At 38.5% G+C, this 126,467-nt stretch overlaps 1 protein-coding gene across 4 annotated transcripts; it reads left to right on the forward strand.

The window, feature by feature from the left end:
* The first annotated feature begins 29,442 nt into the window (after positions 1–29,442).
* Positions 29,443–121,484, forward strand: USP3 (ubiquitin specific peptidase 3). Of its 4 annotated transcripts, none has more exons than XM_057488875.1 (17): positions 29,726–29,792; positions 54,139–54,199; positions 55,328–55,444; positions 58,012–58,143; positions 71,196–71,279; positions 74,793–74,874; positions 75,855–75,937; positions 77,149–77,262; positions 79,855–79,968; positions 86,501–86,647; positions 87,326–87,370; positions 90,032–90,138; positions 90,291–90,371; positions 116,814–116,932; positions 118,139–118,252; positions 118,406–118,473; positions 120,694–121,484. In XM_057488875.1, the coding sequence occupies exons 4-17, from the start codon at positions 58,115–58,117 to the stop codon at positions 120,857–120,859; spliced, it is 1,353 nt and encodes a 450-aa protein (XP_057344858.1). In that variant the 5' UTR covers positions 29,726–29,792; positions 54,139–54,199; positions 55,328–55,444; positions 58,012–58,114; the 3' UTR covers positions 120,860–121,484. The 4 variants fall into 4 exon arrangements, with proteins under 4 accessions (XP_036758997.1, XP_036758998.1, XP_057344858.1 ...); XM_036903104.2 differs by lacking the exon at positions 29,726–29,792 and adding an exon at positions 29,880–29,895; XM_036903102.2 differs by lacking the exon at positions 55,328–55,444 and having other exon boundaries at positions 29,443–29,792.
* The last annotated feature ends 4,983 nt before the right edge of the window (positions 121,485–126,467 follow it).

The following is a 126,467-nucleotide window of genomic DNA, read 5'->3' on the forward strand; positions in this document are numbered from 1 at the left end:
GGATGTTTTATTGCCCTGGTCTAGCTTGGATTAACACATAGTCTACAGGCACACACCTGATCATCTACATGTGCTCTCTTACAACACTAAACTATGTTTTCTACCTTTATCTTGTATCTACCTACCACTTCAGCATTTTATTAAAAATAATAATAATAAAGAGAGAAATGTGGTACCCACATATAAATCAAGTATAAAAACCAAATCAGTATTCATATTTGAACTGACTGTTTATAGTTCATAATGCATGAGCAAAACCGAAAGTTTCTGTGATGACTGCCCTTGTACTGTTCACTATGTAACTTATTCATTATGTAAGAATTTGTTCTACATGTAAAAACTTGTTTGTTATGCCTCAGAAGATTGGAGACTGACAAAAATTAGGCTTGGGGTGGAATAATGATTGTGCATTGAGCATTGACTCCCCTATACAGAATTTTATTGTCGTTAACAACCATTTGATCAATAAATATGAGAGATGCCCTCACAAAAAAAAAAAAAAAAAAAAAAAGGACAGACTTCCAATGGTAAAATAAATTAGTAACCGGGATGTAATGTATAGCATAAGGAATATAGTCAAGATATTGTAACAGCCTGGTAGGGTGATAGCTGGAACCTAGAATTATGTATATAAATGTTCTACCACTGTGTTGTACACTTGAAACTCATGTAATGTAATACTGTGTGTCAACTACCCTTCAATAAAAAATAATTATTAAAAAAAAAAAAAAAAAAAAAAGAGAAGAACAATTTACTATTAATTTATATGGAAAAATTTCGGAGCCTTCCCAGACCTAAAAAATAACTTCTTAGGCTTCTCTGATGTCCTAGGACACAGCCTGCTAATGGGTGCACAAAATAATCAATGTGAGCACAGATGCTCACAGACAGTTCAGAGCTGTGGCAGCTTCTTGCTGAGATGCTGGGAGCAGTTCCTGGGGAAGGAGCTCGGCAGCGCCACCTGCTGCTCAGGGTCGCTGCTTGGGGTGCACACTGCCTCTTTCAGCCTCACTGCAAAACACAGGGAACACTGTTTCTCCTTTTTGCCTTTTTCGTAAAAGCGAAAATCCTGTTTGGATTTCTTTGGGTTAGCAAAAACAGGTACTAATGTGGGTCTTTCCTGACATGAAATGACTTAACACACACTTTGAAAAATTGGGAGATACATGTAATGCCTTTCTGCCAGAACTAGAAGGACACTATTTATATTTATGCCTCCAGAAGGCAGACTGGCGTGCTGATTTGGCGCTCTGATTCCAGTTTGCTCTGCATTGCAGAGGCCACGTAGAACCACTGACTCATCAGCAAGGACAAGCCCCCCGACAGGCTTAGAGGGTGGGGCAGAAGTAAACATGTGGGTAGCCAGGGACTGAGGGTACTAGCCATCTCAACCTAAGAGGCCTTTACTAAGTTCAGAAGACCACCTATATTCCTTATCCCAGCCAACTTGGTCTCTTATGGTCTCGGTGTCTGATTTCCCAAGACAGTGATGTGTTACCCATGTGGGTACTGTGACCAGTCCTGCCATGTTCCCACCCCAGGAGGCTAAAGTCCTGGTCATAACTTTGGCTCCTTTTATTGCACAACAGTTGGGTGTTTTCAAATCAAATGGAGTCAATCCACTCATTCAACACTCCACAAATATTTGCCTGTGCTACTGTGTACTTAAGGGACTTATCTAAAGGAAAAGGGCAAGTGAGTAGAGTGGGAAAATATTTAGGTTATATCAGAATGAGAATGGGTTTTGCTGGTTGGGGTTCTGCTTAGCATGTCAAAATTAGATAGGGGTTTATTTCTAATAGAATTTGAAGGAATTGTTATCTTTAAGTCGTTCCTAGCTTAATGAGGATGTGGCCAGGGGACAAGTGACATAAAGCGGCATCCGATCAGCGTATTAAACTCTTGTGGAGCCTGATGGTCTCTCTGTGACCTGATGATTTTCCTTGGATGCGTCTACAGATGATTCTTACCCACCCAGGGGCTTCTTCATAGTCACAGGGGTTGTGATGATGACGAGCACCCACTATTTGCCAGGCTAAGTGCTTCCCGTACATTCTCTCTAAATGTAACTGCCTACTCCTGCAAGTAAAAATACCTATTTTACAGGATATTTTACCCTTGAGAAAATTGGGGTTCAGAGGGGTTGATGGGCTTGTCCTAGACCTCATTGCCACTGAGGGGCAGAGTCAAGATCTGATTTCAGATCTTCTTCATAATCTTCTGAAGCTTATGACCATCCCCCTGCCGTGCCATCTCCCACCACTTTGAAATGGGAAGGACATTTCAGGTACATGAGCAAAAGCGTCTGCTAAGTCTGTGGTTCTCAAACTACAGAGCACATGGAAATCTCCCCAAACCAGCTGGAGGGCTTGTTAAAATACAGGAAGCGGGTTCCACCCACAGAGTTTCTGATTGAGTAGGTCTGACGCTGGGACAGCTGCCCTGAGGGACAGACAGTAGCAAGCTGACTCCGTTGGCGCCCCCGCTCTTCCAGTTGTATTTGGTACATCCAAAAATCTACCCATTTTACCTGCCTAAGAACAAGGCCAGGGCAAATGCCACCTCCACTCTTCCCTCCGGTTTCAGGGGAGTCTGTGTGAGGGGCCGCAGTCTCCCCCCAAAAGAGCACAGCAGATTCCTAGCTTAGATCCCAGGTGTTTACGGATGCATTTACTCCCGGATCCCTGCCCTCCCTCTGAGCTCCAGGGTGAATCCCAGGCTCCCGAGCCTTCTGCTCTCTCACAGCTTCTGTGGACTGAACCTGCTTTCATCCACTTTGTGTGGTTTACAAACGCCCATCTCCTACGACACCCTCCCCTGAGCTGTGGGGTGCCTGGGAGTGAGAAATCTGTGCTAGGGTAATGTGGACTGCAGAGGTTGTCTCCATCAGCCAAGACCCTCGTTCGTCCGAGAAGACAAACTTTCCAACAGCTGGTGGCCTTCCCCAGGTTATAGTTTAACACAAGAACATGTATTTCAAGGCTCAGGGACTCTCAGACTTGGAAGAGATCTCAGCAGGAAGGAAACTCTACTTACTGAGAATCCACCCTGTGTCAGGCATAAGGCCAGAGGCGGGATGTATGTCACAGCACTCACTCCTCACAGTGACCCCTGAGTTGGGGTGTGTGTGTGTGTGTGTGTGTGTGTGTGTGTGTGTGTGTGTGTGCGTATGTCTTAATCTCCATGTACAGATGAGAAAAGTGAGATATTAAAAGTTTGGCAACTGGTCACGGTCACAGCCAGTAAGTGGCTGAGCCCCCAGTCTGCCCAGGCTCTTTCTACTACCACCAGCCTGTCAGTTTACTACACTGATGTTCTCTAACTGATGTAAGTTTATTGAGCTCTGGCCACACACGAGGCCACAGTGGTCAGTGCTGGGGAAGGATGACAGGTCCAGTTTGAGAAGCTGCTGGTGGTGGTGGGGTGATAAGAAAAGCTGAGGAGAGAGGCCATGGCCAAGTGCTGGGTGAGCAGGTGGGAGATGCCCGAGGTCTGGAAGAGCTGGTAGCAAAGGCTGCTGGGAGCGGGCAAGGCGAACAGGATCACGGGAGTCAAAGGAAGATACAGCCTCAGGCAAAGCTCTCCGCTGTGCCGCTCGGCAGGGCCAGGCACCGGCCCTCTGGCCAGACTGTGGGCATGACTGGTAAGTGCCTACATTTGTGCCCAGCATTGTGTGAGGTGTTGCGCCTACACTTTTTTAAAAACAAAGCATTCTGGTCATCAAAGAGCTCACAGTTCAGGAATGGGTACAAGAAACTGACTAAAGCCAGCCAGATAAACGTTTTTAATACGGTGCTTTGTAGCTTAGAGGGCCTGTTCACAGACACATACATCGTCCAGTGACCCTCACAGGGTCCCCACCACAGGGGAGAGAGGAAAAGTAGCAAGCTAAGTAAGCATTCTGTTGTGTGTCATCTCATGGACCCTGGGCACATCCTCCGGGGCACAGACGATGGAGTACTGACTGCTCCTCAGGGAGGGAGCGAGGCTTCCCAGAAGGGCAGGAGTTGAGCCGGGCTTGCAAGGACAGGTAGGAGTTCTTCGTAGAGAAAAGAGGAAAAGAGCAAGAGGACGTTACTGCAGGTGGAGGGGACCCTGCCACTTCTTACACTTCAACTTTGATGTCATTTAGCCTTAGCTTGGGGGAGGCAGGGAGCTTGACTCTGCCTCTTGGCCACTTGAAAAAGCCCTCATTTTTTTACATTTGGCTTCCTGTGACAGCTCCTTCCAGAAGAGCCAGAGTGTCTGAAGTGCTGGCAAGCAAGCGTCTCAGGGCTGGTGGGGGTGCTTTTAGCTGGCAAGGGCTGGCCTGGGGACAGAAGTGCAGACCATCTATTTTTTCTCTCTCTCTGCTATCCATTTTTCCTCAATGACCGTACTACTCGAGCCCATCAGGTAAGGATTGTGACAGACCGGGGACAGACGGGGAAGGAGCCATGAACCAAGGGCATCAGCTGTCCTCACCGAGTCAGTCAAAGAAAAGGTTAGCCTGCGATCAATGAAAAATCGAGCAAGAAGCCAGTGAGGGAGGAAATTTAAATGTGTCTCTGAACTAGTGGCCAGTGAAAAAGCAAGTTCTGGATTGGAATTCAGTGGAATGGCTTTACCCTAAGCAGCTGGAGGACCAGAAGCTGGGAGGACACAGAAAGGAGTCTCAGAGGGAAGCATAGACATGCGGGTTGTTGGGGAGGAAAGGCGGCGGGGAGACACTTACAGCTGCCTGACTGATCGCCCAGTCCAGCTAACACCAAGAGGGGCTTTGGAATGGGGAGGCAACCCGTCCCCACCCCAAACAGATGCGGCTGCCCCTCTGGGGGCCCCCATGGCGGGCTGGGCTGAATGCTGCCCTAGGAAAGCTGGAACAGCACCCACACTGGGACCGCCTCTTCAGTGGACCCTGGACTCAAACAGATGGAGAACCTGAGCTTCCTGCTCCCCAGCAGCACCTGGATGAAGCAGGCTGTGGCCTGGAGCCAGGTGGTGATGATCAGGCAAGGGAAGCCCCGGGAAAGTTGTTGTAAACCAGTTATGCAACCCTCTATTATCAGCAGGCTTTCATTTGTCTCCCCACAGCTCCCCACTACCTTGCCCATTCTTTACTTGTATGGTACAGCCAGGCACAGGCCCGCTCTGTGCAGAAGTGGCAGGACAAAGAGGAGGAAGGATATTGAAATTAGAAACTGCACAGTGACTGAGATTTGAATAATCAGATTTAACTGCAAGCTTAGAAAACCTTAAAGGGACCCAACTAAGTTGCATGCACTAATCCTAGGGAGGGATCCAGGCCAAGAGAGGTTAATGCAATTATGGGAAGAAAGCTGGTTTCATGTGTTTGCCCCCAAAAATGTGGCTACAAAAACAAAGCCACCGATAGTATAACAACGAAGCAAAACTGAAGGAACAAAACAGCAACAGACTCACAGACTCCAAGAAGGGACTCGCCATTACCAAAGGGGAGGAGTCAGGGAGGGGAGGGAGGGAGAAGGGGATTGAAGGGTATTATGATTGGCACACATGATGTAGGGGGGATCATGGGAAAGACAGTGTAGCACAGAGAAGGCAAATAGTGACTCTGTGGCATCTTACTATACTGTTGGGCAGCGACTGCAATGGGATATGGGGGGGACACGATAACATGGGTGAATGTAGTAACCACATTATTTTTCCATGTGAAACTTTCATAAGAGAGTATAGCAATAATACCTTTAAAAAAGCCACCAAACTCACTTAACCCTCACAACAACCCTTGGGGTGTTTTCTGTTTTCTTTTTAATTGAGGTGAAATTCATGTGGCATAGGATTAAGTATTATAATGTGTACAACTAGTGGCATTTAGTACATTCACCATGTTGTGCAACCACCACCTTTAGCAAGTTCCAAAGCATCTTCATCACCCATTGTGGGTGTTTTTAGGCCCATTACAGATGAGATACCGAGTTTCAGGAAAGTGAAGTGACGATGGATTCAAGTTCATCCATAGTGGTGGCCAAACTTGACCCCAGATCCTCTAGCTGCCCTGGCAGGAGGGAACATTTGTCTTCAGACTTTGGTAACAGCCTCTGACCTGACTTCCTGTCCTCTCATCTCCCCTCCCTCCAGGTGTCTTAAACACATTAGCAAATTCATCTCCTAGAGCAAGGCTCTGACAGTGTCATTCCCCTCCTCACCTCCCAAAAGGTCTTCTTAGCAGTGAAATGAAGTCTGAGCTCCTTTACCTGCTGTAACTTATGTCAACGTAATCACCAAGCAATTTGTAAGTGCTTGCAGATTCTCAGCAACCCTGGGACTGGAGCCGATCCCGGCTCAGCCCCTTCCTTTATATGGTCCATCAGCTGCCAGCCAGCCTGCATGTGCCCTTTAAATTTCTAAGGGCAGGATCTAACACCAACAGGGGCTCCAAAAACTTCAAGAAACATGCATCAAATTCTCTGAATGTCACCATCGGACCCTCCCTCACTTGACTTGAGGGAAACGACAGGAACCCCCATCTCTCTAACTTAATTGGCCAAATTATTTTAAGGCCAAATAATGGCTGCAAAGCAGCTATTAAATATGTTGATGCTAATATATATATATATGTGTGTTAGTGAAAAGATGTATTATGAGATGCCAAAAGGTAAAATCTTATATACAGTATAATTCTGTTTCAGAAAACATGTGTGTGTATATATATATATATAGAGAGAGAGAGAGAGCACATATGTGTCTTGCATTTCTGCATGTATTTGCATAAGAAAAAAGTCCTAAAAGTATACTCCAAAATGCTAATGATGGTTCTCTCTGGGAGATGTAATGTGGAGTGATTTAAATTTTTTCCTTTTGCTTATGTTCATATATGCTAAGCTTTTTTTCTATAAAAACATGGCCTGTATCAGAAAAAGAATACAAGAGGAAAAGAGTTCTCTAGTGCTTTGCTTACCCACCTCAGTGTGGCTTTTATCACAGTGAATTGTGTATATGCATCTGCTTTCCCCTCACCTTGGGGACAAAGATCTCATCTCATTCATTTGGTCTTCTCCATGACATCTCCAGGACACGCTCGAGAATTAATTGGCTAGCTAAAGAGTAGACTCAGGGCTCTCCTCTCTCTAACCCCTCCTGAGTGATGGGGCTCTTGTAAGTCTCTGATCCAAGCCCCTCAGGCAGCCCTCCAGGAGGTAAAGCACCTAACACTTTCCAGTCTCTGGGTCCTGAAGTTTCCTGGCAGGCAGTGGTGCCAATGAGTAAAAGGTGGGGCCCCAGGCAAAGACAACTACCTCATCTGTTTCCTACATTCACTAGGTCAAAGTCAGAGGGAGAAACGGCAAGTCTGCAGACCCAGAAGCTCTCTTGTGCTGGTGGGTTTCTTCTCAATGTGATTTCTTGCCTGTAAGGCAGATGTTCCATAGCCAGGTGACCGGGAGGGGCACATTCACCAAGCAGCCCCCACCTCTACTCTATTTTGATAAACTCCCGCTGGGTTCTGAGCTCACACTTCAGATTTGTGGTTGCAAGGATGTAAACACTCTTCAAGTCGACTGGGGTTTCTTCCTCATTTTGTTTTGTCTCTCTTTAGAAGGTCCTGCTGACACGTGTAGTTTCTTCTCCAATTTACTAGCTTAACTCAGTTTATTTTTAGCAGCTACCCTTGATATCTTTCACTCCTCCAGTACAGTCTTGTCATCAATATTGCTCACTAAAAAGAGACAAATGTATTAAAAACTAGCCAGAACTTCAGAACTGGAAAGTTCCAGCTGAGAGAATGCTGGAGGGAACAGTTTCAACTATGTTTGTTTTTCCCCTTGATTTGCGTTTTTTCCCTTGGCGTTCCTTTTCCAGCTCCAGAGGGCACAAAGCACGCATACTTCTAAACTCGGCTGGAGGGAGGGGCCCTGCTCTGTGACATGGCCTTTTGGAGCAGGGATGGGAATTAATTCTTCCTCTTCCTCATGAAGCTCAGAGGTCTCGGCGTGACAGGCGCAGAACTAGATTCTGCAATACTAATGAAACTCACATAGCCTCCAGTTCCTTCTCATCCCTTCTTTTGTCCTAGTTAAAATATCTGTGATTAGACCCCATTTCTGGGATTATGTCCCTAACAAAGTTGTTTTCTGGAGAGCTGAGCTTCAGCGGTCTAAACAAAGTAGCCTTGCCGTAGCACCCAGTCCTTAACTCTTCAAATTGAACCTAATTAAATAGAATCAATCTGAATTGAACGAGTGGACTATAAACTGGCTTTGCAAATAAGGGCCACTGGCCCCTTAAGTGCAGCCCAGCTAAAGCCACAGTGCCTAAGAGGTGGTGGGCACAGCACGAGGGCCCATCTGGTAGTTCGGGGGGTTCTCTTCTTAGCTGTTGCTCTGTGGGTCTGCTGTGGTTTCTCATAGTCGCTGCCTGTGGTAAGCAACTGGCTTCAAATCAAGTCAAGAGTGTGAGTCTCTGAGGAGAGTCTGACTATGAGCTCAGCCTGGGTGTGAAAGAGCATAAATAGGGGAAGGAGGGAGGCTCCCCCAACAGTCAGTGAGGAAAATAATGTCACTATCAGGAACATGAGAGAATTAATGATGGGAAATGCACTATGTAAGTCAAGGTCCTGCCCTCTCTGGATAGGACCCTAAAAGTGTTGCAGAATAGCCAAACCCAGCTAAACGCAGACGACAACCTCAGCATGCAGCCTGACCCTGCACCTGGGACTTGACGGCAAATCTGAGGTGTAGGTGATGTTCCCATTTTACAGAAAGGAAAACTGAGGCCCAGGAGAATTAGGCGGTATAGTATAATGGAAAGGACATCACCTGTAGAGGCAGACAGAACTGGCTTCTAACATTACAGGCTTTGGGTAACTGTTTACCCTCCCCGAACTTCAAAATTCTCATCTGTGTGATGCAGATATTAATGCCCCTCCCAGAGTTGTTGGGAGGATTAAATACAATTAAAGAAAATGATGCACAGAAGACAAGACACTGATACATAGGAGGTAGGTTTTCACCAAGTGTGACTCTTCTTGCTCCTTGCCCAAAGTCAAGCACCTGCCAGGCCACTACGTCACCTGCTGGGATTTAGGGCAGGATCCCCATGCCTCCCTCCTCAGGTCCCCTTGTGCCCGCCCAGGAATCAGCAGCTGGAAGGATTCTCCTACACCTAGGGAGGAGACGGGGGAGGGGGCTCCCCCAGCCAGCTCTGCCCCCCACCTTCAGCCCTGCCTCTCACTGCCTAGCCTGGTGACTCCTCTGCTGTACTGGCTTCCAGCTGACACGCTCATGGCATCCGGAGAAGGGCCAGTTCTGTCCTGTTGCGCTCACAGACGCCCCGACTCCGACTTCAGCCGCCTGGCCAGTCTCGACACTTTAGCCTCTGTATTAACACTCACCATCTGCCCACTGCTGGTGCAGATCCCACCATCTTTCACTAGGAGGCACAATGTTTGTACCTCCTCAGGGAAACCTTACATCTGCCTGCTGGCTGCAGACGACTCTGCCTTGCACTGCTCACTGGCTCTTGGCCCTCGCATAGCATTTGCCACCTCCTGCTCTGCATCCTGGTAGTTTGGGTGTCTCTCACCCTGGGGGCTTCCACTCCCCTCCCCAGGAATCAAGACCCCTCTCCTTTCAGTGGTTTCTCTCCTGCCTCCACCAGGTGGGCCCTGCCATTTGGGGAGACATCATCAGGGGGCCTCTGGTTTGCATCTGACTAACTACCTGGATGAGGTGAGAAGGGAGGGAAAACCCTCTTGGCCTCCACTTTCTCTAATCCAATTTCGCCAACAATAAAGCAGATACGTTTAACCCTGCAACTGGTTGAAACCCAGAGGGAAGAGAAGCACGATTTCCACTCTGACCTCAGCAGCAGACCCAGAGCCCCTTGAGGAAAGAAACTGTTTCTTTCTCATTTTTAGTAAATAAAAAAAAATTACATAGTACTTAATACATATAAAAGAAAAATGCAGCATATCTGTAAGTTATAAACTACAACAATTAACTCTAAGAACTAAATCCAATCTGCCTCTTTCCAAAAGGTAACCTTTCTCCTCTATTTTGAGCTTAACATTGCCTTCTGTTTTTTTTCTGAGCTGCATATACTCTCCTGGTTTCTCTGGGTGGGATTCCATATAAATAATATTATGCTGAGTTTAATCTTCAGTGGTTATAAGAGCTACCATTTAAGACAGACACGCACCTACCCTGCAGTTCAGCAATTGCACCCCTATGTATGTACATATGTGTGTATACTCTGGTGCAGTGATTCACAAACTCACAAACATTTTGGTTTCAGGGCTCTTTGATGCTCTTAAAATTATTCAGATCCCACCCCAAAGAGCTTTTGTTTATGTGGTTTATATCTACTGATATTTACTGTATTAGAAATTAAAGCTTTCTAAAATTTTAGGTGTGTGGCATTGTTTTACATTTTGCAAATCTCTTTATTGTCTGGCTTAATAGAAGACAGCCTCACACAGAAATAAAATTGGAAAAGGAAGGAGTATTTTCTGATAGCATTTTCTGATAATTATGGATATATCGTGCAGCCTCTGGAAAACTCCCCTGCAGATGCCTGACAGAGTGAGAGTGAAAATTATTATGAAACTGTTTTGACCTCATGGAACCCGTTAAAGGGCTTTGAGGTCCTTGGGTCACACTTTGAGAAGCATTGCCTTAGTGAAACATGTACACATATGCACCAGGAGGGATGTACTAGATTTTTCATTGCAGTTTTGTTTGTAATAGAAAAAACTGGAAACACCCTAAACACTGTGCATCAGCAGAAGAATGAATGAACAAACTGTGGTTCATTCACTCAACAGAATATTGTACAGCAATGAAAATACAGCCTCCTTTCCCCATCTTTGTACATGGCAAGTTTGTATATTAACAGAACTCTTGCATGTGGATTCAGTAGTACCTCTGATTGGTGTAGGTTGGACTGCTAAATGAGGCTGTGCACAAAGTAGGTATTTAAGAGGTGAGCAAATCAATGAACATGCCCAAAGACTGTGAATGGAGGGACAAAGCCAGAATCACCTAACTTCCTGTTGTGACTTTTGTCACGTTAAAGTCTCGGGCTGAAGCCTTTTTAATTTTCTGAAGCCCTTGATTTCAGACTAATGATTAAAAGCTAATTTCCTGTTTTAAAATATATTTATGTCACTGCCAACATTCGGCAAACAGTGAGACTTAATAAACACAAGCTTACAGAGAATTCAGCCAACTTATAAAAGATCTTCCCTTTGGAAGTTTGGAAGCACCAGGTTAAAATAAATACCTTTTGTGTTTAAAACTGAGCCTTCATGCTGGAATAAAAACACTTCAAAGCAAAATCTTCCCACACATCTGATCCCCAGTTAAAAGGGAAGAAAGAACCACCGAGAGCTCTATAGAAGCCAAACAGGCTGCTGAAATAATCCTCATCAGCACCAAACCCTAAAGGTTGCAGGGAAGTAGACCAAGGATTCCTATGAATGGAGCAGTATGCCAAAGGGCCCCACCACCACCCCTGCCATCCCCCCCACACACGGGTCTGTACAGTGGACACTTTCAGAGTATATGTGCAAGTGGTAGCATTACAGGGGCCAGAGGTGGCTGAACTGAGAAGGGTTTAGGAGAGGCACGCGTTTCTGACCTTCAAGCACACTCTTATTCATACAGTAACACCCCATGTATCCAGAGGCCCTTATCCAGCAAGCTTACTAGTCTTGAACATAGATTCCACATAGTAGTACTTTAATGTTTTTTGGAGATATCAAATATCAGAAACTTCCCCAAAGATTTTTCCATTTTGTAGTGTCCCTGTGTAGCCAAGGTCACCACCCCAGTTTCTTCCCTAGCTTAGTTCCCAAGGAGCAGGCAACCAGATATGTACCACTAGACAGGAGACTAGTTTCTTCTTCTCAGGAGAAACTTACCCAAGGGAAGAGGCTCAAGGGATTGACAGTTGAAAGTCACCTAAATAAACAGTGGGATCTCTGCTGCCTAGTTATCCTGCCTGAAGCCTTTAAATCAATAACCCTATTCTCTCTCTCTCGCACACACATACACTCACACACACAGATTTTTCAATCAGCTTTTTGATGCCTCCCTCTTAAGGATAAATAACCAAAAATCATACAATTGAGGAAAAGTCTCTAATTTTAAAAATAGCAGCTAAAATAAAACAATGAACACTGAGGAAATAGAGACAGAGAGAAAAGAGGAGAAAAAAAATTATATACAGGTATATCTTGTTTTATGCGCTTCAAAGATATTGTGTTGTTGTTGTTTTAATAAATGGAAGATTTAAGACTTCAGGGAAGGAAGGAACTGCAGATGTGGGAGAAATAGCAAGAGAACTAGAATTACAAGTGGAGCCTGGAGATGGGTCTGAACTGTTGCAATGTTCATGATCAAACTTTAACAGAGGAGAAGCTGCTTCTTCGGGAGGAACAAAGAAAGTGGTTTCTGGAGTTGAATCTACTCCTGGTGAAGGTGCTATGAGGACTGTTGACATGACAACACAGGATTTAGAATGTGACATACACTTAGTGGATAAAGCAGCAGCAGGGTTTGGGAGGATGGACACCAATTTTGAAAGAAGTCCTACTGGGTAAAATGCTATCAAACAGCATCACATGCTACAGGGAAATTATTCATGAAAGGAAGAGTCGATCAGTGTGACAAACTTCGCTGTGCTCTTACTTTAAGAAATTGCCATGGCTGTCCCAACCTTCAGCAACCACCACCCCAATCAGTCTGCAGCCCTCAACACCAAGGCAAGACCTTCTGCCAGCAAAAAGATGACAATTCTCTAAAAGCTCAGATGATGGTTAACATTAAACAATAAAATATTTTTTAATTAAAGCATGTAAGTAAGTTTTAATTAAGGTGTTTCGTAGGCATAATGCTATTGTACACTTAATAAACTACAGTATAGTGTAAACATAACTTTTAGAGAACTGGAAACCAAAAATTTCATTTGACTCACTTTATTGTAATATTTGCTTTATTGTGGTGGCCTGGAATGGAACCTTCAATATCTCCAAGGGATGCCTGTAGTTAATTCTCAGGAAAAGAAGAGAAAGTAATGTATCCATTAAACAACAGGATGCTATTTTTTTTAAAAAAAGGAACATTTGGAAACTAATAAAGAGCTCTTATAATTAAAAATATGATAGCAGAAATGACATCTCAGTAAAAAAGTTGGAAGATAAAATTTAGGAGATCTCCCAGAAAGTAAACAAAACAAACCTCATAACTTTTGGTTGAAATCAAACATTTAAGATGTATTTGGTTTATCAACTAGAAATCATTCAGGAAGACTTTGTTTAGGAAATCAATTTTTCAATAGTTCCTCCTGAATCAACATCTTTCTCAGACAAGAAGGGACTCAACCCTCCCTATCTTGTGTTTTGATTTCCAATAATTATTTATTTCAAATGTAGAGGTATGTATATGGATAGGTTCATAAAACCAAATGTTGATTTCTGGTTAACAAAATATTACTGACTGAGAAATAGATAAGTCAGAAGAAAAAAAATCCAGAAATAATCCCAAGTATATATGTAAATGTAATATTTGATAAAATTGGTATTTCAAACCAAAGAAGAAAGGAAGGGCTAGTCAATAAATGGTATTGAAACAATTGACTAAATACCATTTTCCATTCAGGAAAACAATTTAAATCATACTGCTATAATTTACTCCTTACTTCAAAATAAAATCCATATGAATAAAAAATTCAATGTTAAGCATGAAACCAAAAAAAGTATGGGAAGAAAATATAGGTAAATATGTTTATAATTTTGGAATGAAGTCCTCTCTAAGCATGCCTTAAAACACAGAAACATTAGTAAATTTGGGTGTGTGGAATTTTTCATTTCTGAAAAAGAATAAACATACAAACAAAGGCAAGGACAAACTAATAAAAATAATTACAATGTATATGATAGACAATTGACTACATGCCTTAATATACAAAGATTTCTTTCAAATAAATAAGGGAAAAACCACCCAAATGTGTCAGTCAAGATCCAGTCAGGAAAACAGAAACCATGCTAGATAATTCAAACAGGGAAAATTAATGCATCTGGTTACACAGAGCCAAATTTGGGTAATATACTTAAAATTCATAGCATAGAGGGCTAATCATGTTAATTTGTAAAGAGTATCTACAAACCAAAATGAAAAGACCAACATCTCCATATAAAAATGGACAAAGTATAAGAAAAGAAAATTCACAGATAAGATAATAATGAGTCTCAAATACATAAAAAGATGCTCAATCCTGTTTATAAGAAAATAAATAAAAGTTAAAACTATTATAAGATAATATTTTTCACTTATCATTTTGGAAAAATAAAAAGTCATTAAAAAATACAAGAACTAATTTACAACCATCCAAAATAATTTAAGGGGAAAAAGCAAGTTGTAGCATGGTGTGACCATTTGAATCCCCAAAAAGAAAGAAAAAGGATATATAGTCATACTATCCATATATATATATGTATATATGTGTGTGTGTATATGTGTGTCTGTGTGTGCATATATATATATACACATATATACATACATACAATCTCTGGAAAGGCAGAGAAGAGTGCTAATAGTTGTTTTTCTCTTTAGGAAGGAGACCTGGAGAAAGGGGAACTTATATTTTACTTAATACCCTTTATATATTTATTTCTAATGTGGTAAAATACACATAACATAAAATTTACTGTTTTAACTATTTGGAGGTGTTCTCTTCAACAACTTCTAGTACTTTCACAGTGATGTGCAGCTACAGCACCACCTAGTTCCAGAACGTTTTCATCACCCCTAAAGGAGACCCCATACTCATTAGCAGTCACTTCCCATCAGACCGTGGCAACCACTAACCTACACATAAGAAAATCTCTGCCGATTTTCCTCTTCCGGATATTTCATACAAATTAAATGATGTGATATGTGGCCTTTTGTGCCTGGCTTCTGTCAGTTAGCATGATGTTTTCAAAGTTCATCCAAGTAGTAGCATGTTATCAGCACTTCATTCTGTTTTATGGCTGAATAATATTCCATTGTATGAATAAACCACATGGTGTTTATTGTCTGAAACAACACTTGGGTGGCTTCCACTTTTTGGCTGTTGTGAATAGTGTTAAGTTTTTGTCTGAACATGTGTTTCCAAGTTTTTTGGGTATATACCCAGGAGTGGAATTGCTGGGTCATATGATAATCACCGAAAGCTCTGCAGAGACTTCTGTATGTTGTACCACATTCATGTATTACGTAACCAAAAATTGATTATTGTAACAAAAATAACTAAGTAGAGAATATTGTTTTACAATCACAATTTGGCAGCCCTGAAAAGTCGGTAATATTGTATCAATAAGCGGCCTCACAATGCCTAAAAGAAACTGAAGTGTAGGAAGTGAAACTATCCAATTTTAAAACATGACTCATAGAACCAGTAACTTCAGGCTACAAATGCTCCCCATCATTAAATGTTCCAGCAGCATTGCCCTGGTGAGTAGTGGGAAGGGCTGTGAGAATGTTTTCTAAGGCTTTTTTTTTTTTTTTTTTTTAAGTAAAGCAGTAATTAAAGCTGAGTGCGGCCGTGTGATTATGTTGGTTTGTAGGCTGCCTCTGAGCTCACCGGGAGTTCTGGCTCCTGCAGCACCACAAATGTCCTCTAGGGGGAGATCCCAGGCGAGACCTGAGCCCCCGTTGTTGTGCGGGGATGACCCAGGAGGATCGTCCTGCAGAGCTTTTACAAAGGCAAAGAGAGGATACACAGTGACAAAGAATCCAGCGCTGTAAGGATGTTTGAAGAACATAATTTTCAAGACCTTTATTTTTATAAACAAGGAGACTGAGACCAAGACTGGTTGCTAAGGGTCACACAGCCTTCAAACACCAAGTCTGGAAACCGCGGCTACGTTGCAACTGGCAGTTTGGGGAGAGCGGCTTTCCAAGTCTGATGGACCTGAGTTTGGATCCTTCTTCCCTCCCTCTTTCCGCCCCCTTCTTACTTAAATTCCCACCACAGAAATATGTGACCTAGGGCCAGTTACTTAACCTTTCTGAGTCTGTTTCATTAACTGTATAAGGCGATAAAAATATCTACAAAACTTTGGTGAAAGGAAGAAGTGATATCACGTACAGATAGAACTTTGCTTATTTCATTGTAGGTTCTCAATATGTATTTGTCATGTGAATGAATTTGTCTCCCCTCCCATGCTCTAAAAAGCAATGGTTATGCTGCCCATCGATGACATTTTAGGGGCTTTCTCATATCTAGAAGGTGACCTTGGGAGGGGAAGGAGGTGGTTTTGGGGTGGTAGAGCCATTTTTGTTGGGGTGAAAAGCTCCTTTGGAAGCCTGAGTTAGTTACTGCCCTTCTCTGTTGCCAACACTTGGAGGCCTGCACATCTATCAGCCAGAGCTTCTCAGAGCTCCCAGGACCTGATATTCTCTGCAAAAAGTGGGGTCCCTGGTGAGGCCAACAGAGTCACATCCTCCTTGGCCCAGTTCCTGTCCTGTCTCCCCAAGGATTCAGACAAAAAGCCCAGTTTGGCCACTTCAAGTAATTCTAATCAAAGCTTTTTATGAGAACCGTTGTTTATGCCCAGCTACCCAATGATCATGCATGCCATCAAACGCATAGGAAAAATGTGATGAGAAATTTTATTTGGTTGCATTATGAAATTCAAGTTATGTTTCCTCAGTCTTTGTAATTTATGTGGCACAGGTTTTTTTTTTAATTAGGTAGTAAGTTGTAATTCTCACAATTCTTTTGGAAGGAAGCGGGGCAAGGATGAGCTAAAATATACTTTTGCATTATAAAAAAATGTTGCTACAGTACACAGAATGAGGAAATAGAGAAAAGAAAGAAAACCTCCATAATCCCATCATCCAACCACTGTTAGTATTTTTCAGTGGATTTTAAAAACATTTTTTAAATGTACTTTTCACAAAGGTGTAATCATGGTGACATTCTTATTTTAAAATTTTGGTTTCATTAATGCCTAGCAATGATATTCATTCATTCATTCATCAAGCATTGCCTGCATGCCTACTATGTACCTGGCACTGGGGTACAGAGATGAATTGGACAGGGTCCTGGGCAGGATATTGTTCCTTCTTTTGTCACAGGATTTTCAGCTTGTTCACACATCTGCTAAATGGTGCTGTTCAATAGGCAGAGCCCTCAGTAGGAGAGGACACTGAAACGGATTAAATGTGGGTGGAGGAGAGTATCCGGTGAGAGCAAGGAACAGCAAAGAGCCTGGTGTGGCCAGAGAAAGAGGAGGTGCTCCATCAGGACTTGCGGAGTGAATGAATTGTCCCAGCATGCAGTGCGAACACTCGGTATCAGTCCTTGGAATGCCAAAGTAGCTCTCAAATTGCTTCTCCCTCTGTCTGCTTCCTTCTGGGTTTTAAAAAATACTACATATGCCGATTTTTTTTTATTGAAGTATCATTGATATACAATCTTACGTTGGTTTCAGATGTATAACACAGTAGTTCAATAGTTGACTCTATTACTAAATCCCCACCCCCTCTCAGATGTTATCCTCTTGAAATCTCTGAACAGTTTTGAAAGCTCTCCTTCCTTCCACTGTCTTCCTCCAACCTTGCTTTCCATTTAACATGACTTTGAGTTTTCTCTCTTCTGGGTCACTTGCAGAGTCTCTGCTCCTGTTGGTCTGATTTTCCCAGTGCATAGAACTGTACCCAGCTTAATTAAGTGTTCAATTAAAGATCTCTTGGATGAGTAAATTAAGTTTCCCTAATGAGTGTCACCAGACCTCTTGACATCCCCCTTCCTTTAGCCTTTCCAGTGGTCATACCCAAGCCGGCTTCATTTACTTGTGCTTTTTTTTTTAACCCACGTGAATTTACTGTCAGTCTTTCACTCAGTCTGTTCCTTTCCCTGGGAGGGGTGCCAGGTGCTATCTCCCAGGGGTGTCTCCTTGCTGATCTTTTAGGGAAGGAGAGGGAGAATGCCTGCCTGTCTGCCTTCCCAGCACTCAAAAGAGCAGAATGATCAAGCCCATGATCTCATGTCTTGGACCTCCTCCAACTACACCCCAAGATTCCATCAGAGTGTGAATCTATTCGCCCACCCCTGCCTCAAAGGAATGAGAAACTAAAAATCAGGCAAGGAGTAAGTTGGGGCTCAAATGTGAGGTTATAACAAGTAAAATTTACACTTCCTAGTCAAATCCAGATTTATTCTTTTAGCCATGTGGTGACACCTACATCATACCACACCAAAATGTCTTCATCGGTGCTATTACAAAGAAACAGGATAAAAACCCTGGACTGGGGGAGGAGTCCTGGGTTCTTCTTCTAGCTTGGCATCTCTTTTACTAATTTTAATTTATTATCTTCAGCTTTATTGCGGTATAATTTAAAAAATTATAAGATACTGGAAGTGTGCATTGTGGTTTGATATACATGGACATTGTGAACTGGCTTGGCCTCTATAGGTCTCTGTCTCCTTGTCTGTAAAAGTTGGGATAGGACTGGAGGATCTCCAAGTCATTCAGGTGTCAAGATCCTAGTCCAGGCTCCTATTTGCAAGAGGAAGGCTGCCCATAGCACCTAAGTCTTCCCACAATGACCACTACTCTAGAAACTAGTGTCACCACCACTCCCACACCCACAGCTCTGCTCCAGCACTGGGACTTCGATTTTGGACAGGTTGGTGAGGATGGTGCACAGAAGGAAGTAGATCAGCTTATTCAAAGGAGCTCAGCCCTGAGAAAAGCTGATGACTCTGACTTTCAGGAGATTGAAATATATCAAGATACCTAATTAATAATGCGCACTGAGAACCACAGCTGCTAAAGGGAGCCTATTGCTCTGCTCCCACCCCACCCTTCTCCACCCCACTCTGTCTCCTGTCATCCCTTTGCCATTCAGGATGGCTGTTCCTGGAAACCAAGATCAGATCAAAAGTCTGTACGGCAAGTATGAGTGTCTCCACGTTAGGAGGGGCTCCCTGGCCCTCTGGAGTCCTGCCCTCTTGGGCTTCTGTTCCCCTCACCCCCAATGCCAGAGACATACTGGCCAAATTCCTTCGAAAGTTGAAATTTCAAAGTTGCCTTTCCCATCCTCCAATTACTCAGGCTCCCATTTCGGTATGGAGATGGCTCTGGGGAGGCTTTCTAGTAGGTGCTAACATACTAAGTGAGACTGGTGGAGCTGGTTTCCAGAGCAGTGTCTGACCTCTTTACCTGGGAAGGGTGGGGCCCTCCTCCTGCAGGGCCTGGGGCTGCCAGCTTCGTGCTACCTTCCTCTCTTTAGAATCTTTTCAGTCTCTGCCATCCTCTGTCTAACCAGGCTCAGGGTGCAGGGAGGTCATTTTTGTCTTTGAAAGCCCCAGATATATACTCCAATGGGTCCAGAGCAAAAGTAAGAGTTTCGAAAGTATGCACAGGATAAAGCTGGTGACTCGTGTTTATTAGGAACCTACTTTATGAATGGCAAGAATTACATGTTCTACACACATTATCTCAATTATTCCTCAATACCTGATGAGTAGGCACTATTATAACCTCCATTGTTCAGGTTTTGGACCTAAGAGTTTCAGAGAGAGGAGGTCACTTGCTCAAGGTCACAGAGTTATTAAGGGGTGGAAGTGCACGCAAACTCAGTTCTGTCCAAAGCCAATGCTCTATCCATCAAGTCACTGTACTCAAGGGCCAAACATTTATTGAGAACCTACTATGCGCAAACCCCAGGGCCCAGTACTGTGAAAAATGAGCAGACGAATGAGGAAGAGGTAGCTCTTGCATTCCGGGAACGCAGTTTCTAACGGGCAGTGGTGTGAACCTGACGAATGCTATTCCAGGGCAGACTGAAGTAAGTGCTATCTCCTTGGTACAAGCAGAGTCCCGGGGAACATGGATGAAGGAGAGAGCTCAGCTCACACCAGGGGTAGGGGTAGGAGAAGAAGAAGAAAGAAGGGAGGGAGGGAGTAGGGAAGATGGAGGAAGAGAGAGAAAATATCAATGAGATGGGCACTGGGAAGACTTTTTCTAGAAGACGAGCTTTGTGCTGTGCCTTAGTCAGTGGGAATTGTTCCACAGGCTGGAGTGTCCTGGGCAGGGCAAACAGCCTGAGGGAGAAGCCAGCATGAGAGCATTCAGGATCCGGTCAGCAGTCAGGTCCACGTGGGGTGTAGAGAGAAGCAAGGCTGACAGGTTGGTCAGGGCCAAATGTAGGGGAGCTTTGATGCCAGGGAAGCTGTGGGGGGCTGCTGTAATCTTCAGGTAGAGCACAGGCAGGATGAGGCCTTTGTGTGGTTCCTCCCTTCTTTGGCCACCACCTGCTGCCAGGCTGGCCACTCAAGGGGGGACATGAAAAAGATTGGTTCTGGCAGTGGGAGCTCCCCCTCTTGCACAGGTTGAGCATAAATCCCCTTCAAGGCCTATGAGAAGAGCTCAGAGGAGGGAGTGGCCTGATTCTTTTTAGGGGGTGCTATGGGAAACATTGAGAGTCCTCGGGTGGGCAGGAAGGGATGGTGGGCACGGGCAGCAGAAATGGAAAGGAAACACATTCTGGGACCTCAGCCAAAGCAAAATAAGGGCCCTCACCCCTTACAAATTTGGCTCATTTCTGACTTCGAAAATCCTTTTTAAGGCAGTACAGATGAATTTTTCTTCCGAGCATAATAAAAACTCAATGAATGTAAGAACCCAATTGCTTTGATGTTTAACTCATTAGAATTGTTTTTGACTGAATTACAAGAAAAAAGAGGTAAATGACCATAGACAAGTTACTGTCAGAATGTCAACCATAAATACATCTGCTATGGACACCACAGGCAGAACCAGCAACTTAAGCAGAAGATGACTCAGCCTTGGGCCCATCTGAGCAGTGGTGGGGGAAGCAGGCTAAAAGCTGGCTCCACCCTTTTGTTTTTAGAGGCCGGAAGTCTGAAGAAGAGCTCATGGTGTCCTCCTCCAATATATAATTCAAAAATTTTAAAGTAACAGAAATGAAGTGTGAAATAGAAAAGTTACACATATGCTACAATTCAACTACATTCTCTGATTCTTAACTTCATTAGAACTGATCTTTCTCTTTTTTTACCTGCTTTGCTGATTCCTTAATCAGTCCTGCCTTCACAACCTGCCACCACATCCAACAACCCACATTACAAAAACATTTTTTGGGGGGGGGGAGTGTCTTGAAAATATTTGTATTTTTTAAGAATTCCCTGTTGAAAAGGAGAAGATGTTAACATTTCAAGGCAGCAGAGTGGAGGTGGGAGGAGTGGAGGTTGAAAGAATGAGGCTCGGGAGATGGCCTTGCTTAAGGAACTAAGCAAGTTCCTTAGTCTCTCTGGGCCTCAGTTTTCTCATTTGTAAAATGAGGAAGAGGAAAAGAACAGTATCCCTCCCATAAGGTTGTCCTGAGGATGAAATGAGCCAACACACAGACAGAAAGCATTGAGAAGAATGCCTGGCACATGGTGAGTCTCTAAAAGAGATGAAAAGTTATCACATCTCACCTTCACAACAGCCCAACGGAGGATCATCGTCCCCATTGTAGTTAGATCCTGTGATGCTCAGAGAAGGTAGGTAACTTGTTTTAGGACACACAGCTAGGAATTAGCAGGATTGGGTGGAAGTCTAAGCCAATTTGGTCTGACTCTAAAGACCCAGCTCTCTCCCTCCCATTGTAGTGGCATTTTCCTGAGGGGGGAATTCATTAGACTATCATTTTTTTTCTTTACTTCTTTTTAATAACCAGCGGCATACAAAACTCTAAAGGGAATAAAAGGGTGTACAGTTAAAAGTAAATTTCCCTCCCTCCCTGCTCTTCTTACAGCCTGTCTCCCTCCCCTGAGCCAAGAGCTGTTACCAGTTTCATGTATGTCCTTCCAGGGTAAGCTCTAGACAGACCTTCTCACTGTTAAATACCCATTTCTTTTTTTTTTCTTAAAGCCAGTTTAATATAATTCCCTGAGGGCCTCCTATGTGCCAGGTACTCTACGCTGCGGCTACTGCTGCCTTTAGAGGGCTCACTGGCTTGAACCCAGAGGTTATTTATAGAGGGACCTGCCATACTGGCTACTGCATTCAGTGCTCTTCCCTCTGTAGCCATCTCCTTCCTCAACAGAGCCGTACATACTGAGCGCAGGAAAGGATGCATGAGGTGCGTGAGAAAACTGTTCTCTAACTTGCCGTTGTACAGACTCTGGCAAGCAGGAGCACCCTGGCGTCAGGGAGCTGGCCAGAGGACTGTGGGGTGCTGGACTGTGGGGTGTGTGTCACCTCTCTGGCCCAGTTTCCTCCTCTGTGGAAGTCCTGACCCTTGCAGCTCTTATTTTGCCCTAAGGGCTTTTAGGAAGGGTCATTTTCCCTGAAGCCTTGCTGCTTCTGTCTCCATTTCCAGCCTGAAAGCACCAGTTGCTCCACAGGTAACTGAGAAAGGCCAAAAGGGCTCTGAGGCCTTTTCCCTCCTCCACCATTGTTCTTTGGATGTCAGTAATGTTAAATACCTCTTTTTTTTCTTGCTGCTGCCAATTTGTACTGCGGTCTGCCACAGCAGAGCTTTCTAGATGATCGAATTACAAAATATGCTCATAACCTTTGGTGTGATTACATAAATGCATAAATTATGGGTTTTGGTGACTTCAGAACATGGTTCTTATCTCAATGCATGAATCCCTGTTCTCTCTTTCAAACATTAAGTATTTGGCTGAGGCAGACAGAGCAGGGAGTCCCCATTTTGGAAGCAGCTATTATTGTTCCCATTTCATAACAGCGGAGGTCAGGCTGCTGGCCTCAGGCCACACAGCAGGCCAGCGGTGGAGGCAGGATCCCAGCCTGATGGGACCCAAAGCCCCACTTCTATCTAGTGCATTGGGTACCTCGCAGAGGGGTCTGGGACTATGAAAATCTATGTTTTGGATACTTGAGAAATTTATTTTCTGATTAACTGAATATTCCAGGTAGCTGAATTATCAGGTCAGATTCAGGTTAAGAAAGAAGAGGGGAAGGCAGAGATGGAAGTTCTCCAAGTCTAGGATTCTTTTTCCCTTTACGATTCTACTCCTTAAAGTGTACGAGCCTCTCCCTCTCAGTGGGTTGTGAGCTCTTAAAGGACACAGTCCCAGGGATCCAGGCATGATTAAGGTAGTGGGAGTCAATCTGCATACTCATCCCTGCCTATTTGTTTCTAGGTAGGTATGCATTACGGTTTTAATTTGCATTTCCCAGATGACTAATGCAGCCAAACATCTCATAAATGTTTAATGATTGTTAGTTCCTTTCTTTACTCTGTTCTTATCTCTTACTTTCTGCATCTTTGCACCCTTGAGCCTCTCCTAGGATCTGGCGAAGTGCATCCCTGATAAGATGCCAGTGTTCTGGGGATCCAGATTTCTGTGTTGGCAGTTCTCTATTACAGAGAGTCAGCAGCCCTTCATGGTCTGTTTTCTGCCTACCTTGCCAGCCTCATCTCTCAGCTTTCCGTCTCCTTCCACGTGACTCTCCAGCCAGAATGGCACTTTCAGATCATTTCTGAGCCTTGGAGCCTTTGCAGATACAGTTCCCTCACCACCCGAGACACTGTGACCCCCTCCCTCCCATCCCACTTTACCCGGCTAACTCTGAGGTATAATCAAGTCTCAGGTTATATGTCAGTTCCTCCAGGAAGCCCGGCCTGATGCTTCTCCCACCCCCACAGCTTGGGTTAGTTGCCCCTTGTTTGTGGCTAAGCAACATCCTGTACTTCCCCTCCTAGCACTTATCACTTTGTGTTGCAATTGCCTGTTTGCAGGTCTTGTTTCTCTTGCTCTTTCCTTATCCCTTTGAGGATGAGGCTTTGTGTTGTTCACTTTTATATCTCAAGAGCATTGAGCATCAGTGACATTTGTTGAATGAACCATCAGACCCAGATTCCTTTAACAGGACAAAAATCTAACCTTCTGTACCAGCTATTACAGAATCAAAGATTTCAGGCCATCATCCTCCATCTTCCACATCAATCTGCCTCTTTGACATGGTCTCAATGAAATGCACATTTATCAAGGGTCTACTCTATATGAACTTCCAAGACAGGCTCTTTACATGTGAAGCCATTTCCACAATTAAAAGGCTTAAAGTTCCTTATCTAGACAGCACTTTGAAACTCAGAGGTTTTGAAGTCCAGTTAGGCAACAAATAAGCAAGGGGAAAGGAGTGACATTACAAAGTTTTCCATCTTGATGATGGCCAAAAATGTCAATAGAGGAGGACCTTGTGCAGCACCAAGCTCTAAGTCCCTGTATATTCAGTGCCTGTGGCAGGAGCACAGAAAAGATTTGTTCAATAGATGAATGAATGATTGAAGAGAGAACACAGAAAGGGCTGACTAGAAACCTAGGAGACCCTTGTTTCTTTCTGGGCCTGACCTTATATATTTCCCCTATTTCCTCCATGTGTTGATAAATAAAACTGGACACTGAAGTATTTTTGTCTTGGGCAGCTGTCCACAGTGGCAGCCAAGGCTGCTGCTTGTGATTTCTGCTCAGACTCCATTGACTAAAAATGGCTACATGTGGCTGCAAAGGAAGCTGAAAAATTTCTAGTTGTGAACTTAGGAGGAAAAGAAAACAGATTTGGGGTGAAGAGTTAGCAGTATCTGCCACAGGGTAGGAGGACCATCTTTCCTCTGCCTGTGTCCTGGGGTGGCCATGAGCTATCACGGAATCACTGGATGCTCATTCTGGAAAGGCCCTTGGGGATCATTTAGTTCAACCCCTTGATTTTACAGATGGGAGACTGAGGCCCAGAGAAAGAAGTGACTCCTTCACTGCAGAGTTGCATGGTGGTAGAGCCGCCCTGTTTGGCTTAATCAGTCAGTGCTTTAAGCAAGAAAAGCCCATCCCCATAAAAATGCTGTGAAGTTCACATTTTAATGATAAAGAAAAAAGCATTAAAAACAATACAATTTAAGATGTTGATGATGTAAAGATTGTTGCAGTGTTACTGAACCTAAATGATTCTTTCTTTAGGTACTCGGAAGGCTCTTCTGTGTGCTATGGTCCCCAAGAGTCGTCATCACCAGGAACTTCAACTACCCCCATATAATACTGCAAAATCCTTCAGACGACCGTGTTTGGGGTGAAACTCTACCAACTTGGATAAAAGGCCAATTACTAAGTGCGTAAATGTGTACAACTATTTAACCTTTTTGAGCTTCAGTTCTTTCATCAGTAAAATGGAGATAATACCTACCCCTCAAGTTTGTTGTAGAATTAAATACATGAAAGCCACCGTATCTGACACCTAGTTGGGATCCAATAAATGTCTCTATTCTTACGTAGTTGAGGTTCTTTCTGTGAATACCTAGGGGGCCATTACACCTAGAGATTAGTGTAATCACTCTCAAAAGGTGAGTATTTAATCAACAAATACAATGTTTTTTAATATCTGTAAATGCTGAACTAGGTGCCTAGGATCCGCAACGGAAAAGCAAAGCATCTGTTCCCAAGGGAGACTGAAATGTAAACAGAAAATAACAGCACCCTATGACAAGCTGCAAGGACAGAATGAGAGATGGGGGCAGCAGGGATTCGGGGGTGGGGAAATGCGGGAGGTGCGGGGCTCTCAGAAGTCCGCCTGCCTGTGTGGCAGGTCCTCCCTTAGGAGGTGATATGCTTCCTGGGGAAGGAGTAGGAGCTGGCCAGGTAAGGGAAAGAGGAGGGGGAGGACACAGGCGTGAGGAAGCACATTTCTATAACGAGGCAACTATTTTAGGTATTGCAGGAACAGGAAAAAAAAAGATTTAGCGAAAGAGAAGGTACATATGGCTGACGGCAGTGGGTCTCAGACTGATTTTATCTTGCCCGTAATGGGGGGCCATTGAAGATTTTGGGCAGAGAGATAATGCGATATTAGTGAATGGACAAGTGGGAGAATGACACGGCCGGTATTCCCGAGGGCAGGCGCGAGGCCACGCCCACCTGCCTTCGTTCTTTCAGTCGTTCAACTGATAGTTACTGAGGGCCTGCCACGTACCAGACTGAATTCCAGTAGCTGGCAATCAGGCAATGGACAGGATTGGCAAGGTCTCTGGTTTCATGGAATAGACTGACACTATATAAACGAGTGAAGAAGCAAGGAAGTATTAGGTAAGTGCCCCTTGGAAAACTAAACCAGTGATTGATTCCCGGAGCCGCTGCTCTTCACTCCCTCCCCACCTTCTGAATGCTCACTAAGCCTTCTCTAGGTCTAACTTTATTTTCCCAAGGTGGTTTTACTCCTAGGCAAATAGCTAAAGTAAATAATTAATCCAAATCTCTGGGTGCTTCCAATAAGCTCTGTCTGAGTGGGTTAGTCAGAGCTAGTCTTCTCCAGGGCCTGGTGAGTTTATAATCCTTGCTTCGGGACCACCGATTCTTCTCAAGTCTAAGTAAGGCTAGGAGGTCACGACAGCCTTGAGACATCTCATGATCACCGTTCCAATGGCAACGTATGACCCTCTCCCCGTTCACCGCCCACCCGCATATATACATATCCTTTGGAAGAGAAATCTTTGAAAGTATGGTTGAAATTGTGCCTTCCTCTCCTCTGACAGATGCACACTTTTAAAACACATGGCAGTTTCTGGCAGAACCGCTCCCCCCGCCCTCCCCACCCGGGGCTCCGGTGAGCAGCTGGATGGGGAATCCCCTCCGCCGCGCGTTCCGGGCGCCGCAGCTGGAAGCTGGCTCAGCACCACCGGGCTCACTGGTGTGTATGTCAGAGCTCCTCCGTGCCAAACGCATGCGGGCCAAGAACCAAAAAGCAAGCCCTGTATTACATGTAACTGAAGAAACAAGGGACTGGAAAAGCAGATTTCTCACTGTGCCTCTTGGTCTTCCTCCGTTTGACACATTTACTCACCGAGAGATTAAAAAAAATTTTTTTTTTATTATGAAAACTTTCAAAAAAAACTTTCAAATTCCCTTTGTTTTAGGGCAATCTAGTGAAAGCCCCAAGAGGGCCTCTCTGATTTTGCTCGACTTCTCCGGACCGCCTGATAGTAGTCATAGTTTGCCCTCAGGGGACAATAGCAGTCAGAAACAATTAAATTAGGGCCCTTGCTTGGAGGGGGTTTTATTTTAGTAGGAAGAGATGAGACTAATAAACGTCAGTCTTTTCTCTTTCTCTCTCTCCCTCCTGTTTTTTTTAAATGTCAACTTACACTTTTCAAGATGCTTTCATATTCCTTATGCAGTTAAAATAATGAATTCAGTGCCAAAAGAAAATTTAGAGATGACCTGTTGCTGGCACATATTAGGCACTTCCTAAACACCTGTCCATGGTAGACATTACTAATCGATCATTCATTCATTATAGAACAGTTATTTATTGGATACCCTCCATGTTCCACATGTTATGTTAGGAATACAGCAGGAAACCAGACAGACTTGTTTGCTACCCTTATGGACCTCCAAGGGGAAGACACACATTAAACAATTAAACGCATGAAACGTGATTTTATAAGGCTCCAGTGTGGGGGCAGACAAGGGCATCATCACACACCTGGAGGTAACCTGGGGGTGGAGCAGGGTCAGGAAACATCTCCCTGAAGGAGTGATGTTTAAGCTGAGGTCTAGAGGATAAGGAAACTGAGTCTCTGCGAGGGTGAAAAAAGAATGGTAGAATGGAAATCCGCAGGAGTCAGGACATGCTCCATGGCTAAATGAGGCAGTACGGATTCTAAATGGGTGCCCATGTCCAGAGGGAAGCAGGTTGGCCCAGCCCCGCCTTGAAGGAGTTGGTTGATAGGAGGAGAGGACTGGAAGAGCTTGAGCAAAGGTCAGATTTATTGTTTATCCACTCCCTTCCTAGGGAATTATGCCCTCACCTGCTGCCATTTTAAAAAGCTATAAATTATTTGCTACCTACTACTGGGTGACAATTCTCATTATCACCTTTTTTTTTTTTGCGATGTAAGTATTATTTTTCTACTTTCACAAATGAAGAAAAAGACTTGGGAGGACTAGAAACACTTGCTAAAGTTGACCATCAAGTGGGCAACAGAGTTAGGATTTGACAGCTGCCCTTTCTACAACTCCTGTCATGAAATTCCCAGACTGGACCTTGTTCTAACAGCCATTGACTAAAAATTGAAAAGCGACAGAACTTTGATTCCGAAATACTATTGAGGGAAAGGTTCTGTAGAGATGACCCAGGTGAGTGGACACCATTAGGCGGAGAAGTGTGCGGAAGAAACCAAGTCATAGAGGGGGGGTGTGGAGGGCTGGGGAGGCGAGAAGTGACGGAGAGCGAGTCCTTGGGCTGCTCCAGGTCTGCACCGCGGGGAGGTGCCCCGTTCTAACCACTACCCGGCCCTGCCCAGTTAATCATTTCCTGACCTTCCTTCCTCCTAGCGTCCTGCCGCAGGATTGCCACATCAGCCTCCCTCCTCCCCCTGCTTGCCTCCTGGCCCTGTTGCTCCTTTGCCGGGTTTTACTAGAAGCCCCAACTTTCAGGCAATATTTGTAATAGCCCCGGACGTCCTGCAGGCCGTGACCCAGAGAGATGGAGGGTAATGCCTGCCCAAGCGGCCCCTTGAGACTCGCCCTATCACCTTTTTTGTAAAGACGTCAGAGTCGAGGATCCAATCTTCGCACGGATTAACCAATTAGACTCGGTTTCTCCGCGAGGTGAAAAAGGGGACGGTAATAATGGCTGATAAGGTGGTGTGAGGTTTAAATGAGGTATTGTGTTAAGTGCCTGGCTAAGAGACAGTCATAGGTGTTTAACAAATAATAGATCTTGTCCTTTTTTATCAGCTGGTAACCTGGACCTCGCGCTAAGCAAACCCAGGTTGCCTACCTTACATAAACTTCCGCTGGTGGGTGAGGTATGAAAGTCCGGCCACGTGCTCGAGGTGACGCACTTTGTGAGTAACAGTGACAGGATTTGAACCCAGGTTCATGGGCGCCCCTGAGTCCCCAGCCACTCAAAACTCATGGTGGCGGGCCTAGGTCAAGCGTTCTGAACCTAGAACCGGGTCATGTATCGCACGTGCGCAGGGCGCAAAACTCTAAATCAGGACTGCCCTGAAACCTAGGCATCCCGCTGGGCTACCGGGGACCAGGTCCTTAACCTCTCTGAGCTTGTATTTTCATGTGCAAATGGAGGCTATAGTGCCTGTCTGTCCGATTGGTCCTTAATTTTCTTCACTTTCCTGAGTGGCCAGATTTCTACCACAGTGCAGTAAGACCACCACACAACACGCAGAATCAGCCTTTTCTAACCGCGAGCACTTGCTCGCCCGCCGTAAATGCAGTGGACCAGCCCAGCGTGCCCAGGCTTGGCGCCCCACCCTTCCCGGGGTGGGGAGAGCCACGACCGCCCCGGGCGGCGGAGTTAGGAAAGTCACTTCCAAGCGCTGCCCGATTTAGGGCCACCCACCAGCGCGCGCCCGGTTCCCACCCGGCTCGAGCTGGAGTGGGAGGGGCCTGGACTGGGGGAGGGGCTGCCCAGGGGCGGGGCGGGGCTGGCCTGGGAAGACGGAAGCCCTCAGCTTGCGGGTGTCGGTAGAACCCGGATTCCGGAGTTTCACATTCTTTGGAGCGGGATTTCTGAACACGGCCGGTGGGAAAACCCGGCGCCCGGAAGCCTTCGCTTTCTTTGACGCAGGGGCTCGGGACGCAGCAGCCGTCGGCCCAGCGCCCAGCCAGGAACGACCCCAGACGGAGCCTTCGGAGTTCCTCTGCCCCCACCCCGCAGGGTCTCAGAGCTTCGGTCCTCCTCGCCGCTCTCCTCGTGGCCATGGAGTGTCCGCACCTCAGCTCAAGCGTCTGCATCGCTCCGGACTCAGCCAAGTTCCCCAACGGCTCCCCGTCGTCCTGGTGCTGCAGCGGTGAGTGCGTCCCCGTGCGGCCCTGCCGCGCACCCGAGGCCCCGGCTCCGCGGGGCCTGCCGTCTAGAGGCCGCGGGCGGCGGGCGCGCGGACTCGGGGAGGGGTGAGGGCAAGCCGGGCTCCGCAGCTGGGGAGGGTGCGCGGTGAGGCGGGTGCAGCGGGTAGAGCGGCAGCGGCGGCGGCTCCTTTGTTTCCCGCGGCCCGACGGCGCGGCCGGCGGGGGAGAGGCCCGAGAGGGGCGGGAGTCCGCGGGGGCCCCGAGCGCGTGGGGGCAGCGGCGGGCGGGGACCCTGGCCCGCGGCTCGTGCCTCCGCCCCGCCCTGAGATGCCTGGGGGCTGTGCTTGCCAGTGTCGCCGGGTCGGGGGCTGTGGTGATGGTTGTTCGGCCCCTACAAGGTGGCCGCACGTGTGGCGGGGTCCAAGCTGCGTCCCCTCCTCGACCGGATGGGAAAGCGCCACTCTCGGGGCTCATCTTTGTCCGGGCTGCCGGGCGCGCCGGGGCCCTTCGCCGCGTGCCCGGCGGCGTTTCCTTTCGCTTCTCCTCAGGCTCGGGCCATTCGATCCACTCTGGGAGGGATCCCCGAGTCCGGAGAGGCTCTCGGAACTCTGGCGGCCGAGGTCGAGTCTTTCAGCAGCCAGGCAGGGTGAAGTTTGAAAACAGGCTGCAGGCTAAAAAAGCTTGGGAGACTGAGCCAGCAGCTGCTTTGGAGGGGCGCTTGAGTTGCCTTTGAGATTTTGTGGGTTGTCTGAAATTGCGTTGGGATTCCCGAGTTCATGTGCTGTGGAACAGTTAGTGGGCTTATGTAATGCTTTTGCGTCGCCTAAGCATCTTAAGTCCTTATGCCGGGCCCCTCGGAAGCCCCAGTGCCCTCTTATTGTCTGCTCTAGCGACTTAGGATCGCACCGGCCACACTGCTTTGATTACTTCCTGGTAGGGCCCTGGTGCCGCTGCTAGTGTCTTTGTTTATTAGCTTCGAGATGATCAGTGGTAGTTTGGGGTGTAGTGTAGAATCTGAATTGTGCATTTCAAAAATCTTAAATTCATTTGAAAAAACATACACAGGAAAACAACAATTGTACGACTTAGCTGTGTGACATTTCTTACTGTGGGCCGGAGCTGGGAAGATAGCTTAGAGAATGTGCCTCAACACTTTTGACAGGTTACTTCGTAAATGGTGATTATGTTCTTGGTGGAAAACGTAGGTAATGTCACAAAGAAAAACGTGCGAACTCTAGGCTAAAGACTAGAAGTAACTGCGGTTTCCTGGAGCTGTCAGAGGTTTGATGGTGTGCTTGCCTATGTAAAGTCATATTATCCTTTTCAGCTTGAATCCTTTAAATATGAGCCGGTTAATAGGTTTTACAGTGCAGTGTTGCAATTCTTTTATTTATACCAAAAATTGTATAAATTTTTTCTTACCTACTAATGTGTCTTATGTTTTCCATAGTGAATGTTAAGTATTGAATGAAAATAAGGTGTATCGAATTGCTTTACAAATTGTTTGGTGGTGGATTAGCCATAATTGTGGCTCTAGTTGTGGTGCTCCAACTGTCACTTTAAAGTTTCTTTTTTTCCATGAGATCTGAAAAAAAAAAAAAAAGACTAAACGCTAGGAAAAGCGTTCCTCATGAGAAATGATGAAATTGCTCTTGCTCATCTGTAGTAAACACAGGGATACAAAGCAGACAGTTAACACACTCCTGGCTCCTTCTAGGTAAAATCACATCAAATTTTAAAATGGCCTCACTGGGCACATGCAGCTAAAAAAGGAAAAGAGCTGATGTAAGTGGTAGATATCCTGTTGTGAGTCAGCCTTGACTTTGTCAGTCAGGGAGTCCACGCAACTGTAGAAAAGAGACGGAAAATTAAGTATCTCTTGAGAAACTTTAGTTAGAAATGGAGCATAGCTAAGAGACTTGTGCTGATAACAAGAACAAATTAATATACCTAGCCCTAAGAGACCCGTGATCTCTGTCCAACGGGTAGGATGGCATCTGTGCATCTTGCAGCAGTTTGTCTCTGACATTGCTTTGTGAGGGTGGTTCTGGTCATGTGCTTGGATTTGTAGAACCGATAAATCTAGTTTCGCAACTTTTATGTGGGTTTTACCCCCTTCTGTCCATATTCTGTGAATTGAACGTGTTTCATGTGGGCCTCCCATTTTGGCATCCATTCACCAATACAATCTAGTATTACTGTATTGAGCTTGATGTTGTCCTTGCCTGTCTCTTGTTTCAGGGATTAAATGATTAGTAAATCTGCGAGTCCTTAACTAATTTATCATCTTGGAGAGTTATGTATTCTGTTATGTATTCTCCAACACTCTTGGATTTCTCTTCTTTCTTTAAGTAGGGACTCGAAAGGGTAGCTTATGTTGAATAATGCTGTGACGAAGTATTGAGTCTGATTACGTTCTTATTAAGGAGGGGAAAATCCCTGCTTTGGCACTGGGATAATAGAAGTAATGCCCTTGCCTTGTTTTCTTTGGGAACTTGCAGTTACACCACAGAGAAACAGCCTTAAGGCAGCCAAGCGGATTGCAAAAGACCAACATCCTAGGCGCTATTAGCCAGCAATACATCTTTGGACAAGGAGTTTCCTTTGAGCAGCAGCTTCATTATGTCATCTGTTAAAAAAAAAAAAAGGGTTCTACTTCTTCACAGGTTGCTGTGAGGATGAACGAGGTAATTTTTGGAAAAATGTTGAGAAACTCGTTATTATTCAAGTAATAGGTGGTATTATAGGTCAGAACATTTTAAAATAAAAAGGACTCTGAATATTTAAATTTATAAAACCCCTTAAATAGGGCCCAGGACAGACTGGCTTTATGCTGAATTATGCTTTACAAGGAGATATATTACTCAACAAGATGAGATGGTATAAGAAGTAATTATGCTTCAGAATTAACCTGAGCTTCTTATCTATGGAAGGCACTGTGTGTTTGGTTATATTATGTACTGTAGTGGTTCTCAAACTTTCTCTTCCCAGGAGCCCTTTACACTTATTGAGAACCCAAAGAGCCTTTGTATGACTTATATCTATTGACGTTTGCTGTACTAGAAATTAAAACAAAAATTTTAAATATGTATTTATTAGAGCATTAAAAAATAACAATAATCCATTACCTGTCAACATAAATAATAGTTTATAAAAATAACTATACTTTTCAAAACAAATTTAATGAGAATGGCATTTTACATTTTTGCAACTCTGTTGTCTGGCTTAATAGAAGACAGCTGGATATTCATATCTGCTTTTGTATTCAGTCTCTTCACATATCCCACATCACATAGCCTCTGGAAAACTGCATGCTTGTGAGAGAATGAGGGTAAACAATATAAGTAACATCTTAATATTATTCATGAAAGTAGTTTGACCTCATATACTCCCTGAAAGGGTTTTGGAAACTCTCAGGGTTCTAAGACCACACTTTGAGAACCCACTAGTATCCAACTATAGTAATTGTTAAGGACACCTGTTCTTCTCAAAATCATTTAAAAATATTAGAGAAATCCTTAAGGCTAGCAACATTTTATGTCTTTGTGGAATCTTAGTGTTTTTGTAATATTTTAACTGGAACAGATCATGGGGTCTAGTCCCTTGCTCTCAAAAAAGTTACAGTCTAATCTAGTTGGGGAGAGACAGGAAGCTAACTGGTTAGAAGATAAATCCATGTTGTGGTTTAAGGTAAATGTTGAAAATAGCTATCTCCTAATAAGGTAAAAGCTGATTTATATGTATCTTTGCTAAAGGCATTCTTGTTTTAAATGAAAAAGTTTAAAATAAAAACCAGGGCATTTCTCTCAAGCTTTTTCTTACGTGCCCATACCAGATACTATTTTCAGAAGCTGGAGGCTTGGGCATTTCTTATTTTTGTGGGTAAGAGAGTTGAACACGTGGCAAAAGACAGGGAAAAAAACCAGACTTGTTTAAAAAGATGCCCTGAACACAACTGTTTTAATAACTAAGGAAAGCCAAAGACCAAACGTTTGGACTTGAAGGGTTTGGATTAAATAGCCAGTTAAATTGGATATATTTTAATAGCATATACATGAGAATTGTTCCCTGATTAATTCTTCAAAGACTTGAGAATGCTTTAAGTTTCTAGTAAACACTTGCCCTCATATTACTCTACCCAAGAAAAATAAGTATTGATCAGATAAATGTTCTGCAGTTATGCATGGACATTGGTGATAAACCCTTTCTTTGAAGGAACAGTTAATAGGATGAGGTACTGATTATTGATTGCTTATCAGTGGTACTACATTTGTAATTAGTGATAAAGGTGAGAGATCACCTTGATGGGGGATGGGTTATTTTGTATCATATTTCTCTTATAATGTGTATCTAAAGAAGACTCTTGTATGCCTTGTCAACTGAATTTTCTAGATAGAATCAATCATTTGTTCCTCTTTAGGTCAGTGCATTTACTGCTTTTTAGTAACACTGTATGAAGTATTTATTAAGTGTCTAACACTTAGTAAGACACTCAGTTCCTTCATTCATTAAGCAAATACCACTTTCTTCTATTTAGATGGTGACTAGAATGGCCTTAAACTTTATGTCGAAAATAAATGTAAAGTAAGTGAGCCTCCCCATAGAATGCTTTCACCAGCCTTCATTCTTTTATTCTGTAAGGTAAACTTTGAGCAGATGACCACTTGCAGTGTTGTTACCACAATGAATTTGTATTCTTTTCACATTCTGTGTTTATAGGAGGGCAGGTGGACATTTTAGTAGTAAATGTTAATGGACCTGTTAACAATCATTGGACAGGGATACTTTTTCACATAAATTCTGAAGATTAATATTTGAATTTCATATGCTTTTCAGAAGAATTTAAACCTTTTTGATAATATTTGTTAGCTTAAGTCAATTATAATTGCCCTTAGTTTTTCAGCCAGTATTCTGCCCCTACCCCCAGAACCTTAAAGCAGCTTAAAGTATTTACAAAGTCTCTGCATAATTGGTAGTAGATGTGGAAGACCTGGAATCAGGATGTGCTCCATGTGTTTGAAGAAGCTGCGGTCTGGGGACTGCGCGTGACATTTTGCTGTTGTGAAGAAGTTTTGACACATTGACCAGAAGTCATTTTCTTAATAGTATTCTTGGTAGTATACAAAGAATATCATTCTTGGGCTAAAAGCAGAAGAAAGGATGAAATTGAGGAGAATGTGAACTCTTCGTTTCAGTTTCCTGTTGTTCATTTATTCTCAAAATAATTACTTCTCATCATTCTTTCCGTTTACAGCATTAGCCTTAGGCTCTTTTAACGTCCTACTTTGCCTCATCTAAATTTATGCAATTTCCTTCTTTACTGAAATGTAATAGATTAATTTTGGATCCTTCAAACTAGATTTAGAAATACTAACATTTTTACAATGTTTGTAGCTCAGTAAGCAGAACAGTGTAATTTAGTTTGTAGCTCAGTGAGTAATTTAAATTCCTGTTTTAAATTTAATTGAGTCCCTCTTCAATCAAGGAGTCATTTACATGTACATTTCCCCCAACCTGCTTTTTTTCTTTTTCTTTTTGCGCTTTCTTCCCTACTTGAGCTATTTTATATATTTTTCCTTCTTTGGAAAAAGGATTAGTCTCTCATTAAGCTGCAGTTTTTGATCTCCCTGCCTAGCTACAGGTTTTGTGTTCAGCCTAGGTATCAGAGTAGTCTTTGATAGGTAGTTTATCAAGTTTATCAATGATTGAAATAGAAAATGTATATAGTTTAATGTATTTTAACGTTTTGTGTTTATTCATAGTTCATTTAGACGCAAGAGCACCTGCCTTCTAGGTGTTCTAATAGAGCTTTCCCCGGACAGATGGCTTAGAAGGAAGTACTTAGATTCTCAGCAGGCGCTAGTACTTTTTGGAGGGTATGTTTGTGATGAAGCTTACTTTGATTGACAGTTTAGAATGCTGAGAATAACATTAACAACAGTAACAGCTTGTTCATCTTACCTAGAATTATTTTGTGCCAAGACCTCTCAAGATGCTCTGTGATTTGTAATAGTCTGTTTTGAGAATGTAGATAAGAGTAGGTATCTTTCAGACTGAAAGGAAATTTACCTAAAAATTGTTCATTGCAATTGTAACTGGAAATATTGTGGGTTTGTTGAGTGATTTTTGGCTTAGAAGCTTGTAAATAAAGATCATCTTTTAACTGCTCTGAGTCTGCAGATGTTAGTATCTATAAAAATTCCCGATGTTTTCTCATTCTATTAGTTTTCCTGGGTAGGAGGAGAACTGAGAACAACATAAAGTAACTTCAAAGCAGTTTTCTAGCATTTAATCCTGCCTAATTTAATTAACTACCCATCCTTGTAGTTTTTCCTGTTTAATAGATTGTGCAACTGAGACAAAGATTCAGAGAGTTGCTTAAGATGCCTGGGCGTATTAGAGATAGCCCAAAGCTTAAATTCAAATACCCTGCAAACCAAACTTTTAGCTTACTTTTTAAAAAGCAGGGTCTTTATTTTGTCACTCAGTAACTTAATGGTTGATAATTTAAAGGATTTAAAGTATTTGGAAACACTTGAAAAAATTCTTTTAAAGAATTTGACTAGAAAATATGTTTCAAATTCTACATTTTGAAAATATTTTAAAATTATATATCTGTTTAGCCCTTCCTCCCCCAGTTTATTGTTTAAAGTGCAGGCAAGTTGGAACAACATTGGTAATACAATTGGAAGAAAACAACTATTTCTGAATGTCTTAACTTCATTACAGTTCAGATCTAATTTTTTGGTAGGTTGAAATTCACGTTACTTTAGTTCAGATATAATAAACTAGACTTTTCAACATTGCTATGAATAAAGAGCAATTAGCTTTTGGTTATTTTTTAAACTTCTGTTCTTGAAGTCACCCCTTCCCATTTTTTCATTTCATTTCTGGTAGAGATTTTTCTTGGAGGTGGTTTGTTGTTGTGTGGGTGAGGGAGAGAATTCTTAAGATACAGAATTTTGCTTTTGCTGCTGGTAGCTCAGAGGTTGTTGGAATCTTTGCTTTTAGGCAGTGTACTTTGTTGATTCCACTTAGTTATATTCTAAAATTTTCCAATTGTATTTCTTGTTAAAGTTAATTACAGTCTTTAGACTGAAGATCTTAAACAGATTTCCTTCTCTTAAGATATGCTGAAAAGATACATGTGTGCTGTCTACAGATGTACAAAATGCAGATGAACTTAGAAAGGTAATTTCAGACTTTGAAAGCTATTGTTGACATTAAACGTGGACACTGAAAAATGAAGCTTTTAAGTTGTCTTAGCATTTGTGTTAGCTAACCGCTTCATGATTAATAAATGCTAGCTAATTAAATTTTATAAGACCCCTTTGAGGAGGGAATTGAGAGTTTATTTTTAATATGAACCAGCTTGTATCTTTGAAAAGGTATTATAACTAACTGGATTTTAAAAATCCAATCTGAAGACTCTTATTGTTTTAGGATTGAATAGTTCTATCAGTGGGCTGTTTTCCATATTGAGAATATGTTCTGTCTTGATATTTTTTTCTTTGTTTAGCTCATTTTAAAACAGCCTTGTTTATCCTTGACTCACGCTGAAGATTCTTAATTTTATACTGTTCTTATACTATCTTATTTATCACTAGGAAGAACAGGCTGGTGGCTGATATATTCCTGCCCGTTTAATTTAACTGATATGATAATGCACTTGTTTCAGTTTTAAATCATTGTCCTTACTGACCATGCTCAGGTTTTCTTTTTCACATTATAGAGTATTGTCCATTCCTTTGTTCTGAACATTTGTTACATAACATTGTGATGGTATTAGTTTGATCAAAGTTTTTGAAGATCATGCTGAAATTTCTAGGAAGCAAGCCTTTATGATGGAATGTTTCCCTGACATAAACTGATAGATAGCATGTTAGAGAAATGTAATATATTTTTTGAAAAGAATCTTTATATAACTTAGAGTCTTTGAGGCCAACACTTATATTATTGATTGAGTGAGTTTTTATTTTAGTGTCATTTAGTAAAATATCCTTCGGTGTAATTTAAATTAACTCAAGTTTCCACCAGAATTAATTTTGAATGTTAATAGTGAGACATGTCAACATTGGAGAAATTGCTCTCTGGTACCTGAGGACTCAGGCTTCACCTTATGTGTGTGAGGTAGCTACAAGAGCTCACATTCATGCCACGGGAATTCACTTCTGGTTAATTGCATCAGTTTCATTTCAGTTATTTCAAGTCTTTTGTTTGTGTATAGTCTTTTTAGAACATTATTAAGTTCTTTTTCAGGCTTTTGTGGGTTTTTTTTTTTCCTTTGAATAATTAATAGAGATTTTTGGGAAAATGTGAGTGAGATTTTTAAATTGTGCCTATTGGTTGTAAAAAAAAAAAAGGTCCACCAACTCTTTGTTTTTTTTGTTAAATAATTAGAACAATTAAATAATCGGAGTTTGTAGGCACCTGTTTTCTGTACTGCGGGGTATCTAATCATTCAAGCAGAGTATATATGCCCAGTTCATATTTTTTTCTCTCCATTTCTTCATAAATAGCTCCATTGATTTTTTTTTTTTCAGCACTCATGGTAAATACAAGTGTGGTAACCCTCCCCCACTATTTTGTGCTTTAGCGCTAACTTTTATTATAAAACCACAAACAATTAGGAAGAGAATTGTATAGTGCAGATATTAGACCTGCCATTCTCTGAGTAAAATCTTTCATAGGAGATCCCTAAACTTCTTAATTATTTTATTTATTTATGGGAGGGAGTGCTTTGTATGTAAAAAATACATATATATGTAAAAATCTTATGTTGTAGACACTTGTGTTGAAATAATAGTTGTGTGATGTTTACATCTATGACTTGATTAATTTTGAAGACCCCACTACTGTTTATTCATAATTTGTTTACCCAAGTTGTTTGCCAAAGCATGGAATTGCATCAGATCTTGCTATATTAAATAAATGGAAATATTAGATGTCAGAATTTTTCTTAAGTGATTCATAGCTTTTGTGTTCATTCTCCATATAATGAGCTTAATAAGGGGAATAATTTTGAACAACATGAACTCCTGGTAATTTTTCTGTAGTTATTTGTGCCTGGTCTTCTCTGATTTAGTTAGTTATCTGTTTCAGCTTTAGTAGTTTTAAGCTTTTTCCCCATTACCCTTTCCCCTCATTTGGAGGTTGGGGCACAGTTCCAGTGTTTAGCTGAGGGCTGGTAGAGTAGATTTAGCATAATAGCTTCATTAAGTTTCACCAAAGTAGGTCTGAACAAGTCTGAGTTTGTGATAGAATAATAATAAACTTGTTTAATGTATTTCAGTTTTTGAGAATATGTAGTTTCATATACATTGTTTCCATATATTGTTTCATCTGATGTTGAAAACTGATTCAGAGATCCACTTCAAAACAGAGTAGAATACTTGAGCCGTATGAACCAGAATTTGCCTCTATGTGGGAAGTCAGCAGGACCAGATGCCCTCTCTTTTTTGGCTCTGTGAGTATCTGGATCTGTTAACATATAGATGACAAATTTTGGCCAGGTTTGAAATTAATTCTGTAGTAGAGGACATGTACTGTTAGCTCTGCAAATTTGCCTTGCATTATACAGGGAATTCTTTAGGTGCCTGGCCCCAAATGATAACTGTATTTTTTATTACAATTTTTATGCCATGTAATAGATTTTAGATTTTATTTTAAGGTTAAAAATGGTTTGGGCAATTTCATTAATTGCTAAGGCTCTTACAGCAGTTTACCTTTTAAAGATTAATTCATGTTTTAAAAATGTAGTACATATACACAGTTAAGTCATAGTAGCAAAAGGGTAAAAATAGAATAGCAGTTTCTTTCTTCTCCACTCTCAGTCTTACTGTCTATAGACAACCACTTAAAGCTCTGTGAAGCTTTCTCTCTCATAATTTACCTGCACACTTCTAAGTAATACACTATTGTTTCTTATTTATCAATTTTAGGCAGTATCTCTTGACATCTTTCTGTGGTAAGTGAGGATGTTAGTGTTTGCATCACCCTCCCCTCTACCTCTCTCTCCATTTCTCAGTGTATTAGGTTACAAGTTTTGGTTAATATGGCGATTACTTCTCTTTTTTGTCCAGCATTTTCTTTCTTCCTGAGTTAATAATTGCCTTTTCTAAACAAAAAATATATTGTTTACCTTCTACACATTTCTCCCAAATGTACTTACAAGTCTGTCAACTATCTATGAATATCATTGTCCAAGCACTTAAACAGATAATCTCTTTAGGACCTCTTTTTTCTGAAGACCTCCTGCTAAAGCCCTCTTGCTCCCATTTGAACTAATTGTTCTCTAGGCCTGCTGGACAGTTTCATCTTATGATTCTCTTGCTAGTCTCTTGTATTAGATCTCTCATTTTCCGGAATCCATGTTTTTTCTCTTTCTTGATTTATTACACTGTTTTGCTGGACTACATCGTCTAGCTCCTTTCCCACAAGAGGCACATTTTTGACCCCCACATGCAAGTCTGATACTTTTATTCTACCTTCATATCTCCTTGCATGACTGACTACAAAATATTAGAAAAGATTTTTCTCTCAGAATTATGGAAGCATTGTGCCTTTGTTTTTGGCTTCCAGTGTTGCTGTCAAGTTGAAGCTTTCTGGTTACTATTCCTTCGTATATATTCATATATTTTATTCCTTTTCCTGGAAGCTTTTAGGATAGTCTTCTTATCCTTGGTGGTCTGAAATTTAAAAATGATGTGTGTTGGCATAGGTAGTTTCTCTTTTAATGTGATGGGCCCTTTCAATCTGTATGTTTGATAGCATGCTGATCCTTCCATTCTTCTCCTAATTTGTACTTTTTTCTCTTTGGAACTGTTATTAAAATCATGTTTTTAATTTTCAAGCACTTTTTCTCATTTTTCTGACAATTGCTTTTTCATACATCCTGTTGCTGTTGCTTTGCAATATCTTATCTTATTACTTCAGAGTTTTAGAGTTTGTTTTGAAGTTTTTCTGTGCTTCCTGCATTGTTTCTATATCCTCTTTTTAAAGTGATTCTCTCAGATTGGAGATTTTCTTCAAGAATCTGTTTTATCTTTATCTTTTCATGTAAGAATGAAGCCCTAAAAACCTCTGAAAATGGGTGGGGCTTGTCTACAGTGGGCCACCTTTTTTTTTTTTAATTTTAGCATTATTTTTTTATTTTTATTGAAGTATAGTTGATATACAGTATCAGTTTCAATTGTAGAAGTGATTTAACAATTCTGTACATTATAAAATGTACACCGTAAGTAGTTACCATCTGTCACCATACAAAGTCACTGTAATATTGATTGTATTACAGTACAGCAGGCCACCTTCTGCACCGTAGATGACACTCAAGATCCCTGTAGGGAGAGTTTTTTTTAGCATCATCCAGTTTCTCAAGTCTAGGGGCTTGTCCGCCTGGCCACTGATGTTCTGACATCATTGTGCAGGGAATTCCATGATTCACGTTGTTCTGTACAGTCCTTGTTTTTGGTTCTGTCCTTACTCTTGCTGTCTGCTGTGCCCAGTCTCCTTGAACCCAGAGACACCTCCTGTGTGTATTCTTCTCTGCTGACACTTCGATTGCAGCTTCCCTTGCACTACTAGGATTGTTACTGCTCCTCCCAATTTCTTCCTGACATCCAAAACCATATTGACATCTTTTGTCTGCTTTGGTTGCCTCACATGTTTAACCTTGTGTGTTACTATCTAATTCCTTTATTTTAGTGGGATGTAAGGACAGAGAGGAGATAAGACTGAAGTCTGTCTGCCATGTTTAATTTTTAATCCAGTTTTTGCGGCAAAATGCTTTGTCCTATCAGTGATGGATCTTATTGGTTATCACTCAGAGAGTCTAAATCACCACAACCGAAATTTTGCATTAATCTAGTTGAGTAAAATGTCAAACTCAGATCTATCTTCTCTGATGAGCAGAGCAAAATATTGTTGCAATTATCAGTCACCAAAGAAGGTAGGTAAGCCAGAGGATTTGACTGTGCTTGGGAAACCATGATTTTGGACGTATAAAAGACACAGTTGTAAGATCATTTGGATTACTGCAATTAATATGCTGTAATAGTTTTACTGGATTAGATCAAAGTCCTTCAGTAAGGGAGGTTAACGCCCAGTTTATACAATACTTTCACTCTGTATGTTGGTAATTTAACATTTGCCCTTGTGTTTTAGTAAAATAACAAACAAGCCAAATTAACAAGTATGCTCTTAATTGGAAATAAAGAAGGAAATTGTTTTAACCTCAAAAAACCTTTTTATCTTGATATAATTTCAAAGTTAAAGAAATTTTTTTTTCTAAGAATACTACAAAGAACTCTCCTGCACTCTTTACCTTGATTCACCAATCATTACATTTCGCCCCTTTTGTGTTACCATTCATGTGTGCACCCTGTTTATATATCTCACCGCCTTGAGTAATTTGCAGATATCATGCTCCTTCATCCATAAATACTTTAGTTTTTTTTTTTCAAGAATAAGAACTTTTCAATAAGCACAGGGTATTGGTCAAAATCAAGACATTTAATACTGATAAAATAGTATCTAATGCATATTCCATATTCAGGTTTCTTCATTTGTCCCAGTAATGTCCTTTTTAGCTGTTTTCCTTTTCTGTCCTGACACAGGGCTCCCCTGATGTAATCCCGGATCATGGATCATGCATTTCACTTAGTTCTCTTAACTCTTTAGTCCCTTTTCCTCTGCAGCTGTGCCTCAGCCTTTCTGTCTTTCACATGTTGGTGTTTTGGAAGAATGCAGGCCAATTATTTCATAGAATGTACCTCAACTGAATTTTTCTGATGTTCCCTCATGATTAAAGTTATTCCTTTTTTTTTTTTTTTTTTTTGCTGGGACTACCACAGAGGTAATGTGCCTTCTCAGGGCATCCTATCAAGAGGTATGTGATACTCGTTTGGCTCATTTTTAGTGATGTTAACTTTGATTACTTTATTAAGGTAATATTTGCAAGGTTATTCCGCTGTGAAGTTAATATTTTTCCCTTTGTTAACAGTAAGTTATTTGTGGGAGGTGCTTTGAGATTTGATATGTATATCCTGTTCCTCACCAAGCTTTCACCCAATACTTTAGCATTCATTGATGATTTTTGATGGAATCAGTTATTACTAGAATGATTGCAAGATGTTGATTCCCTCATATTTCTTCTAAATATGTTAATTGGTATTCCATGAAGAGCTTTCCTTTCTCCCCCAGTTGTTTGTTCATTTTATTAGTATGGACTGCATATTTCTAAATTATGTGATACTCTGTTATTATTTATTCTGAAGCACAAATTGTCTTAGATATGGCTAGTGGGAGTCCTCTTAAGCCATAATTATGACATGTCCCTATTGTTCTTAGAGCCCTTTCTTTCTGGCATAGCAAGATGCTGCAGGCTCAATTTCATCCTTGGTGATTTTATTTTACTTTTCTGAGTATATAAAACATTACCATGGTTCCAAGTTAAACCTGTACAAGAAGTGTTATTATCCTATCCTTCCATGCATTCCCACCCACTCCTTGTAGACAACCAATTATTTTAATTTATCTTTCCTGTGTTTCTTTTTGTTACCAAAAAAGAAAAAGATATAGGAGCATTTTTTAATTTTCTCTCATAAAAGGTAGCAGACTAAATATACTCTTTTAAACTTGGCTTCTTTCATTTAACAGTGTATCTTGCATGTTCCAAGTTTGTGGAAATTTTCCTTATTATTATTTTTACAACTTCATAGGACCCTATTTGCAGATGTGTCACAGTGAATTCAACCATTCTCCTGTGTTTGGGCATTTAGGTTGTTTCCAGTATTTTACAATTACAAATAATGCTGCAATTAATAGCCTTATACAAATGTATTTTTGTATGATTGGGTATCTTCAGGGAAGATATAAAAATTTTTGATTGTGTGAGTAGTAATGCATAAGTGATTTTATAATAATATTTAAGGCTAGTTTAATGCTTGCGCCTATCTTCCTATCTATTGTGGTCTTACAAATGTATTCAAGGCTGTTGAAGTGAAATCCTTTATTGTAATTATTTTTCTGTCTAAGACACCTTGAAATCAGAGAGCTGGAAGTGTCCTTGGAAAGATTTTTGGTTAGTAGTACCTAACATATGCCTTGGGTCCAGTTCATTTTAAGTGGTTCATTGTTCCTTGTACCTACTAATCAATGCTGTTTTACCACCTAAGTACTCAGAGCCAGCTGTTTCTTACTTTTAACTTAATTCATGCTAGGTTCCTTTATGTAATACTGTTGACTAGCTGCTCCCTGCACTTATAATGGCAGCAGGACAAGACAGTTATACAGTGGATAGAAATAAAGATTTGAGCATCCATTTTCTCTGATAGGTCTCAGAGCATTTTTGAGTATTATAAATTGCAGTTCCTCAGAGGAAGGCCATCCTGGAATTCCCAGATAATGCTTCTGGCCTTCTCAGGTGGTTGATGATATCCAGTCTTTTGTTGCAGCAAGTGGGCATTGGAGTAGACGGGAATCCTCCTACATTGCTAGGTAACTATGTAAAAAATTGGCTAGCATAGCCCCTTCAGAGGGGCCATGAATGGATTATATATGTGTACTGATAATGATTTCCTCAATTATTATTAGATAATTTTCAGAATTTTTTCCTTAGTTTACACTCATTAAAAGGAATTGCAACTGACAAAGGGTGGGTGGAGCCTCCAAGCAGGTCACTTATAGCCCCAAGAAGCCTCTTGAGTTTATGTGCACGTGCCATACAGATGTTACCATTTTCTGTGCGTGTCCTGATATGGAAAAGGTTGGGAAAGTAGCCTGGAACACAGTCTCAAAATTAGCTCAGGACATTGCCCCTTAAAGAGAAGTAGGTAATAAGGTGGATAGAGAAGAATTGAGTTATGTTGTAGAATAGAACTTCAAACCTACTGGTCCATAAACAAGCTGATAACCATATCTGAAATCTGATGTGACATGAAATCTTTCATTTCCTTGCTAAGGCAAAAGTTGGAGATTAAAAACTATTTTAAAATGACTTGGCCTGTAATCCATTGAATTGGATACTTGAATACTAAAGGTATACTTTGATTGATTAGATTGGTGAATCACAATTCTATTCTGAATATCTCTTAGTTTGGCATATTTCTTTACGGTTTTGACACAAATTTTTTCTGTACTGAAGTGTTTTGTTGGAGTAACATCTTATTAAGTTGTCTAAACCTCCTTGCACATCTCTCAGAATGTGCTTCTAAAATGTGTTTGCTTCCTAAAGTATTTATTTAACGTTAGATATAAGAAATTTAATGATTCTAATGTTAAGGTGGTTATAGTAATTATATTGGTTTTTAAATAAGCTCATTAAAATTGAGTATTTTATCTCATTCATTTGATATTTTAACTTGAGGTTATTTACAGGAGGAGTTTCTGAGGGATTTTTCTGACTTTAATGTGACTTATGTATTTAGAATTTTTCTGTGAAAAGGAATTGTCAGTTGCAATTCCTTTTAATGAGTGTACATTAAGGAAAAAAATTCTGAAAATTAATTGTCATGGTATTTGTGGACATATGTTAACCGTTGTGTGTAGCAGCCACCAGAGTTAACCCCTGACAGCCATTTTATTCTTTTAAATATATTTTTAAGGGAAAGGAACTGACAGTCACTGGGTGCTTTCTAATTGTTAGGCCCTTTGCTGTGCACTTTGTATTGTTTGTCTCATGAAATGGTAGGTAGAGGTGGTATTTGTCCTATTTTACAGATGAGGAAGCAGGCTCTGGAAACAACTCCTTGAAGTTATTAGAATAAAAGATGGTAAAGTTAGAGGGTAGATTAGATGTACAACTTTTGGTTCTGAAACCCATGTTTGCTTCATTATATCATGTGACCTCTAACATGTTTATTTTGAGTTTACAGAGTAACAGTTACCATCCTATGATGGTAACCCAGTCAGTTTGGTACACTTTTGCATTAAAAAAGGAAGGAATTCTTTTGGCAGGGTTAGGGGTCAAAAGCAGGTGATCAAGACCTTTACCTAATTCAACAAAAATGATGTGGAACCGAGTTCTGGTCACTGTGCCCCTCTCCTACCTCCTCCTTTTCGGCTGGCTGTACAGCACTTGGCTGAAAACTTTAAAAGTGAGTACTTCCTCAGAAATCTTGGGGTTCCAGTTAGGATATGGGCTCTTGATCCTAGCTACAAGGGCCTGGGACCAGACATGACTGGGTGTGATGGGGATCAAGTCAGAGTCGTTGAGGAATATGTCAGAAATCTTGAGTAAAGATAGAATTGGAAACACAGATGGAGTAGGCTGTTCTCACCTCATAATTATTCAGTCAGTTTTTCAGTCCAACCTTCAGTAAAATTTGAGGTTTCCCAGAATGTTTAGTAAAGAACATAATCCAGAAAGGTAAAAGGAATGAAAGATAAGTAAGGCTTTGTAGCTTTTAATGAAAAGAAAAGGAATTCCTGCTCATGACAATGACACTTTCTTAAGGATCTTAATCCACAGTTTGGGGTGCTATGGGAATTGTGTTTTCAGATTTTGAAAGCTGTTTTTACAATATAGGGTAACGTTAAGAATGATGTTTGTACTCAAGAAAGAATTAGATTGTTTTACAGTAGTGACAGCACATTTGGATTTGAGTTATTAAAATATTAACTGAATACAGAAAAAGCCAGTCCAAAGGGTGATGATGGTAGCTTGGTTGATGATAGACTGCACGTCTTTCCTTTTTTACCACATCTGTTGCAGTGGGGATAGTCTGTCTTTGGATAGTTTTGTTTTCTGTGGGGGTAGAACCTCATGAAGGTTCCTGTCCTCATTTCTAGCCAATGACAGTGTCAGTCACTCCAGTGAGTTGTTTGGAAGGGATGAGTGATGGACGCCGTATCATTGATACCTCTCCCCTCTCCTTCTGCAGGTGGTGTTCTGGTTGTCTGTTGCAGCATAACAAACTATCCTACATCTTAGTGGCTTAAAACAACCATTTTATTTTGCTTATGATTTTGTGGTTGGGAATTCAGGAAGAACTTGGCTTGTGTTGTATGAGCTGGAGGACCTGGGTGGGTTTGGAGCATTCTCTTCCAAGACGGCTTCTTCAGCCGCATGTCTGGTGCCTCTGTGCTCCCTGGTCTCTATCGCTGTTTCTCTCTTCTAATCTCTGTGTCTTTCCCTAGCTGACCCATTCCCAACCTCCATGTTGTCTTATTTTCCAAGGTTTCTCCATGTGTTTACACTGCTCATAGTATGTTGGTCTCAGGGTAATCAGACTTCTTACATGGTTGCTGGCTTTCTCAGAAGCATGTATTCCAGTAATAGCAAGAGGAAGCTGTCAGTTTCCTACGGTCTAGTCCTGCAAATTGACACAGTGTCACTTGATCAGGGCAGTTACAGAGCCTGCCCAGATTCAAGGAATAAGGACATAGACCTGCCTCTCAATAGGGGGAGTGTCAAAGAATTTGAGGCATTTTTAATCTGTCACAGGGACTTTAAACAGAAAGGAGAGAATTGTTGCGAGAAACACTGAACTGTGGTTTTACCAGAAGACAATTTACTTACCTAATGATTCAGGAGAGATGAACTGATTGCTATCCTTGAATAAGAAAGGGAGTAAGGTAAGAGAGAACTGCCAGAAGAAGAAAGGTGGAAAAGATTCTCACAGGGTAACGTGAAAAGGCAGTCAAGATAAGCTTGGCTTCCTAACTGCCTTCCCTGCACTGAACTCTTGGTTCTGTGATCTTGACCTTGAGTCTCAGCCTGCCAGTTTTGACCACTTCGGGTATGTTGCTTATGCTTGGTCTCCTCCTCCTCCTCCTTCTCTTCCTCAAGTATTTGGGCCTCTGCTTGTCTCCCAAGCAATGCATTGGCCCACGCCTTTGGCCCTGGGCACCTCCTGTTGCTTTTAAAGAGAATTCTCCTGTTTCCCTGTTCCCTGGGAACCTAGTGCCCACTTCCAGACTGAGCAGCATGTGTTGTGTGTGTGGGGGTGGTGGTGGTGGCGACAGACAATGGTTTTGGCTGCATTCAGGCTGCTTTGGCACCTCTGGCAGTTGCCCAGTATAATTGGATTTCTTTTCTGGGCTGCATTAAGGCCCAATTCCTGCTTTCTTTATGTGACTTTTCCAATTCCTTCCCCCAGTAATTTCAGATGATTCAAGTTGAAGATAGGAGAGATTTCAGAATTTTTAGCATAGAATAGGCTTGTGAACATACAGTTCAAAAGCATTTATGGTATAAAGAAGATTATATGCCTTGCTCTTAAACATCCAAAAATATATAAATTGCAGAGTGAGTTGGATTAGTCCTGGAATATATTTCTAATTTATATGTATAGGACTATTTATAGAATTATTATGATAATATTGTCCTAACCTCCAATTTCAAGAGGAATACTCTTTTATGACTATATTTTCATTGTATATTTGTGTGTTTTGAAATAGTTACAAAAATTTTGTTTTTATCTATGTTTTCCATAGAGTTATAATCACGGATTTTGATTTAATTTAACCATTCATGCTGAATAATTTAGAGTAAGTCCATTTCATTAGGACAGCTTTATAATACCAGTATCTTTGAATGTAAAACATTTAAAGTTTATTTTTATTCTAAGAGGTAATGCTTTCTGAAAAAATTCAAACAGTATGGTTGAAAGTAGATCCATGTGGCTCCAATCTCACATCCCAGTACTTATTACGTAACTATTAATAGTTACAACACATGCTTCCAGACCTTTAAAAATTTATATACAGGTATATAATATATACACAGAAACATATAGTATGGAATAGTTTTAAAACAAAAATGACAACCTGAACTTTCTGCTTTGCATAGGTCCATGCCTTCAAACACTGAGTTTGAGTTCCAGCTCTGTCACTCACTAACTTAACAAGATACAAAACTTCTCTGTGCCTCAGTTTCCTTATCTAAAAAACAGGCCAAATAATAGTGTGTACCTCAGAGGATTAAATGAAGAAATATTCATAAAGTGATTGCAGTAGTGCCTGGCATATAGTATGTACTAGATACATATTAACTAGGTAAAAATGAACTAAAAAAACCCACATATTATAGATGTTTTCTTATGGGTTGCTAATATTTTTAGAGTGTGGCACCCTAGAACCTCCGTGGGTGTTGGTGGGCGGGCTCTTCTGAGTCTCGCTGCCGTGGCGGCATGTTTGTCTGCAGTGGTTTAAACAGTGACCCACACTTTTTCCACCCCCGCTGTTGCAGTGAGTTGCTATTACTGATGCGCAATGTCGTGTGAATGTGTTTGCCTCTCCCGGGTTGTGGGAAGGCAGGAAAAAAACAAGCTGAAAACCATTGGTTTAGCAAATTACACTTCATTAGCAATTAATCGTTGTGTTAAGTCTTTTAAGAAAATTAGGTGGAGAGTGGAGTTGGAAGAATTTTTTCTTGGGAGGATGACATGATTGTTTCATCTATTTCTTGCCTTGTGATCTTTGAATAACCTCATAATTAGAGGGGATATGCTCACCTCCTTTTACAGTTAAGAAATAGGCCCAGAATAGTAATGATGTTCTCAGTTCTATAGCTAGTAATGGTACAGGACGGAGACTAGAATCCTAGTCATCGGATGCTCACCTTTCTGAATTCTTAAGAAGATGAAGAGCCTCTCTGCCAGTTGAAGCAACTATTGAATAATGGGTGCACTATAAATGACTTGCCGTTCAATGCTGTGTGCCTGAATGACTTTGTGTGTATAGACAGTGACTGAGTTGTATCAGTAAGCACTAGTACTTGACGTTTTATCAAAAAATTATTAGAATTCTAAGAGATTTGTTGATAGGCTTTGAATATCAAATGTACTCTTTATTATTAGGTTCAATGTAGTGGATACCAAGGATATTGAAGATCAGTGGTTATGTGAAAAGAATATTATATTCAACGTGGATGTCATCTTTGTCTTATGAACTCCTGAACACAACCTGACGACATTCACGTGTAAATAGGCCCCTTTAAGCACAGAGCTCCCTAATTTTCTGCCCTTGTTGATCTCTTGGTAAAGGAACATACTACTATTCCCTTTGTGGGAATAGTAGGGAGCAAAACCACTTTGGTCCGTAGGTCACTTGGACACCTGGATACCTTCCTCTGTCTCCTTTCCCTGTTAGTTCTCACCTCCTGGTTTCCAAGAGTAACAACTTTTGGGGGCCTTAGGAAGAATACATGAATACATGTCTTAGAGGCTGGGCACCTCCCTCCCATCCCCAGCCCAGCAGGTGTTATAGCTTCTGCATTCCAGAGAATGGCCCTAGCTCTGGAGGGGGTTCTCCACTCCCTGCAAAAGGCCCTTTTGCCAACTGGCAGAGCTTGTGGCTAAAAAGTGAGAATGGAGCCAAAGGACAGTTCTGAGACCATAGCCAATGGCGGAGAGTGGAGGGAGCCTTGTTAGTACCAACCTCTGGGCTGAGATGCCCAGGAGCTGAGAGAAGAGGTAAAGCTCGGGGTTGGAAGAATCTAAGCAAATGGGAGGGATTGCTGGAGGAGAGAGTAACCCTGAGTACATTTTAAGTCTGAGTCAAAGAAGACAAGACTCCATTTATGAGACCCAGTGACCCTGCTGTGGCCAGTGTAATATTATAAAAGTAAACTGCATGGCTTGCTTGCCCACACACTACCTTGAGGTGTAATTAGGCATAATAAAAGGAGCCCTTGTAAGTCCTTAGACTTATCTTTTTGAACTTCTACAAGTTTCCATCCTTATTACTCTTTTTCTTTCAAGTACCAGCATTTAAGATTAAAAAAACCCCTCTTGTTTAATATTTTTATGCTTTGCTGAATAGATAGTATATTTGTAGCTTTAAAATATTTTTATTGACTATGTTTGGTTTTATTACACAAATAAAGCTTTGAAACTCATCTGTCTGTAAATTGAGACTACCTTTTATAATAAGATATTTCTCCTTAGGTGATTAAATTAAGTCATTTTAAAATTATTTGTAGTATTCTTTTATTCATGCTTTGACCTGCTCTATTCTTAACAATAATTGAGAGTTAGTTTAATTTAAAGCCGATACTTTTTCATTTTATTTTATAATTATCTGGGGTATGTTGAAAGTTCTTAATTTGGATAAGATATATGTAAACACAGTGAGTACTCCCCAAAGCAATGTAATAAATGGCTTCAGAATGCCCCGTCATGCCCTATTCTCCATAGCTTCCAGCCTTCACATGTTTTTCCAGCGTGAGAGTATTGAGCTTGCAGAGAGTACTGTCTTTGAAATAGCCAGGACCTACTACTACCCTATCACACATGAAGTCTAACTTTCTTACAGTAAATATTCGTTATAGTAGGAATCGGGTTTCTCCCTCCCTCCCCTCCCCTCCCCTCCCCCTCCCCTCCCCCTCCCCTCCCCTTCTCTTTCCTTCCTTCCATGCAGAGTAGTTTAATAAAGTAAAATACACACTCAAGGAAGGAGTGCAGCCATGCTCATGAGGTGAGCAGCAAAAAATCAGGTTTCTTGACTCAAAAACAAAGTCTTTTTTGAGATTTATTAAAAGGCACAGTCACTTGTTTACAATATTTTTGAAAATACTTTATTTCATTTTATTCTCTTCATCCCTGTCATAAGTACCTTTTATCTATTTATTTTACTGAGGTACAGTTCACATAACATAACATAACCATTTTAAACAGAACGGTTTAGTGCCATTTCATACATGCACAACCACCACCTTTATCTAGTTCCAAGACATTTGCATCACCCCAAAATGAACCCCATACCTGTTAAGTAGTTACTCCCCATTCTTTCCTCCTTTCAGCAATTAGGGTACCTTTAAAAATTTTTTTAATTGAGAAATTAATAAACTGATAAAACTTTGAGATAATTGAGATATTATAGAACTAAATTTAGAATACACTGTTCTAAATTCAATAGCATGAAGAAATGCATTCAGTATTCTGATAGTGGAAAAATTAGATCACAAAATATTTGCAACCATAAGGGAGAAAAGGAGTACTTGGTAGGAAACACACCAAAGTAAGTGCTTTTGCTCTCAATTTTCTTTTGTAAAAGAAAATTTCTAAAAAAAAAAGAGAAAATATCTTTCATAATTAAAAAAATTCTAGATAGTTAAAAACTTGGGCTCAGACTTATTATAGCATAATTACTTATTTCATCATAGTATTAAATTTCAATAGTTTTTTTCCCTCCAGATTAACTTACAAGATTTCTTAGCATTTATTAAGAGAAAAAGATCTGCTGGAGAGACAAAACTATGGATTTCATAGTTTGTCAATCCTCCAAATTCTATCTCAAACCATGAATATCTGTTTCAAGTAAGCTGTGTTGTAATTTATTTTTCTTTTAAAAAAATACTCTGTGGGGCTTTCTCTTCAAACTGTAAAAACATGACATTTTTGTTGATAAAAATAAAAAACCACGGGGTGTACAAATAAAAAGTCAACAGTCTCACTTACGGTAGTCTTCTCATGTTGCCTGCCTAATAATTGTTAGCAGCTTGGCAAGTATCTAGCCTTTCTTAGCCTTCCTATCATGCAGTGTACATGCACATATAACAAAATGCGGCCCAGCTGAGTAAAAACTCCATTGCCTTCAGGATGTCCCTGGCACTTATTGTAAATATGTGAATGCCCTACAGAGAGGTAGGGCCCTTGGCTAACTGAAAGGGAATTGTTCCACTCAAAGTTTTCATATTCAAAAAGAGTTAGAGTGCTATGACAGCCAGCAAGCAGAACCCTCAGGCAGTATTACTTCTTGCCCACCTCTCCCCTCCTACACTAACACAGAATGAACACATTGCAAAGATTTAACTCATTAATGCGAGAACCAGCAGGATGGTAGTAAAGCTGATTGGGAGAGCATTTGAGGAAGTGAGTGAGTATGTAGACACTGAAGAAAGAATATTGAAATAAATTGCTAAACTATATACAAAATTGGTTGATGTCCTACAGGCTAGTAAAACCATAATCTTTGAAATATGCTAGACAGAAATTATCTTTACCAAATAAAAATCTGCAAGTTAATCTGTAACCTCATAGAATTTGCATCCTTATCAACAGTCAACAGCAGGTCGTATGATGGTACTATAATTAAGTATCTTTGGGAGGACCTATTAAACAAGATTGATTATGCACTGAAAGGGCTTCTTGATTCACCTCATTTCCAGTTTTGGATAATTTTTCTTCATTAAAAAAAGGCCTGTTGTGATGATGAATGCTAATAAGCAAGAGCAGTATAGTAGGGAACAGATCTTGGAAGAGCTTGGTACCCTAAACTAGAAAATTTAAACTTTCTTTCAACAAATGTTTATTGAGCACATACTATGTGTCAGGCACATTTACTGTCATACTGAATATGTGATTGTGCTGTGGTGCCCATATGAGGCTGACCAGTGGTTTTCAAGGGGTTGTATTAAGGTGTCACCTGGGAAGCTGATTTTCTCAAAGTACACGTTCTTTGTCCTCTGCCCACCCCAATATAGATACCTGAGTAAAACATGTGTTTTGAAAAAGCTTTTGAGGTGATTTTTTTTATTTTGGTATCATTAATATAAAATCACATGAGCAATACTGTGGTTCCTAGATTCCCCCCATTATCAAGTTCCCACCACATACTCCATTAAAGTCACTGTCCATCAGCATAGTAAGATGCTATAGAGTCACTACTTGTCTTTTAAGGTGATTTTTATGCCCATCCCTTTTGAAAATCACTGTGTATCTCTTTGGATTTTTAAAAAATTAAATGAGTAAACAACATGAAAGATTCCAATATTTAATATTTAAATATTTCCATACACCTTCTTGCCTGTTCCACCCCTATAATACTTAAACTAAAATAATGTCCTGAATATGCCCTAGTAAAAATTTTATGCAATTGTCATGTATAGAATTATATGCAACTGAGACATTAATTTGGGAAGAACTGGGCTCAGTCTTCCTAATTGTATCCTTAGGTTATTCCTCTCACTAAATAAACTAACTGAAAGAGTTGTCATTTATAGTATATGTAATCTGCATGGCAAAGAAATGTGATTAAAAAATTAGACTTAAAAATGTTTTTTAATGAGAAAATAGACTCATTAACTTGTTAGAGACTGGTAAAGAGGAATAAGTAATAAAGGAAAAAAGTGTGTATGTGTTTAACTTGTGATTAAACTGTTTGGGTTGAGTCAACAATTAAAATGAGCAGCTGTTGAGGATGTACATTTAAATTATTTTCAATATAACTTTAATTAGGCAGCCATTCTATGTAAACAAACTCACAAAGAATGAATTTGTGATTTCAGTATATGTAGGCAGCTGTAGAATTTATAACTTAATCAAGAATGTGATATTACAGATTAGGGGAGAAATTGGGATATAAAAATGCTACAATTGGTTTATTGTGTATTTTTCTTTTTATTAGTGTGCCGGTCCAACAAAAGTCCCTGGGTCTGTTTGACTTGTTCAAGTGTCCACTGTGGAAGGTAGGTGACATACTTGTTACTTCACTACCCTACTTGCTTTTTTCAAGTTCTCTTTAACCTTATGTCAAAGTTTTATTGATTTAGATTTTTTTAGTACCATTACTTTATTGCAGTGTAATTTTCTGTAGGGCTTCCCTCTCCCAATTGAATCTGTTCAGTGATACAACTGAGGGAAATCTAGGGGGGAAAACCTTTTATATTAATAATCAGAAGAATTAACTTGATGATCAAGATACTCTAGTAATATTTAATTAAAAAGATGAAATATGGGAACTTTGAAATCTTTAAATAAAAGTTTACCTAATGATTGTTTCTAAAAACATTTTATTTTGGTTAATTTAAGCATATACAAAAGTTGAGGGATACTATAATTCCCCATATTTTCATCACCCAGCTTCGAAGATTATCAACACATAGCCATCTTGTTCACCTATTACCTATCCTGTCCCCACCTTTACTGACTTTTCAATCAAATCTCAGATATCACATCATTCTTCTGAAAAAACAAAACACTGAAATGTTTACAGATAAAGGGATTCCCTTGAAAATGATCTAGCTGTGGAGTTCATTATTAATTGTTGTCTAAGTTGTATCAAATGTTTCATTGTTCCTTTAGAACATTTTTGCCTTCCAGGGATTTAACACTGCCACCCCCAACCCCGACCCCCCAGTTTCTCAAGTTAAGCGTGAGCATTTCCTCCCAGTTCCTCACTTCAAAATGATGTACTTAAATACTTAAGTAATTTTTCTTCTAACACAAACTCAAATAAATATCAACCTTTGTGTTCTTTTAGCTTGGCAGTAGCACATTTATTTCACTTGCTCTCTCAGTTTAGAAAATCTACTTTGAATTTACTTCAGAAGTTAATAGCTTAGCAGCAAGGGGATGAGAAATCATACTAAATCACACAGGCTGAAATCTATATTGTGTTTATTAGAACTGTTTCTCCATTGTCAAATTTTTAAACCTTCATTGCATGAAAAGACCATCTTCATTCAGTTAAGTTTTGATTTTTCGCATTTCGAGTCCTGGAATTGAGCATTTTTTCCATGTACACTTAAGAGTACCTTTGGAAAATGTTAACTGCCTTATGTTAATTGTGGTTGTTGTGGTTTTGAAATCTCTAGGATTTGGGGAACCTGAAAATACTTTGTACAGATAACATTTTTTTAAAAAAGAAGAAAAGTTAGAAGCACTTAAGCCCTACACTTGAAGAGACAGATTCCTCTCCTAAATTTTGAGAGGTGAGAATCATAATGCAATAAACTTTATATAGTAATGTTCTCCACTTGTCTCAGAGTGCTCTGCAGCCTAAATCCTGAAGGTCATATGCCAACATAAAGGCCTACAAACTCTCAAAAATTGGAGAGATTAATGTTCTGAATAGCAAGCAACAAACAATTCTCTAAATAGGTTTTGGATAAACAAATTGAAAATTTTCTAGACTTCGCAGGTGTCTGTTTCTAATTGCAAGCAATATCAAATTTAGAAAGTTGACATAGTTTCAGAGAAATATGATTAAGTAGGTTAAAGAAATGAGAGTAGTCTGCATTTGGATCTTCTAGCTGATTGTTTAATTTTATTTAATGATGTAATCTTGGGTGTTGATTGCCAAGGATTCTGATTTTTCTGTAATTTTAGATCACTTGTCTTCTGCCAAGTCTTGAATATTCTTTCAACTAGGAAACATAGTTTATCAGTAGCATATTTGGGTTATGTATTCTATTGGTCTTCATGACACCATCCCATTTAAGTTATTTTTCAAATTTTTGTGATTGTTGTTAAAAATCCATGACATATGTATTTTGACACTTTTCCTTTTTCAGACCAAGTTGTTTAGTTAAGACCTAAAATTAGATGAGGGAAATATTTATTTTTATGGTAGCCAGTTTATACATAACTGTTAACTTCTGACTGATATATTTGAGTGTTAACCAAAATATTGATCTTAATGTTAGCAGTAATGTACTTGTTATTTTATCATTGACATTTACAATAACCATTTAAACATCTAGTACATTTGGAGACTGCAGTGTGATGGCTAAGTGAACCATATGAACATGCATAGATGATCAGTTTTTAAACACTTGAAAGTAGTAATGCCTTTATTATTATTGTTACTGTTCAGTATTGCTTTTTCCTTAATTCTGAAGGTACTTCCCATAAATATTATTATTTTTTTTGTGGCACAGTATAAATTATATATAAGCATAGGAAATTGATCCGATTAGAATTTGGTTTTTACCTTGGAGTTTACCTTTGAAATTAAATATTGGGTGTTTCTTGGCCCGTGCAATGTGTTATCTCAAAATCTTAGTGTGACCACTTTCTAAACAATTATGTTGTTTGGATTCTGAATAAATAGTAGTTAAGCACATGAAGGAAAATACAAATAAAACAACTGCTAACATTCATTCATTCACTCTGAGCCATAGATTATTTAATTTAATCCCCCAACAGCTCATGACGTAAGTACTGTTACCTCCATTTTACAGATGAGGAAACAGAAGCACAGAGAGGTTAAGTAACTCACCCAAGCCCACCTGGCCATTCATGTGACAAAGCCTACTTTTGAATCCAGGAAATCTAGTTTTTCAGCTTATAGGCTGGATCATTTTATTTTAAAATTTATTTTAGTCCACTTTTGTGGACAGAGGACCCAGATACCTAACAAGCATTGGTTATGTTTATTATAATGAGAAAATAGGGGAAAAACATAACCAGATTCTAAGTTAAGGTTAGTAGAGCCTCTAGCTTCCCATTCTCCTGTGTATGAAATCAGGGCTTGAAGTTCATTGTCCCTGCTTAGCACAACTATCCTACTTTCCCCAAGGTAAGTGTTCCCTGGGTATAATTCAGGCGCTTCCTGACATAAATGTCATCTTAACTCTCCAAGTATATTTTTTTGGGTACCACTTAAACAACATTTGTTTTGACTGTTGAGTTTTCAGTTAGACTTTGCCTTGTATAAATTGCTTTTTAGGAACTGTGAAGTTGTGTTGTACAGTGGTCTTCACAGTGGTGGTCAGGTACAGCATTGCACAGTATTTAGATGAAAGTATGGATGAATTGGGATGCACACCATGTGCTTATGAGCCTTTATTTCAGTTTCATTTTGCTTTTCCTAATATGGTGATTTATTAAATTTGAGTTGGAAAGTTTTACAGAATTTTTATGAATATAGTCTATCTTTGATTATCTTTGTCCATGTACAGAAATAACAGTTTATATAACCCTAAGATAATTTGTTTTGTTTGGGTTGTTTCTGAACAGACATGTTTCCATATGAGTGGAGCTGATTGTTCAGCATTCATGTAAAAGTTCTGAAGAGATGGAAGATTCTGTTGCTTCCATATCTGATTCTCATATTTTATATTAGCAATCCAAAGCAAGCCTGTGGTTCTGTGGGAAGTGGTTGAGCAATTTAGTTTACAAAGCTTGCCTTTGATAATCTGAACTGGAGGTTACTAGTCTGAGAAAAGCTTAAAAAAAGAAAAAAGCTATAGCAAAAGCATCAGAAATGGAGTTGGTAAGTGACCATATCAATGGTACTGAAACTGATATGCATAGATAATGCCTTTCCTTGCCTGGCCCTAGTCTTGTGTATAATTAAAAGTTGACTATCATATTTGATTGAAAAAAGGAGCTTATTTTAAGTATTCACCTTAATAAAGATTGAATGCTCTTATAGGATTGAAAGCTCTTATAAGGCAGGTTCTTCCTCATTATGATTTGATCTAATTTTATCATCTCCTACTATTTTAACTTCCAAAGCAATAATTAAAGCAAATTTTCATTTGGTTTTTGTAAGGTATGTGAATGGCCATGCCAAAAAACATTATGAAGATGCACAAGTACCCTTAACCAACCATAAGAAATCAGAAAAGCAAGATAAAGCTCAGCACACAGTGTGTATGGACTGCAGTAGCTATAGTACATATTGGTAAGTACTGGTATTTTCTGGAAATGATACTCCTTACTCTGCGTGTGCAAGTGTTTTCTCATCTTCCTTGCTCTTACCCCTCCCCAGTGAATCTAAGCCAATAGCCACTGCACTTCCTTCCTTTTAGTCCTGTGAGAGCTCGCATGGGACTGGAGCCATCAGGAATGCCTGTTCTCATTCACTGAGATTTTATTTAGGATTGTTCCTTTCAGCTTCTAGGTCTCATCTCTCCCACCCCCCCACCTCCCCACCCTCCCCCTGTTCCTTGTCCATTCCAATAAACTGCAGCGCAATGGAAAGTAGACATTTCTTTGTTTTTGTACATTTATACTGCCTTTTCTTTTTTTGTATTTTGTTCTTAATTGAAGAATAATATAAAAACCCATGTTAAAAAACAAAGCAAACTTGTTCCTACTGTCCAGTTAACATTTGTTATGCAATCTTAAAATTTTAATTTCTTTGTTTAAAAAATTATTTTGACAGTCTCCCCTGTCCCAATGTAGTTCCATTCTCCTCTTCTACTTTTCTGTAGACAAATGTCGAGAATTTTGTGTGTAGCCTTTCAGGCTATTTTTTAAAAGTATCACATCCTTTAAAAGGAGATTGGGGGCCCTGTTCTCTCTTTGTTATATATATATATATGTGTGTGTGTGTGTGTGTGTGTGTTTCATATAAATGACAATAAAGTATCTATTTTTGTGACTGTAGTAGTTAGAACTAGGCTATTTAATTTACAGTGGTGTTTAACAATCCACGTCCATTTGGTATGCTCAGGAAGTCAGTATATTTTGCAGTTTTAACTTCAGTGTGAAGCAAATTTCTTTCCTTGACTAGTGAATGATGATGAATAATTCTTCTATTTTCTTGAATCAGTTTACCCTCAATTCAAGAGGTTTTTGATACTAAAGGAATAAAAAAGCCATTTAAAGGAGCTCTTTGGGTTTTTTTGCCCCCGTACTTTTTGCTTGACTGTCACATGAAGGCAGTACAGGGCAGGGATGGCAATTTAAAGTCCAAATATCACTTTTGATTCACACTTTCTAATCCTTTCTAAATCATCCTCAGTTGATAATTGTAGAAAAGTATCCATCAAAAGGAAGGAAAAAAAGTTAGTAGCCTCCCAAATCTTTTAAAATTTTACAGGTTTAATATTACTAAATTGTGGCTATTGAATAAAATACACTAAGGTTCAGTCTTTCAGATCACTACTATTTCAGTGAGCTTTTTTGTGGACAGTGTCCAGACGTTGAAGAGAAATCCGAGGTAGGTAGACATTTCAGTAAAAATGAAAACCTTCCCAAGATCTTCACACAAGCTAGTGCTCACTAAATTTACTGTTATTTGGTCTTGTAAAACACTTCTTCCTGTGAAAAGCTAAGCATTAACCAGGCTACTGATGTGTTCTCATTAGTTTTTCCCCTTTGTGTTAGGAAACTTATATACTAGAATAACATAGTTGCCTAATTGACAGAACCATGTATTTCTGTAATGTTTTAAGTATTTCTCTTATACCCCAGAAATTAAGATCATTCCTTAGGTACCAACCTCACAATCATTCTTGTAGGTGACGTCAGCTATATGTACCCGATGTGGCAAACATTCATTCTTCTTGATTTTTGTCAGCAATGTGCATGAAATGCTCAATGAGTAAGTTTGGAAATACAATAAATCTCTGTGTGCTTTAACAAATTTGCAAAGTGGGTTTTCTAGCTTTGGTAAGATAACGAGGAAATTAGTAACTCTAATATTAAGAATTATCTTAATGTAGTGGAAGTGTATTCATAAGTCTTTTAAAAAGCAAGATATACTTTAATTTCTTCATATGTTGCAATTTGGAGGAATAACCTTTATTAACTAAAATTTGAATTAAATATATTTTATATTGGTATAGAGTCTAAAGTACATGTTGTTTCATGGCCGAATTGAAAATTACTTGGCAGATCTTGAACCCTGGGTAATATGCACCATGGCAGAGACTTCTTGGCCAACTGCCATTCTTTTGTGTGAAGTTACACAGAGCTGCAAGTGTGTGGACAACCAGAGCTTCTGAAATGCAGGAAAGGAGCTGCAGCTGGTCACATTACCCTATCATTTGTGGGTTTTAGAACAAATGGTAATCGCCCTATAGCATTGCACTGATGGCCTAAAAGGACTCTGATAGTTGCGAACTGATGAAGCTGTAGTTTTAAGTTAACATTCTTCTCTTATCTTTCTTTGTTCTTCTTTCTGTATGGGTGTGGGTGTGTGTATTATTTTCCAGAGCACTTTAGTAATTTTAGTTTGTAGATTTTCCTTGTACATAAATTTCTTGTGGTTAGACTGGTTTATTTCAGAGATTAAATATTGGTATAGTAGGTTTAACCTATTTGATTATTAATTATTATGCTTGTAGTCAAAACATTTTTACTTTAGCTAATGTTAAAGCTCCTTTTCCATGTGCTCTGTGCTCTAAAGAAGTTGGAACATGCGCTGGGGCTTACAGTTTTTCTACCCTTATTTTCCCTTTTCCTAGAGCCCCTGCCCTGTCCTGTCTTTACATACCCTTCATGAAGTTATCACTGAACTCTCCCCACTCTCCCCATCAAGTTTCAGTTAGAGCTGTATGTAATCTCTCCTAAACTCATAGTTCTTGGGATACTTGTCATTTTCTGCTTCGTGTTAGGTATTTGCAAGTATCCTTGGGGACTGCAGGAATCCTATACCAGATCTTTTTATCTAACACAGTACCCAGTGTCTGGTGCAGAGTAGGCCATAGGTTTTTAAAAGATTTAATATTGTTGACTCTTCTAAAAATGGGGAAGATTACACCAGATGTAAATGCTGTATCCTCTGACCCTCTTGGAGGACTGAAAAGCCACAAAACATTTTACCTGAAGAAGAGCTGAATCATGGCATATGTGAGATACTTCATTTACCTCCCAAGAGGGACACCTTGTTGCTGAGCAGTTCCCTTCACTTCCCATATAAGCAGGGCTTCCAGAAGCAGTACACAGTAACCAAACCAAACAACGTAAAATGGCTCACTGTTTCCAAAGAGGGAAAGCAAGACCAAAATAAGTCATTTTTAAAAATTAAAGGATAGTACACATGTTAGTTTCAGTTGTACATCAGAGTGATTCAGCATTTACATTAGAAAGTGATAACCATGATAAATCTAGCTACGATCAGTCACTATACAAAGTTGTTACAATATTATTAACTATATTCCTTAAGCTGTATATTGCATCCCTGTGTCTTTTTTATTTTATACCTGAAAGTTTATACCTTTTAATCCCTGTATCACCCATTCCCCTAAACTCCTCTCCTCTGGTAACCACCAGGTTGTTCTCTATCTATGCGTTTCTGTTTTGTGCCATAAACCACTCCTTTAGGAGAAGAGTTAGATTAACTGAGCTAGAGGAAAATGAAGATTTCAGTAACAATGAAAATCTTCCCAAGAAGTTCACACAAAGGCTAGTGTTTGGTGTTATTGTTTAAGAATATTTCCTTTCCTCCCACTCCGTCTTCTCTCCCCCAGTCAATATGAATGGAATATTATGTGGTATACATTATTGTATCAAAAAAGAACAAAGATTAAAATTGATGGAAAAGAAACAGATTAAAATAGGAACTTTTATTTGCTTTCTTATGTAGGTATACATTTGGAGTTTTAAAATATTGAACAATAATTTTTTACCTCTGACATAGTCTTGTCAACTTTGATTCTTATCAACAATAACTGAATTTTAGAGAATACATAAATATGAAAGGAATATTAAAACTAGGTAACTAGACTTTTCCCATCCTGTCAGGATGTTTTAAAGCACTCTTTCAAACAAAGACACATTATGAAATATGAATCAATTCATTTGTCTTGAGGAAAGACTTATATTTTAGATTGTAGATACCTATAACAAATAGCAATTTTAGTTAAAATTCATAAAAATAAAGCTCTTATTGTGCACCTAAATTGATACTGAATCATTTTCAAAGGCAGTTGTGATTCAAAATTAAAAAGAGAAAATCTTTTGTTGATTCTTTATAAACTGGACACAAATTTTCAGTGTTGTAAAGATTAGAGAACAGGAGAAGTTTTGTTTATTTAAAAACAGTATTTTGAAGTTAAAAAAACTTTAATAGGAGTGGTCTGAAAAGTTTCTTCCTTAATAATCTGGTACTTGCCTGCTTTTAACATAGGATATGGGTATTCTCTGCAGGTATTCTTCTCATTTTCCAACATCAGCTTACTTGATAGCAACACATCATCATTTAATAAAAGAATTTAAAAATAAGCTTGCTTTCTAAAAGAGTACTTCTGGATTTTAACTTTTCTGGTTTGAAATAGATGAAGTCCCTAGAATATCAGTCTGGCTTTTTTTTGTTTTGCTTTGACCTTTCCTGCATGATGTCTACCAAAGATCAAATTTGCCTCTGGATATCAAAATAATTATTGAAAGAATGAAAAGGAATTCAAAACTTATAGATAGATCTGCCATTGTCCCCTTCTTGAGGGGTACTTTTTGCATAAAAGTTTTGTTTTGGGGTTTTTTCAGTATTAGTATTATACCTGACTCACTGTGTGTGGGTAAAGTAAAGGTTCCTATGGCCAGGATTCTCATCTGGCCCTGGTTGGCTAGCTCACTACACATGTGTGGGCAATATGTTACTGCTGACTCGCTATAAAGAGCTCCACCCAGTGGTCTGGGCGACACGGTGGCATGGCTGCTGCATGGCTGCTGCATGGCTGCTGGACTGCAGGAGAGCAGAGACTGGAGTGGTGGCAGCACGGAGGACAGAGACCAAGATGGCTGTGCAGGGGCAGAGAGGCCCAGAAGAGACCACTTGCTGCCTGCAGACTCGCTCTGAGTGGACAGGATTCTAGTGATTGACCTGCCACGGTGGGAATAAAGTTGGGTATAAACCCCTTTCACTCCAAGATGTTCACTGTCATTTTTTGGTCTCATTGAATCCACAGTGAACTTGTCCGGAGCTGAAACCCATTGGCAAGACACCGTGTAAAGATCATTTTGTAGCCAGTAGATTAAAGGACTTGTTTCTTCACTGTTGCATTAAAAAATTAGGTTTATTTATATGGTGATTGCTTGCTTCTTATTTCAGATGGGTGAAGGATGGTTTGGTTTGGGAATATTTTCTTGGTTCTTCAGGAATATAATGTGGGGTTTTATGACTTGGGTAACTTCAACAACACTAACAATAGGAATGGAGAAAAACCTTAGAATTTTAAAGCTGAGAAAGATTTTTTTTCTTTGTTTTGGGGGTGATATCCATGCTATACAATATGGTAGCAGTTGAGCTATTAAAAGTGGCTAGTGGGATTGAGGAATTGAATGTTTATCTTATTTTATTTCAATTAATGTAAGTTTAAATCATCCCATATGGCTGGTAGCCATTATATTAGACAGTGCAGCCTCAAACTATTAAAGTTTAACATTGAGTATATTAATGTTATGAAGCTTTCAAAAACTTTAATAGATAAAAATCTGATAGAAACTCCAAAATAAAGTCAATGTAATTAATTAAAATAGTTGTAAATAATTATAACTTAAGCAAATCTAACCCAGTAAGATATATTAAAAAGAAAAATTACATAATTGTTGAGTTAGTTTCACCTGAAGTCTGCCAACTATTCATTATTAAAGGAAACCCCAGATTATTATACTATTAGAAGCAAAAATACATTTATAAATAGCCACTTCTGATTAAAAAAAACACTAATAATATAGAAATAAAAGGAAACTATTAAAATACCATAGTTTCTCCCCAAAAAAGGAAGGCAAACATCATATACTAAAGCTATTTCATTAAAATCATAAATAAGAAAAATACCTCCTGTCATCATTTCTGTGGTTGTCACTATTATTAAATTATTTTGGCAGTTCTAGCCATTGAAATAAGACAGTAAGTAAATGAGATGATTGCTATAAGTATTGGAAAAGAAGAAAAATTATTTTTTTTTCAAATATTTAATAGAATGCCCAGAAATTCAGAAGGACTTGAGCAGAAAACAACAATTAGAATTAATAAGAAATTTTCAAGTGGTGATATACAAAAACTAATAGCTTTCTTTTCATTAGCCATTCTCAGTCAAAAATGGAAATGACCAAACAAAGAATAAAGATTTAACATAATGACAGAAACCATAAACTATGTCTAGGAATAAATGTATGTAAGAAAGAAAGATTCTTTATGATGGTAACTTGGTATTATAAGCAGCCCCTTTTCCCAACAAATCTTTATGTTCAAAACTTTTACTTGAGACAGGGTCTAATTTACATGATGCTTCTCAAACATAATGTGAATAACATCCAAGAAAATCAGAATAGCAGATGTGTTGCTTTTATTCAGTAAATAAGTATTCATTGAGCACCTGCTGGGTGCTGGGAACTTTGTTTTTCTGCAACCGTCTACAAAATAATGCACTTGAGAGTATGGGAAAAAAAATAATGAGGACTTTTATGAAAACTTTTATTTCAAAAAAAAGCTTTGGCAAGTGTTTAATGTACCTGCTGTCAGTGGTCTGTAGATTAGATAGACGGTCATGTGTCATGAATTAGACGTGGAGTATCGGATCAGAGCTTCCTGTGTGGTGTCCTCTTCCTTGTTCACTTTTTGCATTTTGCAGTATATTGCACTTTTTGTCTGCCTAGTTACATGGATTTACTTAGTTTTACTAAATCAACCTTCATCAAATGTATACACATTTAAAAGGATTGTTACCCCAAACCCCCAAACCCTGCAAGATAATAACAATAACAATAATAATGCAAATCCCAGTGAACTAGAAAAAGGCAAGCTGACAGACTTTCCTATTTTGAGCTCATCAGACATTATGAGGTAAAAATATTGTTTGATAAAAACCCAGACTAACCAGATCTGATGATTTCAACAAAAAGATTTAAAAGACTATAGTGAAGTATGAATTTATATCCATTACCATCGTCAAACATCCTCCTCTGTGTATATTGTACTTTGAGATAATTAGTTTAACAATAGTATGAAGATACCACAAATAGCAAGACATTTTAAAGTGGTTTAGTTCATCTCTGGCTTATTCTTTAAAAACTCTTCTTTATACTATGCACATATTAATTTAGATTTACTTGTATATATAATTTATTAATACAAACAAGATATTGGGGGTGGCAGATGTTCCTTTTGTGGTTTTAACTTGATTGAGAGTCCGATGAAAATAGTTTGAAGATTTCTTAGTAGATTAAGTATCTACCAAGAATTAGAATTCAGAATTAGAGGGGGCATGTAGTAGAGGGCAAAAATAGGAAGGAAACAAGTATTTCTAAAGTTAGAATTTTTAGAAGGAAGTAAACCCACTTGAAATGTTCGGACAAGAAAACGCTTGAGCCATGCTGCACGTTGTCATTTTTGCAGAGTGGGGAAAGAAAGAAGAAATGGAGATGACCCAGTGAGGAAAATGTTTTGCCATTAAACAAGTGAATGGTGCTGAGTGGAAAATACTGAGGAAGGGAAAGGGAGATGGTGGTACCTGGGATGATAGCTTAAATTTAAACATAAAGCAGGTAATATTGAAATGAAGGGGAAGATTGGGAGGGAAAGGTAAGAGAGAAGAAAATTTAAGTAGAGCTGACATCAAATACTGTAGCTTAATTGGCTACAGATATCTGTGAATTTGAAAGTCGCTGTACAGGGAGCTGGGTGTGAAGGGTGGAGGTGGAAATCACACCAAAGGAAATAACGTAAGTATAGAACATAATGTTTGTGGAAGTGGAGGAGAAAAACGATGTTTGGGGGACAGATTATGGAAAGAAAACTAGAAAGGATTGGGCATGATTAAATTAGAGATAAATCAAAATCTAAAAATATACATTACGAGCCAGTGTAATGAAAATCAATGGATAATTTATTTCATTTTTCTATTATAATTCTGTAAGCAGAATCTGAAATAACTTAAGCTATGATTTGTATCCATTTTTCAACCTTCCTAATTAAGAATGACAGTATAAATAACTTGGGCTTATGGAAATTGATTTGTTACTTGATGTATGTTCTTTCAGGGCAAGGTAGTAAAATTAATTTTTATCTTCTGCTCTTAGCAGCAGTGTTAAGATATAATACTATATGATATGCTTAGTTTATTAATTATTAGCTTAAAGTAATTTATTTTAAAACTACTTAAAATCATATTTGCATCAACAAATTTAGATTTTAAACTAATCACTAAAGATAATAGTGCATTTGTTTCAAGGTGTTAGAATTAAAGACAGATACCAGTCCTCCCACCTTGCCTTTTTGTATGCCATTTCCTTATCTAACATCTCTAATATATTGTCTAATATGGTTTCTAAGTATTATTTTTTGTCTTGGTGTTCAATTTACTTAAAATTTCTTTAAGTTTTCTTTTTGCCAAATACAGAAGTGAACCTTTTCCTTATATAACAAGTAGTGTGTTAGAAGTGTACTGTCAGTCACCACCTAGTTACAAGCAGGAAGGAAACTAACAGGCATTGATCTCTACTATTGATAGAGGTCTGACCTGTGGAAGCAAGTGCTTTCCTTTCATCAACACCATCCTCCTCAGATAACACTTGTATAGTGTAGGAAACTCAGACAATACAAAAGTTATAATCTTGAAAGTAAGTGTCCTTCTTAGTGACTGTAAGAGAGACAAAAACGGGCTTTTGAGAAATGGGGACATTTATAAAAACTTAAACTTTTAAGCCAGTGAAAAGTCCAGCCAAAGTAAAATCCATTTTGAAGTTATGTTTGTTACCTCTTTATGATATTGGGCAGTAATACAGAATATTAAGCAGGTAATGTCTCAGATACCCTTTAAAGCAGTAGTGCTTTCCAACAGCAATAATACAAGTGAAACTTACAATTTTTCTAGTAGCTACATTAAAAAAAATTAAATGTGCATTTTACCCAGTTATCCAAATATTATTATGTCAACATACAGTGTAAAATTATTAGAGATAGTTTGCATTTTTTTCTTATGAAATCTTTCATCAAATCCAGTGTGTATTTAAACTTAGAGCCCTTCTCCAATTGAATGATAAATTTTCATCAGAAATGCTTGATCTCTGTTTAGATTCATAAAAACTGCAGTTAAAAAGTAGATGACAAACACTATTAAAAGTTTTCCAATAAATGAAGTACAAAGAAAACCCATTAAAAAAATTTTTTTGCATCTATATTGACAAAGTTGCATGTATATTGACAACAATTGATTTGACTCTGAAACAAAAGTTTTTTGGTTCCAAACTACATCTGAGTTAAGTAAATCCACTAGCTCTTACTAACAATTCAATATTCTCAACACTGAACTAAAAGGGGAATTATGTAACCTGAAAATTGACTCTAAATTTATCCACATCAACAAAGTGTTCTTCAGTTTTTCTCATAGATTTTGCAGCCAATTCACATAATGCTATTACAATTAAATTCTTCGGCATATTTATTCATATTGAAAAATGGGTAAAATCACCATTGTATTATGAAAAGTTTAAACTGTGACATAAAGTTTTGTACCTGACTAGCTAAGTCACAAATAAGCATTTTCTCTTCCTTAGATCTTTAAATTTAGCTCCTTTATGGTCACAGTGATATTTTTCTCTTTGTTGAATATTGGCAGGTGTGCCTTTGTTTCAAGAAAATCTTGAATTAGAGTTAACAGTACAGTAAGTCTTTATAAAACTTCCGTGACTCAAGCATGAACACTGGCAAAGAACATGCAGTCATTAAATTCATTGTCTTCTACTTATAACAGTTCCATAAACTGGTGATTCATATCATTTGCACATATATACTGAACAATTTTAATAACTGCATCTATGATACAGTCTACTTGAAAGAACAAGCATTTTCATTGTTATCCCACTGTGGAAGAAATAAAAGGGAAATAACTCCAGTAAATCTAGATTTTTGTTCTCACATAGCTGGTCCATTGTCTGTCTTGATAAAAACTAACTTTTTCCTATTGAGCTGAAAGTGACATATGTAAAAGATTAAAGAATGCCTACAACATGAGATAGATTATCTTTAGGGTTGCAAATAGATGAAGACATTTCTTTGTAAATTTAAAAGTCATTTGAGACAAAACATACCCAAAGTATTAATTGGCTAGTGTCTCGTCTCTTGTAAAACTCCTTTAAAACTAAAAAGTACTTGCAATTTTTCAAATGTTGGAATGATTATCTTTAGTATTGTCAGAAAGGTCTTTCATTCACTGATGATTGCTTGGTGGGTCAATTGAAGATTTTACTTTTTGTAAAATATCCTTTTTAATCTTTTCCTCAAAATTTTAAGCATGATTCCCTTGCTTGAAAAAATAATTAAACCTTTCATCTCTCCATCTAAAAATGGTTTTCTTTCTTAAGCAAGAATTCAAACCATTTTCATAGCTGGCCAAAATTATAAGCTCAAATTCTTTAATAATCACAGAGGCATTTTTTGTTACATGTTTAATTCTGATTTCATTGATATTTTTGACTGTTGAGAGGCAACTTTTAAAATTAATATGCATTTGCTGAAAATGATTCAATATTATGTATCATCTTAAAACTTTTTTATAACAAAATTCACTTCGCTGCAGCAAATTTTAATTGCCATTTTTTGTAAAATTTGTAACATACCTTCTCCACTTGATTCTGCTTCATTAGTGCGCCTGCATTTGAAAGTTAAAGCTTTTTTCATTCTTAATTTTTAACCTAGAAAACAATTTATTTATAATTAAGATAACTATTTCAATTTAACGATTATTTACACAGGTATCACTGTAACTCTTGTTATCTGCATAAAATTTTGAAATAAACACATTATGGTGCTACATTGTTGCATAGAAAAAATAACTGGGGTCATTCTGTTGACACAAACTAGATTGGTGATATGCTTATGTGTAATGCTAGAAATGACGTATGTACCCATCACAGACACTGCAGTATGTCTTATGTGATGTAATAAAAAAAGTGAAATTAATAGAGTTTTACCAGAACCATAAAGTTGTGTTTAATGGAAAAGTATTTCATACTGCTCCAGTTGTTAAATTTTGTATCAACTGAAATTTTGTTTGCATTTTTTTTTTCAACTGAAAAATTTAAAACTTACCATTCAGTTCCTAGTTGCATTAGTCACATTAGCACAGCTGGAGAGTCTAGAGCAATTTTCTTAACTTTAGTGATGAAAGTTCACAAGGATGAAACAACTAGACTCAGTTAAGCCAGATTCGTTCAGGATGGAGCAAAGACATGTAAATCTTTATTTCGATATATGGAAAGGTTACCTTAACAAATGTAAAATAATTTTATGTTCCAGGCTGAATCCCTGTCATACCAAAAATAATTACTTTGATAAGAAAAAAATTAGTTATTTTATTTAATTTGAGAACAATTTGAAAGCAACCACATTTTTCTGGAGTTTTAAGGGGTTCACTTTTCAATTAGAAATTATGGCATCCTATAAAACACCTGTGAAAGGTAGTCTAAATTTGCTCTTATACGTCATTTCCCAGATGGACACTAGCATTTGGAGTTGGCTTTGTTTTGAACACTGAATATTGTTTTATCTGAAATGTATGCATAAATTTATGCAAATATAAAATGAAAATATAAGGAGGAATTAGAGTAACAACGTAATTTCATTATTCAATGAATGCTTAAGGTTCATGGAGGAACCAAGTGCTTTAAGCCCAAATTTACAGCCAGAGTAGACCTTACCCTTTCCATTTATGCTGAGAGGAAGAAAAGAATTAAACCTTTTCACTAATTCAATTCCTTTAGGGTAAATAATTATTCTCCTGCAGTTGCTGGTACTTTTATCATAGAGAAATGATCCAGGGTGTAAAACCTAGCTTTTGTATTTGTGGAAATGTTAGGGATTGACCTTAGGAACTTGAAGAATATGTTTGAGACTCTAGATTGACAGCACAGATAATCAGTTAACAGAGGGGGATGTGTGTGTTAAATATGTCAACTACATATAAAATATTTAAAGTTTTTAAAAGCATTCACTTCCAAATTGTCTTATGTAAATAAAAGACACAAGCCATGCTTTTGTGTGCAATCTTTTCTTTTTTCTTTTTAAAATTATTTACCCCATCCACTTCTCATTTTTTACAGACTGGTTTCAGATATGTAAGAAATGCTTTTTTTGGATTCTGCTAAAGTTGACCCAATTTTGACTAATTGCCGTGTGTTCAAAGTTCCATTTGCTCAGAATAGCAGTATTATTGTCATCCTTTGGTAGTTATAATAAGTGGTTTTATACAAAGATGCTGTTCAGAAGACTATATTGGTACTAGCTTGTAAGTTGTTTTTGTTAAAATTGGCCTTATTCCAGGAAAAAAATTGAATGCTAACGTATAAGTTAAAGTTTATTACATGTGATTCTTTATATTATTGGCCTGTTGACTCGCTAAAACACACACTCTATCAAAGAACACCTTAGACATCTTTCTTCAAAGCAGGTACCAGTTTCCTAAAGGATGTAGCCACTATTTTATTTAGTTTTTCTAACACTTCAGAATGAAGATTCATTATTTTCAACTGTCTGAATTCAACTAATCTTTATTTAATTATGTTTAAAATGTATAACTGTATTTTTAGTTTTTATTTATTTAAATATCCCTACAGGTCAATTACCTATTATTTTCTGTCTCTTCACTTCAATCTCTCCTCCCCCAAGTCCCCATTAATTTGAGTTGGGAACTATCACCTTAAAGCTTTAGGCTAATGCTGCGTGAATAGAATTGGTGCTTTTTATTTTATTTTCCATGAATTATGCACCACACACACACACACACAAACCCATAACGTGTAGCAACTTATTTGGTTTTTGAAGGAGGATTTGAAGAGCTTTTGAATAAGAATGAAAAGAAACTAGTGTTCATTGCCTATGTGGCTTTTTTTCAAAAGGCTCTTAAAGAACTTCCATTGTGGACTCAGGTCCTCCTTAAACTTACCACTGACAGAAACTACCTGCAGAGTATGTGATCATCTTGGCAGCCACCAGTCCTTTTGGTGATTTCATTACTGTGGTTTCCTCAAGCTCTTTACACACATTGATTAATATTTTCCTTGCAGTTATCGCTGTGATGATTTTGTGGTTAATGACACCAAACTGGGACTGGTACAGAAAGTCAGAGAACACTTACAGAACTTGGAAAAGTAAGTAACAAGCCTTGGGAAAGAAAGGAATGGGATGGGATTGAGGGGCCTTGCAGAATTTTTGAGTGGGAGTTTTGTTTTTATGAGTTCTATAACTTCATCATGTTTTTAAGTGTGATTGAAGTGTTAATAAAATAAACTTTGGGTTTGGGTATCTGAAACTATGTTCATAATTAATGGTCACAGGTCAGTGTTTATTTCATTTAATATTTATCATAAGTATGTGATAGCCAAGGGCCCAAGAGCCTGTTTTTTAGTTAGTTTTCATCAGTTTATAAGCTACTCAATTTATTTGCAAGGGGAATTTTGAGGGTACAAGGAAATGGCAAAAAAATGCCATAAAATCATTGTAGAGTTACTTTTGATAGAAAATCCTTTTCAAATGTATTATGAGGTGGTCTTAGGAGCACTCAAATATATGCATTATTTTTAAGGGAAGTTAGGTTTAATTGTATTATTGCACTTCACATCTGTATGATAGTACAAGGTCCTTATTCTTTTCCTTTCTTGTTAGAGGCGAATATATATCACTTGAAATTACAAGATGCTGTGAAATGCTATGTCATAATAAAGAAATTAAAGTATTTATATAAATCGAATTTTCTTGCTATACCAGATAGATGATTCAGATAAAACTCACTGGACCTGAAATTCAAACAATAAATAGAAATCCAAAGAGCCATGCCTTAGAAGCTGCAGTGGATAGAAGCATGGCCCTGGAGTGACTGCCTACCTAGTGAAATTTGTGTGAAGCACCCCTAATTGTCAGGTGGCATCTAATTTATTTTGACAGTTGATGTATAAAAGCTATGTGAGAACACACCAAAAGTAGGATCCATTAGCAAACAAATGTAAAGACAATAGAATATCTTTAAATTGTATATTGAGAGGAAATAACCTAAATTCTTTGAATAAAACTACTTTGGTTAACCAAACAAAGTCTTTATGTCTTTTATTATAAAACCATTGATTAAATAGATGATAAAGCTGATAAGGGAAGAATTGAAAAATCTAAGCCAATTAAACACCTTGAGTTTAAGTACTTTTTGGCTTGTCATCTTTTGATTCCTTTTTCCCCCAAAGTGCTTCCTCCCTTCTTTTAATTTGAGCAGAGCAGCAGTTGCCCTATCTAGGATTAGAGACACAGGTGTAGATGTACAGACCCAAAATACTTAATTTTGTCTGGAATTGTTACAATTAAACATGCAGTAGGAGATTCCTGGAGTAACTCATGCAATGTGGTGATGTCAGTGTAAAGATCTTACAAACTTGGTTCTTCTTTATAAAATTGGGTAGATACCAGAATATGTTTTTCGCTACTTGCAGTTTTCTCTAAGAAAAGACTATCATCTCAATCTCAAATTCATCAGAACTGAGTCAGAGGGAGAAAGGGGCAATCTAGAACATGCATGCATTTATGCAATTATAAAATCTTCTATTTCCATTAAGCACTTCACTAGGGACAAGGCGTCACAGACTGCCTTGTTTCTACTTCTGCTTGGCCTCAACAAGAAATATGTCTTGCTGTCCTTTTCCTGTTGACGAACATTACCTAAGTTTATTTTTTTGTTTTTTAAGTGTAGCCTTTAGTTTCCAGTGGAAACTATAATTCAAAAACTATGATTATGGTTGCATTTTATTTAACTTTGACTATCTGCATATTCTTAAGCACATCATTATGCAAAATAACTTTCTGAAGAAGGAAACCTTCTATAATCTGCACTGTCCAGGATGGCAGCCACCAGTCACATGTAGCTGTGGAGCACTTGAAAAGTACTAGTAGGACCAAGAGGCTGAATTTTAAGTTTTATTTAAGTTTTACTAACTTAAATTTATGTAGTCACATGTATTGAGTAGATGTCATGTTAGACAGTGTAGGTCTAGAGGATTCTGCCATTTTGAGAATCACTGAGGGTAAAATTTAATAACTTGTATTTTAAAAAGCTAAATGCTTTATTTACCAGCATCCCTCGAAGATATTGCAGGTTTAGTTCCAGACCATTGCAATAAAGTGAATATTGCAATAAAGTGAGTCAAATGAATGTTTTTGGTTTCCCAGTGTGTGTAAAGGTTGTATTTATGCTATTGTAGTCTATAAGTATGCAATAACATTACATCTTAAAAAACAATGTACATACCCTAATTAAAAAATACTCTTGCTAAAAAATGCTAATGATCATCTGAGCTTTTGGTGAGTTGTAATCACTAATCACAGATCATAATAACAAATATGATAATGAAAAAGTTTGAAGAATTGTGAGAATTGCCAATATTTGACATAGAGTCACAAAATGAGCAAATGCTTGGAAAAATGGCTCTGATATAACTTGCTTGATGCAGGGCTGACACAAATCCTCAATTTGTAAAAAAAACATAGTATCTTACACATTTAGTAAAGGGCAGCAAAATGAGGTATACCTGTATATAGGGTAAAACTGAAAGTTAATTATTAGGCATTGTCACTAAGTAGTATATGTGTGTGTGTATGCACATTGTGATTCATCTTACAGAATCTGTGAAGGAATAGCTTAACATTCACAATATGTGGAATTGGTCTCTTACTTTGTAGTCCCCAGTACTCTGAGAGGGACATATGTACAGTTCTGAAGACATTTCCCTAAGAATATTTTTAGATTTGAAGCAGCTATCACTAGATCTGATGCTCTGAAGATACTATAGTTCATGTGGAAATTAAATAATTATATATTTATTTTGAATTAGCTTGGTAATTTTAGAAGATGAGAATGATTTCTCAGGCTTTAAAGTCTGGTGGTCAGTGGTAATTTTTACTTCTTTTAGATTAGTTTTCTTGATACATAATAATATTAAAGTGAACCTTTTAAGGACGGAATTACTTTCTGATAAAATTTAAGCAAATCTCTCTCTCATCAAAACATTTTTCGAGTAACTTTAATTCAGAATTTCTGTACCAATTTGAATTTGTTTTAGAATATTGTTTGCAGCATAGCTGAATCAAATGAATTCATATATGCCTGTATGCCTGTAATTTATCATTCCACAAACTGATTGTATCATAATCTGTTAATGACAAATAAGCAGAACTTATCTTTATCAAATTTAAGAAAGAAGTAACAGTATTTGAGGTTAAATGTTAAACCTCAGAATAATCATGTCCGATCAGGGTTTTTCTTTTCGTTAAGAGGAACAGGTCTTTTTTTTAAAGTTTCACAATTGATTATGCAAATAGACTTAGTGGAGAGGGATCGTCTCACAGACTGCGTCTACCTGGGCAGCTCTTCTGGGAAGTGCCTGGTGGTGGCTACTGCTCGTCTCCCGCCCTGCTGGAGGAGCAGTGGGGGTTTCCAAGGGAAGTGGAACTCCTTAGTTACTTCAAGTACTTGTGGACCGCAGCGGGCCTAACAGGTCACCTCCTGGCCTTACCAAGCAGTCAGGCAGGGCTCCCTACCCTAGGTCTTTAGAACAGCCAAGTTTATTTAACCTGCCATGCAGTATTTATGTGTTAATGTCTTCTTGACTTTTGTGTTTTAATAGCTCAGCTTTCACAGCTGACAGGCATAGGAAAAGAAAACTTTTGGAAAACTCTTCATTAAACAGCAAGATATTAAAAGTAAATGTAAGTAATTAAAATTTACTCAAATAGAGGAATCGTTGAGATCTAATCACTGTTTTATTACAACTCTAACATTAATGTTGCCCTTTATAAACTTTTATAAATGTATGCCTTAGATTTGGAATATTTTACAAAATGCTTGCCACTGTCTAATGATTAATGTAACTACCTACCCCCGTGAGTCCATATGTCAGTGCCTTCTCTCAGAGATGCTTTCTTCCTTCTGTTAAAGGTCCCTAGTACACATGCTCTGAGCCTGAAAGTTTGTTAAGTTTTATTTCTTAGGATTTTGTTAACACAGGTTCACCATGAAAGAATATTTACTCTTTCTGGAACTATGCTACCAGATGTATTAGTCACTAATGGATTAACAAAATTTAAAGATCACTAAATATTTTTAAATACACCAGTAATTTTGCCCTGCATCTACCTCTCTGCTGTCCTGCTTGTGTTTAGTCATGCACTTAATTAAAGTGTTAAGATTTTGTGGGAGAAAGAGCCAAAGTGGTCTCTGGCCATCTGACTTCTGGGCAGAAAGGCTTTAGGCTGGATAGACTGGTAGATTCACTTTCCTGGTGTAATTTTCAGAGGTGTGATGTATTTGTAGAGCTAATCGGAAAACCAAGCCTTAGCATTTAAGGGAAGTTCAGGTAGTTTTAAGATTCATATCCCATTGCTAGGAAAACATGTATTCATTATTTATGCATGCCTTAGAGTTAAATGTTTGGTGTATGTATTTTTTCAATTTATAGTAGTTAATTGTAATGGGATCTTACATAAGGCATTAAGTCTTAACCTTTACTTCTTTTAAGGATCTTTCTGGGTTTTGCACTGTGTGCTCCATGGTACTTATTAATGTGGATTTCTTCATAAGCTTCCATGAGGTTGATGCTAGAGTTTCAACGACTGGCCTTTGCCTTGCTTTGCTGTTTGAAACTGTTGGCCTTCTCTTGGCGGTACCGATGGTCTTGTCTGTTTTACAGGGAAGCACCACTGCCATTTGCGCCACAGGCCTCCGGAATTTGGGGAACACTTGTTTCATGAATGCCATCCTTCAGTCACTCAGGTAATGCTACAGTTAAGCTTATGTATCTGAGGTTAGTTTCTAGTGGAATAATTAGGAGCAAAGGCTCTGGGTTCAGATTCTGCCTCTGTCACTAACTAGTGATAAGGCCCCGGGCAAGTTACTTGAATTCTGTGTGCCTTAGATTCTGCATTAGTAAAGTAGGGATAATAGTTCTACCTCAGAGGGCAGTGGGGAAAATTAAATAATATAATTTCTATAAAATGCTTAGAACAGAACCTAGTGGTAACTAACTGTTAGCAGTTAACTATTTCCTACTGCCTCTTGAATAGGCTAGGGCAGAGGTCAGCCCCCTTTTACAGTGAAAGGCCACATGGTAAACTTTCAGTCTCTGCATGCCACCTACAGTCCCACATTTTCTCTTTCCCCTCCTTTCTACCTGTATTCCACTTGTAAACAACTCTTTAAAAAATAGAACTCACATTAAAAATGTAAAAGCTTACTTGCCTGGGGCCAGATTTGGTCTGTGGGTCATAGCTTGCAGAGCCCTGGGCTGTAGGGGACCTTAACTCAGTCAGTAGTTGAGTCTTAAGTATGTTCATAAGATCAGATGTTTAGAAGATCTTCAAAATATAAAATAAGTAGTAAAAAGAAAATAGCCAATGAGGCTGAACTAAGTAATATAGAAGAAATTATTTTGAAAAGTTGTGTGCTTTTAGATTTTAGTGAGGTGTCAAAGGCCAGAATAAATTACCTTCTCAAGGCCACCTTATTAATAAGGAGCAGAAGCCATCTGATCTGTCCTTAAAGGTACTGTCTCTCGGCTTATCTGGTCCTGCTGCAATGAGAAATTCTAGCCACAATGAATTGTCCTTATTACTCCGTATGGTGTATCTGAACAACATAGCTGGTTTCATGGTTTGTTTTTATCTGAGGAAATTAGTGGATATCTGAAAATAAGCACCCTGAAAAGGCAGGAATGATGACAGCTGTTTTTTTGGGGGGGGATTGAGGATTTCTTGAGCTTTTGTTTAAGCTGTTTGTTCATCTTTTACATTTGTTTATATTGTTTTCTAAGAGTAAATGAGGAATTTAATGAACTCAAGAAATTGCATAAGTACACTTTGAATGAGAAATTGAAAGATGACATTTTCAAAAATTCACATGTAGGTTTCATAGACCTTTCTTTATAATCCTAGTAAATGCTTTCCTTTTTTTAAAAAAACAATTTTCTTCCCTTCCTTTTAAAATAGTAACATTGAGCAGTTTTGCTGTTATTTCAAAGAACTGCCCGCTGTGGAATTAAGGAACGGGAAAACAGCAGGAAGGCGAACATACCACACCAGGAGCCAGGGGGAGAACAGCGTGTAAGTTGCGGGAGGGAGCGCTTTCTGGCTCTGAGCTACAGAGCAGATCAGTGTGGTTGGTGATTTATATTACGTTATGTGACTTTATAGGTACGTACGTTTTAAAAAACTCCTAAAAATTGTTCTTAAATCTTGCTGGTAATTTTAATAATTGCTGGAATTCTTCTATTTCTATTTACCTGCTTGGGTGGGATAAATTTAGCACTCTATTATTGAGTCTTTGTGGATTTGAACATTCTAAAATTGACATCTAGATACGCAGTTCCAGGCGTAGACCAGCACGAATATTATTAGTCTTTGTGATTGATTTGTCTTAGAGTGTTAGCTAAATGCGTCTTGGATAATAAAATTAATCTGTAGTCATCAAATTCAATACAGGACAATATAGTCAATTTTTAGTTGATGTGAAGAGGAAAAAAATTGATAAGTGATTACTGAAAACCACTATATATTCAGATTTAATGCAGCCATGTTCTATTTGGGGTTCAGAAGGTCTGTCATATTATCATGATTATATGGGGGCACATCTTTCATCTATTGACATTACTGAAATAGGGTCATGATCTGTAATCTGTGTGTATTATAATGTAATGTCAGCCCTCCCGTCCCTCCGCCCACACACCTGATCTCCAGGCATTCTGAAAAGCCATCTTATGATCCAACAGTGCTCTGCCTAAATGGCAGAGGGAGAATAGGATAAAACATGTCAGAATATGTCATGTATGGGTAGAGTGAAATATGGGGGAACTTTAAAGCCAGGCTTTGGAGCAGGGATGGAATGACATCACTAGAAGTGGTGTTTTAAGAGTTTACTTTGTTAGCAGCCTACCGGGTGACCCCAAAGTGGCTGCATTCATGAGGACTTCACCCTTTATAGTAATTGGGTTGGATGGGATAGCAGTGAAATAGAGGAAAAAAATACATGTGCACAAAAGTTAAGGGAAGAATTACTAGTACTTATGCAGTAGTGTCATTTAGGGTGTAGTTACAAATGACAGAAATTGCCTCTGGCCATGTTAGGCAGAAAAAGAATTTATTTAAGGTCTGTTGGTGGGCTAACCATCACTGGCACTGTGGACACTCAGGGCTGGAGTCCAGGCATCTAGGACCACGGTCGCAGTCACCACGTGGAACTGTCCCATAAGGACATGGCGGCTTCTGCTTCCCAGTGTGGCACCAGCTTCCTGCTGCCCACACTGCTGGCTTGGATGCCCCTGCACTCCGGATGATGCTCGTTGCCACCAGAAGGGACTGGGCACTGTCCCAGCTTGTTTGCATCACTAACTCCTGCCTCCAGTAGGCAGAACCCAGGCCCTTTACCTGAGTGCCGGCTGCAAGGGGGAGCTGAGGAAGCAAGTTTCTGGCCTTTCAGCTTCCATAGTGGGAGGCAGGCTCTGACTTTCACCAAGACTCTAAGATGGGGAAGTCAATCACAGGAAGAGGGTACAGGTACTAGGAAGTTAAAAGAATGAATTGTATCCCGGGGACCTACTGGATAGCAGGGGTTGAGAAACAAGGTACTGAGAGTCTCTTGAGTTCGATCAGGTGCCCAGGAGAATGGTAGTTGCTGACAGCAGATACAGTCATTGAAGCTGAGATGTGTCAGTTAAGCTACTCGCAGAGAAAGCCACAATTAATAGTGACTTAAACACCCATGGGTTATTTTCTCACATAAAAGTTAGAGGTTATCCATGTTGGGCTGCTTCACAGTCATCAGGCTCCTTGCCAGCCTTCTGTCCCCCCAGCCCAAGGGGGGAACTCTCACCCACATGCCCAGGATGGTCAGGTGCTCCACTCATTTTGTCCACATTCCAGGTGGAAGGAAGAAGGAAAGGGTAAATAAGGACACTTTTCTCTTAAGGAAATTTCTCAAGAAGTTGGACACACTCAGTTTTGTATTTCAGGAGTTTGTGTGCCAAGCAAAAATTGGGAATTCTATTTGTACGAGAGAAGAGGAGAATGGATATTGGGGACAACAGTAGGGAGAGTACAGAGAGTAGTTTTTCTGCACTTTGAGTTATAAGTGACAAGAGGACATCCACTAGAAAGTTACTGTGGGAAGCCTGAGAAACCTGAATAAAAGTGATCATGAGAAAATCTGGCTTGTAGGTGTGAATTAGGGAGTCACTGGTAATGAATTGGGTGTTGAAGCTTTGTGGGCACATGTACTCTCTGAGGCAGAGATGAGCAGATGGTCACACACTGAGGTCTGGGAAGTGCTCCTAGGGAGGGGCGGGAAGGAGAGTGCGGGAGATGGGGATAGAGATCCTATTACTTGTTTTAAGTTTTAAAAAGATGTACATTCTTAATTCAGTTTGTAATGTATTCACTGCTGTATTGTACAAGTATGGCAGTATTTTGGCACACTCAGAGTTCACCATATGGTTAAAAAACCAGTTTGTCAGGAATTAGTGCTATTCATACAGGTTTTTGAGATGCTTTTACTTAACCGTTAGACTTCATTTAAAAGAGCCCAAACCCTTTTCATGTTTTCATTTTTTATTTATTATGAATTTTAGACAATTGGACATTATGCATTGAAATAGTTGGCTCTCACTAATGCTGAAGATATTGTCCCTTCCTCTTTTCCAGGTCTTTGGTGGAAGAGTTTAGAAAGACACTCTGTGCTTTGTGGCAAGGTAGCCAGACTGCATTTAGCCCAGAGTCCTTATTTTATGTTGTCTGGAAGATTATGCCGAATTTTAGGTAAGTAGTATTTTATTAAGGATATTGAAAACTATATTAGTCTTTACAGTGTTCCTGAAATAATTTCCGGTGATGTGATGGTATTCTAAATATTAAGGACTTTTTTTTTAAGGAGAGAACAGAAGTTGCATATATCTGGCTAGACATATGTATCTAAATAATAGATAGATGTTAGAAATGTCTTTAACAAAGAGTAGGGTATTTTGTTATAAAAACAAAGGCCTAATAATTTATATGCTCTAGGAAAACATACTGGAAAAGATTTCCTTGACATACACAGTCTTGTTATTTTAACTAAAAGAAAAAAATTCAGGTGTAATCATAGAAACCCATAGTATTATAATCAGTTTTCTGGTCTGGGTCCTGAAGGTCTTAGAATGGTTGGGTAGTCAAGTCCATTGAGAGTCACTTTCCAGAAGGTGGCTGGGCCACATCCTGAATGTGGCTGTAGAGTCTGTGTTTGCTGTGCTTTCCTGCTTGAGTAGGGAAACGGCCCTGCTCAGAGGAATCGACCTCTTTTCCTGGTAAGATATCCCTGTTGGGATTCAGGTAATGACAGATTGGGGGCCCTGCAGGTAGGCGGTGGGCAGCAGCTTTGGCCACTTTCTGCTGCTTTTATCCATGGTTCTTACTAGTCATGATTTTGGTACCTAATGTTCATCCCTCTCTTTAAAAAAACCAACATGGTGTAGTAAAACTGAGCAATGTATCTCGTTGTTCTATTGCATAATAGTGGTTTAGATATATTGGTAATATAAGAAGTGTTTAAAAGGTAATATCTTAAAAGAACTGTAATTTGTTGCCTTACTGAAAAAGTCTAGCCTTCAGCATCTGTTGTGATTGACTATTATACCCTGGTCTTTGTTTTGAAGGACACTTCTTTTATATATCATGCCATTTAAATGTCCTCTCAGGAGAGACTAATTCTGTAAGGATTTTAGACTTTTTCGACTCCAAGTAGGAAAAGTACAAATGACTTAAGTTACCATTAATCAGATATGGACTTAATATAAAATTTCTAACATAATCACCTAGACTCTTGATAGGGATTTAATCTTTGTGTTTTATTATCACATAGAATAGTTTCCATTTATTGAATCCCTACTGTGTAATTTTTGTAGTTTTGATAGTCATTTTCTGCAAGTCTTTTTTACTCCTTGCTTTCTTTAACATGATTTTGTCTTTTTGCCTAGCACTTTAAGTATTTCATATCTGATCATCATTAAAAAACACAACAACAAAATTCCCATCAAAATTAGGAGGCATTAGCCTCATTTTGAGAAGGCAAAGCTGAGGTAGAGGAGGAGCAACCTGTTCAGTTTGACACATGCAGTTAAGTGTTAGGACCAGAATTAGAGCCCAGGTCGTTTCAGTGATAGATGTGCTAACAGTGATTTGTCACATGCCTGAGTGAGGCCCGCCAACTAACTTGGTCTGCATGGTGGCTCAGGTCCCTTATCCTTAATTGGGAGTTAACAAACATTATGAAATGTCCATTCAATAAAATCCTGGTTTTCCTTTAAATCTGCCCACATTTTTGCCCTTTCTAGTTTTTATTGACCAGCAGTGAGCATAATTTAGTTGTTAGCTGCTTAATCTTACACATTCTGTTATTCCTACCGGTGAAGGGAAAGAGTTTTTCAAAAAGGTAACCAGGTCGAGGAATTTGGCATGGATTTTCCTGAGTTGATTCCTCACACACGTGAGTTCTCAGATTTTCTTAATGACTGATGACAGTAGGATGCCTGTGCATTCTTAGCAGGGCTTTCTCTTAGTCCTGTAATTGTTGAGATTGTTCCACGTTTTCAGGTAATCAAAGAGTAAGTTTTTGTTGGTTAGATCTAGGTCTTGAGATCACATGACAGATACAGGTTTGGTGCCAGGTCACTGCACAAGGCCTGGTGTGAGACAGGGGTAGGGCTTTCTTACAGCTGTTACTCCTTCTGGGTGTGTGGGATAAAGTTCTTACAACACACCTATGTGGAAACGCAGTGAGTCTTGAACTATGTTTCTATTATATTTATAATCCCAAAGTAAAATTTTTTTGTAAGGCCCATTTTCCTTGACTGATATGTACAGTGTCTAGGGAATTTGATCCCTTGGCATGAAACGAGGGCACTGAAATACAGACATGCATGTAGAAGTAGGAACAACTTTTGTTTATTAAATAAAGCAGAAAATAATCTACTCTAATTATAATCAACAGTTTTGGATGTAGAAACCACCAAAACTATTCTTTCTCTTTTCACCCAAACCAAAGCCAGTGACACAGAAGGGAAAATGTTCCAGAAGTTTGACCTTCCCAACACATAGACCTGCTTCCCACACTTCTTATGGCTCTTTAGTATGCCCAGCCTTTTCTGTCCTTTTCTTTTTCATTAAAAATACCTCATTTTTTTGGGTTTTTTTTGAGAGGGCATCTCTCACATTTATTGATCAAATGGTTAACAACAATAAAATTCTGTATAGGGGACTCAATGCACAATCATTGATCAACCCCAAGCCTAATTCTCAACAGTCTCCAATCTTCTGAAGCATAACGAACAAGTTCTTACATGGAGAATAAGTTCTTACATAGTGAATAAGTTCTTACACGGTGAACAGTGCAAGGGCAGTCATCACAGAAACTTTCGGTTTTGATCACGCATCATGAACTATAAACAATCAAGTCAGGTATGATTATTCGTTTGATTTTTATACTTGATTTATATGTGAATCCCACATTTCTCCCTTATTATTATTATTATTATTTTTTTAATAAAATGCTGAAGTGGTAGAATACCTCATTTTTTTAAAAGGAAAATACAAATGGTTCAAAATTTCAAAACAGAAAAAAAGCAGATGCATGAGTTTTTTTCTCTTACTCAATCCCCAGCCATTTTGCTTTCTGGAGGTAACCACAGTTACTAGATTTTTTGTGTATTCTTTCAGTGATATTCTGTGTGCATATATACAGGTATATGCATGTGTGTGTTATTTTTAACATAAATGGTAACGTATCTTTTTTTCCTACTTGGGAGATGATGATTCATGTTAGTATATTAGTTACTTTCTCAGTCCATTTTATGGCTGCATAATACTCCATTTTATGGTTATATCATAATGCATATAATAGTCCCCTACTAATGGTTATATAGTTGCTCCTTATCTTTTGCTTGTTCCCAGCAGTGCTGCAGTGGATAGTCTCATATATACATATGCAAGTATCTCAAAGAGGAACTGCTGGGTCAAAAGATGATCTGCAAGCCTTTTTTTACTCCTTGCTTCCCTTAACGTGATTGTGTCTGTTGCCTCTGCATCTGTTTGTCATGTGCCTCTTGCCCATAGTATTTGCCTTGCGGTCCCCGTTTCTTTCTGTAGAATCTGGCTCAATGCTCACACTCTCCAGGAAAGTTTCTTGATGATTCAGATCAGGTCATGGCATTTATTCCCTTGCGTCTCGTATCACTTAATATGCTGTTTCTACTCTCATGAATCACAATTTAGTGTATTTGCCTTGACTGCCCAAAAGAGTTTTAGTTTTTTTTAAAATCAGTCTTATTGTAATTAATGTATAAAAGTGGGTGAATAAATTGCTGAAACTTTATTCTGTGCTAGCTATTCTACTTGGCTTTGTAGAAAATGTAAAAGATCTTTGGAGACAAATAGGTCTTTGCATGTTATCTTTTAATTTACCAATCTTTTTAGGAATATGTAAATACTACAAAATATTATGCTGTTATTTTATATTTAAGCAATAGTAGTTCTAACTAGGAATTTTGCTGTTGTTTTTTGTGTGTTTGTAGATCAAACAAGCACTTTTGTCATTTTCATATTCTGGTGTTTTTGTCTAGAACAAACTCAAATCACCATTGGTGCCACACACTGGATAGGAATAGATACATGTGCAGATAATTTGGATGAAACAATAAATTAAAATTCCTTTGTGACTGTTAAAGATATTTTAAATATGAACAGAATCTATAATTCTAGTGTTTTAGGTATTTTAGAAGAAGTTTGTTCTACAAAGGTAAAATCTGATTCTGTAGAGATACTCCAGTAAAGATACTATTCTTCACTGGACTTTGCCACTTTACACTTTATGTACCGGCACTGCCAAAATGTAGTGAAGAGTCAGTAATGGACAGGCATATGTCACAATTATGTATGTCGGGGCATCACATGAGTACTTGTGTGTGTCTGCATTCTGTAGTGTCTGTTTCATTATTTGAACTGTCTGCTTTTCACACTCAAGCCAGTTGAAAAGTAACATTTTCTTTTTTCATCTTTTATTGGAACATCCGTTTTTTAGATTTGGGTAAATAAGGCTTGTCTCATTGCATAAAACTTGTTGTGAAGAGACAGTGTCCCCCATGTTCCTATACACTACCTCAGTAGCACCCCTCTTTCCCAGCCCCCTCATTCAGAAGGGATGCTTCTGGATATTTTTTAGTTTATTTTAATTTGTAGTGTGCTTTCAATTATTTCTCACAGAATCTTTATGATGCAGATTTTCTGTAAACATTAACAAGGTGGTAGTCTTATCTAGGTGAAGGTTATCTAAGTGAACATAAGGAACAGTGTTAAAACCAGAGCCACTCTTCCGTGTCTTCTTTTCTCAGTTTTCTCTGTCAGAGAGGTATCAGTTGGTTCTTTATGAATCAGTTTCCTCACTAATTCATAAATAACCTGTTGAGGTGATGTTGTTGAAATAATCTGTATACAGATATTAGGTTATTTTGGTGAGAAAGAACTTTTTTTATATATATGATAGAATTTCAGATATGACCTAAAATGTAATCTTAGCTTTGAGTCATGAAAAAAAAATGTGTTGAAAAGTTTAAAGCACCTTCTTAGATACATAAAGGAACTACCAATTTTGAATATATTTGACCCTTGAACAAACATGGGTTTGAACTGCATGAATCCATTTATATGTGGATTTTTTTCAATGAACATACTGGAAAATTTTTTGAAGATTTGTAACAATGTGAAAAAATTTTCTTCTCTCCAGCTTGCTTTAAGAATGCAATACATACTACATATAACATACAAACTATGCGTTAACTGTTTTGATTGGTAAGGCTTCTGGTCAACAGTAGGTTATTAGTAGTCAAGTTTCTGGGGAGTCAAAAGTTACACATGGATTTTCAACTACACTGGGAGTTGGTTCTCCAACCCTCATGTTGTTCAGTTGTTTGAGACTCAACTGTATTTTGACTGTGAATTTTAACATTTTTATTCATGAGTTTTAGGAGAAGTACTTAAACATATATTTAGCTGCTGAATAGTTTAGAAAAAGTTACAGTGAAATGCTAAAGGGACTTCTGACTTAAATTCCATTGATTAGGCAGATGGTTTTCATAATTTATAATTTCCAGGAGAAATTTTTGAAAAATGGGGGCAATGTATAGATTGAGAAACTCTGGTTGAAAGAAATTTTGTTTATGGAACCCACTGCCTGGAAGAGTGGTGAAAGTTTTGGCTCAAGACCAAGTCAGAAAACTTGTAATTTAAAGATAAATTAAAGAGACCCTTCCATGCTGGCAAACCATAGGCAGAAGTCTTTTTTTATTTTTTTATTTTTATATATTTTTATTTTGGTATCATTAATCTACAATTGCATGAGCAACATTATGGTTACTAGACTCCCCCTATCAGCAGAAGTCTTTTCTATCCATAGTTTAATGAAAGTACTTTATATGTCATTGATTTATATACATAAACCTTTGTGACCTCCCAACTACACCAGCTTCATTTTCTATCAGCCTTCATTACTATTCAGTGTCATTGATCTGTATTAGTATAACAATTTCATATAAATTTCCTGTCTGAATATAGTGTAAGAAGTGATCTAGGACTATATTGCTATTATATAGTCAAGTTTAAACTAGACCATAATATATATGAGTCAATGTATTCTTAAAGTATTTATTTTAAAAATGTCGTTTGAAATCAGATTGGGATGCAAGTAAAGACTGTTAGATATCTTTAACTCTTCAGATAAAGTTTTTCTTCCTTTCACCTAGTATTTAGGTGAAATTAGAACCTGAAATCTAAAGAATTAGTTTAAATTTCTTATTTCTTACAGTAGTGATTTAGACCTTTTTTTTTTTTTGGTGAGAGTAAGGTATGAAGTTTTAACATCGGAGCATCTTCTAGAGAGGCCACTTGGGATAGTGGGAAGGTTCCGTCCGTCTGGGAGACGTGGGTCACAGTCCCCATCTTGGTCACTTTCTTGTTCCTGGACTTTAGGCAGCTCATATATCCCCTTGTTTTGGTCCCTCAGTTTTCCCCATCTCTGAAGTGAGGTCAGTTAAGATCACTACAAGTCCAATTAGCTCTAATATTCTGTATAAACTTGTTTTTAAGTTGTAGAATTTTTCCTTTAGAAATTTTACATATGGAATATGGGACTCGTGGGGATGAAGGGTCGGAGCGGCTCGCTTGCTCTGCGTACGGGGCTGCGGCCCTTTCCCTGCGTTCGGCCTCCTGCGTGCCTGGCCGGACGGGCAGGGCCCCCCGGTGACGGACTGTCCCTGTCTGCTTCCAGGGGCTACCAGCAGCAGGACGCCCACGAGTTCATGCGCTACCTTTTGGATCACCTGCACTTGGAACTCCAGGGCGGTTTCAATGGTGTTTCCCGCTCAGTAATTCTTCAGGAGAATTCTACTCTGTCTGCAAGTAACAAATGTTGCATGTAAGATGTAGTTTCCTTTTTTTTTTTTTTTTTTTGAAGGAAGACCTCAGGCATTCCTGTTGGTATTTTTATTAGATTTACAATGGAAGGTAAGGTGTTTTCCTGGACCTTTGCTAAAACTTTTGTGCACCTGAACTTTATGACCAAGTGGATTAGCATGTGCCTCCTGCTTGCAGACTAGAGGCATCTTTTATTTGCATCTTGGTTTCATTCTGGTTGTTTTTGGTATCGATTATTTTAAAACTTGAAAAAACAATAGAAAATCTTACCATTTAGCACCTGAAAATTTTCCTTCAAGTGTACTTAGTAATGCATGGGAGTCCTAGTTTTTGTGTGCTAAAATAATTATAAATACAAATGTTCACTAAAAACAAAGGCTTAAAATATTTTGTGAATTTTCTTAAACCCTCATTTTGGACTTGAATTTTCCTAAAGTATGTCTGTTTTTTAATTAACTTGAGGCATTTCTAAGTTCTCAGAACACTTTTCATCTCAGTATGCACAAAACAAACATTTTGGATTGCTTTCCCAGGTATTGATACCCCAAAATATACATTGAGACTAGAATATTTATTTGCTTGAGGTAGGGATGATTTACTGTTATTTTAGCCTGGTTTTGGTTAATTGTAGTCTCCTTTTGTTCACATTTTTTGAAAAGTTTTGTATTGACCTATGCAGGAAAGGGATTTACAAGATGAACACCCCAAAGAAAGAAAAAAAAGAGTAAGTAATATCCAGGGGTTGCAATAATATTGCCTGGCAGTCCATAAATCTAATTCAGTGTAAGATCAGGTCTTTTTAGTGACGGAAGCCTCATAGCTAATCTGGCTGTGTTAGTGAAGAGCAACCATATGAGTTTCCCTACTTCTCAAAATGTTTGGCCCTCCAGGTCCTAGTAGCTGTGGTTCCAGTCAGAATTCAAAATAGACAGGGAAGGACCTGTGACCTGGTACAATTGTTCTTGTTACTGGCACTGAATTAAAAATTGTATTAAATGAAAAATTGTTTTTTATTTTATGATGGCATATTCACTTACAAAGCATATTGAACTGGGCTCTACTGAGAATGTGAAGTGAGAGGGTATTGTCTTTACTATTTTGTTTGATGTCCAGGGCGTCCTCATGCAATCACTTTGTATAACAGTCATAGGATATTCTTTTTGTAACTAATGAGTTTTCAATATTCATCCATAACCTTTCATGATATTTTAAGAATGTTAACTGCAAGTTCCATCAGTGAGTTAGGGACAGAAAAAACTCAAAAATTCAAAATTCAGGTTTCTTTATATTTCCTTAAATTCATTGGAGGAGACATTGCAGGCTCTAAGAATTGTATTTGCTAAAACTACAAAAAAGGTCTCCTGTGCAATATAGTGTTTACTTAAAGATCAGGGTGGGAATGGTAGAAATAAGTGGCGGATGTGTTTTTAGTACATAGAAAATCGTTAGTGCTGGTGTAAAGGAGCCAGCAGTGTAAAAGCTTGTCCAAGTAGCCAATATTTAAACATTCTTGGTGTGCAGTTATAATAAACAGAAGAGCGATTTTGAAATTATTTACAAATATTGTTTTAAGTCATTGTATACCTAAACTTAATGCCACATACATCAGATAGCCAAGACTTGATTGATATTCTTCTCTTTAAGGAAGAACTACATTGAGTTTTAATGTGTTGCTTTTTAATAATGTAGTTTCCATTTTAATTAAAAGGCAGCACTGTATGTGAGCATCAGTATGAAAGAATAGTTCTTTTTTTTTCCTTTTAAGATTTTTTTTGTATATATGTCCTTTGTTTGTGAAACAGGTATTAAGCCTAAAACCTGAAATGGCTATTGTATCTTATGGTTCTGAATGTATCATCTCTTTTGGTTCAATTTACATAAGCCATATACATTCTGAACAACTTAAAAAAAATTAAAGCTGTAGTATCTTCTTTTGCCAGTAAAGGAAGGAAGCCCTTACCTAGAAAAGGAAACAAACTTCTAAAATCATAGAATTGCTTGGGTAGGTTTTGTTTCTCAATGAAGTAGATTTAATTTGGAGCAACTCAGAAGATACGGTTCAATGTTGTAGGAGTATTATTGATTGCAAGCGATAGAAACCACCTCAGATTGCCTTTAGTGAAAAAGAGCATTTTACTGGCTCAAATAATTGCATAAGTGCACAAAGGTTAACACATAAGTGTTGGGTGTAGTCTTATTAATGTTAGAAAACAATGAAACATTAATACTATATTGGCTAAATTACAAGGAGCATAGGGTTAAGAGCAGGTGCTCAGACCGGGATCAGCTATGTGACCTTGGACCAAATAACCTTTGGACCTCAACTTCCTGGTCTGTGAAATGGGAATAATTGCATCTACTTCTTCATGGATTTAGTATGTGGACAGTACGTAGGATAGAGTGTGGCATACAGGAAGTGCTGTAAAACAGCATTTGGGTCACTTTCTTGCTTGGTCTTGTATCTGTTCTTGCATCCATACGGTGGCATGCCATGCCGCTGTCAGAGCATGAGGGACAAGTTCAAGATGCTTACTTAGGGGAAAAAAGAGAAGCAAAAGACAGGTATGATCCTAATTATTATGCTAATAAAATAGCCCCCAAACACCGTATGGGCTTTCTTTCTGGTAAGCACTTTTCTAAAAGGACTGTACATAGATACTTCATTTCATCTTCACACCAGGCCCAGTCTGAGGTAGATAAATGGTATTCCTGTTACACATTTGATGAAGTTGAAGCCCAGAATGGTTACCTAACATTAGGACAACTGGTTTTGTATTGTTTTTAAAGTGGTGTGTTCTTGATTTCCACAAGGAAATTACTTAAAATATTAAGTGAAATTTTTAGAAGGCTTGTTGACAGTGACATCGAGCACTTCTATTGTGAAGTCATAACTCCACCAATAATTACTAAATATGTGTTAAATTTCTTTACCTCTTTTTCCCTCAAATATGACAGATGACCATCTAAACAATCTAAAACTGTCTCCAGTGAAGGTTGTTTTGAAAGTAAAGTAATTGAGATAGCTCTCTGTAATAGGACAGGCCTTGCAAAGATCCAAATACAAGGCAGCGTCTTCTTTGAGGGACATATTTGGAAGGGCGGTAGGGTCCTAAGTACAGGCATGTGTGAGACCCGTTTGTTAGCAATGGCAAATGTCCAGTATTACTTACTTTTGAAGAAAGTAATGGGATTGGAAGAGGGTCTGGGGATGGGCCAGTCAGTGGCATACACCTTTTATTTAGTATAAATCTGTATAGCTTTGAAGTTTTTATTATTGCATAAATATAAATGATATACATATTCCTCCAAGGGGAATCACCTATAAGAGCTTTTACAAATAATTGTTTTTTACTGAGATATTTTCCTGTGTGGTGATTCTCTTTAGAAATGGAGCATCTACAGTTGTCACGGCTATATTCGGAGGCATCCTCCAAAATGAGGTGAACTGCCTCATATGTGGGACAGAATCTAGAAAGTTCGATCCATTCCTAGGTAAGGCATATTTGGCATGTGGGGATATAATACTGTAGTTAAAACTTTTAATGTTTCTTTTGAAAACTGAGATAAATTTTAAGAGTACATCTATTTTTGAAATTATTTCTTGAGTGTAGTTATGCCTCTAACAGCTGTTTTTCTATTTCAAGACCTTTCATTAGATATTCCAAGTCAGTTCAGAAATAAGCGCACTAAGAATCAAGAAAATGGACCAGTTTGTTCATTACGAGGTAAAGATACTTTAATGTCTTACAATTTTTTTCTGCCATAGCTGAATAGATAAGTTTTATCTCTGTGTGCTATGTTGTCAATTGCTTTAATATATTTCTGTTTTTAAAGTAACACCCAAATGTTTCTTCCTGTATGTGCCTGCCAGATAATAGGGGAAGCATAAAATATTCCTCACCTTTCTCTTCTTTTTAATACTGGTTTTAAAATTGAGAGTCTATAATAAGACTTTTTCTGGCTTAATGAAATAGAATTTATTCTATGAATATCCCACTAGTATCCATAGGAAGAAAGAATACTTAGCAAAGTTTTCTAAATTGCGATTTTTATTCTTTGATTAATAGTTTGAGAAATCTATTTGATGATTAATAGTTTGAGAAATCTATTGATGACACACAACTCTTGGTTAAGCCTGAGGCCCTGCTTTTAATTGCATTAAAATTCACATTTACTTTGGGAGATTTGAACATATTTTTTCTTTGATAAATTGACTTAGTCCAGGCAATGACTAATTGTTCTTGTTAGTCATAAAAGAAGAAACTAGGATAGAAGAAAAGAGGACCTAGTGAGTGTTCTATCATTATGTGACTCTATACTGTTCGGTATAATAAAAGCAGTTCTTTCCTCTTCCTTCAGGTGTTTTAGGGAGTACTGTCATAATGATGTATTTATATGGACACACACATATAATCTTTTCCCACAAAGGATTCCATTGGTCTAAATAAGACTTCACTGTCCAATATAGCAACCATGAGTCAGTCACAGGTAGCTGGCAAAATGTAAAATTAACATAAAGTAAGATTTCAGGTGCTAAGTAACCACATGTGGCTACTGTATTAGACAGCAGATGCAGAACATTCCTATTATTTCAGAAAGTTCTACTGGAGAGAGTTACCCTAGAATCAAATTATCCTAGTAAAAAAAGTAACTTCCCGCTGGGGCAGAGACAGACATGCCTGTCACGGGTGCACGTGCAGCATTTGGCTTGCTTCACGCGGAGCAGCAAGGTCTTGCTTGTTGTACTGTTACTCAGGCCATTTCTTGGAATCTCTCAGGAATGACTGTCAAAGACACTGGACTACTGTGAGAAACAAAAACAAAGCAACTCCATGTATGAAAACATCTTGTACTTTTCATTTGTTCACCACCTAGGCAACAGTGTTGATTATCTCTTTTGGACAGGAGTACAGAAGAAATTTAAGGAAGCCCTAGCTACTCACTTCCCCCTAAAATATATGGCTATATTTCTCCAAAACTTTTTTTAGCCTATTTGAGATGAAGAGAATATCACAATATGCTTAATATCAAATGTCAAGGCATTCTTTCTATGGCATGTGAATAGAAGTAAAATTTAGACAGGAAATCAATGAGAATTAAATTATTAAAGGAATTTGAGAGCCTTAAATTATGTAATCCAAATTGGGTTATGGCTTCATCTTCTAATTTTTTCAAAAAGAAGAGTAATAATGATGTTAAGAAGTGCTGTTCCTCAATATAAATACAATGATATATATTTAATACAAGGATATATACTTGAACCATATTTCCTAATGTTTAACAAACCCCCCCCAAAAAAAACAAAAAAAACAAAACCCAGTAAGTCCAATGATCTTTGGTTGGAAGGCCCAGAGACACTGGTTTGTTCGGGCTTCTTTCCTTCCTTCCACAATGCCTTCCTATGCAGAATTGGTGAAATACATGGCTCTTAATTGCCTCTACAGCATTGCACTTACTGCCTTTTCCAGATGTTTTAATACTGAGAGACTTTCTCTGCTTGAGACCATCCAGGAGGAAAGTATATGACACAGCTTAGGTGGGTGCCTGGTACTGCAAACAAGAAAAGTGGCCAATGGGATTTGCCTCACATTCCAAGCAGTGTTTTCTTACTATAGCCTCATTGAAATCTGATGTAATTGGTGTTAGCATCCTGAGGTGTTTTAGGGTTTGGTTGGGAACATATTTCCTGTATTCTTAGCTGGCTTTCCTTTGAATTCTTGGACTTGATTTTTATTTTATTAATGAACTTACTGTTGTCTTAAAGTAGAGAATGGGGAGTTACTGGACCTTATCTTTTTGTTTACCACTGTTATCATTATCAATTAAGGCACTACTTTTCTTGGACATCTGAAGTGTGATGAATCTTAGTTGGTTGATACGCATTTCTTTACTAACTAGAGGTGGAGATGTGTGATTACCTGATAAATCTTGCTTTTACATGCTTTGTAAGTCTACTTGGCAAGAACTACTTCTGTGCTTTTTGGATTTGTAAATGTTAAGCTTAGTTTTTTCATTTACATAGGAAAGGTGGTGGGGAGAAAACCTGGGATTTGAAATTAACAAAAGTATGCGTATTATGAGAGGCTTACTAATCCTAGTTCTAAAACCTGACAAAGATACTATCAAAAAGGAAAGAAAATGTAGCCTAATCTTACTAATACTACAGATCGAAGAAAACTAAGTATTAGCAAAAAGAATCCAATACTGTACTAAATAATATTCAGAGGTCAAGTAGGATATATGCCAATAATGCAAGATTGATTTACTATTAGAACATATAATTTATTGGGAGAAGACAAATCAAAATGCCCAAATAGGTTTTGATAAAATTCCAAATCCAACACTGATTAAAAGAAGGGAAAAAACCCTCTTTTAACTCTTATTAAAGAGGAATAGAAACATTCTTAACTATGATGATCATTGATAGCTTTTGATGGATAATCCCATAAATTAACAGTGAAGCACTAATGCTTTTCCCTTATAATCAGGAATCAGCCAGGATGCCGCCTACTGATAAGGAAGGCAATAGATAAGGAAAGAAAGAAGAGGAAAGACTAAATGTATCAACATTTGCAGATGAATTAATCACATACCTAGAACAGTTGGAAATTATGAGAGTGTTTAAAAGCAGGACTGGGCTGGAGACCTGCTTTTCTAAGCCCTTGATTTAAAAAAATTTAAATACAGACAAAAGCCTGCATAAACAGAGCTTTATCATATTCTTCGATGGGAAGACCCAAGATGCTAGAGATACCAGTTTTCCCCCCAAATTAATTAAATTAATTCTAATTTGTTCAGTGAGCAGAAATTCCTAAAAGTTGAGGTTTTCAAATGAAGACAGGGGAGCAGGAAAGAGGTGAGATAGGAAATGTCCTAGAAGTACTAATTTAGCAGGTGCTGATACAAAAATGTATATGAGAATTTATTATATAGCAAAGGAAAAACTTCAGTGGAGAAAAGTTAGTCAAATGGTGTTAGTGTAAAATAATATTTGGGATAAATGTTAATTTCACCCATAACTAGTATCTTTTCCCAAATTAATCTGAGGTTTCAATATTTAATATGAAAAATAAAACCACAGCACACTATAGGAAAATATCATTTTGCTATTGTTGTAGGGGCACTCTAAGTATATCACAAGGCCAGAACCCATGAAGGAAAAAAAAATTCTTAAATTTAACTGCATAATGGTAAAAGTTACCATAAACAAAATAGAAATAAAAAAAATTGTAACGTGGAAAAGAGTATTTAGACAAAGTATGTAAGAAAAAGATGTAAATGGGCACTTGAACATCTGAAAAAATACTGTCTCATTTATATTCAAGAAAGTATAAATAAAGCAAAATTGGTCAGAATGATAAAAATAGGTAACATCTGTTGTTACTGAAATGGGTACTCTCATATGTTGGTGTTAGGAGTATAGACCAATACAATTTTTGGAGGGTAGTGATCACCATTTTTAGTGGGCATTTCCTTAGACATAATTTCACTTGCATATGTGGGCAATAACACATATAAAAGATGTTTACTGAAGCATCCTTTGTTATTGCACAAAATCAGAAAAAGTTTCTATGTCTACCAGTAGGGCATAGGTTTAATAAATTGCACTACATAGATGAATGAATAAAGAAGATTGTGGTACATATACACAATGGAATACTATTCAGCCATAAGAAAGAAACAAATCCTACCATTTGCAACAACATGGATGGAGCTGGAGGGTATTATGCTCAGTGAAATAAGCCCAGCGGAGAAAGACAATTACCAAATGATTTCCCTCATTTGTGGAGTATAACAACGAAGCATAACTAAAGGAACAAAACAGCAGCAGGCCCACAAACTCCAAGAAGGGACTAGTGGTTACCAAAGGGGAGGGGTTGGGGAGGGTGGGTTGGGAGGGAGGGAGAAGGGGATTGAGGGGTATGATGATTAGTACACATGGTGTAGGGGGGGATCATGGGGAAGACAGTAGCACAGAGAAGACAAGTAGTGACTGTGGCATCTTACTACACTGATGGACAGTGACTGCAATGGGGTATCAGGGGGGACTCAATAATATGGGTGAATGTAGCAACCACATTGTTTTTCATGTGAAGCCTTCATAAGACTGTATGTCAATACCTTAATTAAAAATTGTTTAAAAAAATTGCACTACATAGCAGTTAAAGATAGCTACAAAATACTGTGCAGTAAAACAACTATCCTTGGAAATACATAGAATGACTCCATTTTATAAGATAAATAAACATAGTCGATCTGTAACAGTGATAATCTTAGGGAAGTGGGATTCAGTAAGAAAAGGAATGACTTAATTTTCATTCTTCTATATTGTTTGAATTTTTTTTTAACCTATCATGTCACCTTTATGTATTTATTTTGGGAGAGTAAAACAAAATGTGGAATAATTTATGCATACATCCCAATTACTGCTTTACTAAACTAAATTTATATAGTGCATGAAGGTGATCTAATAACTTCAACAAACCAGTTTTGTTCCCTGCTCTCCATAGGGATGCTGTTTAACAGTTTATATAATGTGAAAGACTGACATTTGTGAAATATATGCCCTAAAATCTTTGAGAATCTTAGGAGTTTCAAAAACCACTATGGCATATATTATTTTTTTCCTCATGAAATGCAATAAAGTACAAATGAAAAATTTAAGCACCGTCCTCAGATCCTTAATGAGAGATGTGAAGGTAAGTAGAGAACAACAAAGTTTTGCTGAGATGTGAATGATGGGTAGTTGCGTAATACACTTCCACATAGGAGTTTTGAAAAGTGAAATTCATATTCATGCTGCTGCAAAATTTTAAACTGTAGTACATTTCAGGGTCATTCAGATTTTCCAGATAGTTAAAAATGACAATTGCTAAGTCTGTGAATATCAAGGATATGCTGTATCTGGGCACTCTTCCTCTTTTTTAAAAAAATTTTTATTAAGGTATAATTGATATACACTCTTATGAAGATTTTACATGAAAAAATAATATGGTTATTACTACATTTACCCATATTATCAGGTCCCCACACATACCCCAATGCAGTCACTGTCCATCAGTGCAGCAAGTTGCCAGAGATCCACTATGTGGGCAACTTTTCCTCTTAAAGAAACATGTTTGTGTGAGTATAGGTTTCAACAATGAAACTGGGGGAAAGAGGAAAATTCAAAAAAGCACAGAGGAAAACAAACATCCCTTATAAGCCTTCTGTCCAGAAATACCATGGTTAAGGAGATTTAAAGCCGTTTTATAAAAAGGTAGCAGTTGGCAAACCGAGAACAAGACACAACACCAAAAAAAGTACTAAAGGAAACAGAGAAGCAATCTACCTGATAAAGAACTCAAAGTAACAGTCATAAAGGTGTTCACTGAACTGGGGAAAGAATAGATGAACTTAGAAAGAACTTTAACAAAGAGAAAATATAAAAAAGAACCAGTAAGAGATGAAAAATACAATAACTGAAATGAAAAAATGCAATCAAGGGAATTAACAACATTACAGGATACAGAAAAATGGATCTGGAAGACAGGGTAGAGTGGAAAATAACCAACTTGAGCAAGAGAAAGAAGAATTTCTAAACTTAGAAGATGGTGAGAGCTCTATGACAACTCCAAATGAAACAATATTTGCATAAAAGAGGTCCCAGAAGAAGAGAGAGAGAAAAGGGCAAAAGATCTATATGAAGAAATAATAGCTGAAAACTTGTCCAACCTGGGGAAGGAAACACATCCAGGTCCTGGAAATGCAGAGCCTCCCTCCAATAAGGGGAACCCAAGGAAGTCCATACTAAGACTCACAGTAATTAAAATGACAAAGATTAAACAGAATTTTAAAGGCAGCAAGAGAAAGGCAGACAGTTATCTACATGGGATACGTCATAAGGTTATCAGATTTTCCAGCAGAAACTCTATAGGCCAGACAAGAGTGGCATGAAATACTCAAAGTGCACAAGGGAAAAATCTACAACCAAGAATACCCAGCAAGGTTATCATTCAGAATTGAAGGAGAAAGAAAAAGTTTTCCAGATGAACAAATTGTAAAAGAATTCATCACCACTAACCTGACCTTATGAGCAGGATAAATTAAAGGGACTTCTTTAAATGGAAAAAATAAACTTTTTGCCGTCAGTGAAAGCAAATCTACAGTAAGGGTAGAAGACAAATCACTTACAAAATGAGTATGAAGTTCAAAAGACAAAAGTAGTAAAATCAATTATACATAAAAATTAAGTCAAGGGATACACAATAGAAAAAGGTGTAAATTATGACATACATAAAATATGTGTGTGGGATAATAAAAATGTAGTGCTTTTAGAATGTGTTTGAAATTAAGCAATCATCAGTTTAATATAGACTGTTATGTATATAGAATGCATATGAACCTATGGTAACCACAAACTAAAAGCCCATATTACATATACAAAAAAATAAAAAATAAAGAGAAAGGAATCCAAGCATAACACTAAAATAAGTTATCAAATCACAAAGGAAGAGAGCAAGAGAAGAAAGGAAGAGAACTAAAAAAATAAAAATAAAAAAAGACAACAATTGCACCCAGATCAATAATTACTTTAAATGTAAATGGACTAAATGCTCCAGTCGAAACACATAGGGTGGCTGAATGGATAAAGAAACAAAACCCATCTATACGCTGCCTGTAAGAGACTCACTTCAGTCCTAAAGACACACACAGGCTGAAAGTGAATGGATGGACACAGAAGCAAGGAAAAAGCAGGAGTAGCAGTAGTACTTGTATCAGACAAAATACTCCAAAACAAAGAAGGTAACCAGAGACAAAGGCAGTGTGTGATGATAAAGGGACCAGCTCAACAAGAGGATATAACAGTTGTAAATATCTATGTACTCAATATAGCACCAAAATTATAAAGCAAATACTAACAGACCTAAAAGGAGAAATTGACAATAATATCATAATAGTAGGGAACTAACACTCCCCTTACATCAATGGATAGATTATCCAGACAGAAAATCAATAAGAAAACAGTGACATTAGACAAGATAAACTTAACAGATGTATATACAGAACATTCCATTCAAAATCAGAATACACCTTCTTCTCAAGAGCACATCTAACATTTTCCAGGAAAGATCACATGTAAGGTCACAAGTCTCAAATTTAAGAAGACTGAAATTGTTTCAAGAATCAGAATCTTTTTTGACTGTGATGGTATGAAAATAGAAATCAGTAACAAAAAACTGGGAAAAACACAAACACATGGAAGCTAAACAACATGATATTAGATAATCAGTGGATCAATGAGCAGATCAAAGAGGACATTACAAGAATACATGGAGACAAATGAAAACAAATAATGCTTCAAAATTTGTGGGATGCAGCAAAAGCAGTTCTAAGAGGGAAGTTCACAGCAATACAAGTCTATCTCCAACAGAAACAAGATCAAATAATCTAACAACTAAAGGAAATAGGAAAAGAACAAACAAAGCCCAAAGTTAGTAGAAGGAGGGATATAATAAAGATCAGAGCAAAAACATATGAAATAGAGACCAAGAAAACAATAGAAAAATATCAACGGAACCAGGAACTCATTCTTTGAAAATAGTAACAAAATTGACAAACCTTTAGCTAGACCTATTACCAAGAAAAAAAAAAGACAAAAAATAAGAAATGAAAGAGTAGTTATAACTAACACCACAGAAATTCAAAGGATTATAAGAGATTTCAATGAAAAATTATATTTTCATAGAATTGTTGCCAATAAATTGGACAACCTAGAAGAAATGGATTAATTTCTAGAAACATACAATCTTCCAACACTGACCCAGGAAGAATTAGAAAATCTGAATAGACCAAAACCGGTAATGAAATTGGTGATCAAAAAACCCAAAAAACAAAAGTCCAGGACCAGAAGTCTTCATGGACAGGTTCTACCAAACATTCAAAGAAGAGCTAATACCTACACTTCTTAAAGTATTCCAAAAAACAAAAGAAAAGAATATTTCCAAACTCATTCTATAAGGCCAGCACTACTCTGATACTAAAACCAGACAAAGACACAAAAAAAGAAAATTACAGTCCAATATCCCAGATGAACATAGATGCAAAAATCCTCAATATTAGCAAACTGAATTAAAAAATACAACAGGATGTGCTACATTATTATCACAACTAAATGGGATTTATTCCACAGATGCAAGGATGGTTCAATATCTGAAAATCAATGTGATGTGCCATATTAACAGAAGGAAGAATAAAATCCATATACTTATCTCAGTAGATGCTGAAAAAGCATTTGACAAAATTCAATATCCATTCATGATAAAAACTCTCAACAAAGTGGGTATAGGGGGAACATACCTCAACATAATAAAGGCCATATACAACATCATGTTTAGTAAAAAGCTAAAAGCTTTTCCTCTTAAGATCAGGAATGAGGATGTCCACTCTTGCCATGTTTATTCAACATAGTACTGGAAGTCCTAGCCAGAGCAATTAGGCAAGAAAAATAAAAGCCATCCAAATTAGAAAGGAAGAAGTAAAGCTGTCACTATTTTCAGATGACATATTATATATAGAAAACCCTAAAGACTCTATCAAGAAACTGTTAGAACTAATCAATGAATTTAGTAAAGTTGTAGGACACATAATCAATATACATCAATCTTTTGTATTTCTATATTCTAATAATAAACTAGCAGAAAGAGAAATCAAGAAAATCTCATTTAAAATTGCATCAAAAATAATACCTAGGAATAAATCTAACCAGGGGGGTGGAAGACATATGCTGAAAACTATGTGACACTGATGAAAGAAATTGACACACAAATAAATGGAAAGCTATTCCATGCTCATGAATAGAAAAATTAATATTGTCAAAATGACTATCCTGCCCAGAGCAATCTATAGATTTAATGCAATCCCTATCAAAATACCAATGGCATTTTTCACAGAACTAGAAAAATCCCAAAATTTGTATGAAACCACAAAAGACGCCGAAAAGCCAGGCAATCTTGAGAAAAGGGTAAAGCTAGGGGTTATGCTCCCTGATGTCAAGCTAAACTACAAAGCTACAGTGATTAAAACAGTATGGTACTGGCATGAGAATAGATCCATAGATCAGTGGAACAGAATAGAGAGCCTAGAAATAAACCCATGCTTATATGGCCAATTAGTATATTGACAAAGGAGCAAAAATACAGTCTCTTCAACAAATGGTGCTGGGAAAACTGGACAGCTACATGCAAAAGAAAGAAACTGGATCAGTCTTCCACCATATACAACAGTAGACCCAAAATGGATTAAAGCCTAAATGTAAGACCTGAAACCATAAAACTCCTGGAAGAAAACATAGGTAGTAAACTTTTGAACATCAATATGAGTAATTCATTTTTCTGGATACATCTCCCAGGCAAGGGAAACAAAAGAACAAAAAAATAAACAAGTGGGACTACATCAAACAGAAAAACTTCCACACATTAAACCATCAACAAAATGAAAAGGCAACCTACAGTATAGGAGAATATATTTGCAAATGATATATCTAATAAGGGGCTAATATCCAAAATATATAAACAACTCATACAACTCAACACCAGAACCCAATTAAAATATGGGTGGAGGACCTGAATAGATATTTTACCAAAGAAGACATATAGGTGGCCAACAGGCTCATGAAAAGATGGTCTGCGTCAGTATACATCAGGGAAATGCAAATCAAAAGCACAGTGAGACATCCGCACACCAGTCAGAATGGCCACAATCCAAAAGATAAGAAATAACAAGTGTTGGTGAGGATTTGGAGAAAAGAGAACACTCCTATTCTGTTGGTGGGAATGTAAATAGGTGGAGTCTCTGTAGAAAGCAGTATGGAGGTTGCTCAAAAAACTCAAAATAGAAATACTGTATGACCTAGTAATTACACTTCTGGGAATTTACCTGAAGAAAACAAAATCACTGATTTGAAGGATATATGCACTCCTACGTTTATTGCCACATTATTTACATTACCCAAGATAGGGAAGCAATCTAAGTGCCCATTGATAGGTGAATGATTAAAGAAAATGTGTGTGCACACACACACACACACAATGGAATATAATTCAGCCATAAAAAGACTGAAATCTTGCTATTTGCAACAACATGGATGGACCTAGAGGGTATTATTACACTAAGTGAAATAAGCCAGGCAGAGAAAGACAAATAGTATATGATTTTTAACTTACATGTGGAATTTTTTAAAAAATGAAGTGAAGTAAACACACAGACACAGAGGAAAGACTGGTGGTTGCCATGGGGAAGGGTGCTGTGGGGGTTGATTGAAATAAGTGAAGGAGATAAAGAGACACAAAATTCCCATATAAATTAGTCTTAGAGATGAAAGTATAACAGGGAATATAGTCAATAATATTGTAGTATCTCTGTATGTTGAGAGATGGTAACTACACTTATTGGGATGAACATTTAATGTAGATAACTGTCAAGTCACTAATTTGTACAACTGAAACCAATATTGTATATCAATTATGCTTCAATAAAAAGATAGCAGTTGGACTTTAGGATGGTTGTCGGTTATTTCTTATAACCCATAGAAGCCATTACAAATAGACATTAGGTTTTTCAGGAGAGCTAAAGAATTTGCTTTTTAAAACCCATATGGAGATGACTAGTAGTGGGGTAGTTCTTTATGAATTCAACTAAGGTTTATAATGTTGCTTCTTTATTAAAACTCCCTAGAAGCTGGCCATGGGCACACCAGTCTTCTGACCTGACGCAGCTGTGACAATGGAACTGCCTCATTGTCTGGGGTGCAGCAGAAAGTGTGGGGCTCTTGAGTCTGTGGCAACAGCAGAGAGAGTTGTGAGAACACAAAGAGGGCTCTGAGAGGCAGTTGGGGCCACCATTTCTTAAACTGAGTGAAAAACCAGGCTCAGCTTGTATTGCCTGTTTGTGAATCATCTAGGGGGGTGCCTTCTATTCCATTTTGGTTTACCACATGGCCTCACACGGAAAGGAGTCAACTCTGCATAAATTGGCTGTGGGACCACTTGGTGGTGACCCTGCAAATTTAAACCTCTCAAAAAGGCAGGGAGGAAGAAAAGTACAAAGGAAAAAATGTTGGAAAAAACGAAGATGCTGGGGGAAGGCCCTTGTCTTGGAGAGATGAGGACTGGAAGGTTGCTGAGAGGGAGGAGGACTTCGTTTTCCAAAAAGAGCAGGGTGATTCAGGGCCAGGAACTGTGGCTCTGAGACTTGCTATGGAAAGTGGGCAAAGCCTCCACCTGGAGGGAGGGCTGCCAGCATGGCACCCCCAGTGTCGTGGCAAGGAGGAGAAACCAGAGAACAGTCTAATTTATGCAGTTTACAGTTTAGTCTCAAAGCTGCAAATGAGTTGGTGTGAAATGTTGATATATTCTTTCTTTTGATAATCTCAATACTTCTAAGTATATCAAATTCCTGGAATTTGAGGTTCTGAATAATTACCAAAGGAGACTTATAATACCTCTTGCTGGTGAATCTTACAGCCACCTGGTTCATGGCATGGAGAGGCTGAGAGAGCATCTTGGAATCACTTTTCCTTGGCCTTGGAAAAGTTTCAAGCAGATACTGATTTTCACTTACTAAAAAAAAAATTCATGCTAGCAAAGTACCCATAAAATTTATTATGTTAATTTTTACATGTATAGTTCAGCATTCAGTAAATTCACAATATTATGTAACCATCACTACTATTTCTAGAATTTTATCCAGAATAGAAACTATCAGTTAAAAAAAGCCCTCCCACTCCCCCTCTTCCTAGCTCTAGTAACCGCTATTCTACCTTCTGTCTATTGTAGGTTCTTCATATATCAGTGTAATCATACTATATCCTTTTGTAACTGGCTTATTCACTTAGCACGTTTTCAAGGTTCATCCATGTTGTGGCATGTACCAGAATTGCCTGCCTTTTTAAGGCTGAATATTCTGTTGTATATATACACATTTTGTTTACCTCATTAATCTATTGATGGACACTTAGGTTGCTTCTACGTTTTGCCTATTGTGAATAATGCTGCTATGAACATAAGTATACAATATCTGAGTCCCTGCTCTCAGTTCTTTTGGTATATACACAGGAGTGAAATTGCTAATTCACGTGGTATTCTGTTTAACTTTTTGCGGAACTGCCAAACTGTTTTCCACAGTGGTTGTGCTATTTTACTTTCTTACGAGCATTGCTGAGGGTTTTAACTTCTCCACATTCTAGGTAACACTTGTTATTTTCCTTTTGTTTGTTGTTAGTAGTATCTTTTTATAATAGCCATCATAATGAGTGTGAAGTGGTATCTCATTGTGGTTTTGATTTGCATTTTCCTAATTACGTATATTTTTATGTGCTGATTGGCTTTTAGTGTATCTTCTCTGAAGAATGTCTTTAGAAGTCCTTGGCCCATTTTTGAATCAGGAGGTTTTTTGTTGTTGAGTTAAAGGAGTTTTTTATATACTGTGGGTAATTAAACCCTTATCAGAGACATGATTTGCAAATACTTTTCTTCCATTTTGTGGGTTGTCTTTCACTCTCTAGTGTCTTTTGGTAATAGTTTTTAATTTTTATGAAGTCCAGTTTATCTAATTTTTCCTTTGTTTCCTGTGCTTTTGGTGTCAAAGAAATCATTGCCAAATCCAATGGCATGAAGCTTTTCCTCTGTTTTCTTTTGAGTGTTTTATGCATTGTCTTCGATTCATCTTGAGTTACTTTTTGTATATTGTATTAGGTAAGGATTCCACTTTTCTTTTGTATGTAGATAGTCAGTTTTCACAACACCAGTTATTGAAAAGACTTTTCTTTATCCATCAAATGGTCCTGTTGCTCTTGTCAAAAATTGATTGACCATATATTTGAGGGTTTATTTCTGGGTTCTCTAGTCTGTTCCACTGACCTATATGTCTGTCTTTATGCCAGTACAACACTGTTTTGATTACTTTAGCTGTGTATTAAGTTTTAAAATCAGAAAAGTGTGAGTCCTGCAACTTGGTTCTTTTTCAGGATTGGTTTGGCTATTAAGGATTATTTTCAGGATTGAGATTCTGTATGAATTTTAGAATGGGCTTTCTATTTCTACAAAAATTGCCATTGAGATTTTGATAGGGATGAATTGTGGCTTGTTATGGGTGCCAGTGTCATGTTAACAATACTAGTCTCCCAATCCATGGGATGTCTTCCATTTATGTCTTTATAAATTTCTTTTGGCAATATTTTGTAGTTCTCCATGTACAAGTCTTTTGTCTCCTTGGTTAAATGTCCAAAGTACTTTATTCTTTTTAGCATTATTGTAAATGGAATTATCTTAGTTTCCTTTTTGGATTGTTCATTAATGTAGAGAAACACCTGGGTTTTGTATGTTGATTTTATATCTTGCGACTTTTGCCATGTTTGTTTATTGTTCTAGTAGTTAAAAAAAATCTTTACAGTTTTCTACATATACGATCATGTCATCTGAAAGCAGAGATAATTTTACTTTTTCCTTTTCAATTTAGATGACTTTTGTTTCTTCTGCTTGCTTAATTGCTGCTAAAACTCCCAATAATGTATTGAATAGAAATGACAAAAGCAGGCATCCTTGCCTTGTACCTAATGTGAGGGGAGAAGAGTCCAGTCTTTCAGCATTGAGTACGATGGTCACTTTGGGTTTTTCTTACATGGCCTTTCTCTGTTGAAGAAGTTGCCTTCTTTTCCTAGTTTGAGTGCTTATATGTGGAAAATTCTGTTTTTCTTTTCTATTTTTAAATGCCCCCTCCTCCAGCCCTAAGGCCACAGCTTTCACATGATGCAACAAATACATGCTGTTGAAACTCCCATGATTTCAACTTCAGAGTTTAGAAGTACCATAGTGATTAGTCTAAAGGGATTCACAGTGCCAGCCAGTCTGTGTTATAGTCAGTGCTCTTTGTAGCTGGACGTGTTGAACTTGGGAGGCCCCTGAGGACAGCATCAATACAAGTTAGCAAGTTTGGTTTTAGTGTTTAAGGCCTACTTCAGGAAATATGTAAGGTCAAGACAGTATACCCTTTCCTAGGAACCATCCTTGATGTGAAATAGCAAGTTACAATGTTAATTTGTTAAAATCTGTTAGGACAGAGTTGAAGAAAGAAGGGTCACTTAGGAGACTGGGAAAAGCTGATAAAAGAAAAATGAGAACTGAGTTGAGGGAAATAGGTAGCATGTATATTCCAGGTATTGGGATCAGGAAGCAAAGGCATATTTAAGAATGCACAGGGGGTGCAGTACAAGATGACAACACAGGAAAATACTGAGTTCACTTCTTGTGAGGGACACCCTGAATCTACAGCTATATATATTTCTTCAGAGGAACAGTTTCCTCTGAAGAAAACCCAAAAAATCCTACACATTGGGTAAGCAAGAAGGAAACCACATCCAAGCAGATAGGAGAGGCTGAGACATAATTATGCCATACACCCCATTCCCAGCATGGTGATCCACAATTGGGAGGGAACTCAAAACCCAGAGCTTCTCCCTGAGGAGCTAAGGGTTTGAACCCACATTGGCCACACCAACTTTTAAGACCTGTACCCAAGAGATGAGCCCCCAAAATGTCTATCTTGGATCACCAGCAGGGCTTGTGTCCACAGGACCCACAAAGCTGCAGCAAACAGAAAAACTGTTCTTAAAAAGGGCTCTCATATGGATTCACCTTAGGGCCCAGTGCAGAAGTAACTTTGAAAAATGCACAGACTTTATGTGAAAGAGACTCATTTTCCAATTACGTGTTGACGTGAGGGACAGGGCCTGCTGGGATATTCTCCCGGGATGGAGGCTGGAGGGCAGCATCTTTGCGTTCTCCCTCTACTGTGGTCCAGAATGCCAGTATCTCCTAGGGAGGAGCTTTTTCATATGTCAGGTTGTTGCCTGGCTTTGGAGACCAGGAGAGCTTATGTTCCTTGGTCTCATGGGATTGTGGCAATCAGAGAGACAGAAATAGCCAGATCACCACCCCCAGGACAGTGCACAGATGGAAGATGGCTTATTTGCTTGTCCTGGAGGAGCTTTGTCCAAAAGGGCAGGCTTCTGGTTTGCCACTCTCTGGGGGCCTGTGGAGGTACTCTCAGGGAACACAGGCTGGAGGACATGATCTTCATGCTCTTCCTTGCTACAATGAACCAATATCTCCCAGAGAGGAGCTTATACAGTCATCTGGAGCCTAGGTAATCTTTTGATTGTCACCCAGGAGACACGTCCAGGTTGCCTGGCTCTAGTGGCCAGCAGGGATTATGCTTGTGGTCCTGCAGGACCGTGTATATTTGCATACTTTAAAAGCTTCTGAAGATTTGGCTTTCTGTCAGCCTGAATCTAGGTGTGGACTAAGATCCTTGCCTTTGGCACACTGACAAGTCTTGATATACCCTTAGCTAATGGGAGCTATTAAAAATAAAATAGGGTGCTTGGACAATCACAAAGCTTAAGAGACAACCAAAAGCTAGGTCAGGGTTGAATGGTAAGTTTCATTTCTTACATGGGGAGGCCACTCCATCAACATGAGGAGAGGTGGCTCTTTCATCTAATGCACAGAAACCAACAGACTGTCAAGCAAAACGAAGAAACAAAGGAATGGGTCCAAACAAAAGAAGATAAAACCTCAGGAAAAAGAAAATGAAATGGCGATAAGTAATTTACCTATAGAGAGTGCAACATAATTGTCACAAAGGTGCTCACTGATACAGGGAGAATAATGGATGAACACAGTGAGAACTTCAACAAAGAGACAGAAAACATAAAAGAGTACTAAACAGAAGTCACAAAGTTGAAGAATACAGTCACTGAAATGAAAAAATACACTTGAGAGGTTCAAGAGCAGATCAGATGAAGCAGAAGAAAGGATCAGTGAATTCAAAGACAGGACAGTGGAACTCACCCAGTGAGAGAGAGGGAAAGAAAGAGAAATAAAAAGTGAAAATCGCTTAAGGGAGTAAAAGAACATCGAAGACACTAACATCCACATTATAGGGATCATAGAAGAAGACAGAGAAAGGGTCAGAAAATTTACTTGAAGAAGTAATGACTCAAAAATTTTCTAACTTGGGAAAGGAAACATATCCAGGGCCAGAAAGCCCAGAGACTTCCAAATAAGAAGAGCCCAGAGAGACCCATACCAAGACACATTATAATAAAAATGTTTAAAAAAAAGATAAGGAAACTTAAAAAGCAGCAAGAGAAAAACCACTTATTATGTACAAGGGAACCCCCATAAGACTGTTCAGCAGATTTTTCAACAGAAACTTTGCAGAAACAGTGAGCACTTTTGTGACCATTATTTTGCACTCTCTCTATAGGTAAATTACTTATCTCTAGGGAATAGCATTATATATTTAAAGTGCTGAGAGAAAAATCTTCCAGCCAAAAATACTCTACCCGGAAAAGTTATTTAGAACTGAAGGAAAGATAAAGAGCTTTCCAGGGAAACAAAAGCTAAAAGATTTTGGTTCATCACCACTAAACTGCCCTCCCAAAAAATGTTAAACATACTTCCTTCAGATGAAAAGAAAGGGTATTAATTAGTAACAAGAAAACATATGAAAGATAAATCTTACTGGGAAAGGTAAATATGTAGTAAAGGTAGTGGATTAATCACTTATAAAACAAGTATGAAGGTTAAAAGAAAAAAGTAGTAAAAATAACTATTACTCCAATTATTAGTTAAGGGATATGCAATACAAAAAGATATAAAACATTACCAAAACCAGGCAAAGACCCCACAGAAAAAGAAAATTATAGATCAATATCCCTGATGAACATAGATGCAAAAAATACTCAACAAAATATTAGCAAACCAAATTCAAAAACACATCAAGAGGATCATACACCATGACCAAGTGGGATTCATCTCAGGGATGCAAGGATGGTACAACATCCGAAAATCCATCAACATCATCCACCACATCAACAAAAAGAAGGACAAAAGCCATATGATCATCTCCATAGACGCTGAAAAAGCATTCGACAAAATTCAGCATCCATTCATGATAAAAACTCTCAACAAAATGGGTATAGAGGGCAAGTACCTAAACAAAATAAAGGTCATATATGACAAACCCACAACCAACATCATACTTAACAGCAAGAAGCTGAAAGTTTTTCCTCTAAGATAGGGAGCAAGACAGGGATGCCCACTCTCCCAACTGCTATTCAACATAGTACTGGAGGTCCTGGGCATGGCAATCAGACAAAACAAAGAAATACAAAGCATCCAGATTGGTAAAGAAGAAGTCAAACTGTCACTATTTGCAGATGACATGACATTGTACATAAAAAACCCTAAAGACTCCACTCCAAAACTACTAGAACTAATATCTGAATTCAGCAAAGTTGTAGGATACAAAATCAATAATATCTAAATAAGATATCTATTGCTTTCCTATACACTAACGATGAACTAGCAGAAAGAGAAACCAGGAGAACAATTCCATTCACAATTGCATCAAAAAGAATAAAATATCTAGGAATAAACCTAACCAAGGAAGTGAAAGACCTATACCCTGAAAACTACAAGACACTCTTAAGAGAAATGAAAGAGGACACTAACAAATGGAAACTCATCCCATGCTCTTGGCTAGGAAAAATCAATATTGTCAAAATGGCCATCCTGCCTAAAGCAATCTACATATTCAATGCAATCCCTATCAAAATCCCAACAGCATTCTTCAATGAACTGGAACAAATAGTTCTAAAATTCCTATTGAACCACCAAAGACCTCAAGGAGCCAAAGCAATCCTGAGAAGGAAGAATAAAGTTGGTGGGGGGATCTCGCTTCCCAACTTCCAGCTCTACTACAAAGCCACAGTAATCAAGACAATATGGTACCGGCACAAGGACAGACCCACAGACCAGTGGAACAGAATAGAGTCCAGATATTAACCAAAACATAAGTGGTCAATTAATATACGATAAAGGAGCCATGGATATACAATGGAAATGACAGTCTCTTCAACAGCTGGTGTCGGCAAAACTGGACAGCTACATGCAAGAGAATGAAACTGGATCACTGTCTAACCCCATACACAAAAGTAAATTCGAAGTGGATCAAAGACCTGAATGTAAGTCGTGAAACCATAAAACTCTTAGAAAAAAAACATAGGCAAAAATCTCTTGGACATAAACATGAGCGACCTCTTCATGAACAGATCTCCCCGGGCAAGGGAAACAAAAGCAAAAATGAACAAGTGGGACTATATCAAGCTGAAAAGCTTCTGTACAGCAAAGGACACCACCAGTAGAACAAAAAGACATCCTACAGTATGGGAGAATATATTCATAAATGACAGATCCAATAAAGGGTTGACATCCAAAATATATAAAGAGCTCATGCACCTCAACAAACAAAAAGCATATAAGCCAATTAAAAAATGGACAGAGGAGCTGAACGGACAGTTCTCCAAAGAAGAAATTCAGATGGCCAACAGACACATGAAAAGATGCTCCACATCACTAATCATCAGAGAAATGCAAATTAAAACCACAATGAGATATCACCTCACACCAGTTAGGATCGCCACCATCCAAAAGACAAACAACAACAAATGGAATATTATTCAGCCATAAGAAGAAAACAAATCCTACCATTTGCAACAACATGGATGGAGCTAGAGGGTATTATGATCAGTGAAATAAGCCAGGCAGAGAAAGACAAGTACCAAATGATTTCACTCATCTGTGGAGTATAAGACCAAAGCAAAAACTGAAGGAACAAAACAGCAGCAGACTCACAGAACCCAAGAATGGACTAACAGTTACCAAAGGGAAAGGGACTGGGGAGGATGGGTGGGAAGGGAGGGATAAGAGGGGGAAAAAAGAAAGGGGGCATTACTATTAGCAGACATAATGCATGGCGGGGGGGCACAGGGAGGGCTGTGCAACTCAGAAGACAAGTAGTAATTCTACAGCATCTTACTACGCTGATGGACAGTGACTGTAATGGGGTTTGTTTGGCGTGGGGGCTTGGTGATAGGGGGGGTCTAGTAAACATAATGTTGCTCATGTAATTGTAGATTAATGATACCAAAAAAAAATGTAAAATGTGACATCAAGTACAAAAGAATGGGATGGGAGTGAGTAAAAATAAAGAACTTTAAAATGTGTTCAAACTTAAATTGTTGTCAACTTAAAAGATCATTATAAGTTGTTATAAGTTGTAAGCCTCATGATAACCACAAAGCAAAAATCTATGATAGGTCATAAAAAGGAATCTAAGCATACCACTAAACAAAGTTATCAAATTCACAACAGAGTAAGAGAAGAAAGGAACAGAGAACTACAAAACAGCCAGAAAACAATGAACAAAATGGCAGTAACTACATACCTATCAATAATTACTTTAAGTGTAAATGGACTTAATCAAAGGACACAGAGTGGCTGAGTGGATAAAAAACAAGACCCATCTATAGGCTGCCTACAACAGATCACTTCAGATGTAAGGATACACACAGACTGAAGGTGAAGAGAAGGAAAAAGATATTCCATGCAAATGGAAGCCAAAAGAAAGGTGGGTAGCTATAATATTATCACACAAAACAGACTTAAAGATTGTAATGAGAGACAAAGAAGGGCATTACATAATAAGGAGGTCAGTCCAACAACATGATATACTATATGTAAATAAGCACCCAATACAGTGACATCTACATGTGTAAGGCAAATATCAGCAGATCTAAAGGGAGAAATAGACAGTAATACAATAGTAGTAGGAGACTGTAATACCCCCACTTTCATCAATGGTTAGATCATCCAGACAGAAAATCAATAAGGAAATATCAGCCTTCAACAATATATTAGGCCAGATGGACTTAACATATATACAGAATATTCCATTCAAAAGCAACAGAATATGCATTCTTCTGAAGTACACATGGAATATTTTTCAGGACAGAGATATATTAGATCAAAAAACATGTCTTAATAAATATATCTAATCATATCAAGCCTCTTTTTTTAGTTTTTAATTTTGGTGTCATTAATGTACAATTACATGAGCAACATTATTGTTACTAGACTCCCCCCCCATTATCAAGTCCCCACCACGTACCTACCCCATTACAGTCGCTGTCCATCAGTTTAGTAAGATGCTATAGAATCACTACTTGTCTTCTCTGTGTTGTACTCCCTTCCCCGTGCCCCCCCAACATTATGTATGCTAATCATAATGCCCCTTCCCCGCCTTATCCCTCCCTTCCCACCCATCCTCCCCAGTCCCTTTCCCTTTGGTACCTGTTAGTCCATTCTTGGGTTCTGTGAGTCTGCTGCTGTTTTGTTCCTTCAGTTTTTGCTTTGGTCTTATACTCCACAGATGAGTGAAATCATTTGATACTTGTCTTTTTCTGCCTGGCTTATTTCAGTGAGCATAATACCCTCTACCTCTATCCATGTTGTTGCAAATGGTAGGATTTGTTTTCTTCTTATGGCTGAATAATATTCCATTGTGTATATGTACCACATCTTCTTTATCCATTCACCTACTGATGGACACTTAGGTTGCTTCCATTTCTTGGCTATTGTAAATAGTGCTGCGATAAACATAGGGGTGCATATGTCTTTTTCAAAGTGGGCTGCTGCATTCTTAGGGTAAATTCCTAGGAGTGGAATTCCTGGGTCAAATGGTATTTCTATTTTGAGCTTTTTGAGGAACCTCCATACTGCTTTCCACAATGGTTGAACTAATTTACATTCCCACCAGCAGTGTAGGAGGGTTCCCCTTTCTCCACAGCCTCACCAACATTTGTTGTTGTTTGTCTTTTGGATGGTAGCCATCCTTACTGGTGTGAGGTGATACCTCATTGTGGTTTTAATTTGCATTTCTCTGATGATTGATGTGGAGCATCTTTTCATGTGCCTGTTGGCCATCTGAATTTCTTTTTTCGAGAAGTGTCTGTTCAGCTCTGCCCATTTTTTAATTGGCTTATATGCTTTTTGTTTATTGAGGTGCATGAGCTCTTTTATAGTTTTGATGTCAACCCTTTTTTGGATCTGTCATTTATGAATATATTCTCCCATACTGTAGCATGTCTTTTTGATCTATTGATGGTGTCCTTTGCTGTACAGAAGCTTTTCAGCTTGCATATCAAGCTTCTTTTGACTACAATGGTATGAAACTAGAAATCAACTACAAAAAGAAAACTGGAATATTCACAAATATGTGTAGATTAAACAACATGCCACTGAACCAATGGGTCAACGAAGAAATAAAAAAATACCTTGAGACAAATGAAAATGGAAATGCAACATACTGAAAGTTATGGTATACACAAAAGCAGTTCTAAGAGGGATGCCCGTAGCAGTGCCTTGAGAAACAAGAAAAATATCAAATAACCTAGCTTTACAGCTCAAGCAACGAGAAAAAGAAAAAAATGAACTCCAAAGATTAGGAGGAAGGAAATAAAGATCAGACTAGAAATAAATGAATAGAGCCTAAAAAGACAATGGTGAGTATTTGAAAAGATGAACGAAATTGGTAGGCCTTATTTACCAAAGAAAAAAGACAGGACTCAAACAAAATCAGGAACTTAAGAGGAGAAGTTACAACTGATATCATAGAGGTACAAAGGATAAGAGGCTACTGTGAAAAACTGTGTGCCAACAAACTGGATGAGCTACAAGAAACAGAAAAGTTCCTAGAAATGTATAACCTACCAAGACTAAATCATGAAGAAATAGAAAATATAAGCAGACCAGTAACTAGTAAGGAGATTGAATTGGTCCTCAAAAACATCCTAATGAACTAAAGTCCAGAAAAAGACAGCTTCACTGGTAAATTCTACCAAACATTCAAACAAGAATTAATACTGATCCTTGTCAAACTCTTCCAAAAAATAGAAGAGAAGGCAACACTTCCTAACTCATTTTACAAGGCCAGCATTACCCTGATATCAAAGACAGACAAGGAAACCACAAGAAAAGCAAAGTACAGGCCAGTGTCACTGATGAACATAGATGCAAAAATACTCAACAAAATATTAGCAAACTGAATTCAACAATACATTAAAAGGATCATACACCATGTCAAGTGGGATTAATTCCCAGGATGCAAGGATGATCCAACACCCATGAATCAATTGATATGATGCATTGCATTAACAAATGGATTAAAAAATCATATAATCATTACAAAAGATACAGAAAAAGCATTTGACAAAATTCAACATTCATTCATGATAAAAACTCTCAGCAAAATCAGTATAGAAGGAACATACCTCAACATAATATAGGCCATATATGACAAGCCCAGAGTTAATATCATACATAGTGGTGAAAAACTGAAAGCTTTTCCTCTAAGATAAGGGAGAAGAGGAGGATGTCCACTCTTGCCACTTCTCTTCAATATAGTATTCGAAGTCCTGGCCAGAGCAGTTAGGCAAAAAAATAAAAGGCATCCAAATTAGGAAGAAGTAAAACTGCCACTATTTGCAGATGACATAATTATACAGAAAACCCTAAAGACTCCACCAAGAAACTATTAGAATTAATGAATGCAGTAAAGTTGCAAGACACATAATCAATATACAAAAATCTGTTGCATTTCTATATACTAATAACTATCAGAAAGAGAAATCACAACAATCCCTTTTACCACTGCATCAAAAAACAAAAGATACCTAGGAATAAATTTAAATAAAGGTGAAAGGCCTGCATATTAAAAAGTGTAAGACATAAATGAAAGGAATTAAAGACACAAATGGAAAGATATCATGCTTAGAGATTGGAAGAATTAATATTAAAATGTCCATACAACCCGATGCAATGTATAGAGTCAGTGTGATCCCTATCAAACTTCTAATGGCATTTTTCAAAGAACTAGAACAAACAATCCTAAAATTTGTATGGAACTAAAGACCCTGAAGAGCCAAGCAATCTTGAGAAAGAACAAACAAAGCTGGAGGCTTCACACCTCCTGATTTAACACTATATTACAAATCTGTAGTAATCAAAAGACTATGGTACTGGCATAAATAGACATATAGATCAATACAATGGAATAGGGAGCCCAGAAATAAATCCATGCATATATGATCAGTTAGAGAAAGAAACCAAGAATATAAAATGGAGGAAAGGATAGTCTCTTCAATAAGTGGTGTTGGGAAAACTGGATGGCCACATGCAAAGGAATGAAGGTAGACCACTATGTTACACCATACACAAATTAATTCAAATGAATTGAATAGTTGAACTTGAACACTGGACCTGAATTCATAAAAGACCTAGAAGAAAACATGGTGGTAAACTCCTTGATATAGATCTTGGCAATGATATTTTGAACCTGCTTCCAAAAGCAAAGGTGACAAAAGAAAGCATAAACAAGTGGGACTACATCAACCAAAAAGCTTCAGCACAGCAAAGGAAGCCATCAAAAAAAATGAAAAGGCAACCTGCTAAATGGGAGAAAATATTTGCAAATCATATATTTGAAATGGGGCCAATATCCAAAATATATAAAAAACTCAGACACTCAATAGCAAAAACAAGTAACAAAAACAAAAAAAACCCCAATCTGATTAAAAAATGGGCAAGGGATTTGAAAAGACACTTCTCCAAAGATGACATACAGATGACCCAAAGACACATGAAAAACGCTAAACATCACTAGTTAACAGGGAAATGCAAAACCAAACCACAATGATATATTACCTCCCACCTGTTAGAATGGCTATTATCAAAAAGACAAGGAGATGGAGGAGAGGGCACTCCTGTGCACTGTTAGTGGAAATGTAAACTGGTACAGCCATTATGTAAAACAAGATGGAGCTTCTTCAAAAAGTTAAGAGTAAAGTTACCATGTGACCTAGCAATTCCTCCTGGTTATTTATCCAAATAAAATGAAAATTCCAACTCAAAGAGACATATGCAACTCCATGCTCATTGCAGCATTATTTACATTATCTACGATATGGAAACAACCTAGGTATCCATCAGTGGATGAATGGATAAAGAAAATGTGATATAACTGCCCCCACTGCCCAACACACACACATACACACAATATGGAACGTTATTTAGCCATAAAAAATAATGAAATCTTGCCATTTGTGACAACATGGATAAGAGCGCATTATATTAAGTAAAGTAAGTCGACAGAGAAAGACAAATACCATTTGATCTTATATGTGGAATCTAAAACAAAAAACAAGACAGGCTCATAGAACAGATTGGTGATGGCCAGATATAGGAGGTATGTAGTGGGCAAAATGCATGAAAGGGGTCAAAAGACAGAAACTTGCAGTGAGAAATAAGTCATGGAATGTACAGCCTGGTGACTAACTGTACTGCATATTTAAAAGTTGCTGAGTAAATCTTAAAAGTTCTCATCATAAGAAAAAAATGTTCTATGTATGGTACTGGATGTTAATAACATTGTGACCATTTTTCAATATATACAGATACTAAAGCATTATGTTGTACACCTGAAATGTGTTATATGTCAGTTATACTTCAATTTTAAAAAAAGGATGCATGGGCCCCTTGCTCCATTCTGGCCTGTGCAGTACCGGGTCCACAGCTCAGTCTGGCTAGCCTTGCCCCACTAACTTCTGAAGGGGCTTGCTCTTATGCTGTCTCATGGAAGCCAAGGCTGACCAGGATCTGAAAATTCTGAGTAGAGAAACAACATTCCTTTTCCTTAACATGGCTACTAGGTTTATGTTTGCTACCCAACTTTTCAAACTAATCATTACTACTTAGAAAGATGTGTGCGTGCATGCATGCGTGTGTGTGTGTGTAGTCTGTGATACAAGCAAAGAAACTGTTAACATCATCAGGATAATGTCTACTTCTAGGGAGAGGAAAGGGGCTTGTAACTGGGGAGAGGCATACAGGAAGCTCTGAACAGGTTCCTGTGCACAGGCCGCCCACTGCACAACTCTACAGGGTGCCATTCACATAAACGCTGTTGCCTTAAGTTTTGAAGAAAATCCATTTCTTTATCTGAGTAGTGGGTACATAGGCATTAATACTCTCTAAAAAGAATACTATATTCTCTACAGAACAATTCATACATTTTATATAGACTTCTGAATATGTTACTGACTATATCAGGATTTGGCAGACTTTTTCTATAAAGGGCTGATAGTAAATATTTTAGGTTTTAAAGCACATAACGTAATGTAAAGCTGTTGCAATGTAAAAGCAGCCACAAGCAATACAGTTGACCCTTGAACAAAACAGAGGTTGGGGCACCAACCCCCCATACAGTAAAAAATACACACATTACTTTTGACTTCCCAAAAACTTTACAACTAATAGCCTACTGTTGACCTTAGTTGATAAACAAAAAGCCTTAGTTGATAACACATATTTTGTATATTCTATATTTTATATAGAGTTGTATTCTTACAATAACATAAGCTAGAGAAAAGATAATGTTTTTTTTCAAATTGTTGCACATCTCCAAAAAATTTTCTGATATATTTATTGAAAAAAATATGCATGTAAGTGGGTCCTTTCAGTTCAGACCTGTGCTGTTCAAAGGTCAACTGTATATAAACGAATGGGCCTCTCTTCTGTTTTCCAACAAAATTTTGTATACAAAACCAGGTGACTGAATTTGCACTTTACCAATTACACAATTAAATCTTTCAAAGTGTAGCTGGGGTTTGTACAGGGGATTGAGAGACTGCAAGAAAGGAATCATAGGGAGATATAGTTAGAAGGTCAATAATGTGGCCTCCTGTAATCTGTTAATTTTTTTAATAAGTTATGACTATTGCAAATGTTTGATCTGTATTTGACTTTAAATGAACTTGGAGCTTTGTCTTCTGTAACATAAGATCGGGAAAAAATTGCTGTTCGAACCTTGATTTCATTAGAGATCCATTTTTATCTGAATCATCTATATTAGAAGACTAATTCTTACATTAATAGCAAACCCAACAACAGGAAGACCATCTGTTATTAATTGATCATTACATGATGTCAGGCATTTTACACACATTATTTTCTCTTCTTCACAACAGTTCTTCAAAGTAGGTAGGTATTGGATTTTGGTCAACATTTTATAACTGAGAAAAGCTAACTTTCCCAAGGCCATACAGCTAATTAAGCTGAGATCGGAGCTTGAGTTTGTCAGCTGCAAGTTCAGTCCTTTTTTCTCCTATCTACTACCTCTATAAAAGGCATCCTGTTTTAATGCTGCCAAAATAAATTTGGTTTTAGATTGTCTTCGCAGTTTTACTGACTTAGAAGAACTTGATGAGACAGAGTTATATATGTGCCACAAATGCAAAAAGAAACAAAAATCCACTAAAAAGTTTTGGATTCAAAAACTACCCAAGGTAAGTGTTGAATTTAAAAATATAATGCAATTTCAAAGGAAAAATGCTTGATAAGACAAATATTTTTAACATTTTGTATAGGATCTGAACTGTATTGGTCTCTAGGGTTTTCAGTAAAAGCTAAATAAATCCTTTTGAGAATGCATTATTAAATGTGCCCTAATGACACAATCCAACGTGTGTGTGTGGGAGGGGATTTCCACCACACCACCAAAAAGCAATTCTCTGACACTAGCTGGGTGTCCTAAATAATTCACCTCACTTCTGACACTGTGCACCCAGAGACAGTATCCTGTCCCACAGGCTAAGGGCTCAGTCCAAGACCATCCTCCACTCAGATGGTAATTGCACACCCAGGTTGTTACTTTACACTTCTGATTAACAAAGTACAGATTGGAGATTCCCATGTCTCCCCTCCTTGGACTTTGGACACCAGTCACAAGGCCAGGTTGTTACCTGTAATTCTGACCAATTGCCTATAAATCAAGAGGTTTCCATAACCCCATCCTTGATTTCCATTAATTTGTTAGAATGGCTCCCAGAACTCAGCAAACATGTTTGTGCACTGGGTTACTGATTTATTACAAAGGATATTAAAGGATACAAATCAACACCCAGATGAAAAGATGTATGGGGCAAGGTCCCAACAAAGGAACTGCTGTCTTCACGGAGTTCTGGGACCTGGCACAGTGGCACGTGGAGGCGTTCTGGTTTCTCAGCCTGGAAGCTCTCCAAACCCCATCCTTTGGGTTTTTATGGAGGCCCCATTACAGAGGCACAACTCCTTAAATCACTGGCACCACTTAGCTTGCAGTTCCTTTTGCCTCCCCAGAAGTCAGGGGTGGAACTGTAAATTCCAACTCTATAATCATTTGGTTGGTTCTCCAGGCAACCAGCCCCTATCCTTAGGTGAGAACCAAAAGTCACCTCATCAGCATAACAAAAGTCAGCTTTATTGCTCTCATCACATAGGCAATTCCAAGGGTTTTAGGAGATCTGTGCCAGATCTGTGCCAAAGACCAAACACATATTATAAATCACAATGTCATAACAAGATACGCATGGATAAACCATTATCAAGGATCGAAAGAAAAATGGAAAGGCCACCTAAATTATTATTTGAGAGAGATTTCTACCAAGTAGTTCATTTTGACTGAAAATAAATTTGGCGTTTCTTTATAATCTTCGTCCTTCTCTCTCATCCAGGTGCTATGCTTACATTTGAAAAGATTTCACTGGACAGCATATTTAAGAAACAAAGTTGATACATATGTAGAATTTCCACTGAGAGGCCTAGACATGAAATGCTACTTACTGGAGGTAAGGTGACCTTTGTTAGAGTGGTGAAAAGATGGCACTGCTGTAACATTCAGTCTGCGCAGAGAGGGTGGAGGTCACTGAGAGAGAAGACGCTTCCATCACTGATCACTGCTCCCGACTCAGTCCTGGAATGCCTTCTCCCTTGTTCTGTAGCCCGAGAACAGCGGCCCAGAGAACTGCCTGTACGATCTCGCTGCCGTAGTGGTGCACCACGGTTCAGGGTAAGTGTGTCAGCGGGCGTCTCACGGTTGGGAACAGCATAGTGAAGACCTGCAGTTTTGCACCTAAATTCTCTAAAAAATGGACTCAGATTAACATTGAAGTGAGTGAAGTAGAGCTTTCCTTCAGTCTTGCTGTGAAAGAATATTCCTGAGAGGATGTTGTGATGCAAGAAGAGAAGGCATATTAAAGCAAAATGGAGAATGTCCATTTGAGCCCACTATTCAGAACCGGTCTGTTTGTCCACAAAAAAAGTAGTCTTTATTCCAAAGTCATATATTTCCTTTGCCAGTTGATACTTAAATCAGGGAAAAAATGGAAAACTATTTGCAGTAAGTTCTTTCATGTCATCTTCTAAGATTCATTTTTCATTTTGTTGGATAACATTCTTGATTATATTTCTCCTGTAAGCTTGTATTAGGGATATATACCTTCTGATATTGGTCTGTTTGAGAATGGCTATTCTACCTTTGAACTTGGACAACCACTATCCATGTTGAAAATCCTTTTCCTTCAGAACTTTGTAGACATTGCTCCATTCCTTCACCAATTATAGTATTATAAATGCCAAGTCTGCTACAAGTCTGATTCTCATTTCTTTATAGGCAGGTTGTAGAACCCTCTATCTTTGGACTTACAAAATTACTTTGGATATATTCCTGCTTGGTACCTGATAGGGACACTCTTAGTCTGGTGTTTTCAATTCACAGACATGTTATTTGTTCTACCCCATCATCTGTTCTCTCCTCTGGAACCCTATTAAGTGTACCATAGTCCCCCCTTATCCACAGGGATGTATTCCAAGAATGCCAGGGGATGCCTGAAACCATGGATAGTAGTGAACCCTGCATATACTGTTTTATCCTACCCATACATACATATCTATGGTAAAGTTTAATTCATAAATTAGGCACAGTATGAGAGTAACAATAATAAAATAGACCAGTTTTTACAATATAGTAGAAGCTATTGAATGTGATCTCTCAAATAGCTTATTGCATTGTATTCACCCATCGTCTTATGATGACATGAGATAATAAAATGCCCCATGAGATGAAGCGTGGCGAATGACGTAGGCACTGTGACGTAGCATTAGGCTACCATAGACCTGATAACACATCAGAAGGAGAATCATCCTTCTGGACCACAGTTGACCCTGTGTAACTGAAACTACAGAAAACAAAAGTGCAGATGAGCGGGGACTACTGCATAGTAAACTTCCTAGATTTTGCACTTACTTTATTCTTTAATGATTACTATCTCTTTGGTTCTGAAAACTACAGTGGCCTGTTTTTTCACGTCACCAATTTGGGTTTCATCTGTATCCAAATTGAAGATTAGCTCCTTTCTGAAATTTTAGTATTGTGGAAATCACATTTTTCTGATAATTTCTTTTCATGACACCCTATTCTTATTTTATGGTTGTGGTATTTTCTTGAAACCATTCATACTGATTAGAATTTTTAAAGTTTCCTTTGTTTCCTGCATTTAATTCCTCAGTGGTTAACTGCTTTACTTGTTCTTCCTGGCACTTCTCTTTCATGCTTTTTCTCCCTTTAAGAGTTTGAGGATTTTTGGTTGTTTATTCAGAATAATAAATGAAGGATGGAACTAAGCATTACTGGTAAATGGTAAAGGTTTTCCTAGCAGTTATAAACATCTCTGTTCTACCTGCAGGCTTTTCTCCTGCCTGGGAGGGCTGACTGTGGGGCTCCACTGGTGAGTGGGTAGGTCATGCCGACAGAGAAAAAGCCCTTGATGGCCAAAGTAGTGGGGGGAGGCTCTTCCCTGAAGGCATATTACTTTTCAAGTTCTTAAGTTTAGGTTTTTCCTCTCTTACAGGAAATCTGGTCCTCAGTTTCCCATGTTTCCATAGGCCTTGACCTATGCTTGTTGAGAGTTCCTTAGCTGTTTGGATTCTCCACTAATCCGGTGCCTAATGAATACCACTTTATGTGTTCTGGAAAATTCTCAATTCCTGGTCGGTCGGTGGCACTCTTCCTTGTTTTCCACTGTCAGTGTATTCCTTGTCATTTCAGTGGGTTTTGAGAAAGATAAACATGTGAGCTTGGTCAATCATCTTAAACCACAAGTCTCTAGGATTTATTCTTTAATTATAGTACTTATTAAAATTTATTGTGTATTTAACAAATTACATGGCTGCAGAGACATTTTGTGATTTCTGTAGTCTTTTCCTTTGATCTTCTGAATCTTCCTTACAGGGTTGGTTCTGGACATTACACAGCATATGCAACTCACGAAGGTCGCTGGTTCCATTTCAATGACAGTACTGTAACACTGACTGATGAAGACACCGTTGTAAAGGCCAAGGCCTACATCCTTTTTTACGTGGAACGCCAGGCCAAAGCTGGATCGGATAAACTCTAATACCTCTTCTAAATCATTTGTCAACTATACCGGACAAACATTTCCAATTTTCCATAAATACTTGATCTAAGGTTTAATTTCATTATGCACTTTTCAATGTCCTGTTTTGGGTTTAGTTTTATTATGTCAATGGTAGTGACTTACTGAACATGGGCACCAACTAATTTTTTTTTTAGTTCTACCAGAAAACCTCAGCAGATATTTTGATTTGCTGCTTTAGTTGTAATAATTCAGTTTTTATATGTAGTTTGAAGAACTTAGTTCTGTTTGACTTTTTTATATTAATGTTTTCAGTTCCCACTTTGAGGCACATTTACATCAATGCTTTGTTCCTCTCACGTGCTGAAAGCAAGATGTGTTCCGGATTGTGAAGAGCAACATAACTGCCCGCTGCCTTTCACAGCTGTCACGGAGATCAGGCTGCCTCCAAATCACGGATCACGTGTGCACGTATCTGTGGCCCACAGCACTTCAGTGACTGCTCAGTAATCACCCTTTTTGATTGTAAAAGCTAACTGAGGGCACCGTTAAGTAGACCAGGTAATTGCTGCTCTTGGTGTCTCTCAAGGCTGCTGCCTATCAGCACTAAATAAATTTGTTGGTTCAGTTGTACCTATACTGCAAATTCATGAATTACACTGTCGTTTTTATTTGGGGGTATTTTTCATTTGAGTGTGTTTTCCCAGAGGAGTTAGGAGTACAGAAAAGTCCAAATAAGATAAAATACATTTAGCATTTTGAAAAATTCTGTGACTTGGCTCCATGGTATACATGTTACAGTTGGGGCTGGGATCGTCACCTCCAGGGTTGATTTCAACCATCACCTACACTTCAGGTAACACCGTGGGGTCTGTTTTTATAGAAGAAAGTTAGTCTTTGATACTCTGGGTTTTAACAGCTCTCATTGGCTTATCCTGGTAGCTGAGCAAGTTGAAAATATTCTCACTTTGAATAAGTAGAGTTGCTGTTCTTAAGTTGAGTTGTCTTTGTTTTAAAATTGTTTCCAGAAAAATTAGGTACAAGTGCTATTTAGATTTAACTCAAATTGAAATTTGGAGCCAAAATCCCATCTGAAGAAGGTCACTATAATTTCTGCAAGTGTTCCAAGCCAGCCTACTGATTTTTGGAGTGGTGGTGGCATTTACTTGCAAATATTCAGAGAAGGAGCTCCAGAACAGGCAAAGGGCCCTGTGCGACTTCATAGTCATTGCTTGTCCCAATCACTGTTTTCCTCCCTTCTCAATACTCTACAAGTTGTGACAAGCGGCAAAATGTATTTCATGTTGAGCCAGCTAAGCAGATTTCTTGGTAAACTTGTTTTTTCTATTAAAAGAAATGGTCAAGATTTTTTAAAAAGTATATGAATGTAAAAAAAAAAAAATGTCTGGTGTCTGTCCTAGGTCAGATATTCGAAGTTACAGGAAAGGTGGCTCCATTTCCACTTTAATATTAGCTGGATAAATCCTACATTTTCACAGTCAAAAACATCTGCTAAACACTTTAACATGACTAGGAGCAACTTACAATTATGTCTGAACTTGCACTATCCAATTCAGTAGTCACCAGCTACATGTGGTCATTAAAATTTTAATTTTAAAGAAAAAACTAAAAACTCAGTTCTTAGTCCCACTAGTCACATTTCAAGTGCTGAGCAGCTGTCTGTGGCGCAGGACTGCACAGGTTTCAACAGTCCCTTCAATGTGTACAGTTCTCTTGAACAGTACTGCCTTAAAATTTCACTCCCAAGAAAAATGCTTTGCCATCACGTTTATATGTACTTAAAATTAGAGTCTAGAAGACAAATCAAGAGCAAAACATGTATTTTAAAAATACAATGCTAAATTACAGTTGACCCTAGAACAACATGGGTTTGAACTGCACAGGTACAGGATTTAAAAATAAATATATTGGAAAATTTTTTGACGATTGATGAAAATTTTCTAAACATTTTCTCTAGCATTCTTGTAAGAAGATAGTAAATAATACATTTAACATTATAAAATATGTGTTGATAGTGTTATAGGTAAGGCTTCCAGTCAACAGTAAGCTATTAGCTGAGTTTTGGGGGAGTCAAAAGTTATATGTGGATTTTCGACTGTACGGAGTCAGTACACCAACGTCCATCTTGTTCAAGGGTCAACTGTTCATTAGCTTGCACCATACGAAGTTGGGATTTCACTGTGTTCTACAAAAATGACACTTTCACATAATGTGGTCTAATACATCAATACCGTAACACCACATGTATCTGAACTTGAAATGTGCATCTCAGATTTTGCTAATTATTGCCTATGAATCTAGACTTTTGCTTAGAAGGTACACAAGCTGTGACTTCCACCATTTGCACTCAGATCATGAATCTCTGTGCATGGGCAGCTGTTGTGACTTCAACAATAAAGCCTTGGGCAGTGTTGATGCTCGTGGAGAAAAGCTGTCTTTTTATACCAAATGTAACTTTTAGCAAAAAGACTGGACTATTTTGTTAGGGAACGTGGTCTTTAGATAGGCTACTTCATTGGCTTAAGAGATTGGACACATCAGCTTTTTGAATTTTTGAAGTGTGTTTATTGCTTGATTTTATTTAAGCAGACATGTTTGAATGGTATCATGAAGGCTCTTTGGAAATGTGATGTAGTCCATTTGAACTGTGCACTTGAACACCAGTGATGTAAATGTGCCTATTTGTATTTAAAAAATTTAACTGTGTTGACTTATCACACCTATTTTAAAAGCTGATCTTTTTGTGCTCTTCAGGGCTTTTTCCCTTGTGCTATGTTGTCTCTCACAGGTATGTGGCTTCTCAGAGAGCTTAAGCTGAGGCAGGGCCTCATGCCGGGTCACATGGCTCCTTGGAACAAGAAAACTTTCTTGCAAGTCCTCCCACACAGGTGGGTGATAGCAACAGTTTGTGGCAACATAAATCTCTCTCCATGGTGGAGAAACCTTTGCTTATCCACTGTATTCTACTCAGTGTCTAGTGATAACAACTGTAATAGAATTATACTAGTAAAGTGTACGGGCCCTGGTGAAGTGTTAAATGTGTACCTCACCTGTGGAACCTACTCAGCAGCTTGGTTTCTGAGACTGGGGACATATTTTATTTCTTAGAGCCAAACCTCTCCATCATTGGTTTAGTGTACATAAGCTGTTTAGGTGTACTTACCCCACTTCAACCTCCACTGTCCCCTAAACTCTCTCATGTCCCCACTGTTGCTGAAGCGGCCTCTTCACTCCAGCACTGGAAAAGCTCATGAGCAAAGTGTGTTCCAGCGTGCGTCCCGGGCGATGGGAGTGCAGCCGTGGGAGCGGGCCTTGCTCGCACGGGAGGCGGCTCATGGTGGTGCCTCTGGCGCCTCGCGGGGTGCAGGTCCTCCCCCTCAGGTCTCAGTGACAAACTCCAGGCCGTCTCGATAAGCACTGGCTGTGCTGTGCTGTAATCATTTGCATTCAAACCTAGTTTGTATGACGGTGAGAGGATTAATTATGCAAGTGACTGATTTCGCTTAAGTTGTAATCACATCCTTTTCTGCTTCACCAACCTGAACTGTTTTATGGAAAGTATCATTAAAGGTCTGGTCTCTTTCCCTTTGACTATAATTTCTGAACCCCTTTCAGTGAAGCCAGGTAAAAGCCCACTCAAGCTGTGGGCCTTAGCAGTCAGCCAGCGGGCGGTGGGTCCTCCGAGGAGCCTCGCCGTCTGCGCAGCTGGTGCGCGGGGCCCAGCAGGGGCGGGCTGGCGGCGGGAAGCGAGCATGGAGTGGCTGCCGTCGGGTGCTGGAGGCGCGCCCCTGTGCTGAATGAATCATCCTGTCTCTCCTTGTGGCAGCTGGTCTTGTAACAATGAGGTCTCCTTGCCTCCTCAGAGGTAGTACCCTGAGGAACCAAGGTGTGGGCTCTGAGCAAAGGATACTGGTCATCCTTCAAAGTAAAACAAGCAAATAAATGCTGTTAAAAAAAAAAAATATTCTGCTTCATGGTAAGCTCCCCTACAGTACCTCTCCATCCCCATGGCCCCTGCAAACAGAAAAAAACAGAACCACCCTGTGTCTACACCCATCATTTTTCTGTATTACTTGCTTGTTCCTGTCAGTCTTCTAAAATTAAAGACAGAGGCACCTGCAGCCCAGATAGTTTGCCTCCAGGTCACGTATTGCACAATCCTGCTCGGCAGCTGTGCTGGCCAGAGGCTGGGCAGCTGCCACTACAGCCAAATTGTGGAGCTCCACCCGGGCAAAAAGGCAGGCGCTGTGGTCTTCAACACACCAACAGCCAGCCCTTCCCCGCGGGCACGCACGCCACGGGGGCGCCCCCTGCACTGCGGATGCTTCCTATCCTACCCCCACTCCCCAGAAGCAGCAAAGGGGCCAGGCTCTAAATGTCTGCCTGCCCATCTTCTGCCGCTCCGGCAGGCCTGCAGCGTGGGAGCCACGACGCCAGTATGACACCCGTGGCCAGCGCGCTTACCCTGCTCTGCCTTTAAGAAGCTGGAAGAACCGCCTATTTCCAGGGCTTAGCTCCCTGAAAAATACTGGTTTGGAAGGGACTTGGGAGGGAGAGTGGAGACAATAAGGCTTTCTAGTAACCCATCTGTGGTGCTGCAGCGTACCTGTTGAATAAGTCCCACTAGAACCCAAAGAGGGCTTTCTGCTGTCCGCTGTAGTTTTGAATAATTTAAAATGATTAGCTTGAAGTACTAGTATTAGTTACCTTTCCCTGGGAATTGCTCCTTCCTTCCTTTTAGCTGTTCCTTGGTTTTTAAGAAAAGTCACCCCTTACACTTCGCCTTACACTTCTCCAAGGCATGGAGACTGGCTGAGACTGGCTTTGCAGAGCAGAGGAGGCAAGGATGGCTGTTTTTCTTTCCTCAGCTGCATTCTGCTTTTAAAGACAAAGCCGCAGCAGGCCTGACCAAACCTTAGTTCCAGAAGGGGGTTCAGCACAGTGGCTTCATCTGTTGCTTCAGAAAACTGCTTCAACTCCACACAACTAGACATGAAGTATTCCCATTCCTTCCAATTTCAATTAAATGGGAGAACAAACGTAACCACTGAGGTGATGGTTCCCTGGTCAAGCAGAGGAAAAACCTCCCCTCACTACTGCATAGGCAGAACGCAGGCTTTACTGTCAGCACCTCCCACCAGATAAAGCAGTGCACGAAGCTAGGATTCCACAGTGGGGACCTGTGGCGGGGCCCAGTGTAAGACTGGGAGCGGAGCGGTATTAGGAAATACCTAAGAAATCTCAACTAGTACGGGAAGGAAGAATTTAATGGCTAATCCCTCCAAGCACTGGCCTAGGCTTACAGGCTTGGGGGCTGGGGCAGCGCACCCGGGGCTCTCGCAGAGAGGGTGGGGCGTGGCTGCTTTAAAGGGCAAGCTCAGACTAACATACTTGTAACTTGAAATCATTTCAAGCGGTTTCGTACTAAAAGCTACCTCACTCATCCTGACATTTTGGGAAATACTGACTAGATTTAATAGGACACATAACTGGAAAAATGAAAAGCCAAGTAAACAAGTATAAAGCGTCACATATACAGAAGAACCTTGGAAAGATAAGCCACTTCAGATCAATGTGTTATGAAACAACTCAGGACAAAAACAGAGCC

Source organism: Manis pentadactyla, chromosome 11, assembly GCF_030020395.1.
Source record: "Manis pentadactyla isolate mManPen7 chromosome 11, mManPen7.hap1, whole genome shotgun sequence".
Classification (NCBI taxonomy): Eukaryota; Metazoa; Chordata; class Mammalia; order Pholidota; family Manidae; genus Manis; species Manis pentadactyla.

Bases quoted from the DNA above. Each gene is read 5' to 3' on its own strand.
- USP3 (XM_036903102.2), top strand. From the start codon at position 29,702: ATGGAGTGTCCGCACCTCAGCTCAAGCGTCTGCATCGCTCCGGACTCA. The intron at 58,144-71,195 runs GTAAGTACTGGT...TTTTCCTTGCAG, and splicing joins AGTAGCTATAGTACATATTG to TTATCGCTGTGATGATTTTG. The intron at 90,139-90,290 runs GTAAGGCATATT...TTCTATTTCAAG, and splicing joins AAAGTTCGATCCATTCCTAG to ACCTTTCATTAGATATTCCA.